The sequence below is a fragment of the Syngnathus acus genome, chromosome 5 (genome assembly GCF_901709675.1).
Source record: "Syngnathus acus chromosome 5, fSynAcu1.2, whole genome shotgun sequence".
Taxonomy (NCBI): domain Eukaryota; kingdom Metazoa; phylum Chordata; class Actinopteri; order Syngnathiformes; family Syngnathidae; genus Syngnathus; species Syngnathus acus.
In genome coordinates this window covers 7,137,743-7,267,818 of record NC_051091.1, presented here as the reverse complement: position 1 = coordinate 7,267,818, position 130,076 = coordinate 7,137,743, and the positions used below count along the sequence as shown (strand labels likewise).

The 130,076-nt window shown below is 43.1% G+C and overlaps 2 protein-coding genes and 2 long non-coding RNA genes across 8 annotated transcripts; all 4 read right to left on the bottom strand.

Moving 5' to 3' along the window:
• Nucleotides 1–22,533: 22,533 nt before the first annotated feature.
• On the bottom strand, nt 22,534–48,385 carry mdfi (MyoD family inhibitor). Its single transcript, XM_037252028.1, has 5 exons — nt 47,842–48,385; nt 46,717–46,912; nt 33,348–33,485; nt 26,640–27,005; nt 22,534–25,087 (listed from the first exon to the last, which is right to left on the bottom strand). The coding sequence occupies exons 2-5, from the start codon at nt 46,859–46,861 to the stop codon at nt 24,834–24,836; spliced, it is 903 nt and encodes a 300-aa protein (XP_037107923.1). The 5' UTR covers nt 46,862–46,912; nt 47,842–48,385; the 3' UTR covers nt 22,534–24,833.
• Nucleotides 30,118–32,374, bottom strand: LOC119123149. The gene is made up of 3 exons (XR_005098007.1): nt 31,828–32,374; nt 31,631–31,726; nt 30,118–30,866 (listed from the first exon to the last, which is right to left on the bottom strand). It is a non-coding gene; the product is annotated as an uncharacterized LOC119123149 (long non-coding RNA).
• A 4,753-nt stretch (nt 48,386–53,138) lies between the features above and the next one.
• Nucleotides 53,139–124,710, bottom strand: foxp4 (forkhead box P4). 5 transcript variants are annotated; one of them, XM_037250787.1, is made up of 18 exons: nt 124,170–124,709; nt 95,701–95,880; nt 84,767–84,856; nt 77,060–77,182; nt 74,077–74,208; nt 71,098–71,233; nt 68,974–69,175; nt 68,239–68,337; nt 67,028–67,126; nt 64,641–64,728; nt 63,367–63,450; nt 61,829–62,048; nt 61,671–61,747; nt 61,494–61,595; nt 59,640–59,773; nt 59,089–59,155; nt 58,039–58,220; nt 53,139–57,927 (listed from the first exon to the last, which is right to left on the bottom strand). In XM_037250787.1, exons 2-18 carry the CDS (start codon nt 95,869–95,871, stop codon nt 57,783–57,785), a joined length of 2,151 nt encoding a protein of 716 aa, XP_037106682.1. In that variant the 5' UTR covers nt 95,872–95,880; nt 124,170–124,709; the 3' UTR covers nt 53,139–57,782. The 5 variants fall into 5 exon arrangements, with proteins under 5 accessions (XP_037106682.1, XP_037106683.1, XP_037106684.1 ...); XM_037250788.1 differs by having other exon boundaries at nt 58,039–58,211; nt 124,170–124,708; XM_037250789.1 differs by having other exon boundaries at nt 59,652–59,773; nt 124,170–124,708.
• On the bottom strand, nt 88,253–91,092 carry LOC119122506. Its single transcript, XR_005097901.1, has 2 exons — nt 90,775–91,092; nt 88,253–90,430 (listed from the first exon to the last, which is right to left on the bottom strand). It is a non-coding gene; the product is annotated as an uncharacterized LOC119122506 (long non-coding RNA).
• Nucleotides 124,711–130,076: the final 5,366 nt, after the last annotated feature.

Sequence of the window (130,076 nt, the reverse complement as noted above, 5' to 3'; positions counted from 1 at the left end):
AAATGGTTGTCTTTACAACTGTGATTGGTTGGTGACAAGTTCCAAGGGTTGACCCCATCCCTTGCCCAAAGTCAGCTGAGATTAGTTCCAACTCAACAGTTGAAATTGAATGTTTTCATGGATTATAGAAATTCCTACACTAGGGTAGACATTGAACGTCTCGAGTCAGTTTCTCTTGCATATTGGATCTACATGTATCAAAATCAAGTGTTAGCCATGTCATGATTGTTATTTTACTGAACTGCATACTTGATACACACTGCACCTAAAATCATTTTCAAAACGGCTATCAAAAGTCAGATGCAGAAAAAAACCCATTAGTGTTGAGTATACTGTAGCTTGATGGACTGACTTGGAAATGGAAGCAAAGGAAACAAGTTGTGTGTGTGTGAGCGTGATTTGAGTGAGAGGCTTTTCTACAAAGGTCAATGTATTCAACACGCTATCCTAAGAGGCAGGAAATTTAATACCCCCTTTTTGGTCGAATTAATTAATTATAATATTAGGCTAGCTCTGGGGCCCTTTTCTTCAGTGATTAAGTGAGCACATATCTTTAAAAGAGTGCGCTGGTCTCTGGGGGTGCTGGGGGCTTGTGAACCTTGAGGGGGGGGGGCACAAAGAGAGATGTTTAATACATGAGAGGACAGAGCACCGCTGGCCACTTTGCTCACCTCCGCATTGTGGTCCATGTTTAGACCTTGGTCGGGGGTCATATTACATCTCTGGTGTCTTTAGATACAGGTTGGTGCTTGGTGTAATATGCACGCAGTTTGTTTTTGCAGCTTTTGTATCCCAATGCTCAACGTGTAACAAAAATAGGAGTTAACACTACTAACATGTGCTTGGGGCGGCATTACATTAAGTGAAAACATGCATTATGGAGACTAGTCCTTCTCAAGGAGCCTTAAATTATTGATGATGAAGCGTTTTAATGTTTAGGTCATCCGTGCAGGGCCAAGCTTTAACATAAATAATACATCTTTAAATTGATAAATCTCATTATCCTGTTATAGTTACTTTTATAGGGATTATATCGGGAACTATTATACACAATTATTTTTATATAATTGATTTTGTGAGTTAAATAACAATTATATCTTAAAAAAAGGGATCCAAAAAATGGAACCGCATGCTGATTATTTTTATTTCATAAGTATTAACTTTGCATGCTGCTCTATTTGCATGCAATTATGTTGTATTATTTCAAAACAATATGAAGTTAATGTTGCCTGACCTCATACAATTTAAGTAAATACAACAAAACAATTGTGCACAATTGATTAATCATTTAATTAATGTCTCTAACATCATTTGAATAACAATAAACGTTTGGAGCATTTTATACTTAATTATGTGCCATTATAATCAGCATCAATAGGCGTTTATACGAACCATATACGAGTGATGTGTCGCTATACATGAATTAATTATAATTTTCTTTCTTTGAACATACATGGCAGACTGAGCGTGTGTGTGTGTGTGTGTGTGTGTGTGTGTGTGTGTGTGTGTGTGTGTGTGTGTGTGTGTGTGTGTGTGTGTGTGTGTGTGTGTGTGTGTGTGTGTGTGTGTGTGTGTGTGTGTGTGTGTGTGTGTGTGTGTGTGTGTGTGTGTGTGTGTGTGTGTGTGTGTGTGTGTGTGTGTGTGTGTGTGTGTGTGTGTGTGTGTGTGTGTGTGTGTGTGTGTGTGTGTGTGTGTGTGTGTGTGTGTGTGTGTGTGTGTGTGTGTGTGTGTGTGTGTGTGTGTGTGTGTGTGTGTGTGTGTGTGTGTGTGTGTGTGTGTGTGTGTGTGTGACTGACAGAGCTTGGACACGACGTCTCAATCATGATGACTTAATGATTCTTTGTGTCTCCAGCAAAGGTGGATGATGGAGACAAAGAGGAAGGGCAACGATGACAAGGAGGTGATGACAGGGTGACAGACAAATTATGACTGGCTGACGGAAAGTGTGTGCGCACGAGCCACCTCACTTAACCTGCACACACACCAGAGGAGTTACCTGACCTCTCTAACCGTCCAGGTACAATTAAGAATTCATTCCAGATCTAACGCACACCGTGCACTGATTGGACACCCTGAGGGTACTGATTCACTTCCAAGTCATGAATTTTAATCACTCCAAATATACTGATTAATTATTAATTAAGTGACTTTAAGTGATGCTTTAAGTAATGATTTTTCAGGGGTGATGCCATGACACTTGAGTGTTTAAGAGTGTCTCACAGGTCTGATTTTGTCCCCTTTTTTAAAAATTATGCCTTAAAGGGGTCTAAAAATGTTCATCACAAGTTTTATGGACTCTGCATACCGTGTTCCGATTAAAATGATGTTTTGTGGAACATGAATTCAGCAGAAAAATACACCTGTTTTTATTTTTGACAGGTGGCGGCCATTTTGTCTTGCACTGCCACTTGCTGTCGACTAAAATCACAGTGCCTTCGGGCTCAGCTTGTGAACGTCACATGAGCAAACCCAGGATAAAGGTGAGCCTTGAAATACACCTTAATACTGCACAAGAAACTAATTACAACATGCGGTAAAACTTGTTGGTTTAGTTAATCTGAAACATGTTTTAGGTGTCACGGTAGGTGCTGCTGTTTTGGTTTGCGGCATGATTCATAGAGGCAGAGCTGATGACTATGATTTGAATGTGGATAGCGGCTTCATTGAGCTGAGATGAAAATGGTCACAAGACTTATTTATATTTTGAATGTTGACATCCATCACAAAGTCTTACTTCTATTATGCTATTTAAAAAAATACAAGAGTAAACAGCCGCCTGTTGTGCACACTGTGAAGTGGCAGAGCAAGAATATGTATGCATTTTTCCAACAGCACCTATTTGCATGGCTGTGACTATTCCTTAGGTTAACCTCCCGAACAAGACCCAAGCGGGAACAGGACAAATTACAAATTACCTCCCTTATTAGGCATGACCTCAAATTTCCTTTCATGAATATTCATTATGCAGACCCGCTCGGCGCGGCAAAGAAATGAATTTGCCCTCTTCTCCGAGTGGACTGAGAAAAAGGAATGATTAATGGAATTCTGCGTGGTATGAATCCATCATTCCTCAGATGGAGGCTGGCCTGGTAATAAGGATCCAATTAGAGGCACACTGGGTGGGACACGGCAGGAGCCACCACAAGACAGACTTTATAACACCTACACACATACACACACCGTCACATTTGGTCATTTTTATGTTCGTTCAAAAAATTTCATTATGGAAGAAATTGAGAGTTTGAATGTACACACTCACTCCCATTTGAGTTTACGTCTAATCTTCCACAATAATGTTATTAGTTTCTTTTTGGGTAGCGCCTAGTTTTGCCCTCCAGCTTTTTCTCTCAGTTGGCCCAATTGGAAGAATTTCTTGCTAGAAATGTTTCATGTTTGGATTACTAATGCTATGTTTGGTTCCTAGGTACAGAATGTCTAAAGGTAAAATGGGAGCAAAATACAAGTCTTGGCCACAGCCAACAAAGGGAGCAGTTAATCCGATTGGAAGTATGCTGCCTAAAGGAGTGGAGGTACTGTATCTTAATTCAAAGTCATCTTTTTGTAATAGTGGTACAGTATTTTAATAATAATGACAATATTTATTTAAAAAAAGCTTTTATGAGACAACACCTGAATTTGTTTTTCTGGATAAAGAAGGAGCAGAGGTTCTAATTTAACATGAAAACTTCTATTTAAAGTGTACTATAGTCCTTAGTTTTCTGTTTAATATGCATAAACGAATATTCAGCATATGAGTTACATTTCCACATCCTTGATCAGATATATTTGAATTCTTACTTTGGTCAAATTGCCTCATTCCTTTCATGAGTTTAATACCTTGCTGAGCCATCCTTGTGAAAAAACATGGCCATATCTCACCTGTGGCCAAAGTAAATCTAACTTCCTGCCGTGTCTTTAATATCCCTCCATCTAGTTCCCTGCGTCCTTTAATAAGTCACTCTGTTCCTCTCCCTCATCAACTAAAGCCTTTTTAGATGAATTACATCTCCTTCAGATTGATCCGCAGCACGGTGGCTCCCTCCGCTTGCCTTTCTGATTGTAGTTAATCCACATCACATCGTCATCACTTCGGAACAAACGGCCTCCGTGTGATACATCGGCGGGCTCGGGCTTGGGACAGGCGTACGGGTAGGAAGTAGAAGTGGAGATGTGCCAGCCTGCTCTCTGATCACATCCTGGATAAGACTTTCAGCTAATTAACCGGCGCTTGCCTGTGAATAGAGACAAAGACAATGAAGCTGCCTGCCAGCTCAATAGCCAGAAAGGCTGTTGAAAGAGAGACAGATTAACATTTGTTCTTTTACATGCCTCCCTCTTGCACTAACACAATAACTTTGCTTATACTAATTAACAATTAGCAAAGACTAGTTGGCTAATTGTCTTATTGCTCCTAATCAAGGGGCTAATTACCTGAATGTCAATTTAGATTTCATTACTCCGTGCTTTGTTAATTCCCACTGAGCATACGTTAGCCCCCCCTCCACACATGGCTCTCATTCTTACTCTTATTTGGCGTTGAACCTGCTCCCATGTCCTGTGGTGGCTTTGGGGGGGGACTGGATAAATACGCAGATAAATGAAGGAAGGTATTTGAAGGCAGTGGCATTAATGAACATATTTTACCACCGGGCCTCCAATTAGTCGCCTCTCCGCTGCCACAAGCGGAGACAGGAGACTTCAAAATCCACCCAGGCATGCTTACTCTAGGACCCCCCGCCCCACCACCACCACACCCACCATTAACATCACCTCTACCATCCCCACAGTGACAACCACTTGCTTCTTTACGTTTTCTTAAGTAACTTTTTGGATAAATCAGATTTTTTGGCAGGTCGCAATTGCAAGGTATATTTAGATTAACAAACGTTCACATTCACACCTATAGATCATTTAGAATTCACTTAACATGCAAGTTTCTGTAAAGTGGGAGGAAGCCGAAGCAAATCTCCACACGCACACAGCCAACATTTCCCACACATGGTGATAAACATCTAAAATGTCTTACTTAATTTTAATCTTCTAATTTGAATCTCTAAATATCTAAAATGTATTTCTTTATTCATTTTAATCTTCCCCTATGTCTTCCCCATTAAGCACAATGAATTTATTTATTTTTTTTCTTTCCATCCGCATTGCAAGCATTTCGTTCAGCCACAGTTTGGTGCTGTTGTCTCACAATTATTCATTACCTGGCTGAATGAAGCCCATCCACAAACACACGTGCATATCTTAAAAGGAGCAAGTACTTTCACTCTTCTTCTCTAACTGCCTGGCTCCTCATACTCCTGCCAAAATACCACAAGACAGGGTATAATATATATAATTATCCCCACTTACATTAGCCATTATGCCAGTGGAGCATTGCCTGCAGAATGACACACGACCTGTCAAGACTTCATTCATGCCATTAATAAGCGCCATTAGTGTCTGCTTTGAATACCCCTTTTGCTCACTGCACTCATTTCAACATGTCATAGATTTTAATTTGAGGGTAAAAATAGCTGTGAGGATATTATGCACTCTCCCAGACAGTCTTTGTGGTTTTCTGATGGTGAGGAAGTTCACAGTGTGACCTTGGATTTTCTCTTTATTGGAATTAGAATCATTTCTGCTCTTTAGTGCTACTGACCAGGATCACCTTTGTTTCAAAATTAACAATTTACTCAAACAACAATCCAAACTAACTCCAAAAGTTTCCATAGACATCATATTTGTCATTTCCTACCTCCAACTTTGGTTGTATAATTAGTAATATTTTGTTTTTTGTTTTTTTGTCCACCAGATCTGCCATACTGGCAAGCACCATTAGGACAAATAATAAAAAAAAAAAAAAAAAGAATGAAACTTAACCAATGTGCTACTTTAAGAAATAGGAGCTCATCTTGCTGTCTGGCACTTGTAAATTTGCCTGTTGCAGAATTTTTGGAGAACCTATCTTTGGTGGAAAATGACATTTTGGTGCTAAGACCAAATTCATGACTAATTTAAAACTATTTATTTGGTGCCCTTTGCAAGCACCGTGGTGAACCTCATATGCTCAACCTGCTTTAAAGAGGCCATGCAATCTCCCAACTGGCAAACCTCCCACTTTGATTCTGTTTTTGTTGTCTCCTTCCCTTCACAAGTTCTGTGTTGGTGTGAACTCCCCAACATCGCATGTCTGTCTTTAAGTGCGTCACCCTGCGTGCGACTGTGCAGCACTCCACCTCAGGAGGAGGCACAGGGGGAATCTCCCACAGGTAAAAAGACATGATTGCGCTTGTGTGCAGCAGAGATTCCGTCCCACAGGTGCAAGTTTATGTGTGTGAGTGTCCCACAGGTACTGCAAGAGTTGGAGCCTCTTGACAGGCTGTGTCTTTGATCACTTGGTGAGTCAGTGGTTGTTTGCCTCGCTGTAGGGGCTAATTAACCAATGAAAGCACTTAATCACTAGAGCCTGCTGTCAACGCTGTACCTTGCTTTTGCTCTTAAGGAATCTTTAAACAAGAAGGTGGAAGGATGGATTTTTGGTTTGAGTTTTTCAAGAGTAGTGAACTAAAAAGAGTGTTTGTTCTGCAAAATAGTGTACTCTAATGGTATTCTAATAAAAAAGGAGTCTAGACTCAAACAGCTGGCAAAGCGTCTGGAAATTAAAAATCGCCGTAGTGAACTCAGTGACCTGTGTTAGCAGGATGTCTGTAAATCGTTGGCAGAGAGACAACGTGCTTAGCCGACCAAGTTATCGTGAGGGAAATCTTTGTCCTGTGGATGTCTGGTACTGTCGTGTTTACCTGCACGATGTTGATGTTCATTTATTGCCTTTGTAATGCAATAATTGAAGATGTGAATACTTGCAGAGTTTATAGCGTTCCATAGTGATATTTTTTTATTTCATCCCTTTTTTATGTCATTGTTGATAACACCGGCCAAATAATTTTTAATCCACACTGCAAGTAAACCTTTGGAAAATGATTTTTTTTGCGCTGATTCCAAATCTGAGCTTGTTTTTGTCTGACACATCAGGTTTTAATATTAATAATAATAATAATAATGTTTATTAATTAAGGGTTAGGTTCAGAAAAGGACCTCAAAGGTCTATAAATTACAATGTATGGTCAAATCTGTACTGCACAAGCTTTTATAGGTCAAACTTAAAAACAAAAAAAGACATCGGCGACAAAAAAAACTTTATCTACATATAAATCCACTTTTGAATAAAATTTGCTATTGACCAATGTAATTAATGTGAGAAATCATTGACTTGCTCAGTACCTTCACATAGATGATCATCATTAATCACGAATAATCGCACAATTAACGACATTTGGAGCAAAGGTGTTATTTCAAAAGTGTATCAGCCCTTCGCATGAAGTAGCTCTCGGTTTCAAAAAGGTTGCTGACCCCTGGTTTGAAGAAAGAACCTGAATGTTATTCTATACTTGAGACTAGAGCAGTAGTGAAGCGGGGAGGTCCACTGACAGAGTGGAGAATGGATAGTTGGTGTGCTAAAGTGATGAGATATTACTTGGAGGCTAAATAGCCTCCATTTGGCCCTCTCAGTCTCTCCTTCAGCTCTCCTCTGACTCCCTGTGAATGACAGCCATGTTAAGTGGCATTTGACACCAAAAATGGAGGTGACTACGTGCAGGTGTGTGTGCGTGTGTGTCAGGACAGCAGTTGTGTAATGAATTAGAGACGTAGGTCCGATTAAAATGACTGGTAATTTCTCCGGGGAGACGAGAGCCTGGAGCTGCATGAATCGAATGAGTGGCGGGGATGACTCACCACCACCAGCAGCAGCAGTAGCAAACTTGAGAGCAAAGGCTCCAAGTGACAAAAGTAGGAAGACACAAGATGGTTGCAGGATGTGACAGTTAAGAGAGAAAAAGGCGCCTCTACTGTGTGCCGGTGAGCAAATCGAGGAAGGAGAGACGTGACAAGACGAAGGTGTGCAGGGTTAGAATGGTGGGAAAGGTCTCAAGCCTCACTAGTTTCAATCTGTTCTCACCATTCCCGCCTCTATCTGTGGCCTCATCGCGGGTGACAGCGGTGCGGCTAAATTACCTCCCGCTGCTAGTCAAATTAAACGACCCATATAGGAGACATATAGAATGTGTGTGCGTATGTGTGTGCGCTTATGACAAGACTGTCCATGGTCACATTAATGCAATTTCTTTTTCGATCCCTCCGTTCCCTCTGCCCAGCTCTGGATAATGAGCTAGCGCACACCCTCCGCCCCCTCCCCTTCCCCACCGGGCCTACCTGCTATGCACAAAAGGCTCTCAACGCTATTTTTGGAGCCCCTCTTCGAATTTATCTGCCTGATTTGGTGATGATAATAATCATTGTGGCTCGGGGTGCCATATTCAAATGAACTGCCATTCCTCCGCCGCTATCGGCCCCCGGTATCGCGTCAAGCCGCCCGCCTTCCCGCGTCTCCATTCCCCTCGCCTCTCCTGGAAGCAATACAAAGTCCATTGAAGCAGCACCACCTGATATGTTTCCTTGTTGAGCGTATTCAAATGAGCCGTTTGAAAACTAACCTTGTTTGCATTGTAATGTGGCGTGCAGCCAGAGTGCAATTGACAACTCCCCCCAGACAGGCCTTCTGTGAATATGAAATAGTTGTTCACACGCCAGTGCAACATGATAGCTTACACGAGAGGCTCTGAATGGGCTCTAACTAAATCAACTGCATTTGAAGAGGGGATGTGAGGCAGATTGCGCACATGCAGTTATGGGATGCAAGAATATTTACAGATGCAGTTGAACATCCCAAGTCCCCCAATATATCAAAATTTCACACAGGTTAATGTAAATTGAAGCGTTTGTCGCATGTGAGACTGTCATAAAACCTCAATTAGCTGTACTAGCAGTTAAATGACATGTCAAACTGAAATTAAATCATCAGTGAGCATAAATTATTTTATTTTTCATTTACTAACTACTATGGTAGGAATTATTTTCTGCCCCATCCATACTTGACAAATATTCCATGTATTGAAAATAAAAAAACAACAAAAATCCTTAACTTATGCTAAAGCCTCATTACATTCTGAATTCCAAATTTCTAAACATTTATTTTTTATTTTCCAAACAGTAGCTTGCAACATTAATCTATTCCACTTTTTCCACTTCCATGTTTGAAATCTGTGTCCCACAAAACGGCAAAGGCTGCTTTGCACACACAGAAAACGTGATTTGATGACGAGATTAATAAATTGTGGATCTGCACAAAAATAAAAGCTCCACTCCGTCATGCTCTCTTTTTAACTTTTTAGAACTAAAAACATCAAGGGGACCCCTGTCACTGCCGCTGACATTGAAATTTCTCCCCAAAAACACAAGTGTGATCGAGGACATTCTCCTTCAGTTGAGAAAGTTAAGATTAATGGATAAAAGGAATTCTCTTTTTATTTTGGTGACAGGTGTGTGCTTGCGTGTGCATGTGTGTGCGCTTAGCAGCTGCTCTGGATAATCTGGGTTGGTCGTCGCTGATGGCTGACTTGTTTTCTGGTCCATCTGAGCTCTTAATTACATGATTGAGCTCGCTGTGGCCTAATTAAAGTGGTAAAACGTAATGAGCGAGAGAGAGAGAGAGAGAGAGAGAGAGAGAGGAGAGAGAGAGAGAGAGAGCAATCAAGGAAAGAAAGTGACAGAGACTTTGGGCAATCTTCCTCTTAAGGTCTTTCGCTGCCCCCCCAAATGCCCCTCCCCCCCAATTGGCTGTTGGGTCGAGTCCACAATCACCAGGCTTATTCTTCAAGAGCACATTTTTATCATTTCATCTCCAGTCATTGAAAGCAAGATGGCAGCACATGTTGCGTTTGAGGAACTGCAGGCTTGTCAATAACAACGTTCCAAAGACCAAAACAAAATGATTCTAATCCAAACTATTATTACAAGACCCCGAGGAGGAAAGACCAAGTTTGCAAGACACAAGAGACACGGGACAATGTTTTTGTTGCTCCCATTAAAAAAAAAGAAAAAAACCGTCAAATGAGTACACTATTGGTTCAATTAACAATAAAGATCACTCATCCTTTCTTCTGTGATTTTTGGCCCGCAGTAATGAGATAAATATTTATGAAGGCTGAAAGTCCCCTGCCTCTCCTGCTTGTGTCAAATGCTCAGCATGATCAAAGCGTCAGCCCCAAAAACACACTGAAAGCATTTCAGGCTCTGCTGGCATTGTTTTGCTACTGTCCCACAGCTCCAAAACTGAGCATCACTCTGCCTCACCCCCACCCCCCCTCCACTCAAAAAAATCTGCATAGTTTTGGGACCAGCGCACTGTCCCTTTAAGATAAAATATTCTATCTTCTACATCATAATTATCTCCTTAAGGTAGAAATATTAGCATATCTAGCGATCTTATTATCTGAGAAATTGTCTCATTAAGTCAGCGGCCTCCCCTCGCGCCCACCTTGTTCCCATTGTCCACACTCCATCAGGGAGGAAGGCAGCTGAGGGCCACGGTGACTGACAGGAGGCGCACAAGCGCTCCGAGCGCTCTTCTGTGGGGACCGACCCGACCTGGCCCGGTGTGACGAGGTTCGTCGTGTTCTCCATTTGACAGGAGAAGGGGGTGGGGGGTTGTTTGCCTGGTGATCAGGTGAGACCTGATGCAACATAAATATGGGCAATTTTGTAATTTTTTAAAATTGCTATCTCTTTTGAGACAATGAACGGCTGCACGGAGCTAAAAGTTGTAGCACATACTTTGAAGACTTGTGCTCCCTCTGTGCTTCTTTCCGGGGATGTGAGCCGACCCCTGTGCAGACGCACTGATCTCGGCCCAACTGATGCTTTTAAATGACAAAGCATACATTTGCTTAGTAATCAGAAAGGCCGGCTTTCCAAATGACATCTTCTACACTATTAGATATTAATGAGATGCCGGAGAATAGCCTCGGTTTCTAATCTGCAGAATTTAATCCCTGGAATGAAACCTGACACCAGAGGAGGCTAATGAAATCATCTTTTTAATCCGGGGAAATGTCCCTGGTAAGCCCACAGCTTTAGAGAGCCGCGGGACACGGCAGCGGCGGCGGCGGCGGGCAACACGGGCCGAGAGAAGTTCTGGGAGAAAGAAGGCACAAACACAAAGACTGCGAAAGGGGAAAAGGAGCAGCTGCAAATTGCACGCCACGCTGTGTGATTAAAGATGAATTTGCCCAATCTTTTTGACATTTTTCCACTAGGCTGAAACCACTCTCCCTTTTCCTATGTGGCATTGACTTGTTAATTAGAATGGTGGCCAGGCCAAATGAATTTAGACCTTCTTTGTGTAATGGTGCTGCAGACACCAAGCTGAGGGCGTTTAATTCTCTTCTCATCAACCTTGCTGCATTCAGCTCTGGCCCTCATTAAAAGCAAGCCTACAAAGGTACTGGGCACAATGGACAATTACATATTCTTTTTTTTTTTTTTTTGCGCCATTCCTTTCACCCCCATTTTTCTTTATGAAGGCAAGATTATGTGTGAGCATCAATCTGGAACCATATGCTGTGCCGCACGCACTTCGGCGAACACTTGCACATTCAATAAGATTGGGTAATCATTTTTAAAAATGATTTACAAATATAATGCTTACTTTTTATATCAATAAACTATTTGTAATAATAAAAAAATAAAATTAAGCAAAATAATGGAAACACTTCAATATGATGGAGCGCCACAATAAACAGTGTAAGGTTGTTCAAGTGTAACTAATTGTGTCGAAATGTCCCATCGAAAAACACACAAATATCAATTTGAATCTCACCGGCAAACATTTGAAATTTGTGTGCGGGCGTGGGCAGTGTGTATGAGTGTTTCAAAGTGTCTAAATACTTCTGAGGCCAGTGTGTATTAATAGGCAATGTGTGAGACACGAGGGTCAAGGTGCGATATGCTTAACAGGCAATTTACAAAGGTCAGGTGAGTGGGATCAAACGGGTGGGAAGATCACACCTTACACTTCTAAATGAGAAACAATCATCCCTGTAAAGGTCACCGAGACACAACCACGGATTAGAATAATAGAGTGGGCCCGGCGCCTATCTTCATTGTCCTTTTCGCCACAGGGGGCACCATGGGAGCAGAGCCAGGCCCCCTACCTTTTCTGATCTTAGTCTGCTTCTTCACCTTCTTTAAAAATTTAAATTACTTTCTGAGTTTCTGAAATCACAAAAATCTCTTTGACAAGAAACTAGTTAAATAAAAATCACAAAAATAGGCGAAGGCATATTTGGATTGAGGATATGTGTTTGTCATCAGGTTATGATGATCAATATTGTTATTAATATTTATTTGGTTATTTATTTAGCATAATCCCAAGTCTGAAAGAGAGCACAAACTAAGATGACATTCAGGGCATGTGGCAAAATTATCTTTCTGTATATATAATTGTATATATTTCATATAATTTACTGTATTTAAAACGTCTAATTGCTGGTTTGTGCGATGGAAAAATGAAATACGGAAAAATATTGACCGAGTTTTCAATTGCAGTGTAGATTCTGCAGGATGATGGCTTGATTCATGCAGAGGTGCGGGGGGCTTTGTAAAGCATCAACAGGGGGCAGTATTGGGTCACATTAAACAGACAGCCCTTGGTCCACAACTGTGCTGCTTTCTCTCAGGCCACGCAGTCCTGTAGTCCTTCCTCTCAGGATTAATTACTCTTTTTTTTTTTTTTTCTTTTCTTTTCAATTAATGGCTTAACTAGAGCTAGTGGTGAGTGAGTCTGAAAACACACACACGAACGTTACACTGAGAGTGACCGATGAGTTCTAAAAGCTTGTGGAGACAAAAGTGCACTCAGGGATGAGTTACAGTAAACCCCCAAACAAAATGTAAAGAGCGATAACGGAATTAGGAACACACCTCTAGCGTGTCGTGACGAGGCCCCCGGTGACAAACACCCACACTTCTGGTTTCCATGGTAATGAGCTCAACTGTTGCAGGGGGACCTTAGACACTCATATGCACACATACATATGGCGCCACGCACCAGGGGAGCTGTCAAGTATAAATTAGTGCAGCTGATGTGTCACAAGATGCCCCCCCAAGGTCATTAATTGGTCAGCGATTGGAGGTTGGCATGTCATTTATAGGAAGATAATTTGCATTTACTTGCACCTCAAAAGCATCTCACACAATCTCCATGCCGAAACGTCGTCCTTTTCCTATCCCTCAAAGTGCTTCAACATGAGCATCCTTTAAAAATGGAACCATTCATGCATTTGGAATTCTGGAAAAAAAAAAGTTAGATGCGGAGCCTCATATATTAAAAATTTGTCTTCATTTCGAATGGGCCGAAGAACACAATGAACGCGTTTTTATTCTCTCAAGTATGGCACATTCTTATTATCATTCTCGAGTAAGTCGCAGTTTGAACAGATGAAAATGAACATCAATGGAGACCTGATGAGTCTTAAAGGCGCCCATTGTTGCTGAACCAGAACCAGATTGAAGGTCAAGAAATATAATAGAAAATCTCGGACTTTTTGATGACATCCTTTTGAACGTGTGGAGGCTTAGTGTTCTTGGAGGACAAAGTAGAAGATGTGTGAAAGTGTGCGTGTGTGTGTGTTTTCAAAAGTACAGTATATTCTTAATAATGAAAACTCTAAAATGCTGAATGTGACTCTTACTAATCAGAGCAAAGCATTACATCACATTTTACACGATAATTAGAATTAATAATATCTGTTCGGTGTATGCATTTGATGGCTGAATCAGAATACAATTTCCAGCCAAAAAAGAAATATATAACACACACACACACATTCACACGCTCGGTCGCTCCTTTTCTTTCTCTTTGCTTATTTCTTCAACTCTCTCCGTCTCATTGGACCATAACCACAGAGATCAGTTCAAGCCACCATTAAAGCGTTAAAAAATTAAATATATATATGTATTAAAAAAATGGTAACGCTCTTTTTAATTAAAAAGGATCCTAATAATCCACATCATATTATACGTCGCAGATTCATCGGTCAATTTAATAACAGTGAGGCTTTTGGATCTTAATATCTCTGCTACCAGGTTTCCTTCATAACTGAGAGCTCGTGTTAATTACAGCAGCGCCTAATGGTGGGGAATATTCCGGGCCTCTCCATGTTTTGATAAATGGCTTTCCACTAAGATTTATTCCTAATTATCTCATTTGTCTTTCTCCATTACTTTTTATAGCTTAAATTTATGAAGTCATTAAGACGTTAGTGGGCCTGATAATGATTAGGAGAAGGAATTGTATGAAAGTGAATTATATGAAAATGATTATGGCTAAAGGACTGTTTAAAATGAGGGCTGCGGAAGGCTGGGCTTATGCGTGTGTGCGTGCATTTGTAAGATGTATAATGGATATGAAAAGTCTGCACACCCCTGTTCAAAGGCTAGGTTTTTTTTGTGATGTAAAAATTTGAGGCCGAGGAAAATAATTCCAAAACTTTTGTCCACTATTAATGAGAAAAGACGGATTAAAAAAACAAGGTTATTCGGATGGGTGAGTAAAAATAAATATGAAATATAAATATAATATAAATAAATATATATAATATAAATAAAAATAAGTTTGCACATCCCTGTTCAAATGCTAGATTTTTTCTGATGTAAAAATTTGAGGTCAATGAAAATAATTCCAAAACTTTTGTCCACTATTCATGGGACAACACAGTTAAATAAATAAATAAATAAATAGATAAATAAATACATTCATTCGGAATGGTGAGTAAATAATGTGGTAGTCAAATCTTACAACACAAGCCAAAGTGTGCAGAGAGCTTCTGTAGCATCAGAGCACTCTCATTGGTTCAAAGGAATCAGTGGACAACATGCAGCACAGTGAGGACAGTCACGAGTGGAGAAAATATGGCAAAACTTAACAACAACAACAACCAGATGTCCCTCCAAAAATTGCTGAAAAGACGAGAAGCAAACTGGTCAGGGAGGCTTCCAAGAGGCTGACTGAAACATTTAAGGGTTTGTAGTAATTTCTGGAAAGTACTGGCTGTTTAGTACATGTGTTAACAATTCCTGCTGTCTGCTTCATAGGTCGGAGCTATGTGGTAGGGAACATCCAAGCGTTGCTACATTCTAGTACAGGGTCATGGAAGTTGACGGACAGAGTTTGCTTTCACGGGCAGCGTAGAATGATGCGTCAGGCCAGATCTGGCCCCGAGCCTTGACTTTGACACCTGTGCCATACTTCATCTCTTTGGACTTTATCACTGCTTTGAACACAGGTTTTCCTTCCGCTGCACTTTTAATTCCATCTGCCCTCTCAGATAATGAAACATATAAATACAGAAGGCCCACCTTTGGGATTTTGGAGTTATGATCATCGCTTCCTTGTTTCATCGGGTCGATGAAGCCATTTAAGCCCCGAGACAATGGGGATGATGGATAAAACGCGCACCGATGCTCTGTCTTATTCAAAGTCTCTCTTGTGTGTCAGCAGTCTGTTCTGCTGCCCCCCCCCCCCCCACCCCTCCCTCACTGACAAGATCATAAGAGGCGGTCGGTGCAAAGCTCCTGTTTAATGAATTAATTACTTGATTATTTAATCACCTAGATGAGACTTGTGTTAATTAGCCAAACAGCTGGGCCAGTCAGGAGGCCGGCCACACACCACCTCGGAGATGAATACAAACACGTGTTCAGACATCCATGATCATTTGCGTCACTTGTCTCCCTTGCGATCACCATGCAAAGCCCCGTAATGTGAAATCATCACTTTATTACTGAAGATATTAGACATATTTGACATAAAAATACACAACTCTTCACACGCAAATTCACACTTAAGCACAATTTATTGTCTTCAATTGACCTAACATGCATATTTTTGAAATACAGGAGGAAGAAAGAGTCCCTGGAGAAAACTCATGACAGAACACACAGCGTCCACACAGGAGAGAAGGAGAGAAAATCATTTTCTATCTTATGTTGTCTCATACACAACACACACCCAAATGTAGGCACGTACACACCCGCACTTTTTGAAGTTTTCCCTTGCTGCCCGTCAGGATCTTCCTTGATTGCGTCTGATTCTCTGCATTTGTACTGTACTGTGTTAAATGCAGCATCTTGATGCGCGTGTGCGTGTGTGTATTTGTATGCGTGCGTGTTCTGCCAAGGTTAATTGAGACACAAAGCTCATCTCTGCCCTGATGAGGGTCAGAGCACAGAGGCAGATCTGCATTGCATTAATCTAACCCCAATTTATGCCGCCGCACACTGTCAGTCGCCACCCTGCCCCCGCAATCACATGCGCACACATTCGCACATATCCATTAATTTAGCCCAATTTGTATTGTCTCAGCCTGCTCTGATGCACGGCACGTAAGCCGCACGCACACACATTCACAACCGACTCACACAACCCGTGCGTGATTTGACGTCATTCCCCCCAAAATGTGTCATCTAACAGGTAAAAGTTTCAAACGAAATTAGCCAACTGCAAAAGAAAGCAGTTTTCTCCCTGAGTATCTTTCTCGCTAATACACACACACACCCCATCCAAGAAGTGGCCTCTATTATTCATGCGTAAGTTTCTTGCAGAATGCCGATCTGACAGAAGCAAAAAAAAAAAGCCTGGAAGCACCACAAGAAGGGAGGCAAATTAAGCCGCCTCACTCCAACACTGAGGGACCATTAAAGTCGAAACGCCTGATCTCCCCAGCCGCCTTTCCTCTCCATCCTCTCACTCGTTTGTTCACTCCAGTAGCTGGAAAGGTTAACCGTGAGAGTCTCTCAGAGACACTCCAGCAGACACACAAGTGATCTTTCTTTTAATTGGCTTTACCCACTCTCTCTCGCTTCCTCTCTCCTTCTTAGCGGGTCAGCACTGGCCACTGCGAGGCCAAACTGAGGGAACACATACACACACATACAGAAACACTCACACTCCACGACAAAGAGGCAGACAGGTTGAACCAAAGTCTTGATGTGCAAAGCAAAGTGCATGTATGTGTGTGTGCGTGTGAACACTTAAAATATCTCCATCCGAGCAGTCAATCTGTGGTTAGTAGTACATGAGTAGCGGAGCTGTGTAATTGAGCGATATGCCTCTCAGGCCTGCAAAATGTCCTCATGCATGAAGCAGCTGACATTGCACCTCTGTGCACACTTAAGAACAATGACAGGTGGAGAGTCGTTATCAGTTAAAAAAATCCTAGCTGTCGTCCTTTTTTTTCCCCCTGTGCTGAAAATAAGATATGTCCTTTGAAAAGAGGACGTGGTCATCCTAATTATGCCGCCATATTGTTTCAAGTTTGATTTAACGTGACGCCATTGCAAACAGCAGAGACGAACCTATCCAATCCTACAACTTCTCATCACATCTGGATAAAAAAAAAAAAAAATTTGGATCCTATTCTTTTCAACTCAATCTGGCAGCTAGCAGGTCTGGATAGCGGAGAAAGAACCACAGTGTGAAATGAGCAACACATTACAGTGAGATGAGCGCGCCGGCCAAGAATCAGAAGGAGATGACAAGGCAGTCCGTTGTTGCGCCAATTATTCTCCTCCACCTCATACGACGCCGCGGCCGCTCGGCAGCCATTACCTGCAGACTGATGGTTGTGAAAGGACATCATCCACTTGTCCACCGGCACATCGGCCGCAGCAATCTTTGCTGACACCCCACCATGGTTCTAGGAGGGTGTTATATGAATTACTGATGTGCTGCGTTTTCCTCACAGGTCCACATGCAGGTGGAAAACCACACAAAGGTGAATAGCTTTTAAGGTTGTCATGGTAACAAGAGTGCTTTAATAGGGGCGGGGCCAATAGTAGGACTCCTGCTGGCCGCCCGCTGCCTCACTGGGTTGCAGGTCAGGCGTTTAGGTCACTTGGACAATGTCCTTTTGAAGTGTAACCGCCGTGCCGCTGTGTGTTTCCTCTGAGGCTTGCGCTCACGCTCACATGTATGATACACACAAGGGTCACGGCCGCTTGGTCAGACACGGGACAGGATGTAAGTATTTATATGGACAGGGCGCCTCTTCCTGTGCCTGCGCTTAGGTTCTTTGTCGGTTTTTAGGGCTGACTGTAAATACCATAAAAAAAATAGTCCTTTTCTCAAAGCCTCAAAATATGTCACTCCCTTCCCCCACATTTACTGGCTATTTAGGAACAATGAAGTTTTGTTGGGCAGTTTCACTATAATTGGGACATGTTTATTTTTTCTTGCACAATTTTAGGTTCTGCTAGAGTGTTAAACTGGTGGCTTGCAAAGGGTCTCCAGTTTTGCCAAATTGACATGCAGAAAAAGTGTGTGCGTGTGTGTGTATGTGTCTGCGTGTGTGTGTGATAGTGTGTTCGTGTGTGTGGACAAGGCTCTGGTCTGTGCTCCCTGTTTGCTCAAGGTGGCATGAGTCAGCTCGAATCAAAAACAGGGGCTCTGTTTTTGTGTGACGCGCCAACAGACTGTCGGACACACACACATGCGCACACACACACGCATGCACACACACACACCTAGCCACAAGTCAACATCTCTGTACCGAGCTAAACTGCCTTTTGATTCCCCCGATGATTGCAAGCAGCATTTTTGCCTCTGTCATTCTCTGATCTCCCGTTTCCAGCCAAAGTAAATACATTCTGTTTACGTTTATATTTTAGATTTGAATTGGGGTTTTCAAGCCTCCTGTACAAAAGTCAACAGCACAGCGATACGCCTTAGCACATGGAATGAGCTTGTATCCAGGATATAAAGTGCAATTGATTGTTGACGTCTCAAGAAGCTAAAGAGTTGTTAAAGGATATCAATTTTTCAAATGGACGTGCTTGGTTTGACTTCTATTAAAAGGGGGTCATGATGTCATGACCATGGAAAAATGTGGGTCCCAGTTGATACTCAGTAGTTACTCTGAGTTGTTATCCCTGATACACTGCGCTCACGAGCCTCCACCAGGGTTTGGATGACTGCCAGATGCATAACCGGGCCCTTAAAACCGACCGTGAGGTCATGTCATTCCAAATGTTTCTCACCTCCATGTTGATTAAATCTTTACATTTTTAGTGCTGTACCTTCAATGATAACCAAGTTCATTCATTTAATTAACACAACCACATCACTTTGTCTTAAAGGCCGCTAAATCAATGATATTACATCATGGAGAAACTCCATCGACTGGCTGACAAATAGTATCTATGTTGATATCTTTATGCAACAGAAAGTGTTCAGAAGCACATTTAGAAAGGTAAGATAACAAGTAATAGTCATCTTCTGGGAAGAAAAACTAGAATTAGTGCTGTACTGAGGAGCTGAGATGTCTTTGTATGTCTTATACTGCCCCCAGGTGGCGAAGGCCGGAACACCAAAACTGTTTTATACTTTTTAATTCTCTTTAACCATAAGACTACTGTATTCTTTTATAAAGGGTAATATTGTCGAGTGGTATTTTTCTTCACTGGAAAAACATCATTTGTTTTTGAGTGCGCTCGTAATAAAAAAATTGAATGTCTTTAAAATCAACATGGTCATGAACCAATAGACAGCACCAGCAGTGGTTGTTGTCGAAGCAGTAGATTTGCAACTTGCAAGTCCACGTGTGAGTCATCTGTTCAAAAATACTCAATTTGCAGCCTCAGCACACGCAGAATGCAGATTTTGGGCAGGGCTCTGGCGGACTCGGTGTGTTTGGCATCTCCCACCCACACAGATGAAAGTCCATTCTTAAGTGGCAGTGTCTGCTCAGTGTGCACCTCCCAAGTCTGACATATATGTGTGTGTGTGTTTGTCATTATAGAGTCGAGGAAGAGTTAGCTCTCAACATCGTTCACTTTCTGCTTTTTATTGTTTGCCTTGGTCGCTATTTTGTTCGGCATTCTCAAGCGTCTGGGATGGATCAAGCATTCTAGTGATGGTTTCACTCAGCTTTGAATTGGATAAAGTTCCGCTTCAGTTTGTCACAAAGACACACTGGAGTCGGAATTTATTTTTTTAACCATATCATTCACATCGGTGACGTTTCCTATGACCCCGAAAGCTCTTTTCGCCTTCCAGATACAATTCAGATAACTTCTATGACCACAGATATAGTTTTTATTTCCTACAATGTAAGATAAAGCAACACCTGCAGGGAAATGAACCCACTGACCCGAGATCAGCATCACAAATTTCTCTGCTACCTCCGAAGCCTGGATATTAAAATGACTTTATTCTGGAAAATCTTTTATCACTGATTCATTATCAACAGATGCTCTCACATAATCGGCATGAATCTATCGGTCACTGTCTCGTAAGGTTTTTGTTCAACCTTGCAGGGATTAGATATTTGCAACATAATTGGAGGGAGGAGCTACTCCCTAGTCAAAATATACACGCTCTCTCCTCCACAGCCAGCTGTAGAAAGCTTTTTCATTCTTCCTGCGTCAAACGCACATCAGATGCCATTTGATACTTTTTACTTACACACGCAAACGGTCATCTGGGTCGCTTCGCCCACTCTCGGGCCCGCTGCCCGTGCGTCTCTACACTTTGTGTATGTGTGTGCTTTTCATGAAAAGCCACTGGCTTGCGGTTGCCTCAGTAGCTCTGCAGCAGCAGTAACTCGATACAGTAAACACACATTTTTGTCATCCATCCAAGCTTGTCTGCTAGCCGTGATTTAGTTCCGCTTCGGCTTGTAAAAAGCCATCGAGCATCATCGGGAAGGCAAAATGTGTCAAAAAGTTGATTGTATTGAGTTCACATGGAGGAAAATGCATTTCATGAGATCTAACCCAAACAAAATGATTATCTGAATACATCCTTTGTTTGGCATACAGATTTGGATGTGAACTACAAAAGTAATGATAAAGTGTAGTTTGCAACCACAATCTCCTGTTTCCTCTGGCTGACATGAAGCCATGAAAGAGGAAGAAGTGTTTCTTTGTAAGGGTTGACTCATAGTCTGGCACGCCAAACTCTGACTAGCATGCAATTAAACATTTGCAAACATTTCGGGGTCAAATGAACATAATTATTCTGACCTCGAATTGGCGTTATCCAATTGACGCAACATGCTAGAGCTTTTAAGGTCAAATGTGTGTTTGAATGTGTAATCATTTGAAAATATTTACGATAAAACCTTGACAGGTTGTGTTTTAATTGAATTATCAATCATCACAGACAAGTATAAAAATATCTCCTATCTCAAGGCATGGCTGTATATACCATATTAATCATCAAACATATGGTTCGCATCAGTCACCGCATGAGTTACCACACAGCGTACGTACGTATGTATGCGGGCCTCAAAAGTCGCTTCCAATCATCTTCACTATGTCAGCAAAGCAACGATAGCGCAGACGAATAAATTAAGAAGCTTGCAAAATAGTTGACACTCTAATAGAGGTCCCTTAAAACAACGCTGCTGCTACACTCAGAGGTGACATTGTTGTCATCACATACAAGAGTCACGTGTGACCACTATCAGGGATATTCCATGGCCGCCGTGACCTGATATTAATAATGAATCGGCCATTTCTTCCTCGAGGTGTCTTTTTCGAATCCAGTAAGACGGGGGGGGGGGGGGGTATTTGGTGTGAGCCAAGGGCGAGTGACTTGTCATGAGAGGAGTATTAATTTATGATTCCCATCCCAGCGTCTGACCTCATCACCTTCATTAAAATGCAGCTTTTGTAATTTCATGGTTAATATTCAATAGCCACTTGTCCCCTGTGCCCGCTTTGCGCATGTGAAATTTCGGCATGGGATGTGTATCATTTTTGAGTTTGTGTGTGTGCGTGTGTGTACATGGAAAAGGAAATGAGGGCTGACTGCAGCACGGCTTCCTGCAAAACATTTGCAGATGTCCAAAGATGTCCTCTGCATCTCTATTGCCATTGATTTGACTTCATTCCTCTTCTATGTCATTGCCTTAGTTACACTTTTGTCTACAAACACAAATACACAAACATCAATAAACAGTAGCAGACCACTTTCCATCATTTCTATTCTGAACTTTACAAAAGATCTTTTCGAAGTGATGATGTTCCAACGCCTCATATTAATGCACAGCAAAAGGTCTGCACACACGCACATCAACACACAAGCATAGAGCACAGTGTGCTTTTTTTTTCTTTTTTTTCTTCACCAGACACAACTGCTGGCTCCTGACGGGATGCAACAGACCACAGTTAAATGAAGGAAGGATTAAGGCAAAAAAAAAAAAAAAAAGCTGTAAAAACCAATGTCCCCTGAACTTATCCACACACATTAATATCTTGGCCTGAGCACACATTCCTCCTCAACGACTTTGGCAAGCCGTTAAAAAACAACACATTAAAGGATTCGGTTCCGCACGAGGCCAGTTGTTGCGCCGTTTCTCGTATTTCTGACATTTTTCTCCTCTTTCTGTCAGCTGAAGAGACAACTAATCTGCCGGGGTTACGGGAAAACCTCCAGATACTAAAAGATGTTTTTGAAAACATATTATTGGGGGGGGAGAGCGAGAGAGAGAGCGAGAAAGCTAGGAAAGATATGAGCATTGAGCTGTTTGCATGTGAGGAGATGGTTGGATGACCCACCCCCCCAATAAGTTCCATATTTTCTGGAGTTCACATTGTTTATTCAGTAATAACAAAAAGTTGAATGCGACTTCCAAGACAGCAATTGAAATGAACATAAAGTTGCTTTGTTGTAAACAAATTGACATTATTGTGGACAACAGTCAAGTAACATTTCATCTGAACTCTGATAGGCTTAAAACTACTTAGCAGAGAAGGGAAGCTCATACTATATAAATCACTTTAGAAAAAAAAAATGTATCTCATAATTATAAATCCACAAAATTACACGATGTTTGGCAAAAAAAAATGGGAATAATGGAACATGGTCCGAATACCAGAGAATAAATGATATGGTACGTAAAATCTCTTTCCAGTAATAATAGCCAGAATATATGTTTATCCATATGACATTTTTTAAGTTGTTATCCACTTCCAGATTGACTTCTCTATTTCCAGACCAACCAACCAGTCCTAACAGAATTCATAAAAAAAGACTGATATTTATTTTCCTTTGGTTTTAGCGTTGTCCGTAAACGGTTCTTGTGATATGGTTGGTCTGGCGACAGAGCAACCGTTCCCAATTAAAGTGCTTTAATATTTTTATTTTACCCCAAAAATGAGATTGTAATCCATTTGTCTGTAGCATTCTACGATCCAGTTGTCCCTTCATAAATCTCTTTCCAGGATTATCATTTTCAACATGTTGGAAAATTTGAGACACTCTTAGTGATAAAATCTTCCCCAGTTCCACTTGTTCATTTCCAGTAACTTGCATTCATGCGTTGCTGCTATTAACTTGATTTTCCTCACTTTTGTTTAGTCGTAACAATCTCAGCCCCTAAAATAGGGTTTGAATCCAACATAATGAAACATAAAACCAACCCTTCTATTTACATACATACACGTTTAGGAATCAAGAAACTACGTTCCAGTCAAAATAAACTTTGATATTTTTATGAAACAAAATTGCACAAAATATGAGGCTGCATGACAGAGAGAGAGAGAGATATGGATCACGTCATTTATAAAGCACAAAATATTGGCTCGGACAAAAGTGTGTATGTGTGATGGTCTGAGAGTTGGGGCCTGTTATCAAAAGCGTACCATTCATACTACAGACGGGTGGATCCAACTTAGCATAATGCCGTATGAGATTGTCACTGGCGGAATTCAATTAGATGTTCGGCAGTTCCAGCTCTACAGCTAGCTTGGCCAAACCTGATAACACAGAAATGTGATTTTCACATTGGAGGAGAAATGCAAATATCTTAACTAAAATCTACCCACTCCTCACCTCTAAATTTATTTTTAAAGGATTAATAGAGATTTGGAATCTACTCGGAAACGCAGGCGGTGAGCTAAGCCGAGAAGGCCATTTGTTCACGTGAAATGTATTCAAGAAAGATTCTGCCTATTATTTCATTGACTCGATTTTTGGACGAGGAAGACTTCAGTGGACAAAGCCGAAGCTCCTCAAATCAATGTAAAAGTAAACACGATGTGAACTCTGAAATGAAGAGAGATGTTTGATTGCCAACTCTCCCTTCACATGTTAAGCGGAGAATGTGACCATTCGAAATGCCATCAAGCGTTGCCCGCTGATGTCCATCGCTAATGCTCCTGATTTGATTCGCTCCATCTGCAAGCTGATGAATGACTCTCTCATGATTCCGTTAAATGAGACACTTTACGAACAAAGGAAAGGCGTCTGTAATATTGCCACAAGCCACCATTATTCTCTGTTTTCTACTTTTCTCCGTGGACAAAGACATCAATGGATCCAACATCAGCCTCTCGGGCCGCGCGTGTCGCAAAGGCCACGGCAGGCAATCAAACTGGAAGACGTTAACCTTGCCAAGGACAGACTCAGACGGTTCTACAGAGAGCTGAGCTTCAATTTTTCCATTACGCCGCTGCTCTTATCAACAGAAACACTAAAATCCGGTTAAATGGATCCATTTTCTCATTTGCCTTTGGAGGTCATTTTTCATGCTCGGAGAACTCCGGTCGCTTAGACCACAAGAGGGGCTCCGTCGGAACAATCCAGTCTTGCGCACGCTAGTGGACGACGGCTGGAACTCCGGCCCAACGGCCAGCACAAAGCAGGAGGGGCTGCTGTTGTCTGGTTTGATCCATAAAAGAGGGAGGAATTCACCACTGACTGCTCTCAGAGTCTTTTGTTAGAGACTTATTGTATGATGGAGCCAATATAGTGAGAGCCGCAGAGTCCTGGCCAAGCTTTGACAACAAAGACTGAATGCAGCACTTTGCAGCTTTGACAAGACGCTGATTGAAGTCGCTCCTGCGGCGATAAGATGGAGACGAGTATTGGCATCGTGACCTCAGGAGGAGAAGCAAAGGCTGCAGCACTCCATGCAGATCTCCAAACAGTCTGCGGACTCACAGCAGGCGTCGATGATGCCGCAGTCCATGTCGCACGGCAGTTCACAATCGCCACACTCCTCGGACGCGCAGCAGCAGCAGAAACATGAATCGTCGCCGGCGCACGAGCCGCAGGTGGCGCAGTCCAGCACGATGTTACACAGCGTCAGGAATTCACAAAAGAGGCAGGCCAGGATGCAGTGAACGCAGCAGTCTGAGGAGAGACAAGGTTCACCCTTTAGAATCATTTTGTGGGGCAGGAATGAGGTCTATTGGAAAAGATGGAGCGTAATTAAGTGCAAGTTGGAGAGGGAAGGAAGTGAAATTGTTGTTGTTGCCACAGATCACAGAGAATATGTGAATGAGGTTATTGTTTGCAATGATTGTATGTGATGCTGCTCCAAATTTGTGAGCCGTTATTAGAAGGTTATTACTCTTACATTAATTTATGTCCGTTCATGTGAGGTCTTTCTTACTATAAACACTTAGTACAGTTAGGTGTTTAAATATACAGTTTTTGTTATTGCCGTAAATTTGGCACGATGGGCAGTGACTGAGTTTTGGTAATTCTTTAGGCCTATTCAAAAGAGGGAGGTCTGCGCCTACGTGGGCGTGAACACGGCTGATTTGAATAATCTTCAATCAAAGCTGTTTCTCTCATTCCCTTTAAATCTGGCACAATGGCTATATCTCTTGAGCGGGGAGGAGCTAAACAAACTGTTGTCCATGAATAGGTGGAAAGATAAATATTAAAGCATTATCAGTGGACTACAAAAAACGATGTTTAAATATTGTCGATTGCAACAGAGTGGTTTATGGATAATGTTACTAAGCAGCGGTGTGCTGTTTTGTGTTTATATTTCCTTCCTGCATTAATTGGATAATGACACTGTATGCATTACGTCTCGCTTCTATGATGTCACACTATTTATGTAGCTGATGCTATCTCCCTCTCCACCTTCACGCCCTACAATAAAACAAACCAGATCACGTTTTAGCAATCATCGCTGTACCGTGGCAAACAATAACATTGGGATTTTTCCAGTTGACCTACTGTATTATGTCAAAGACCCCCAAAAGTGAGCTAAAAAAATCTACCTGCTGCCAATCTGCTAGCATGGCGAAGAGCTGGACAGTGTAAACGCTCAGTATAATTTGTACAGCGTGCATTGAACCAAGCCAGACAACATTTCTTGTATTCTACAACCAAGTCATGGTTTGGGGGTTGGAAAACACAGACCGTCCTAGTTCAGTCTGTTCTTAGGTGCCTAAGAACAAACTGAACAAGTAATGAATTCATTTCTGCCCACAAGACAAAATTATACATGGTACGATTTAGTCACATCTTGAACTAACTTGGAACATGTCAGACTAACCACAATAGTTTATTCTTCACCATTCACAAGATAGTTTAAGTTGTCAATGTATTCAAGATACCTTTTATTATTGTTGTATTAAATCATGTAGTACCCATGAAGTCAATGCATAGTCTTAATAAAAGACTGAGAAACATATTGCTGTCAGGCCACAGCACTAACCACTAGCGCACTGCGCTGCCAGGAAAATGCAACCTTCTTCCTTTATGTTATGATGATAAATGCCGTAGTCCTGCAGTTTGTCATTACGTAAATGTTGCATATGCACTGAGTTAATTCTTAACTATTAAAAGTTGTCATGGCCAAAGGGTGGTACAACTTAGAATCATGTTGCTGCATGTATTGTTATTATTATTATGATTAAGATTCTCGCTGGTGTGCGCATCTTACCATCCTGTGCTTCTGTGGGAATCTGGGAGCTGTTGCTCTTTGAGCTACTTTTGGAGCTGCCTTTGCTCCTCTTGCTGCTCTGGGAGGTGATGGAAGGGTTAGACTGCAACTTCTTGCTGTTCCTGGGCCCTGCCGAAGAGGAGGAGGAGGTGGATGAGCCTCCTCTTGGGAGGGAGCCCAGTTTTGGATGAGGGCACCCGTTCCTGTCCCCGCCAGACTGGAGTGAGTGTGTGTGAGGCGTGGGATGCGCACACTGAGGGGAGTGTGTGTGAACGTTGGGTTTGGTTCCGTTGCGTAGTTGGCTGCCGGGTTGCGTCCGACATGGCTGGGTGGGGTGGATGGGTGTGGATCTGGCTGCTGGTTGACCTGTAAAGAAACAAAAGAGTTACTGTTCGCTGATACTGACCTCATATCACGAAGCTACGAGATAACGACTTTGCTGTTATTACAGGCATGTGATTTTAATATTTGGATTGTGCATGTGCGGTCCAATTTTTGTATTTTATCTTAGAATACGTGCACATGGACAGCACCTCTAAAGTTAATTTAAAAGCAAGCACAAAGGCAACAGTGATTTTACTTCAGTAGCTGAATATCTTATTTGTCTCTGAGTACGCTTCTACTTCAGCATAAGACGAACCTTGACTCGCCTGTTGAACAATTATCTAGTTTTAATGTGAACGACTTCACTTGACAAAACAGGTGTCAAACATCGCAGAAACAAATCTTGTCCTTCAGCAGCAAAGGATCAGCAGTTTTCTGAAAAACGCATTCTGTTAAATTAGACCGATTCCAATGTTCATCCAAAGAAATGTACTAAGATGGGCTTTGAATGTGCCCCGCTCTATTGTGCATAATTAAATTAAGCGATTCATTGAACGTAGATAATTTCAGTGTATAAAGGCAAAGGAGTCGAGCTTAAACAGAACGCTCGTGATGTACGGTCCTTAAGACACCACTTCACTTCATCAAGAGCAGTTATTCATCAATTGCCAATAGAAGCGCATGGGCCTCCAAGATTACTTTGGCAACACTTTATCAAACAGAACAATACATACTTATATCCACCTTTTGCCAAATTAAACTCCTCCGCTTCAAAGCGAAGTCAAATTTGAACTGAGTCAAGAAGTAACGTCAAGCAACTGGGCTGGACCATCGTGCGGTAGAATTATGTGTTGTGGTCAGTTGATTTCGGTGTGGACACTGTGGCTTCTAGTCAGCTACGTAGTCAAAAGCCAAGCTTCTGTCGTGTCGTAAGACTGTGTCAGTAACTTGGACCAACTGCGATGACTCCATTAATGCCAAAAAGTACAAGTGGCCATGAATATTTCAACAATACAAAACCACACTGTGTGCGTTGGTCCAATGTGTGGTTGCGCGAGGAGAGTTTGCTGGACTGCAGTCCCGACCTCTCCCCAGTCAAGATCGTATTTTGTCTCAGGACACACAATTCATTTATTTTAGAAGCTCTCCCTTAAGTAGTGTCTTTACTTTTAAGGTGAATTAACAACAGTTGACATGCTTTTGATGAAAGAAGAATAAGAGATGAAGAAATAAGTATATAGTGAGATTTCTGAAGTGGACAATTCAGATTTTGTCATAAATATTCATGAGAAATAGGTCTCTAAAGCCACACTAAACTAAACCACAGTCATGAATGACGTTACTTGTTACATCAGCAAAACTTGAGAGCTGAGTGTAGCCACGATGAACTCTTTGTATTTTTTCTTTGGAGTTGTACATTTTTTGCGAAACAAGGACCAACGTCAACAACTGGAACAACTGGATCCATTGTTTTTTCTGTAGCACTTAGCCTCACCAGGATTGTGGGTGAGCTGGAGCCTACCCCAGCTAACTTTGAGCTAACTGATGCTAACACACCACAAAAGCATCCATGCAAGTCCACCAGGACTCTCTGTATGTCTATATGTCAAACTAAAACAACAGTAAAATCGAAAGTACTAATCACTGTTTTGATTAAACCTAACATTCTGCGCCAACTTTTTCCAATTAGGATTTTTATAACGTGGTCTGTTTCATGTCTGAAGCGGCAAGGAGGTGAGAAAACACACCTTTGCTGCCAAGCCAAACAAGTGAAAAAGAAGAATCAAGTCGAAGCTTCGGTTTAATGGCAGCGTTTCATAGCGTCTTTTAAAGGTTTGAATATTTTCTTGACCATAAAGCAGATGTTGCCTAAAGACACAGTGAGGCCCTGAAGAGACACAGCGGCAGACTAAGAGAGAAAGCGAAATCAAAGTATTGCTCTGCACCTCATACACGCACACACGCTGAGAGTGTGGTCTTAAACTCTGGCTAAGGAACACGACCAGCAATAAAAGCGTCTGTTCGATAACCACTCCCAGACAGATAACCCAACGAGGACTGTTTGAATTGGCTCACGTCCGGCGTCGCACAACCAATCCGCTGTTATTTAAGATTCTTTTCATTCAGCGTTTTCTAACTTTGCTCCAGATGTTTGGCAAGTCACGCAGCCAGTGTGCGCATGTAGCTAGCTAGAAGGAACGTTAGCGTCTATAAACGATTGCGAAAGTCAGCAAGGACCGCTCAACTCGTCCCTTCCGCTTTCAACACCCCCCCTTGATTCATCTCGCGCCCCCGCCAACAACACTTCTCTGTGTCTGTCCTGTTTAAGCATTTTTTAAAATAGTACTTTTAACACCACACGTTGACCAGGATGTTGCTGCATGGAGGTTTGCATTGTCCTCAAATTATTGCAGTTTTCCCGAGTTAGTGCATGTGTAGCATGTGTTTAGGAGAGCATGATTATAGCCGAATCTGGCACGCAAACAGACAAATTCTGAGAGCTCAGGAGTCAGGACTGTCTCCAAAGAGAGCTTGAGGTTAGACCCACTTGTGTACACAAATATATGCATGCATGCATGAACACGTGAAGGCCTCAGTCCTGAAAAAAAAAAGACAAGCTCTCTTTGTCTGAGCTTGAGAATGTAAAGAAATGGGATGGGCTGAACGTGAGAGGGAAGGAAAGCAAAAGAAGTGGGTCGACGTTTGTACGTTAGATATTTGGAGCGGGAGGAACTTGCGCCGAGGTGACTCATACACGCAATGATTCAGCACTGGTTAAATATAACAGCAAAATCGGGGCAATGTGTGTAGTTGACAGGTTGAGACTGGGAAACTGCAGTGTTTGTCGTTCCCAATCCTCCAAAAGATGCACATATATTATGACGCATATTATTAAGTCAAATGTGCAATTAAATATGAGTCAGAGCCGATCCCCTCCTCACCCACAACTTCCACCTCCTTTCTACTTTCCTCTGATGGTGTGAGCCACCAGGTTTCTTCTTCACTGCTACGGCTTGGCGGAGAATCTAATGAAAGATTCGATTGTTTATGATCATATTTGTAAGTGACCCAAAAAACCATCAATACATAATTAAATCATGTTTTTGAATGAACAGTTTAAGTATTCCAAACAACCTGAACACAAAACTCATTCTTGGTTTTGCGATGCATTTGTTAGCTATTAATCGAGTGATTTTAAAATCATACGATAAGAAAGATTTTGAGGACATCATAGTGAAAGGGTAACATATTAATTCAATACCAAATAATGCAAGATAAATAAGGTCGGCGTAAAGCAGCTCATCTTTGGAAAAGGCAGAATGTTCATGTATTGGAACTCATTAAATTGAGCGATTGCAGCTCCCTTGAGTGCGGTTTATCACTGTACTGCTAAATCTCTCATCAATAACGACACATTGCACACCCCGAGATGACAAGATGCATAAAACAAAAGAAAAGATAACTTGATGTCATCTTTGTTAAAGACATCATACTTCCAAGGCTATCTGTTTGTTGGGCTGTCAAAACAAGTGCACAAAAACGTCTTGCAAAAGTATAACATGAGTCAGGGAGGAACCAAAATCGTAGCGGAACCAAAACCGAACGTTATGAAGTTGTGTCGTAAACACAGTCTCTGATGAATGCCAAGTGTTTGGTGAGGCATGGCCGTTAAGGAAGCAGATCCCGCTGCGACCCTGACGTCAAAGACAGCGGCAGATTGATGACATCATTGATGAAGAGTGAGTCTAACTCGCAGTCAAGCGCACACACATTAACAGCTCTCGGGACGTCTTGTGCTCAGACGGCTCGTTATAGGCCCAGCGCCAGGCGCATGCTTGTGCTACAATGTCATCACAACGTCGGGGTTTAGAAACCTTCTGTTTTGGCTTCTGTTTCTTCACACTCCGGGCAAATAACACACACAAACACACACGAATAAGCGGATCTCACAAAGACATGAGCTCAGCACACATCTTGAGTCATTTGATGTGTTTTAGGCCTGGTGCACATGGAAGGAGTTCTCAAATCTTAAACGTTGTTCGAATTTATGACAGTTTGTGATCATATTGTATTATTCACAATTCTTGGCAGTCTTAATTAATCAATGGATTAATTGACAACAAATCGATTCTGAGATTAATCGCTTTGTATTTTAAGTCATCTTTAAGAGACAATTTTAAACTAAAGATTGTCTAAATCTTCTGATTTCAGGTTCTGGTTTCATTAGTATTGTTTTGGTTTCTCTAGCCCTTCATGAAAGAGGACCGATTTAATTGAAATAAGATTTTTGCAAACATCTGTTTTTACTTTAGAAAACAAAGAGCATCAATCCTACTTATGTGGTATTGCTTAACAGTGTTTTTTAAATCACTGAATCATACCAAATAAACAAAATAATAACTCAAGGGAAATATGTTTTTTGACATACTTTCACTGAAATAAAACTGTAGCCGATTATTTAATTAATTGACGGTATAATCAATAATTGATTCTAGAAATATTAGATAGTGACATATTTGTTTCTCAAAATTGGTCCAAAAACCAGCCTGATTGACTTAATTTGTATTTGTGTCATAGTTGAACAACCTAAGAGTATTAAAGACAGTGACGTGTGAAGAATGGTAAAAGCTTCCAACTAAACCCATGTTGCATAACTCTCTGCCTACCATATGGAGTCAGCAGCTTCCATAGATTTTACAGCCATATAAAACCCAACAGGGGGAGGAAGAAAGCACATGATTCAAACTAGCACCTTTGTGGGCCTGAAAACAGACACACAAATATGGCAGACAGAACAGGTAGAGAATCAAAACCACAGACAGACAGACACGGCAGACGTTCACACACCCACTCACCCACTCACCATTCACCTACTTCTCTGCTTTCTAACTGAGCTGCGGGTCAGTCCGTTGCCACAAAGTAGCTATTAGCAATGGGCAGGTTTGCATGTGCACGTCACCCCTTACTGGATTCCAGGAAACAAACGCTCCAAGTTCTCTAACACAAGCTCATATGACAATCTGCACAACGGTCTTCCCACTCCTCATTTGCTTTTTTCGGTCATTGTTACGAAATGTCAGGAAATGCCGATTTTAGACAATGTGAAACTAGCACGAGTGCGATCATCAGGGGACTTTGTGGCTCCGCAACTTTCTAAATGGCACAATCGGGTTAATGTTTGCCTTATTTCCAACTGTCACATAAATTGATGGTGGTATAATTGTGCAACTTTGGCTTTGTTACAGTTGGGGCGTAACTGAGCTCCAGACAAAAAGAGTGAGAGACAGACTCTTTGGCTGACACGTCGGACATAAAATATGAGGGAGGGAAGTGGGTGGTGTCGGCTGATAACGATATGACTCAAGAAAAGGGATTTCCAGGTGTTATAGACAGGCAGGGGTGGAGAGGTGCTAGTGGAAGAACCCAGAATAGGACAAGTATCAATTTCAGGGATGTAGCTAAAATGTGTGCGGATGAAGCCATTAAAGCCCGAATTGTTCAGAAAAACTTGTTATTCAATTGCAGATAAAGCTGACCGGACTGTAACACAATTTGATCCAACCCCAAACCACTTCTTTTAGTCGGATCAAATTTTGGCTCTTTGGTCCAGACATGCTGTCTCAGACACTTTTCACACCGGCTATTTTGGTTCGGACCAAACAAGGTAGGTTGGAGAACGCTCTAAAAGTCCTGCAATGGAAAAGTTCATTCCCATTTGTCCACACAAGTTGTCCACTGTTTGATATTCAACACATCTTTCTGATATCACAGTTTATTTTTTCCTCTCATTGTTTTAATCCAGACAACTAAGGAAAGTCCCGAGCACGGCTCAAAAAGAATGTTTTTTTTTTCTTTTTAGCTATGCGCCATTCAAATTAACAAGGAAAGCAGCATGCATAGTCACAGTGTCTTCTTTAGAAAGGTTGACAAAAAAGGTTTTAGAGGCTGCTTGCAGAGAATGTGACATGAGACCGTGTCGCTTTCAACTGATTAAATCTAATATTTCATTAGTATTCATATTGATTTGACTGATAACATCATGTCCCGTGAACCGTGAACAATTAAATGAGATTGACAAATGGAAGCAAATTTCACAGTAGCAGCCGGTGTCGTCAAGGTAACGACACCACTCATTTTCTCATCATGACAAGAAGCAGAAGAGAGAGTTTCAACTCTGCTTTTTTGGACCCAGGCTTGCTTGTGTTCAAAAATCAAGAACGCAACCTACTTGGCTGAAAATGTGGATTTTTTTTCAAGGCCTATTTGTTAAAGGTCAGGACAATGTGACTCATCCAACCTGGTGATATGTAATGGAAACACGATTCTCCCTGCGTTTGTGTGTCCGTGTGCGAACGTGTGCGTGAGAGTGTGCTATTTACTCACATGTGATATTCCTGCTGAGTGTTGTGAGCTCGGCGTGCGAGAGGCTGCTTTGGCTTTGGCCTGCGTCGTCATCTCGCGTCCTCTCAGGGATGACATCTGACCTCAATATGAGGGGCTCAGTGTAGGTGTTGGCCACATCTGGAAAAAAAACGACACAAGCGCTTTAGATACCATTAAAAAATATATAATCGGCGACCATACGGTGAACTTTATTTTGAAAAGAATTTCCACTCCATCATTTCCTGTATGAATATTTGACCAAGCCATAATCGCTCTGTGTAAACATGTCAACTCTCGTTGTTATTCACATCCACACGCAGTTCATTAATTTCAAAAGCAGTTCTGCTGACTTCACCAAAGCAGAAGATTTGTCTGTGTGTCTGCGTTGGTGTGTTTTTTGCGCTCAACCTGCATCTGGAAGTTGTTATACTCAGCTCCCCTGGGACTTTTCGGGGGTCTATGTGCACGCTTGCGTAACCTGAAATCTTGTGGCTCTCTAAGTATGCACGTGAGAGTATATATGCGTCAAAAACATTTAAGAGAGGAGATATAATAGACATGTAATATAAAATAAATAAATAAACACAGCATTTCTGGGGGGTTTTATGAGTTCTCTGACACCACAGGCTGCTTTAATGAAGCTGTTATTATGTACACACCCATACACACATATACATGCACATATATGTGTACAACACACAGAGGCCTTCAAAGCAGGGCAAGCTTGGGCCTCCGAGAGGTGCGGATTCATTCCGAGGCAAATGACTGCCAGCTGGGTTTGATAGACACACACATACACGCATGCATATATGTGCACACAAGCCAAACCACGTCCTGTGCATGGACTCAACACTTCCTGGTGCTGTTTATTTATTTTAGCAATTCTCGCTCACTTCTCTATCTGTTTTCCCGTCTCTGTCCCCGGCCTCTCACCCGCATATTCACATTCCCTCCATACTGACTTTATATACAGTCCCTCTAATAGCTGGCATGGCCTTAGAAATAAGTTCACACTTCTGTCAAGTCTTTGCAAAGGGGTCTCAGTTTGAGCTGCAAAAGAGAAGTGCTAGAAAAGACGTGATGTAAAATGACAAACAAACTCCTTCCAGTTTTTTGGCTCCCAAGTGGCACAATTTGAATGTGGGTCATTATACCGGATATTCTCAGATGTAGAGCAGGCCTCCTCCTAATGCGGGTACAGATCTGACAAGTAAACGTACGGATCGGCTATAACGTTAGCCTTGTTTAAAACAATAGGACAAAGAGTCATTCTAGGCCAACAAAACAGTTTGAATGGCTGCCAAAATGGTATCCTGCCCCTCAGTTGTGGTAGCTGTTAAGTGTGTCTAAAACAGTGATTTGAATCATTACAAGTTGGGATCACGTTCACATTGGATCCGCCGCATCACCACCACCATGAACCGATTGATGGCGAGGATACGGCCCATGGGTCGCTAGTTGCCCATGTCAGACCTACTGTAGCTAGAATCAACACTCGCTGAAGCAGTCCAACGGTTGCACTTCCTTTGAAATTCAATTCCCTTTTTTTTTCGCCGTTTCCCTGCACTCGGATCCTAAACACTGCCAAATGGTGACATAAGCTCTCATCTTAATGACTTGACCAGTGAGTGTATCCACCTGCTTTCTGAATATCAGAATAACATCTGGACATTACAGTTTATCATGTATGTCAATCATCTGGTCAGCCGATTCATTGCGAGCTTGTGCAGCCAGCCTACTGACTCATTTCGAGTCGTGCCGCCAAAAGAGTATTATGGGTTAAAAGTGTGCAGGCCTTGTTTTGGAGTTCCTGACAACTAAACACATTCCCACCAAAGCCCTTTGTGCCATCCAAGCAGGCCCTCAACCAATTATTCATTGGCACCGGCATCAAACCGCCAAACCGCCCGACCTCAGAGCCATTAGTGAGATCTAAGAATGATGAGCCTCTAATTCGAATCAGACCAGAGCAATCAAGAAAGTCTGAAGAGACCCGGCTTGTGTGCTTACATGTGTTTTGGGGAATATTATGGACGTTTGTTTGTTCGCATATTGTGTTTATGTGTGCGCTTACAATGCACTTGCGTGCAACGCAGAGGAATTTTGCTTTTCTGGTAAACACAGCGACAAAAGCAAAAGCATATGGAAGACACACACACACACACACACACACACACACACACACACACACATATATACACAGAGGCTACTGTCTGAGCTAATGCTAATAATATTTTAAATGATCAGTTTCCTGTGCATTTTAACAGCTTAAAAAAAAAAATACAGTGAGAGAGAGACGACTCAAAGATACTGGAAAGCGGTGGAGAGTTTCAAAGCAGAGATGTTTAGTAGCGCCGAACTAGTAGGACTGCAATGTAGAATCTGCCTGGCCGGCGGTAACAACTGGAACTGATTGAAACCACACAGGAAGTCGGAGCCTTTTGACCAGGAGCGTAACAAGAGGCAACACACAACTCTGGTGGGGACGGTTTTATCTCCATCCAACAACAAACAAAAACAAATCTATGCAGGAGCACATGCACAATGAATAGAATAGTGGAAGTAATTGTTTAAGTGCAATCTGGTTGACACACACACACACACACAGACACACACACACACACACAGACATGCAAATAACTGGAATATGTCCAAAAGGAAAGACTACACCTTAAAAGAATGACACTGATAGTAGCTCATTAAAAACAAAAACTGTCTGCTCTTAAACGTTAATTGTGTTACAGTGTCCCAGAGATTTGTCTCTTTCCTACACTCTAATAAGCGTTACACTGTCGCACTTGATTGAACTCATTACATTTTAGATATTTTTGCTCATTTCGACAAGTCGTTAGAGACGTGGCATCAAGATGAGAAAAAAAAAACGAAAAACAAAACGCTCACTAGGACCTAGTCAATTAGACAGGGCTACACAAAATGGCTTTACAAGTATAGCACATAAAAGAATAGACGAAACGGAATGGCTATCACAAAGAGACACAACCAACCAGCACCTTGACCACTGTTTTCCCGTAACATTTCTTGAATGTGTTAAAGCAGCGTTTCCCAACCTCTTTTCATTCACGGCACACCTTTTCATTGGAAAAAATCTCGAGGCACACCACCAACAAAAATCTGTTAAGTGTTACACCAGCTTCTATATTAAAATCATTTATATGACAACAAAAGACGTAAAGTTCTATTCCTATATATGTATGGAGAGTTGAATAATTGAATAAAAATAAATACTAAATATTCTTTAAATTGTATTTCTTTTGTAAATGAAAGTCACTTGTGATCAAAATCCAAAAGAATCAATATGGCTTTGTTTACTGTTTTAGACTAGCTCTATAAAATATTGCGACATTAAGAACAAAGTCACTTTTAAAGACGCTCTGCTGTTCTGACAGCGGCTGAGTGGCTATCACAGTCGAGGTGTCTCGACTTGACTGTGTATTTTATGTTGGTGAAAAATGATCAATCCAGGTTCTCTCGTTGAACTACATGCTCTGATTTCCATCGCACCAAAAACGCACCACAGCCGTCATAGTGTCACTGTTCGTAAAAGCACACAGCAACTAGTGATGTGCATTCCAGTTCTTTTAAGTGAACTGAATCTTTAGAATCAGTTCATTCAAAAGATGTGTTCAAACGAATCATTCAACGAATCGCCCCCCACACACACACGCACACACTGAACATGAAGTTGCGTGACTGACTCGTCTCGTTCGTGGACGGTAAATTACGTCACTGACTCGTAAAGTCCCTCCTCCATCTATCGCTCGCTGCTGATTAGTCGTTCGGGAAGATTCACGAGTGAGTGACAGACAGCATTGCTGCCATACCAGCCAACACACGTTATGCCGACATTGATGTTTTAATTTTGTATTTGTTGGGTTATAGTTGATGGTGTTATTATTCCGAATGTGTTTGAATAAAAGGTTGATTAAAAAAACTGTTATGCCGACATTTGTTATTTTGGGGGACACCAACTCATATAACAACGTAAAACACACATATATATATATATATGACAGTGGACTTCAGGCGAGACCCTTCACCACTTTTACCCCTCACTATCCGCAGTAATACTATTCTCTCCACAGACACCTTCAAGTTCCTGGGAACCACAATCTCTCGGGACCTGAAATGGACCGGCCACATAGACTCTGTCCGGAAGAAGGCCCAGCAGAGGCTGTACTTCCTGAGACAGCTCAAGAAGTTCAACCTGCCGCGAGAGCTTCTGAAGACCTTCTACACTGCCATCATCCAGTCTGTCCTCTGCACCTCCATCACTGTCTGGTTTGGATCAGCCTCCAAACAAGACAAGCACAGACTGCGACGGACAATCAGGACTGCAGAAAAGATCATTGGAATCAACCTCCCATCTATCCAAGACTTGTACCTGTCCAGGACCAGGAAACGTGCAAGGAACATCTCTACAGACCCTTCTCACCCAGGTTGCAGTCTGTTTGAACTACTCCCCTCCGGACGGCGTTATAGAGCTCGGTACGCCAAAACCAGCAGACACAGAGACAGCTTCTTCCCCCAGGCTGTTGCTCTGATGAACTCACACCACTCTTAGAGTCTCAGAGTCATTACTGTGCAATAACATCCTGCTCTTCACACCTTTTTTGAATTTGTCTACACTGTTTTCGCCATTTTTCACATGTCCTGAGTGTTGTTAGTCACCTAAATGTTGAACAGAGGGTGTGTTTTACCGAAGTCAAATTCCTTGTTTGGCACGCTCAAACATGGCGAATAAAAAATCTTGAATCTTGAACATGTCATATAAAGCAGTTAACCAAATGTCTGATTTTTATGTTTTGATTGGTGAATATAAATACAAGGGTTAGGGTTAGTGAACGAATCACTTCCTAAAGTGATTCGTTCTTTTTTCAGTTCATATGACTTCAACCAGTAGGTGCCGGTAATGCGCATTGAAGCTGGTGCCACCTCGCCGTAAAACAAAACGAAGAAGAAAATGACGTAACTTCCCGTTCGCGACCCACCTCATGGACACTTCAATACGTACACGACACGAGGTAAAAAAGAAAAAAAAGAATAAATAAATAAGAAAGTGTAGCGAACGATTCTTTTGAACAAATCTTTTGAGAAAACCGATTCTAAAGATTCACTTCACCTAAAAACTGGACTGCACATCAAAGTACAAAAGAGTGCAGACGGCCAAAAGTTGCCAGGGCGAAATAGCCGACTGGTTAGTGACATAGCCTCTTGCATGGTAAGAACCTGGTTCGATCCCAGGTATGAACATGTAACTGTGAGCTTTTTAGAATAGGAACCTCGCTTTGTATGCATATGCAAGTATTTAAGTGTAAATACACTTTTCACTTACATTGAGGCTTTGGCCATGATTTTTCCCTAATGAAGTGGCCTGTTATTAGGAACACCTAAAAATGGCGGTGTATCTAATGGAGTGTCCGAGTGACGTCACAGATCAAACAGCCAATCAGAAAGTGGGGGTGAGGGCGGGTGTGGCACTTTTCACTTAAACCAGGGGTGTCGACCTCCAGTCCTCGGGGGGCCGCGTTCCAATATGTTTTCCAAGTTACCCTCGTTAAGTGCACCTGCGTGAAAAGTTTTAGCTCCTGCGGAACGTGAAAGGGGCTAAAACTTTTCACGCAGGTGCGCTTAACGAGGGTCACTTGGAAAACATGTTGGAACGCGGCCCCGAGGACTAGAGCTTTCACACCAGTGACCTTTGACCATGATATTTCCCTAATAAAGTGGCCTGTTATTAGGTACACTTGAAAATGGCGGTGTACCTAATGGAGTGTCCGTGTGATTCCCTCGTTAAGTGCACCTGCGTGAAAAGTTTTAGCTCCTTTCACGTTCCGCAGGAGCTAAAACTTTTCACGCAGGTGCGCTTAACGAGGGTCACTTGGAAAACATGTTGGAACGCGGCCCCAAGGACTAGAGCTTGACACCTGTGACCTTTGACCATGATATTTCCCTAATAAAGTGGCCTGTTATTAGGTACACTTGAAAATGGCAGTGTACCTAATAGTCACCGAGTGACGTCACAGATCAAACAGCCAATCAGAAAGTGGGTGAGGGCGGGTGTGGCACTTTTCACTTAAACCAGGGGTGTCGACCTCCAGTCCTCGGGGGGCCGCGTTCCAATATGTTTTCCAAGTTACCCTCGTTAAGTGCACCTGCGTGAAAAGTTTTAGCTCCTGCGGAACGTGAAAGGGGCTAAAACTTTTCACGCAGGTGCGCTTAACGAGGGTCACTTGGAAAACATGTTGGAACGCGGCCCCGCGGACTAGAGCTTTCACACCTGTGACCTTTGACCATGATATTTCCCTAATAAAGTGGCCTGTTATTAGGTACACTTGAAAATGGCGGTGTACCTAATGGAGTGTCCGTGTGATTCCCTCGTTAAGTGCACCTGCGTGAAAAGTTTTAGCTCCTTTCACGTTCCGCAGGAGCTAAAACTTTTCACGCAGGTGCGCTTAACGAGGGTCACTTGGAAAACATGTTGGAACGCGGCCCCAAGGACTAGAGCTTGACACCTGTGACCTTTGACCATGATATTTCCCTAATAAAGTGGCCTGTTATTAGGTACACTTGAAAATGGCAGTGTACCTAATAGTCACCGAGTGACGTCACAGATCAAACAGCCAATCAGAAAGTGGGGGTGAGGGCGGGTGTGGCACTTTTCACTTAAACCAGGGGTGTCGACCTCCAGTCCTCGAGGGGCCGCGTTCCAATATGTTTTCCAAGTTACCCTCGTTAAGTGCACCTGCGTGAAAAGTTTTAGCTCCTGCGGAACGTGAAAGGGGCTAAAACTTTTCACGCAGGTGCGCTTAACGAGGGTAACTTGGAAAACATGTTGGAACGCGGCCCCGAGGACTAGAGCTTTCACACCTGTGACCTTTGACCATGATATTTCCCTAATAAAGTGGCCTGTTATTAGGTACACTTGAAAATGGCGGTGTACCTAATGGAGTGTCCGTGTGATTCCCTCGTTAAGTGCACCTGCGTGAAAAGTTTTAGCTCCTTTCACGTTCCGCAGGAGCTAAAACTTTTCACGCAGGTGCGCTTAACGAGGGTCACTTGGAAAACATGTTGGAACGCGGCCCCAAGGACTAGAGCTTGACACCTGTGACCTTTGACCATGATATTTCCCTAATAAAGTGGCCTGTTATTAGGTACACTTGAAAATGGCAGTGTACCTAATAGTCACCGAGTGACGTCACAGATCAAACAGCCAATCAGAAAGTGGGTGAGGGCGGGTGTGGCACTTTTCACTTAAACCAGGGGTGTCGACCTCCAGTCCTCGGGGGGCCGCGTTCCAATATGTTTTCCAAGTTACCCTCGTTAAGTGCACCTGCGTGAAAAGTTTTAGCTCCTGCGGAACGTGAAAGGGGCTAAAACTTTTCACGCAGGTGCGCTTAACGAGGGTCACTTGGAAAACATGTTGGAACGCGGCCCCGCGGACTAGAGCTTTCACACCTGTGACCTTTGACCATGATATTTCCCTAATAAAGTGGCCTGTTATTAGGTACACTTGAAAATGGTGGTGTACCTAATGGAGTGTCCGTGTGATTCCCTCGTTAAGTGCACCTGCGTGAAAAGTTTTAGCTCCTTTCACGTTCCGCAGGAGCTAAAACTTTTCACGCAGGTGCGCTTAACGAGGGTCACTTGGAAAACATGTTGGAACGCGGCCCCAAGGACTAGAGCTTGACACCTGTGACCTTTGACCATGATATTTCCCTAATAAAGTGGCCTGTTATTAGGTACACTTGAAAATGGCAGTGTACCTAATAGTCACCGAGTGACGTCACAGATCAAACAGCCAATCAGAAAGTGGGGGTGAGGGCGGGTGTGGCACTTTTCACTTAAACCAGGGGTGTCGACCTCCAGTCCTCGGGGGGCCGCGTTCCAATATGTTTTCCAAGTTACCCTCGTTAAGTGCACCTGCGTGAAAAGTTTTAGCTCCTGCGGAACGTGAAAGGGGCTAAAACTTTTCACGCAGGTGCGCTTAACGAGGGTCACTTGGAAAACATGTTGGAACGCGGCCCCGAGGACTAGAGCTTTCACACCTGTGACCTTTGACCATGATATTTCCCTAATAAAGTGGCCTGTTATTAGGTACACTTGAAAATGGCGGTGTACCTAATGGAGTGTCCGTGTGATTCCCTCGTTAAGTGCACCTGCGTGAAAAGTTTTAGCTCCTTTCACGTTCCGCAGGAGCTAAAACTTTTCACGCAGGTGCGCTTAACGAGGGTCACTTGGAAAACATGTTGGAACGCGGCCCCAAGGACTAGAGCTTGACACCTGTGACCTTTGACCATGATATTTCCCTAATAAAGTGGCCTGTTATTAGGTACACTTGAAAATGGCAGTGTACCTAATAGTCACCGAGTGACGTCACAGATCAAACAGCCAATCAGAAAGTGGGTGAGGGCGGGTGTGGCACTTTTCACTTAAACCAGGGGTGTCGACCTCCAGTCCTCGGGGGGCCGCGTTCCAATATGTTTTCCAAGTTACCCTCGTTAAGTGCACCTGCGTGAAAAGTTTTAGCTCCTGCGGAACGTGAAAGGGGCTAAAACTTTTCACGCAGGTGCGCTTAACGAGGGTCACTTGGAAAACATGTTGGAACGCGGCCCCGCGGACTAGAGCTTTCACACCTGTGACCTTTGACCATGATATTTCCCTAATAAAGTGGCCTGTTATTAGGTACACTTGAAAATGGTGGTGTACCTAATGGAGTGTCCGTGTGATTCCCTCGTTAAGTGCACCTGCGTGAAAAGTTTTAGCTCCTTTCACGTTCCGCAGGAGCTAAAACTTTTCACGCAGGTGCGCTTAACGAGGGTCACTTGGAAAACATGTTGGAACGCGGCCCCGAGGACTAGAGCTTGACACCTGTGACCTTTGACCATGATATTTCCCTAATAAAGTGGCCTGTTATTAGGTACACTTGAAAATGGCGGTGTACCTAATGGAGTATCCGAGTGACGTCACAGATCAAACAGCCAATCAGGAGGTGGGGGTGAGGGCGGGTGTTTCCCTATTGAAGTGGCCTGTGATTAGGTACACCTCATGGACACTACAATAGGTACACTACACGAGTTAAAAAAAAGAAAAAGACTAAATAAACAAGAAAGTGTAGTGAACGATTCGGTGAACGATTCTTTTGAACAAATATTTGGAGTGAACCGATTCTAAAGATTCAGTTCACTTGAGAACTGGAATGCACATCACGAGTACAAAAGAGTGCTGACGACCAAGGATTTCCAGGTAGAAATAGCCGACTGGATAACGACACGGGTTCTTGCTCGGTCAGAACTTGGTTCGATCCCAGGTGTGAGAATGTACAAAACGTGCTTTTATTGTGCAATTAATCCTTTATTTACTTATTCTTTTTTTTTCTTTTACCTCGTGTAGTGTACCTATTGAAGTGTCCATGAGGTGTACCTACACATATTGTCATATAAAGCAGTTAACCAAATGTCAGATTTTTATGTTTTAATTGGCGAATAAAAAAACAAGGAATAAAACACCAGACAAGTTTTAACATAAATGTTTATTTGAAAATAATATTAAAAGTAAATTTCAAACCAGCAATCTAAAGTGAAATTGCAGTAGATATATTGGATAACAATATTTATTTATATGCATACACGTTATTTAAAAACTACTACAAGTGTTATAAAATCAAGATTACCCAAAGAGAAGCATAATCTCCCCGTTGTTGCATAACGGCGCATCCCTTCATGCAATAAAGTTAGCCGTTAGCTTGGAGAAAACGTGCATAAATGAAGTGGTGTTTGTGAGTGGTTCTTTCTTTCCTTGGCAAATCGTAAATCTACATTCTGGCTTACATAGTTCACGCCAGGAGGGAGACGCAACACGTTCACTGACTGATCCGTTGATGCACGGGAAGGAAGGCAGTTGACCCATTGACTCGTTCACGAACGGGAAAGTCAGGATTCGCTCCCTCACTGATCCGTTCTCGCGATGAACTGGAAATGCAAATCACTGACTCCTTCACTCACAGATCCGTTAAGTTGACGAACGGGAAATGCAATTCACGACTCGTTCGTGAACGGGAAGTTCCGTAATTTTCTTCTTCGTTTTGATTTACGGCGAGGTGGCACCAGCTTCAATGCGCATTACCGGCACCTACTGGTTGAAGTCATATGAACTGAAAAAAGAACGAATCACTTTAGGAAGTGATTCGTTCACTCTCGTTCACTGAAAAGAAAATCGTTCTTTTTAACGAATCGTTCACTCCCGAGCCAACACTATCAGGAACACACATAAACTGAGTATGTGCCGATGCCACAACATGAAATCTCAAGATTCTCCGATTTGCCACACATGCACGATTAGCAAGTGGCTGACCAGGCCTTGCGCTAACTGACCTGTGGTTTGGCGATCCTGTTTACAATGCGCTCGGTATTTAATGTTGGACAATTTCCCACGGCACAGCTGAACATCTCTCACGGCACACTGGTTGGAAAACAGTGTTAAAGGACAGCCTTAAATGGAAATTGAGATATAGATTTTTTTTTGGGGGGGGGGGGGGGGTGAAAAAGTAGAGTAAAGGGCATTTGAAACATTGTTATAAACTATCACACATCCTTGATTCAACGTGGAAAACTTCCATTCATGTTCTCAACAGAAAATGTAACTTTTCACCGTTAAATACCTGACAATTATTTTTTCCTGGACTTCTACAATTATTGATTGGATTCCCCTTCACATTCAAATCTTACTTGCTTCAGTGAAAATGAATTCAAATTCTAGCAGTGAGTGCTTTTCACATGAAAGGCTGGCTTTTGGCCTTTCACACGCTGTTGACACAGTCTGTCATCGGTAAATGTGTGTTCGTGTCCTTGTGAATGTGAGCAACACTTTCTCAAACGTTTGCGAGGTGGTGAGGAGATGAGGGGGGGACTTTACTTCAAATATCTTGTAAAAATGCCCCAAATTGCACCTTGGTTATTTCAATCTCAGTGGGAAACTAAATTAGACATTGGCCTCAATGAACCTCTGTGACTAAAATGAGACGAGCGGGCACATAGTTGCATTCCAACACAGGAGAGGAGAGACGTACTGTACTTTAGTGCGATTTGGAACAAACACGAGTCGATCAAACAAAATATACTATACTAAATAATATAATATTTAAACTGCAGCTTGTTTCTGGAAAGACAAATACTAAATAATAGCTGAATAAATATTATCAATGGAACACTACCTAAATGTTGATGACTCCACAACAGACTAGTGCAAAAGCTGTTTCCAAATCTGCTCTTGTTTACAGAACACCGGATAGACTGCGGTGAATGGCCAAACAAGATCAAATGCCAGTAAGGAAATTATTTATTGTCACAATTATTGTAAGTTCTCATGTTATGATGGAATACAGGCAAATAATTGAGTTTCTCAGCATACAAAACAAACTGATGAATAACTAGTTTTGAAATTCAGAGACTTGTAAAACTTCAAATATTTTAACAAGACGAATGGTAATAAAAATTGCAAGCAATATCTCTATTTTTTTAAAAGTGAAGCCAATTTGTAATTTTACTAATGACACAAAGTCGATGCACAATTTGTCTTCGCGGGCCACATAAATTCATGTGGCGGGCTGTGTATGGCCCCCAGGCCTGGAGTTTGACACGTATGATTTAGGCCAAGGTGGTTGTTGTGATCACTGTCTGCTGGTCAGGTTTTATTTCTAAAAAGTTGACCAAAATTCTTGCAAACTGTGAAATTTGAGCATGTTAACCACTCGTCTACAAACAAGAAGAGGAAGCAATAAAATTCACTGGTGCTGACTCCTAAAAGAATGACGCAGTTGGACTTCCTTTATATTGAAAACAACACGCTCATCGGCTATATATACACAAATCAAGTCATTAGTGGGTTCGGATAAAGATAAAACAACTTGAGAAAAGTGGGTCAAAAACACTGAAGAGGAGGCAAAAAAGAAAGAAAAAGAGATGCCAGTGGTAAAAAAAAAAAAAGAATGAGGGCTTAGCATATGGAGCTGAGGCTTTCCTACATAAACAGATAGCCTCATTGCATCTTCATGTCTGAGGCAGAGCAAGATTCCCAACAGTGAGGAGCACACATCTGTCAAAACACAGCACCGTTGCGTGGCCTTGGAGCTGCTGAGGGGAGCTTGACTTACAATTCGAGCACGACTAGATAGCTCAAAGAGATCTCTCTGCACTCTGTCGTGCATGCTTGGTCACATTTGTCATTAAGTTGTGGACACTTTGGTTTAAAATGTCTCATTTTAGTTCTCAAATTGTGTGGCACTAAAATAAGACCGATTCTTGGCCTTGTTATATTTGCATCTTTGAGTATGACATCAGCGCAACGGGTGAACAAATCTTTCACCGCTTAGGAAGTCAAAGAGACGCACTGTCATGTGCCATGAGCTGTTCACGCAAACACACACAAAAAAAAAAGTTTGCTGGTGTGTGCTGTCAGATGTGTTTTTCACTGTAGTAGTGCATGTTGTCTTGCCCCAGAGTCCAGCGTTCTCCAGATGGGAGGGGTGGGGTTTAGTGAAAGCAAGCCCTTGTTGCCCTCTGTGGTAGCCTGACCAGTCGTCTCCACCCCGCCCTGGCTCACCTACGTGCCCTCAACTCACACATGCACACAAGCAGTCAGGCAGACTGGCACACCGACTTCAATAGAAGAAGCCCAGTTCTACTTTGCGTCGGATTCCTGAGTTTGCACAGTTGAAGGCGGCTTAACTCCAAGAACATGTTGAGGCAACCCTCCTACTTTTTTTTTTTTTTTTTTTAATAATCTAAAAAAAAACTTCCTTGAGGTATTATCATCAAAGATTATAATCTCCCTAATCCAACAGTAAGAATACGAGACAGAAAAGAGCCAGTACAAGATGAGCAAATAGGAATGCTAATGTAAGAGTAAAAAAAAAAAAGGCTTTCAACAAATAGTTTTGTTGTGGAATGTCATGGCAACATGACATTTAAATTTTAACAGTTCGACCTGCTGATGCACAACAACTCAATATGAGGAGACATCACCAACAACGCCCCCCAGGACCAATCACACGGAAGGCAAAGCACACTTTCACTATTCCCCAACTTCGACCTTCTATGTTCCGAGAACCTCCATGCCAGCCAAGGAAATACAGACCCATCTGCAACCTACTGTTGCCGCTAACGTGTAGCATCTATGAGGAGTAGCTACTACTCCCCCCCCTAAAAAAAATCCCCATCATGGCCACAACTTGATTTTTATGTGAGGCAGATGTGCTAACCACAAATCAACTGTGATGTCTTATAATGTTTATACATTCGTGAAAAATCCGCTTATACTCAAACTCGTCAAAGGGCAGAGTCCTTTCCCTTACCTCGACTTGTTGCTGGGATGAAGGTTCTATTTTCAATCTCTACGTTAGCATTTACATGTAAACTGGGCAGGTAGGCTGCGGGACAGGGGTCCCCATCATCGGGTGGCTCTGGGGAGATGGCAGGAGCGCTCCTCTCCTCATCCATGGGCGTAGGCCTGGCTCTTTTCTGAGGAGGTGGAGGGGCCCAGGAGCTCGCCTGGAGATAGTCAAAGATATCATATAAAACACTTGTTTCCAAAATCTATAAATCTGAGATGAGCGGCATTTCTGAAAAGATTGTTTAGAGGCTCGTTCAAATGAAGAATAAAATGAGGTTGTTCATTAAAATAGTACATGAGCTATTGAACATTTTGGAGAAAGGAATTACAACAAATGACAAACAGGTCTTGAGTCAGTAGGTATGGTGTTTTGACAATGATAAGGAGAGAATGCTGGGTCAGCACATTTGAGTCATCAGAACACTCATTCGTTATGTTAACTTTTAGTCACTTAATATCAGTAATTTCAAACAAGTAGGTCAAATATTTATTGAAAATATTTCAAGTGAGCGCAAACATTGTACTGAGCAAACATAGATGACTTATAAATTGAGTTTCTTCAGCTGGATAGGCATCAAGAACGGTTATGGGGGCAAAAGAATCGATTTTTTGCAGACTGATCTGACAAATAGATAGTGTTCGATCACGTTCTTTAGATCACGTTCAATCACGTGCCAGTGCGCTTGGAGCGCGCGCGTGCCGCTCATCTGGCCAGCTGTTTGCGCGCTCCCGCTGTTTCACTACCTTGACAACTTTTTGCCCCAAAACAGCCGAACGAACGTGATCGCATTCAGAGTATGCACACAAAAATTCATCATAAAGTTCAATGGGGAAAGTGAAACCGTTTCTCAAAGTTTCAACCCCACAAAAGACTCCAGTCACAGAGAAAACTTTGAAACTCCAATAACTTTTGCCGTGTTATCACGATAGTTGCGAGGTAAACACTGTGCTGCTTTTCCTTTAATTACACGCGTCTGCTTCCCTTAACGAGTCCCTGCACGCGGAGGACTTGACAGGGAAGAACTTTTCATCAGCACGTTATAGAAAGTCGTTTTGCACAACTGCGACAACAAAGACACAAACTCACCTTGTGTGCGGATGGCTTGCGGAATATCCGAGCTTTCGGCTAATTCATTCTCTGTCCTCTCCAGGTGGACTTCTCTCACCCTCCGAGACCTCCTTCCCCCCCCTCCTCGCCTCCCCCTCCACTCTTATCTATACACTTCCACGGATCTTATCCACTGCACGCCGGGTACGTGCACACCCCCCTTCCCCCCCAAAAAAACTTTTCAGTGCATTTTTCTCCGCTCGAGATTCCCCTCTTGCTCTCCGCCTCCCTGAAAACTTTCTCCTTCTCGCTCCTCGTCCTCCAGATGTTGCGACGCTTTTGGCAGCTTGCTGGGAGAAAAAAAAAAAGAAGTGGAGAGAGAGAGAAAAAAAAAGTTGTGAGTGCAGTTTTTCTCGCTCTCACGCGAGTGAAAGTCGGACTATTCGTGTCTGTCCCGTGCGCTCCTTTCAGCGTCCCAGTGTGCCGCGCAGCTTTTGGGGGCAGGAAACTGCTGTGGAGTCAGCAGCAGTGATTGTGCTTCCTCCGGGCTACAAACTGCTTGGGCTGAGCTCTACAACCCCGTCATATAATTACCTCTTAACCCAAAGCAGACAGCTCGCACTACGGGTTAGCTTTCATGCCAGAGAATTACGAGGCCGGTAACCACATGTTTTCACATTAATAATAGACTTTGGCACTGATGCCAACAACACAGGTAGCAATACAGCGATATAATTCAGCAATCGCTTTGTGTCCACGATAGTCAACAGAAGTGATGGTATGAGTCATTGCTGTGATATTTGGGTTTTTTTCCCCTCAAATCTAAAAAGTTAGACACGATCAACTGGTTTGTACACTTTTGGGGCGTTGGAGCTGGAGTTGTATAGCAAAGATACCAAAGGCACATAGTTGCTCTTTTGAGCTCACAATCTGTTGCAATTCCCTTTGGGAATCTTCCTCGCTCATTCCAGTAAAAGGTCATAAACAATCGCTGGTTTCACAGCATCACTAAGCATTTGCCAGCGCTTAGTCATCCTTGGTACGTGTTACTAATGGTCAGTGCTGACATGCTCTGTCCCAAAAACACAAGTTGAATAAGTTGTGTTTTAAAACAGAAAAACAGCTGTCAAGTTGACTTACAGCGTATTATTAAAAGTCAACAGTTTGTTGAGAGCTGACAAATACATGACAGCTGTGATATACTGTGACATCACACATGCAAGTTTGTATAAGATGAGAACAACAGCTAGATGTGTTCATGGGTTTGTTTTGCAGGACAATTTGTTGCACATATTTGCAGCACAGGCCCGCACAGGAGATTAAACAAACAAGCAAGTCGCTCATGTCAACGCCTGACACTGATGAACTTGCATTGTTGGATTGATGTGCGAAGGGAGGGGAGGGTAATGTGCTGCAGCAAGTCTTTGGAGGCCTTTCAGACAGCTTCCATTTTTCTTAACAACCTGTTGGCCTCCTTTTCAATATAGCCTCTCAATCACTCATTTGAGCCTGTAAAGCTTTTGACAGTGAAGTGTTTACTGGTTTGTTTTGTTTAACCATACCCAACCATTTTGTCTTTAGAGTTTCGTGAAAGATTTGGTGTGCTGAGGGAAATGATCCGATTTCACGATATTTGTTTAAAAAATATTTAGCGTCAACTCTACAGTATATGCCAGCAAAGTAGTGACAGGCAGAACAATTAAATGCAGAGGTGGGCTGCTTCTGGGGGGCAGTCAGAGGCCGAGCGCACCAAGCAGGCAAATATGACAGTATCGTTCCACATTCCTCACCTCTATCACTTCTATCAAATCAGCCTGCAATTATGAATCAGCACCAACTGCTATCACAGCAAGCATCTTTTTTATTTACACAAGTGCGTCTTCAGTACACAAAATCCTGTGAGTTCAAAACAATATACATGAAAACACTCATTTAACGTATAGTTAGCATAAAGATTCAAAGTCACATGATAGCTTGTCATAATGTCCAAATCTTGTTTATTCTAAAAACAACCTACAATTTAAACTTAAATTAGCATTTCTTGGTGGCTCTTAAGCACAGATGCATATAAAAGAGAAGATCGTTTGCTCCCTACTGCGTTGCGTACAAGGGCACGTTGTCCTCACAAAGGGAGCTGTGCCACGCTCGGGTATATTTAAAGCCATTCTACCTTTCACACGAGACGTTGACGTGCTCGTTGTTTGGCTTGGGCCTGCGACGCTTCTCCTGAGGCTTTCCACTGTGCTAAAAGCCAGCAGAGCGACAGAGTGGGAGAAAGGAAGTTCATCTCACCAGGAGGTGGACTGAGCTGCTCCACTGCCCTACTGCTTCACTAGCGCAAGAACTGACTGACACAAGGTTTGTTTGTGTGCAAACAAGTCAAACTGCAGCCACATGGGCGCACGCATAATGATTATAAACTTTAGACGTGGATTGTAACAGTCGTTTAAAGCGGTCGGATGGGAGAGAGGAGGAGAAGAAGGAGGAGGAGGTTGAAAATGTGGTTCCAATCACTCACAAAGATGCTTTTGTTCTGCAGCTGTGGTCTTCTCTCTCTCCCTCTCTAAAATGGTCAATGTGTATTTGCATGAATCTGTCTTCTCCATTTCTTGACCCCTCGTATGATGTGCTTTTTTTTCCCCATCAAAACCTTTACGAGAACCAATGAAGTGTTTTTTCAAACCCCTGCTTTAGCACAGATTTATGTGAGCTTTTTTTTTATTTCATTTTTTTACCATATACATATTGGTGGAGCTAGACGGGGGGCACTGCCACCCCCAGAAATTTGCTTGGAACACATAGGAAAAAGATCCAATCCCCTCTAGTGCAGGCATCACGTTTAGTCTTTTTTTAATGGAAAGTGCGCGTATTTCATCATTTTGAGCTGTAAAATATTAGCAGTTAACTGATAACATCATTATCTTGTATGTACATATAAGACATTTAAAAACACACTTTGCCATTTGCTGTCGACTGAAACTGACATCACATGAGCAGAGGGCAGCTCGCAAATGTTTATTAATGGTTCACACCGTATTAGAGGTCTATCTATCTTTTTCGTGTCTTTGTGTCTCTGACTGTAAATCTGAATAACATACATTGCAGAAGAGGCAGTCTTTGCATTTGTTACAATTTTATTTTTTTAGCACAATATTGTTAAATAGACTGAGAGGTGGAGATGTTATTAATAACGTCTGAGCATTCTGAATGTCATTCATAAAAATCCTTTCTTTGTTGTAACCCTCTGCATTTTTCAAAACTGCTTTTGTTCTCGTTTCATTTAGTTGCATCCTTTTCCGGAACACAATACATTGGTAAAAAAAAAAAAAAATACTCGGTTGAACGTCAAGCCTGATTTTTAATATACAGTATATTGAATGGAGTTTATTAGAGAGAGAGAGACGTGCGGACGCCTGCAGTTGTAGTTCAACTCGCTAGGTTGTGTTGTTTTTAGTGAGTCAACATGTTTGGAGGCCAGCCCTCTGTGGCACACCACAGACACGGCGAGAAGGGGAAAGGAGTGGATGACAGGGTGAGTAAAAAGAGAGAGAAAAGATGTCAGCACGCCTCTATGTACACTACACTCAATGTATTTAGTGACTCATCGGGTCTGCCTGGACCTCAGTGCTCTGCGTGATGCTGGGCCCCGCATCATGGCTGAAATGTATCTAAAATGCAATAGCCATACCCTTGCACCTAATATTTACTCAGTCCAGATGAGCGTTCCGAAAGAAAGCCAGAGCAACACGGCCAAACATCAGCGTGACATGCCAAGAACAACCTCTTTATGTTGCTTTGCACCCTGGCTCACCTTGTGCAAGAATATATCCTCATGGTGTCCCGTATACGTGTTTGCACGCACGTCTCCAACAGACTTCTCGCAAAAGTCAAAGTTGCCTGCATTTCCTCCCAGATGACTTAAAGAAGTTCCTAAAAGTAAAACAAAGTTTCAACTTAACCCAAAAAAAAAACATGCAGCCATTTTTCCCCTTCTCCCTGTGGCAACGTATGCAGAGTGCAGTGCCGAGGTTCAAAGATAAGCTAGAGGGCATGTGCCAAACTTGCAGCAAGAGAAAGCACAAGGAAAGAAAGGAAGTCAATAGCAAGGTGATGAGAACTACAGTAGGTTGAAACATAAACACCTCCATCATACCATCTCACCTGCTTGTCACTGTTACTCCATCGCAAAGCAGTGTTGTACCTGAACACGTTCAATAAATGAAAGTTCATGAACTCGTTTATTATTTGGACAAATGAACGGTTTTGAATGGCAGTTCATTTTGGTTCAAGGATGCCAGCTTTTCTCTCCTTAGACTTCAAACTAAAACCTTGCTAAACGCACTGTAAACGAGATGACGGGGGAAAAGGATTTGGTAACTCCAACCACAAGTGGCTCAGGCTGTTCAGAAACTGGAAGGTAGGCGGTTCAAACCCAGCTCTGACCGAGTCACATGTCCTTGGGCAAGACCAATGGCAATGATTAGGTATCATCCCTTGAGAATTTGGGAATTTTAGAAATTATTCAATGAGATTGTTTCTGTTGTTTTAGTAATTTCATTTTTATTTAATTTATAATTATTTATTTTAATTTATTTAATCAACTAACCCTGGCTTTAACCCTACAGCCAAAATGTCAAAAGTTTTTTTTTTTTTTTAAATTGTGAGAAGAAAAGAACTATGAGCTCTTCATTTTTGGAATGATAAACTTAGTTCATAAATCATGAACTGAACAAGTTCATTTTAAAATTGGTGAACTGAACTTTGAACTAGTTTGCGAGAAATTGAACTTTCCCAGCATTGTCTCAAAGTGTGCAGGAGCTCACCTTGCCAGCTCGCTCACATGCCGTTGTGAACTCTCTGGCTCACCCTGTTGGCAGGATGCTGTCAGTGGCTGTTTGTCGCAAGCTGCATGTTTGTGATATGCTGCTTGTGTTGTCCGGTTTGTTTACTCCTCCTGGTGGCTGCTCTTTGTATCACAACACACTCTCCTTGACTCAGCGTTTGCTAGCGACTCATCTCAAGGCATGTTTTTACTTGCATGACTCACTAAACTGGGTAAATTTGTTGATGTGGTAAATCAATAAATTACCTTTAATATATAATCTACATTATAAGAAGGAAATGTTTTAATACTGCTGTGTGTAAATCATAAATGAGAATGATTTAGACACACAGCTATGACCAAGATAAAGCGAAAAAAAGCAGTTGATGCCTAGAATATAAAATTAAATTACAATGATTAATTAAAAAAATATTTGATAAAATATAATTACCTGATACTTTTAGTTTATCCATGATTAATTATTAATCCTTAAAGTAACAAAGACTCCAAATGGGACAGTGTAATAAGTATTTTATTGCATTTTATAATGCCATTGTCAATAATTAGTACAGATTACATGCAACTAGACCTACTGTACAGTTTTTTATTGTCTGCATGGACAGACACAAGAAGATTCAGGTTACAAATACACAGATATATGCATGTGTGTGTGTGTGTGTGTGTGTGTTTTATACAGCATGAAAGAAAGGGCAGTGACTGGCATCGACATGGCTACCCGGCATGGAGGCTTCACTATGTCTTAAAGCCACCTGCACCCAGCCCCCGCCTCTAAGTCTGGTGACACTTGCAAAAAAAAAAAAAAAAATAGCAACAAAATTAAGCAAAGCAATAAAGTGAAATTAAATCACAACACACTGAAGAGTCACTGCTGAAAATGTACACACATTCCTAAGGTTTAACCAGAGGAGAGCTGAAGTGGTCATTCGGACTTGTTTAGTATACTCCACTTGGACAGTCCACCTCACCCAACCCAATCCCACCCCCCCTCCTTTTAAAAGACTGAGAAGCGTCCAATCACACGTGACAAATTGGGGCTCCGCTTAAGCCACCGAGGCCGACATCACACACGTACGAGAGAGAGAGAGAACAGCTATCAGTGAAGGTGATCTGTGACGTCGATAGAGACTTTTGGAAGTAGCTCGCTTTCGGTTTGGTTAAGGTATCAGTTTGGTTACAGTTCAGGAGTTTTGGACTTTGGTAGTCAGACGGAGAGCTGCATCTCGGAGCGCCGGTCTACATTATGGTACCGTGACCACGCCAAATATATAAAAAAAGAAAAAAAAAAAAAAAAAGGAGGATGAGCATCAACAATGCAAGCAACCCTAACCCTTTGCGGGATTAAAAGAGGAAGTGTGTGACTTGGCACCCCCCCCCTCCCGCCCGCGAATGATTGACAGCCCTGCAGGCCAGAGGTCAGCTAAGGAATGACAAGGGTCAGGGGTCAGAGGGACACAATATTGGCACCTGAAAGGACCAACGGACAGTCCACATTTGTGTAAAGCAGGAGAGAGGCTAAATATTCTTACACTCATTTTCTTTTCAAAAGTTTTGGTCCTGTCATTGAGAAGAAAAAAAAAAAAAAAAGAAGTCCTTCTGAGGTATCAATACATCATAACGTAAATTTTTTAGTTCATCCATTTGTGTTTTTTTTCCTTAAAAACGCATAAATGCAGTACAGAGACAAAAAAGTATCAAAATAGACCTAGCTAAGATAAATATACAAACAGATCTTACCTAAAACCACTGCTCTAACTTTTACTCTTTTAACCTTTTTTTTTCGCGATAATACACTTAAAAAAAACTAAATCATCGTCCCAGACGTTTTTATGAAGATCTGAAAACATGGAAACAAAAAGAAAACTATCAAAACCAAGATACCTGCAGTACTTAATATGATAAATACATATAGTTCAGCATTAGCAGTACAGTATAGGAACCAGAGCTGCGAGCTTTACAATAGCTAAACAGGTGCAGGAAACACACACCGAAAATGAACAAGCGCAAACGAAAGGAAAGAATGCCCCGGAGAGATAAGTCAATCATTAATATACAAGAATACATTGTGTTATGCCAAGAAATGTTACGCGGTGACCTGTCAACAATCTTTATAAAAGCGCCTTGTTTACAGGTGTACCTTAAAGCACAAGATCATCTACATATTCCACTGAATGCAGCAGTTCCTCTTGTTTGGACTGAAGGAGCCATGATGCGTGTGTATTTGTGAGTGTGTGTCCTCTTGTGGAGTGGTTACTGCTTTTTTTTTTTTTTTTTGGTGGGGGGGTCTTTGGATATTTGGTCAGAGCCGCTGTTTGCACAAACCCATGTAGCCCTGCTTCTGTGCCACCCATGTGTGTGTATGTGTGTGTGTGTATGTTAAATTCTGCCTATCATCACATCTGATAACAGTTTCCCTGCAACAGTACATTGGCCCAATCAGGGGGTTCTCCATCATGCCAGTGACACGTAGGAGCTGCAGAGAGCGCTTCAGGTCGCAGCTAAGGCGAGGTAGTCTTTACAGTCCGTCTTGTTTGTTTTTGGGCTGAAGCACACGTATGTGACAGGGGAGTCCACATGTTGTTATTAGTGAGGAATAATGTCAGGGGAAGGGGGGGGGGGGGTATAGACGAGAGTTCCAAAAGGAGGTAGTGTTCTTTTTGGTCTGTCTTTTTTTTTGTAAGAAATAAGTTGCTTCTTCAATTAAATAAGAAAATGGTGTCAAGTGCAAAAGTTAAGAATGAAAATGTGATTTTTTTTTTTTTTAAAGATGACGTCCCTTGGTTGTTGTCCTCTTATGTTGGAATCGTTTTAGTGTTATTGGTTCCCTCTTAATGGAAAGATTCCTCGCTACACATTTTTGGAATGACTTAGTCCTGCGCATTGTGTTTGGAACACACGTTAGCCTGAGCATGGCAGAGTCATGCTGTCACCTCTAAGTGCTTTTTTTTTTTTTTTTTTGCCTTAGTAAGAGGAACTGTGCATGTTAATACTTATGTATTTGTACCGAGGAGTATTAAGGCCACACTAAAATTAAGGAAAAAAAAATAGGAGAATGTTAAGAGGAAAACGTTTAGAATGTTGACGCGAATGAATTGTCACATCATCAGGATGTCAAGACAAAGTTTACTGTGAAATGTTTAAGTCTTTTTTTTTTTTTGGAAGTCATTTTTGTTCTGTTGTGAAGCAGAAGTAATTTAACAATTATTAACTAATGTTCAATTCTTAAAATTATACACAAAACAATTTTTTTTTTTTCCCCCTGGTATTTTTTTCTTTTTGGTGTGGCTTTAATACTCCTTTGTATATTTGGCCTCATACCTAATAGGAGCAGTTTGGAACTGGAAAAAAAAGCTTTTACTTCAAATTTGTAGTCTCATACTTTGGTTTGCGGGAATGGTAAGCACTGTAAATCCTGTTCAACCGTCAAACAATACATCAAACAAAAAAACAAAAAAAGAAAATGCTCAAACAACTGGTTCGTTGTCTTTTGGCCAGTTTTTTTTTTTAAGAATAAAAAGGAGGCTGAAATAATAATAATTAAAAAAAAGGAAGGGGGGTAAAACAAACTACAGGGTTTTTGGTTTTCTAAACATTTCTTTGGTTACCTGTAACAAAAATAAGACGGGAGTAAGAAGCAGGTAATAGATTTGAAAAATGACAAATGTTAAATTTGGTATGGCACTATGGAGAAAGCAATCCTGCAAATACAAAAAAAAAGAGAAAACATCTCACGTGATATTCCTTTAACACATCCTCACACATTGAATCAGCGTCGACACTGTAACGAATCACCAGCACAGAACTTTGAATGGAGCCACGTTTTGGTTTCCCGCGCAAAGAAGTCCCCCCTTGTTTCTTTTTCAAATTGGAACCTTTGTAGGATGAGGTATTCTCTAACTGCATTAATATATATTTTTATAGATCTTTTTTCTTAAAGCATTATCTCTCAACTAAATACACAACCAAAAATAAATGAATGAGACAGAATGCAGAATAATAATAAAAAAAAATGTTGTTAAATAATTTGTTTGGATAATGGTAACTTTTAAGTGCTATTTCCAAATTTCTAGCCTGCTACACTTGGGAGTGAAAGGGAGGGGGGGGGGTACAATACTGTGGGTTCTCTTTTTTTTTTCCCCATACATTTTGGAAATGGTGTGAAAAACAAATTGAACACAAAATCAATACAAAAATAAACCAGCATCGGCAGAAAAGATACACGGAAAAAGAAACACCACCATGGGAATAATGCTCCTCAAAAATAAAGACAACTAATAACATCAATAAAAAAAGGAAATGATAAAGCTACCACATGTTTTTTTCCATGTCATTGACAGGTTCCTTTTTTTTTAAGTCACAATATTTCTATAGACACTTCCCGGCTATTTTCTTCTATGAGTGTTCCAAACTCATCTCGACATCCCAAACGAAGGAGAAGAGACGGCAATGGATGTTCCTTTTCTTGCAGTCTTTTTGGGTGGCTGGGACAATGTTTTCTTATTCCTCTTTATTTTTTTTTATATCTCACAAGCAAAGAGGGGCCACGCCCCCTCCCGGTCACAAATGTCGAGACGATGTGTTGGGTTGGCGCAGTTCGAGGTATTCTTCTTTGAAAGCATCTTTCCTCACTTCCCATCCTGAAAGCCAAACGTTTGGGTCTGATGAAAGATTGACTCCAAAGTGTGTTTGGTAGATGGAGAGGTATACTGCACTCCCCTCCCTCCCTTGGCGAATGCTCCGGATCTACGGATATATACACATGGTCGCACGCGCATGTACAGTTGTGGGCCTGCGCGACTCGCCGGGCCGCCTGAGTGAGGAGGAAAAAGAGCTCTTGGGGTCTCCACGAAGCTGAAGGAGGCTTCCACTAGTGAAGGAGTGCGCCAGTGTGTGCGTGTATACGTGTGTGTGTGTAGGTGTGTGTTTGTGGAAAGAGATGTGAAGTTAAAGCAGTGCTCCACAGACTTAAAGTAACGGAGGTCTTCAAACCCTGTTTGGAGTTTCTCAATGTCATCCTCGGGTTGCTTGCCCAGAACGACAAATAAAAATAAAAAACATTCTCGTTTTCTTTTTTTTCTCTTCTTGCTATCGTTTCTTCTGACTAAGCCACGCCCCTTCGATCCCGTCCGGCGGAGCCGTCTTACTCCAGGTCGTCGGCGGGGAGGTCGTCCTCCAGGTCCCGGTCGTCGCTCGGCAAGGGCATGTGTGTGATGCCGGCCAGGAGGGAGACGGGCCGACAGTCCTCCTCGATCTCGGTGGGCTCCTCCTTCACGTGCACCGCGTGGCTGCCGGTGTGGGGGCATGTTAGCGATTGACAGCTACACGCTCATTATTGATCACACTGGAGTGTCACTGTGTGTGTGTGTGTGTGTGTGTGTGTGTGTGTGTGTGTGTACCTGTACTGCTGAGGGCTGAGGGTGGGACTGCAGCTGCCGTTGCTGTTGACCTGCTCCACTGTGGAGCTGACATCATCATGGCCCACGTGCAGCATGTTGAGGCTGGCTGCAGATGGAGGGGTCACCAGGGGAGGGCTGTTGAGCAGAGCCAGGCTGCTCTCTGCCAGGGCCGCCTGCACCCACAAAAAAAAAAAAAGCAGCTTATATATCATCCACATAGCTTCACTTCATTGGAAACAATTAAAATGCTCAATTTGGTGGTCCCACAGAAAATCCTTGACTTTTTGCTTAATCGGGTTTGTTTAAATAAATCAAAGGTAAAAAATTGTGGACCTTCAACTTTTATTTTCCAAATGTAGCCCTTGAAGTAACAACTTAGATACCCGTGTGCTGGATCATCTCTAAATGATGCTTTGGCAAACCACTAGGGGGCACTTCGACACAGTACAATCCACACGAAGCGCACGGAGAAGGCTGTCAAAAGTCTGCGAGTTGAACCCGAGAGTCTCAACAGGCATGTTGAGGGAGACTGAGCCACAACCTCAACATAAACACACGCACAAAAACGTGAAGCGTCAACTTCAGAGAGCGGGAACAAGTGCCCCCAACAGAGGGCAGCGTCTGTCAGCGCACACTGGCATCATCATCATCCAGCTACTGCTGGAGAAGACAACTCGGACCTCACAGCCACCCGGCAACACACACACAAAAGATGTGGGCAACTCTCATCAGCTTAGGGATGTTTTTTTTTTTTTCTTTTTTTGCTGCTGCCACGGGCCATAATTTTATGCAGTAACCTTAATTGACTACTACTTGACGCCTTGTGCAAAACTGCTGCGCTGTGTGTGCGTGGAAGTGGGGGTGGCGCCTGTGTGAGCGAGGGAGGTGGGAGGTGAGGTTCATGAGGGAGACGAGGGAGGTGGTGCGAATGTCGTTAGGGAATCTGCTAATTATAAAAGGGAATTGATATTAGTGTCCTTGATTGTGATTGGCTGGTGTGTGTGCATGCGGCACAGCAAGAGAAAGATGGAGTAGGAGGGCATTCCTTACCTGGTAGCTGGCGTTGAGGGATCCAAAGCCCAGGCCTGAAATCATGTTTTTCACCAGAGTGGGACTCCTAAACACACGCACACACACATAGAGGAGAGGAAAAAAAAAAAGAACCATGAGGATGCCAGATTGGGCACATATGTGGAAATGTCACCACCTCATCCAAAGCTTAGAATCAATCTCAGTAGAAACACACTGTAAACTGATGCTTAAACACACACAATAGCAGACTGTCTGCTAGCTGATGTGCAGGTGTGTGTTTGTGTGTGCGCATTTAATTAACCCCAGTTTTTCTGGCAATTGGAGAGAACATCTGTTTGCATTCACTAACAAGGTTTGTTACTCCCGTGCATCTCACACATGCAGCTGCTTGCTAATGGTGTTGACTAACAAGGAACACACACATGCACGCACACATACAGTAAATGTAGTTCCATTTAGGCAATCATCACGCCAGCACCCATAAGCTCATGCTCACATCAACCTCGAGTGTGCCAAGGAAAAAGTGTAGGAGAGCACATGTGTGCGTGTGCGTGTGTGTGTGTGCTCACGTGTGTACTTGCCCGGTCATCTTTGGTGGTCTCCTCTTTTGGTATTCAACTTCGTCCACGGTCCACACGGCTCCTTTCACGTTCTCCACACGAACAAAACATTTGTGCAGACTCAGGTTGTGGCGCACAGCATTCTGGGAAAGAAGAAAAGAGAAAACACATTTTACTGTATTTCATTTTGAAGGATTTTTTAATTTAAACTGTTTCTACATTTACAAGAAAATCATACACAATGTTTGAAATGAAATGTTTTCAAGTGCGGGCCAAACCTTGCCCTGTATATTTTTATTTTTTCCAAGTAACTTTCCTCAAACTGATGTACATATGGTATATAAAAATAAAATGATCCACATTAATAAAATAGAGGTGAATTATGTGAAAGAAAATCTATGTTGTGTCACATTGTCTCCCTTAAAATATATTATCATCACATTATAAAATAAAGTCACATTACGTTAATAATGAACAAAATCACAACAGTCCAAAAACACATTTTGCAACGATTCCTCAAACTGTATTAAATACAAATGTCAATATTATATTCAAGTTACATGCATGAGATCATTTTGAAAATCTCTTTTTATACACAAACTGCAGCAGCGTGCTTGGAATAATGTGTGCGAGGCAGCATTATTTTATCTCAGAGTTTTCTTATCCGTCATCATCAAGCATCGGCACACACACCAACACACACACACACACACACACACACACACACACACTGAAGCAGACACGCGGCTATCTGGGTCCGCCCCCCCCAGGGACAGGCCTCCCTTTTCATCTGCCATTTGTAGTGTGTTCATGCCCAATTTCATTACCAATTTTAATTCGTCTATAATTAAATCCTGCATATTCTCTCTGACATGCTGTTCTAAGCCGAGAGGGAGGGACAGGCCAGGCGTGCATCACTCGTTGCCGTAATTACACACACATTCACACACACATTCACACAAACACACATAATTACACAAGCCATAATCAGCGCAGGAACCCGCTCTCCCCCGCATCCCTTCAACCCCTGAGCCACCATGCTAAGTTTTGTAAATGAGTCTGACCCCAATCTCCGCCTGCCACCCTGACGACGCACTCTCACTCAAACACACACACGGGGAAACACAGACCCACGCACACTCACACAAACACTCACACACACACACGGTGCTATAAAGGCGTTATTTGCATTTGTCTCCGTGATGAAAGCCTGATTCTCCCAGTTAAAATATTAGAAGTCATTTAGAGCGGGTCACAACACTCATGTCACTCATCCATCAGGCTCGGGGACGCCTAATTTAAAAAAAATAAAAAAAACCATTCAATTGTGTATAATACAAAAACCTTCCCCTGTCTATGTCTGAGTCTTGTGTTAAATTTAATGAGATGTAACCAGACAGGATTTGTTTTTTTCTGAGTCAACATTTTGAATTGTGCCCCAAATGTAACAATTATGGGATAAAAGCTTTTTTTCCCTCATTTCTCTCACTCACTTTCCCTGGTCCTTCTTTCCTCTGATCAATGACTTCCACTCACTTGACACCGCTGCTCCCCTCATGAAATTTAACGGCTTATTAAGGGACATACATCTTGGCCGCCCTGTTTGACTCACCGAGCTGCTGTATAAATCCATAAAGCCAAAGAGGAGTCAAATTTTAAGGTCTATATATTTATGAAGGCTACATTTAAAGATGATATTCCATCTCTTTACCCTCATCGCTTGCACCTTCTCGCCTCGGTTTTGGGACTGTGAGGGAGCAGGTCAGGGTCTCTATGTGCCCCCTACCTCACGGTCATATTCTCACTCTCTCTGGAGGAGCTGCCACTCAAATTCCCCACGACATTTAGTTGGAGAAGGTTTACCTTCCACGTGGCTGTGTTTCTCCTGAAGTAGGCAAACTTTCGTGTAAACCAGTTGTAGATCTCGTTCAGAGTCAACTGTCTGTCGGGTGACTCCAGAATGGCCTGTAGGCACGGACAGACGGTTGAAAATTAAGATGGTAGATAGATAGGAGGAAGAAGAGAAGCGAGGAGACTTACATGACGTATAAGAGAGGCGTAAGTGAAGGGAGGCCTGACATCGGCGTTCTTGTAGAACTCACAGTTCTGAGCCAGCTCTGGGTTGGGATTAGTAACACGGTCGAGAAACATTAGAAATTGTCTTGATATGAAAACACGAGCGAAGGTCGTCAACCTACCCGAGGCGATGGGGGTGCAGTATTTGTCGGAGTTGCGCCTGCGGATGGGCCCGACGCCGTGCGCGTGGGAGTGTGTGTGAAGGCTGGAGGAGCTGATCACCGAGGGTCCCTGGCGCAGTGGAGTGATGGGGGTTGCTGCTGAGGTGGGGGGGTGAGGAAGACCGTCCGGGTAGACGTCATTGTCACGCTTTAGAAGAGAGCCGCTGGAAGCCAGGTTCAACTGCAAAGATGGAGGTGAGGTCACCTATGTAAACCGCTCGACAGAATCGATTCAGAAATCAACCATCTGCATTCTTTGCAGTTCAGTAAATCAAGCAAGGCGTTTGTTGTGAAAGAACCTGTGCAGAACCCTGACCTCAAATCCGTCTAACAAGGAAGCCATCATATAAGTTGAGTGTCACACAGCAGCTTCTTCTACTAGTTTGAAATCCCTGGCCACACACACATGCGCACACACACAAGCCACAGTCACATTTATTCATAAAACACTCCTGCAATTAACCCTGCTTGCAAAAACAAAACCACACACCAGCATGTTTGTAAAGAACACAAACAGAAACAGCGCTGCGGTGGCCAAGTCTTCACGGAAGAATACAGTCCAATTAGGGCCTTGCACGCACGCACACATATATAGATATAAAACCACATCCGCGTCTCTCTGGAACAGAGGTTAGAACGACTAGTTTAGGACTAATTAAAACCTCTGCATGTGTGTGTGTGTGTGGGGGGGGGTGAATTTCCTCAGCTTTCCTCTGTTCCCTCTCGCCACCATTTAAACTGACTCGAGGGGGGCGGGACTGTTTAACAGGTACTTCATTAACGCTCCAACCCTTCCAAATCACCACGGCAACAGTCGAACCCTGTTAATTGAGGCCAAGCTCTGTTTCCATTCCCGACGCCCCGCCCTTGCCCCTCCTTCTCCAATCCCTGACCCGGAGGCTCGGCTCCAGCGGCGACAGAACACGCCTCTTCCTGATTTCCCATTAGCTTATAATGGCGGCTGATCCCCCCTGCCAACAACCCGTCAGACACACGCACGCACACACACACACACACGTGCGCCACTCAGCTGCACCATTTACATCAAGTCAAATTATGACACTCTTTCTCTAATTGACAATTAATTTCAACATCTTCATATTTTAATAGGACTCTTCGTAAATCTGAATAATGAAATATTCATTAGACAGATGACTAATAACAAGTGTGCCAAGCACTATGGTCAAACGTGCACACACACTGCACACACGCATATCTAATTTTGAGGTCTCATCAACCTGCTTTGCTATTTCTCTCTCAGACCAGATTTAAATATTGCATAAAAATAATGAAGAAGTTAAAAACAAAGAACAAAACTGAGGAGTACCAGACTGATCATTGACCCTCAATGGTCAACAGAGGGCGCAAATGGCGAGCTACATGTCAGCATTTTGGTATCCCAGAAAGCTTCAAAGATCAAATACCCCATAAATTGGTGAATGAAAGATGGTGAAGGAAAATGTCATCATAATAATCGGCGTGTGCAGGTGTGAACTCACGGGTTGGTTAAAAGGCTTTGGCTCTGATGGGCGCATGTGCAGGTGGGTCATCATGGCTTGGAGTCGCTCGCTCTCTTTTGCCAGCTGTGAGAAACACCATGCAGGTTATGCACTTTTACTCACAAATAAATACAACGCTTTATTGACACAACATTACGGATAGAAGTACAACCTGAACCGAGAATCACGAGAGCAAGCGGAGCACTCTCATGCTTTCCACTAGCCTGCAGAAACACTTGTTCCCTTTTGACATTGTTGACTGCCTTTAAATGGGTACCATTATAGCCTCTGGATATTCTTTTAGTGTGTGTGTGTGTGTGTGTGTATGTGTGTTTGTGTGGTGGTGGTGGTGGGGGGGGCGGCTTCCAAGTGTTGCTGCTTGATGTAGTTTTAGCACTATTAACACACACTGCAATGACGTGTGAATATTTCAAATGTCTACATTGGGCCCAAGTGTGTGTGCACGCGTGTGTGACTGTCGAGGGATGAAGTGACATGTCAGTGAGATAAAGATGGACATTCCAATGTGATGTGACGCTGCCTGCTCCTCTGTCACTTTGTATTCCCCAGTGAAGGTCTCAGCGGCTCAAAGAAAGAATGTTTACCGTCAGTGTTGGGAGTCACTGTTTGTGTGTGTGTGCGCGTGTGTGCGTGTGTGTGTGTGTGTGTAATGCAATCTTGTCAGTCATGAAATGTAGCTAATATTGCATGAGTTACATTCTCAGTCGTGTCTGATAATATATCGAAAACAAAACAGACGTTTTTTGTCCCAATGTATTCAGAGGCAGCTGCAACTTGTGTCGTTTTTATTTCATGAAGGCCACGTGCCCGAGTATTTCTGTTCAGACAGCGCATATGAACATGATTTTTTTATTTTTTTTAAATTGTATGTCAGCCTTTGCTGGTGTCTTCAGTGGTGTCAAGATTGTGGCATGAATGAACCATTTGGAGGTCAAGAGAGGCCATGCTACATGCCCCTTTGCTTTCTCGCTTATGTGTTTTTTTTCCCTCTCTTTTCTGCTCCTTCATCGCCTCGCTCGCTCTCGTCGGTGACCAGAGCAGCTTTATAATTGGAGCGGCCGATGGCAGCTTCCCCGCCGACTGCTCCTTTTAAATTACAAGCTCCGCTGCTCTCCATAAACACGGCTTCTCGGGCTCAGACGAGTTAGCGGCATCGACCGGCTCGGAAAGAGTCGGGTCGGGCTTTTGTTTGGGAAGCGGTGACAATGAAACGCATGCGTGCGTGAGAGCGAGCGAGCGAGCGAGAGGCCCACCTGTATCTCCAGTTGCTGCACCACCTGCATCTGGACTCGGCACTGAGCGGTGCTGCGGTCATCCAGGGCGTGCTCGTTGTTCAAGTGCCTAAAGAAGATTGGACGGGGTTAGGTCATATCTGGAAGGAAAGCAAAAGCCGCTCTTCATCGGCAAAGACTTTGGAGAGCTATCACGATTTATTTAGCTAAGCGTTACGAACTGTCTCCGAAATGCTCTGGTGGTTTATTTTGTCTGCCGAAAGACGCGGCAGCTGTGTTGTATGTGCGTATACTCGACTGGTGCTAAGTGAGCCGTGTTCCGAGACGACCACCTGGATATGAGCTCATGCGTTATCGGCCGAGAGCTTATCTTCAGACGCGCTTCCTGCTTAACTTCACTCCACTTCATATGAACGCCTTTTCGGATGTGACTGAGCTGAGCGCCGGTGCTGTTTGTTTCCTCCGCTGTGGGAGGACCTGGGACCTTCTGATCTTTCCCACTGCACCCCTCCCTGTCTCCCTTCCTCCATCCCTTTCTCTCCTCTGTCATCACCAAGGTTATTCACAGGTTGCTGCCGCCCGCCCGCCCACTGCGTGTTTGTGCCAGCGCGTATCCGTCAAGTGTGTGCCCGTGCTCCAGAGGGACTTTTTATGATATCATGTGGTGTTAATCCGAAGGAAGCACTCCTCTCACTGTTTTTGGGTAAATGATCATGTGCGTGCGTGTGGAGTCTCTGACTTAGACCTCGGAAAGTTAGGCAATATCAGAGTGAGGCTTGAAATGAAACAAAAACAATGATGTCATGGCATGGCTAATCCAAGGCTCAACACAAGTGCACGATAATAATAACAAAAAACATGATCTCACTTCTCTCCTCCCTTTTTTTTACTCTCCTCACTCTTCCGTCCACTCTCCCCCCCTCCCACGTCTCCCTAAATGCCAATGATTCAGTCTCATTCTAAGCAAAAAAAAAAAAAAATCCCTTCTGTCTGTCCATGGGACATAAACAGTAGCAGATTTTCTTTTTGGATGTGGCCCACAAAGAGGCTCTGTTTACTCCTGGCAGACGAGACTTTAACCCACTTCATACCCAGGCCCATCAACCACACTTTGAATGCTAGACCAGAGAACTTTGACAAGGGGGGGGCTGAAATAGGGGAGCGTCTTCCTCCTCTGCTCTTGCCACTACCCTCATGGGGCGATGACAAAAGCTGGCTGGAAGGGGGGAGCGTTGTCGGACTTACGGGCATTATCTGTCACCGCCTCTTTTTTCTCATCTTCAACTCTCTCTCTTGCACACTTTCACTCAGCCCCCCCCCCCCTCCCTTTCCTTCCATCTGCCCGAGGCTACGTGAAATGAGACACCAAACAACAGCTTTCCTCTTCGAACTTTCCCAGCCTGCCTGCGAGCTTTGATCTGCTTGTCCGATGCCATCGCGATCACACTTTCATGATAAGGCCGATTTCATCACCTTGGCTGATTTATATCATCCCTCACGCTTTTTCAAATAGTTTAATAGTTCCATGAAAACATAATGAGGGTGAGTTTGTTTTAGGAGGGGGGCTTCGTTAAGAGCTTGTTAGTGCTACGGGAAGTCCGCTGTGTGAGGAGGAAGTAACAGCGTGTCAAGGCCGGACTCAGCATCCTCAATTGACTTCATGCTGGCTAATAACAAGCAACAGGAGGGACTGGACCACAACACTGATGAAAAAAAAGCTGTAGAAATACAAATTTTCAATATCCACATCAACACAATTGTTATCTGTTGTTGTTTTTTTTTGTCTGCTTTGGCCTCCATTAATATTCTTGTGATCAGAAAATGAATGACAACTTTATATAGTAGTCCCTTTTATGGCATTAAAGGAAATGGAATTATCTGGACAGCATGAGCAATTTCAAAAGACAGCATTGGAGTCATCTACGAGCGGACATTTGCGACCCCCACCACCCACATTATTATTATTATTTTTTTACTGCTAGTTAATTGAGTAAACTTTTACGGTGTCAATGTATACACGTGTACTGCTTATGTTGAATATGATGCAATCAATGGCAACTGAAGACTGAGAGGTGCTAAAATACATCAGTGAGTGACGTTCAACATTCCACCGGGGCTTTAGTTCATCTTTCTACAGTCTGAATCTGATAAGAAGTCATGTTTCTTTTAATACATGGGATCAAATCGAGTCCCTTGTAAATGACAGGCAACGTGTTACAATTCAAGATGGAATTGAAGACTGTTTTGATGTGGTCCAAAGTTTGTGGTTAATGAGAAAAGAAATGAGCGACTGCCAAATTGGATGATAACAACCAAGAATAGTTGGAAGGAGACATCAGTGCCTGAAATCTAAATCAACATCAATACTGGTGCCTGATATGGCTGAAGAAGAACTTCCAGACACTTACTTGATGAACTGTCCCATGTCCTCACACAGTGCTTCACAGCCGGGCCACTTACACTCTCCATGGCCGTAGAGAGGATGGGAGCCGGCATGCTCCTCGTGGCTGCGGGTAGAGAGCTCGGTTAGGTCTCGCGACAGAACACGCGCTCAATATAGGCGAGAACGGAGAGCAGGAAAGTGTCAATCGACCACACATGAATAACTGTTTGCGGCAGTAGCAACAACAGCGCCATCTGAGTGTGGTTAGCTTGTGCCGCTCGCCGAGCCAAGTGCGCCGAAAAGCGTGATAGAACAGAGTGGGGTCAGTTACAGAAGCCAGGCGAAGAAGAAGGCGATCGCTCCAGCAACCTCAGAAGCATATTTTCAAATCCATGACCCGTCTTGTTTGTCCTTGGCGTGCATGCGGCGCACGTGTGTGCGCCAGTGTGTTCGTTTTGCTGTCGGTTCTTGTGTTTCAGGTCTTGACGCAGAGTCGGCACGGGGCCCAACTCGTTCCGAGACTGATTAGCAGCGGCCGCCATCGAACGATGGTTATTCTGGTAAGCGCTCGTGTGCTTGCTGTAACTGGGCCAGCTTGGCTTTAGCGGCGTGGTAGTAAAACAAACACGACATACTGTAGAGTAGAATGTGTGTGCATATTGGTGTGGAGCAGATGTGGATCTAAACTTTCTCTGGCAACTGTCATCTCTGCATATACGTACATGAGGATTGTGTACGCGTGTGTGCATGTGTGTGTGTGTGTGTGTGTGTGTGTGAGGACTGGAATGAGGATCCGACCAAATCAACATCATGAGGTCGTCTAACAAAAAACATTTGTTTCGCAGATGGAAACATGTCTCCGTCCTTCTCCCTTTTTTCTTTTTCACCTCTTCCTGATCTAATGTGCATGCAGGGGTTGGGGCGGTGTGTGTGTGTGTGTGTGTGTGTGTGCGTGCGTGTGTGTGTGTGTTGGCTGTGGTTGAGTCAACTCAGAAGCTGCTCAGACAGCAGCCGTGACAAACTGCTGGCAACCACATTTTCCTCCACATCAGCCATGCATTAGCTTAGCAGGCTAAACGACAAACGCTGCCTGCTTCTGCATCCATTGTTTAGATACAATGAGAGCAAAATTTCCCCGCATCTCGCTCATCTTGATCACTCTTGGAACCGCCATCCAAAGTGACTTCCTGGGTGTGGACCGTGCGCATGTGTGAGTGGTGCGTGCATACTACTCACTGGCTGATGGGGGGTTGGCTGCCTTTGGAGTATGGGGGGGCATGGTCATCGCCACTGTCTGCCTTGGTGAAGGAGGATATCCACTCAAACAGTCTGGCTCTTAAAAATGGAGACAAGCCCATGAGCAAGCCATGGGACCACATCACCCCAATATCATGTGTGTGTTCATTCGTCGGCAAAAATACATCCATCTATCAATCTCGATCTTTGCACCATACCACGTCTTTCCTTCCTTCCGTTCATCCTCTCCTATATTAGCATGTGGTTGACGGCATACCGACACTACATACATAACTTAAGCCACACTCTCTATCAAATGAGTTAACACGCTGGTGCCGTGCGGTGTGTTGCACGTGTCGCAAGGGAAGAATGGCTAAAAAGTGAAAAGGAAGGCAGGAAATTGAAATATAGGGAGAGTGTGAATTAGAAAGACGACAGGTCACACAGTGGAAGGACACTAACACTGACCAGCCACGACATTGGGTACACCCACCGAATCTAATTTTGGATGGCTTCAAGCGTAATAATCAAGATGTTGTGAAATGAATACGAATACACAAAGCACAACTTGAGTAGTTACCAATACCGATACCAAATACCACTAGTATTTTTGATACATACAATTGTTATTCTTCCATCTGATTTTTTTTTTTTATTATTATAAACAACAGTTGCATTGTGCAGGTGTACCTAATCTTGTGTCTAGTCAGCGTTATACGTCAACGCATCTTGTACCTGTCTCTCTTTGGGGTGTGGCTCTGTCCATTGGGCAGGCTGTGCAGTGGCATGTGAGCGCCGGCCGCTTTGGGGAAGGCTGAGGTAGAATTAGAGCTGTTGGTACTCAAGTCCAGGCCCTCGGCTTGCTTCAAGGCCTCGTCGTTGCTCGGCACGCCCGACACCTCCTTCCACAGCTGCTGGAGGTCCGACGGACACATGGCTGCCCAACGAAGACAATGAAGACGATCACAATGAGGTTATTTAATGAAATGTATGCGTATGAGAGACCTGAATTGAGAAGAAATGCGGTTAATATGATATTGATGAGAGAGAGACAGCCCTTTCTAATTTCTACTCATTAAAATCACAATGCGGCCGTTTGGGCCCCTGAGATTTATTGCGAGAGGACAATAGTGGCAGCCCAAGCTAACCAAAAGCTAATTTATACATGCGTTCCCAGCGCTAATGGTGATTCGAGCTTGTGGCTGGCACTGTTTGTCTCAACTGGGTCGAGGTACCCTTTGAGCACAGATTTGTTATTTCTGCTTCAATTTCAAAGCAAGAGAGATGCTTAAAATGCCATAATGTAACCCGGCGCACACATACGTGTCGGCACATAGCGACCTTGCAGCAATACAAATATTATGTCTGCTTTGAATGCATTCTCCAGCGCTCCCGCCAAAACAAAAGTTCTCACTGTTGAGGAATGAGGCCTCTTGTTGCTATAGAGTTCTCAGTGTGAGCACTTATTACCCCGAGAAACCCGATCAATCTATGGATACACCCTCACTGTAAAAAATGCAGAGCGTTTCCTTCTGTTTAACTTATCGAGCCGGCCCAAAAACTTTAAACAACCGCTTTGTGAAAACAGAAAACACGCCAAGTGAGCTATTGATGAGTGAAGAGCACGTTAACACATTCATAGCTGAGCACTTAAGACATTTGTAGAAATAAATAGGAAGAATGAATACACAAATAAGATCAGAAATGCATCTGCCTTCCAGTAGGGGCGGGAACAGCAACATTCCAACCTCATATTGCTGCTGTTCATAATTCTTATGATTATTTATTATTATTAAATATATCCCCTCCACTGTCACAGTATATTTGAAACGGAAATACTTGGCAGGGTGTAGTAAGTCGCTTCAATTATTTAGTGGCTTGGCTTCAACATACTCAGTGAACTGAGACATTCATGTTGAAGATAAGACAAGATATGCTTCAAAATATGAAAATATTTTTTTAAATCCCAGACAACAACCTGCAATTTAGGCCTTTTATATTCAATTCCAGTTTCCTTGCTGGCTTAACCACAATGTGATGAGCGTTTTTTTTTTTTTTTTTTGTACAGTTACGCCATCTGAGCAGCTTTTCTATCTTATTGCAGCTCTTGAGATGCCCTCTTGCCCCCCCGCCCCCACTTACCAGCCGGACACAACAGCCTTTTGAGGCAGTCCACTAGTGTGTTCATTTGTGTGTGAGTGTTTAATTATTCGCGTTTGTGCTCAAGCGTTTCTGCGTGTGTATGCATGTGTGTGTGTGTGTGTTTGTGTGGCATGGCTGGTCCGAGGAATGCTTCGGTTCACGCCTGGCTGAGCCGTCACAATGGGCCGGCTCTTTCACACTGCAGGGAAATTCCACTTTGGATACGCAGGGAAAGCACAAGAGAGGGAGATACCAAAATGCAGTGTTGTAAAAAAGACCCTCTTAAGTGCAAAGTGTCTTTTATATCATCCTAATTGCTCCTAGTAATTGTATATAAAAGAACACCAAGTTTTATTTTTTTCATTTAACTTGTAACGTAATAAAAATTGAGCAGGAAATTGTGGGTAAGATAAAAGGTAAAAAATTCTTATTTATGAGCAATATGTGAATGAATGAATGTGGTCGATGTGGGTGGAGCAGCCAACTTTTATCAGCAGACAAATTGAAGGAACTGTGGGATAAAAATAGCATTCTGATGATATCCTTGGCTAATTTTAATGACAAGTGCGCACACCTCGCTCGCACTGTGGAATTAGTAGCATATCTGCCCTATTATGAGTACCTTCCCAAAAGCCACCAATAGGCTTTTGATCTGCTTTTGAGCCTAATGAACTTAGCAGGCTTCACAAGAGGCCTGCAAGGGTTGCGTCGGCGTACCTTGCTGCAGAGACTGCATGGCGGCGGTGGGCTGCAGGGGAACCAGGCCTTGTCTCTGGAGGTTAAGGATGTGCTGCTGCTGAAGCTGCTGCATCTGGATCAGCTGCTGCTGGAAGGCCAGCTGCTTGCTGCTGAGCTGTTGCACGCCGGGGGAGGAGGAAGAAAGAAACAAAAAATTAAAACTCCAGTTTCCTGCTTTTAGGACTCAATTCAAGGAAAGGCATATTAAGCAAAGAGATTTTATTTTGTCATGTCATCAAATGGCCATAATGATGAAGAGGGGAAAAAAAAGACTGAGGCAAAGGTCATGTGGGTGTGTGTGTTAGAGTGATAAATGTCCTTCTTCCTGCTCTCCCAGGCTAGACTTGAGCGGCACTGTGCTGAGCCGTTTGAAGTCCCTGCAGGCCAAGCCCAGAGTGATGAGCTTTATCTCTCACAGATAACTTGCGGGGAGAAAAAAATAATAAAAAATGGCTTGAGGACCTGCTTATTGTGTGCCCCTGTGTGTGTGTGGGGCAGAGAGTGAGTTGGCAGCATGAACAGAGAGCAACTCACAGGAAGGGCAGCTAGGTCACTTCCTTTCAGACTGGAGCCTGGCGAGGGAATGTGTGGTGGCAGCGCTGACTGCATGTGAAGTTATGGAAGGACAATAGGAAACGTGCAACTTTTGTTTTGTAATAAATACATTTACTTCCTATATTCAATGGCGGCATGTTTTTTCCATAAGCAAACTCCTTCCGCTCTTTTCTTTTCTGTCCAGCTCTACTGCCCCTCTTTTTTTCCATGTCTGTCCATTTCATTTGCTCCTCTGCCCCCCTCTGTCCCTCACTCTCTCCTGAGATATGTCCTTCTTTAAAGCGCACGTTGCGTGTGTGCATTTGTGTGCACGTGTGTGTGTGTGTGTGTGTGTCTGTGTTCTGTTTACATTAGCTGTGGCTGAGTGGTCAAAGCTAGCGCTGTAACAGGCTGTCAATGTGATTTATGAGCACATCACACACTGTCTGAGCCTGCCAGTCACACAGATGCACACACGCACACACAAATGGACGGTCACCGACAGACGCACACATCTCTTGCGATGCTCAGAGTCACTTCATTAAGCTGACTCCTGACCAGTCCCAAATGTGCGCACGCACAAAAACACTGACACTTTCATAGTCTTGGAATGCAGCACTTCCATGCGTAAAAAAGGCGGGCAAAAAATAGGGAAAAGGTCAAGAAGTCAACACCACTTGAGCTGCAGTGATTAAAGGTTTTATCCTCCCTCTGCTCGCACTTCTCCGCCTCCTACTATCTTCTTGTTAGCCTTTATAAATTCCTTTTCCACACATAGGCCATGATCTGTTGAAGTAAATGCTTGTTGTTACTTGCAACGTGCATCCTCTCGCCAGTCGATGCGTTTGTGCAGTGACCCAGCACACATCAAGTGTATACGTGGACGACCAGTGATTGTCGAGTTGTTACAGGACAACAACAAAAAAGTGAAAAGTGGGACAGTGGTTGGGAAGAGGGGGGAGAATGCAAGAGCAAACATGGCAGTTGAGCACAACTGCTTTGCTTTGGTCACGCTCGACGTGGTTGGCCGCTGTCGGCGAGGTGTGCCGGTTTGAGTCCTTTGGGAGAAGAAATGGAATGTAGGACGTGTCCTCTTGTGGTTTTGTCAGAAAGTCTCAGGTGCCTCTTTGCCGCCACTTGTTTTCAGGTTTGTTAAATTAGCAAATTGAGGGGCAAGATGGTGACCATATGATTTGCACGCTGCTTCCTAATTCGTCAACTCCTCCTTTTCAACTTCTAAAATTCAGATCAAGCCTGCTAGTCAAAATGTGGATTATGAGTGTTTTTTTTCCCATAATCCATAAACTTTAGCTCTCGTATAACATACATTATTTAATACGCAGGCACGATTTTGATTTAAGTCGACAAATTTCACCGCTGTTAGTCAGGGACTAGTAAAATGTGTTCCTGTCTTGTATGGGGAAGAAGAGAAATGCTCGGATAATGTCAGGAAGGATGTATTTTAAAAAAAGTTAACCACAGCTCGAAATATTAAAGCCATAACTTCAATGAAATGTGACAAGAGAGAGGGAAGATTACAGCGTGGATGGTGAATACTTTCCGATGTGCATTCTGTTTCTCTTCTGCTATTATCGTTAGCGACTTATTGCCAACTTAGCTTATTATATCGAGCAGCCAGAATAAGCATGAATGCACCACTTTCCTCATTTTCGAATATGCTACATTATTGCTTCTATGATCCTGATGACATTTTTCCTCTTTGGAGTCACTGCTGCTTTTCTGGTATGTAGGACAAAAAGAGCAGATGTAGTATGTGGCACTAAGTTCAGTCTCTGGATTTTTGCATGAATGTATCATTTTTCTCTCCAAAATATTTGGCATGTTTTTATTTTTTTGTTTTGAAGCTGGAAAAATAGACAAAGAGCGCAGTTCAATGCAATCTTGTCCCATGAAGAGGAAATCTTTTTGATCGGGCGCGACATGATCCTCAGAAGTGATTTGCAGCTGTGGTTAAAGCAGCGCGTTTGTATTTATCTAAGCAAAAAGGAAGAAGAGCGAGAAAGCAGGCGAGGCCTCCGGCGTTTGGCGGGGTTAATTGACAATTAAAAGAGAGGAAGACCCCTCCTACATGGAGATTTCACCTCGGGCCCACCGTCGAAGGCATGTAAATGAGGGCTTTGGCACGGCACTCCTACGCCGCTCCGACATGCCGGAGAAAATGACAGCGTGCGTTCGCTAATGCTTGCCTGGAGATGAGCTGACCGCAAACCACAAAGGAAGACGAGGAAAGAAGATGACGACGGGCCAACATATGTAGCCTACCGCACAGTCAATACGTTCGACACTTGATGGATTTTTTTTCCTTTCTGCAAGCTCTCGTGTCAACCACTTTTTGATGCATTTAAGGCCACTTGTATATTTCAAAGTGTACTTAAATGAAATGAGTGTGCACTTTGTGTTCACCTCTTTTGCTGCTTGCTTTCCGGCCTGCTGTTGCTGCTGCTGCTGTTGTTGTTGTTGCTGCTGCTGCTGTTGCTGCTGAGTCAGGAGCTGCAGATGCAACTGCTCCTGCTGCTTCTTGTAGTACTCCTGTAGCTGCAAGGAGAAGACCAAAAACGAGACGACCAAACGTCAACAATGCAAGAATCATCGGCATGCCGAGGTTGCTTTCGTTAATTATCCTGGCAGCGTGTGGTCCAACGGCAAATCGCATACATGGCAGAGCTGCTATAAAATAACGTGTGTTGACTTGTTGCAAGGCAATTATTAAACATTGCATCCGAGGATCCGGCGGTGGCGGGAAATGCGTCTGCACGCACGCCACTGTGAGGGCAAAACGTTTTGAAGGTGGCAGATGTCTTTCTTTCTTTTTTCTACATACTTCCAGAGGGTCTATAACATTGAGCAGGGCCACATCCCTCTGAGGGAATTACACACAGATAGTCATTATCTACACCACTTATTCATGAGATCAACGCAAGGGGTTGCAGGCGATCCCAGATGACACTGCTGAGAGGTGGGACTCCACTACATGTTTACTTAAGCACTGAACTTCAAGTTCCTACTGAAACTACTGCTACTCGTTTAAAATAATTCATTCTTTGGGTAGGGGAACTATTTGGACTATCTCTTCATATGTGTTGAATTTACGCAATTGTATTTGGTTGCAAAAATATAATCATTTGGATCTGGATGCAAGCAACAAATTAATGAAATAAAATTCAACAGCATTTTTTTTCAGTGTCACTAAGGCAAAGCACATTATCAGAGACAGAACTCATCAATACACAACTTTCCTACTTGCTGCAGGATATTTTACATCAGCTAAATAATTGTGACTACTGAACTTGAATTTACTGTCCTCTAATAAGTTTGTTTTGAAATTGTTTTTATGTATATTGCTGGGTATTTTTTGTATCTTTCATTAATTAAATTGACACTTTTTGAATCTAAAGGATAACACAAAAAAAGCAAAATAACTCATTTGTGGCAGTCAAAAAAATATAACATCTTGTTATTAAACAATCATAATTAAAACTTGTGAATAGGACATTTACTTGTTTCGTCACTCATGTCACCAAAGCTTCACATTTACTGCACAGAAGCGGAATGGAGAGATAATAAAAAATATATATTATGCAAACATCCAGACGACCCTGAGTGGGAATTGATCTCGCGCCAGCTGCACAAAAGTCAGCTCTGTTCGGCACTATCACCACCACAGACCCCTCCGCTGGGACCATCCTTTCATTTAAAAAATACACTTTGCAAACACCCAAGCATTGTCTCCCCTGACTGACCACAGCCTGTCTGTGCATTTGTGTTAGTAATCAGTCATTTAGGCAGGCCGCTCCATTAAGATTACAATCTCGCACACCAGGCGAGCAGGGAAAGTCTGACCACAGTGTGCGCTTAAGTGTGCAAGGGAGGTTATCCTCTTGAGATCGCCTCTGCCTCTGCAGTTTGTCTTTGTTTCATGGTGCATCAAATGTTCAAAGAGGCTTCTCACAAGAGAATGACTTCACGCAGCGGCAGTTGCCGCCGTCCGTCTCTCATACGTCTGACCCGCCATGCGGCCGACTAGACACCGGTGCACATCCTAACCGTAATGCTCCTTTTCCTTTTGTGTGCGATACGCCATTTTTACATTTCCCAGTTTGAGTCTTATCCCGGCCATAGCTTGAATTTTGCATAATTTACTTTGTATTTCAACAATGACGTACGTTCTTATCTTAAATTTGCTTGCTTGGAAGACGCAGTACTTTTCATTCTTTCTTTCTTGCCGCTCTTTTATTGTTCCTCAGGCGGGGTTAATATCTCTTTTCTGCCTCACTTGTCCTGATCCCTCTCCTCGTCACACATGCAAATGCACACGCAAGTGAGCGCGTGCGCACGCACGCACTCGACTGCCGAATTGTGAGTTGAGGGAATAATTAAGTGATAATTAAGGTCTTTTAATGATTTGATTCAGTGGCTCTATGCATTAAGACTATGGAAGTGAGGCACTCACCTCTTCAGCCTATTACCATGACCTTGCCTTCGTGAACAAACCAGCAGAGCAGTTGTAGCAATGTAGAAATTTAAAGGTTAATTTACACACATATACACACAAATATGATGTGGTAGTGGACCGTAAACCACTTTTATACATTGCTGTACTGCCACGGGGTTATGAAATTTAACGCTCTGTTGAGTGATATGTCAGCTGATTGTCTCGTTCTGTGTGTTTCTGTGTGTGTGTCAGTCGGCGCCAAAGTGCTAGCTTGCAGATATAGATTCGAAGCAAGTCCATGCTGCGGTTAATTAAGGGGGAGAATGATGTGAAACGCGATGGTTTTATTAGCCTGACTTCTCTGTCAGAGACGAGGGGAGAAGGTTCTTGGCCACCATTATGCTCACAAATCATGTGATTTGTAGATGTCCTTTAGCAACTGAAAATGATGCAGATGAAGGATATTACAGTGAACGATCCGATAAGATTGTAAATGGAGGGCTTAGTGCGCCGCTCCATTGGCACAAACACTTCTGAATCACAACTCACATCTTGTGTCTGAATTTTTGAGAGATCTCTTGCAGATGAGTAGTGTTTATTTGTTTGCTGGCTGTTGTCATGGCAGCGCTGAATACATGAGGCATTCTTAAAATAGTTAGTGCATGTGTGTGCCTACAGGTGGGGTCATGCTTAGTTATAATAACATCATCCACAGTAGTAATAATATTAAGGAGGAGCAACTAAAAAAATGTGCATGAGTCAGAATGTTTGCCTTTGTTTACCCTCTATGAGCTCACAGCATGAAATGAGATGCAGGCACACCAAGTTTGTGTCATTGCACAATGAAACATCAGACACATCGAAACATGCTGCTGTGGGAGTGAGTCCAACCAGACACCACCTGTGTGTGTGTGCGTGTGTGTGCATGTGTGCACTTTGGCACATGTGTTTCACCTGCTGAAGCATGAGCGCCTGCTGTTGCTGCAGCAGGGCCTGGAGCTGAGGGGGCGACAAGATCTGTTGCATCTGCTGCGGAGTGATCATCTGGGGGCTCATCATAGCCATGGATACAGGGACCTACAGGAACATAATAAACACATTCAAAAGTTGATTATTTGAACACAATCAAAGCTACAATTTTATGTGATCCTTAATCATTATTCAATTTTCCTCATGGGATGTCTGTCTGTCTTATTAGCTAACGAGCTAATTCGTTAAAATGTACTTAAAGTTTTAAAAAAGGTACTCCAATGTCACCTTTAATGGAAGTGTAAGACAGAAATCATTCATTTACGACAACATTTACAAGTAAAACACAATTTAGACTTGTTGCTAGGCAGAGTTCACGGGGCTGAACCGTCACTGCCCCATACGCCAGTAAAAACAAACGCATATGCTAGTCAGCCAAAAAACTGACTATAAAGAACAACACTTAGTATTAAATATAAAATAAATATTCTAAATTGAGACAGGAAGAAAAAATACAAAAGGTTAGTTCTAGATCACGCATATTTTCTTGGCACGTTCCTTCACTGCGCTAGCGTTGTTAAAAATAATTGAGACAATTTATGGGACAGCAGCAGAAATACATGCTCCGATAGGCAATCTTCATCTCCAAAATAATAAATACATCTTATCTCCCGCCATAAACACATGATTACGGTTGCTTGCAATTTACTTCCCGCATATACAAGCCTGGCTATGGAAAGACATACAACAACATCTCAGCTGTCACCGTGAGATGTCTATCTCATCAGAGCATGCGGCAGGCAAGCAAAGACACAGCAAGGAGAAAAAACAGCGTGCAAAATAGATAGGCAGAGCTGATCTGATTACAACTGAAAAAAAAAACTAATCACATAATTCAGTCAGACATGAGGGCTGAGCAGAGATGCTAAATTAATGTGTAAAAAAAACAGCTTTACATATTAAATGAAAAGACAGATGATAGCGGAAACAATTAAGGGAAATAAAGACAAATCTGATTTTAGTGACTGCCAAAGTGGATGTCGAGTCTCTCCTAACAGGCTGAGGGATGAATCACGTTTCCTTCACTGCCTACACGTCAATAAACTATACTGCTGCCTTAGCAATACAAATAATCCTGCCTGTTAAGCAGTGATGGCACTTTAATAGAGAAATACAAGCATGACTTATCACCTCACAAACTGGCCATTTATCTACATCCACTCCGCGGAGAATTATTTGTCACCATCACAGTCAAACAGCTCATCGGTCACAAGAATGCCAGATCGGTGAAGAGCTGCTTTGGACTTTTTGGATAGAATCATAATAGAATCATAACATTATGTGACCCCCATAAAGTGTGACGTGGCATTCAAGTTAAGGAAGAGTTTATTTTGCCTTTTTTTTTTTTTTTTTTATCCCTTCCAGTGGTTGACTTCTTTTTACTTTTGCATGACATTACATATTCAGCCTGACATGAAGTACCAGCATTAATTAACCTATCGACCCATTTCTTGGCAGCCTGAACTCACCAGTATGGGCAGTTTTTTGTTTGTTTGTTTGTTTGTTCTTGTAGGTCACATGCAGAGCCGAACTCAACTTGCATGAATAAGCTGTGTTAGGAAATTTGTGATTGAGCTCAGGGGCAGGCGGCATTAATAACGGAGGGCTGGGGTGGTGGCAGTTGGAAAAGTAAAAGGCGCAGGAGGAGAGGCGGGGGAAGCAAGGTGGAAGCCATGTTGGCCGCCATTTGGCATCATGCCGGCGCGCCTCCTTCGCCGGGTCTTGTCATTGGAGGCTGCCAAATGAAAAGCTGTAATTAATTGCTCTTGCGCATCCTTTTCTTTCATGTTGACAACTCCTACATTGTATTTTATGCACACCGCCATTGACTTTTTCATAATAATTATTGCACCTTTTCCCCATGCTGGCTAATGGTGCTGATATACGGAACTCATGTGTGAGGATGTACAGAAGGCTGAATGAGTGTGTGACAACCTGAATGCTGAGTAGTTACGGTTTGATGCCATTAATTGCCCCTATAATCTAATATCACAAAGCGTGGTGATTACGGGGCCACGCGATGCCACCGCCATACGACACCGCCAGGCGGTAAGCGACGACTCAAAACAAAAGCCCTGCCATTAACGATTTGACGGGCCGGGACAAAAGGGCCTCACAATGCAGAATTATATTTTCATTCGGCTTTGTCTCTCCCACTGAATGATTTCTTCCCTTTCATTGGGGCTGTTGAATAGGGGGAGGCTGAAAAGCTGGGCGATTTGAAGTCAGCCGTTTATTAAATGCATTTAATTTTCCCCCCTTCTGCCCACTCCCCCCTTTTTCTTGTTGCGTGTTAATTTAAAAGAGGGAGATGTGTGTGTAGATTAGTGCCAGAAAGGTGGGGCTGGGTGGCAGTGGGAGAAAATGAGGGCTGAAAAATGAAGAAATCCCTCATCAAGTAAAACAAAGTGCAGCCAACAGGTACTCAATGAGGAAAGTTTCATCTCGCCTTTTTTTTTTTTATTTAGTTTTATTATGTTAGAGACAAGCTTTTTTTTCCCCAACGGTAAATTCTAGTCATGTGACTGTGCCAACACTGAGATAAAAACACCGTAGTGAATCGCGCCTTTCATTAACATGCAGGAATCAGTCATCCACGTGCACAGGAGCACACTGCTGAGGGCCGACTGGTGGCTGACAGAGGTCAACCCCTGCCGTAGCGAGCGGGAGCTGGCGGTGGGGGGGTGGCAGCGAGGGAGGGATGGAGACGAGATGCAAGAGACAGCCCTGTCGTTTACAGAGAGTGGAGGAGTAATTAGAGGGGTTGTTTGAAGAGGGAGTTTAACTGATTAACAAAGGAAGAGAGGGAGCGTCTGAAAGATGGGAAACAGAAAGGAGGAGAAAGGCAGGGAGTCCCCAGAGGAGAGAGGAGAAAAGGGGGGATGTTGCTTGCATTTCAATGAGGGATCCATCCTTCTCTCCTCTTCTCCCATGATGACTTTCCATTCAAACAAGAATGAGGGAAAGCCCCACTTTACATCTCGGATGAAACCTCGGAAGATGGCGAGGACGACCGTCTGATATTAAAAAGCGGGCTCCATGTTTATATACAGACAGGCTGCAATATCTCCTAGGAAGGGCTGAACTTTGGATATCGTCTTCACCTTTCATCTGATTGGGGTTTCTTGGATGTATTAACAAACACCCAAAAGCTCAACTCTGCCAAATGGATCCACTGAGCCTATCCGAGCCATCTTGCACTCTGGACTTGTTGCCAGTCAGTCAGGGCACAAACTTGTGGTCATTCATGTGAACTGAACCTTCTGCTGCTTGCACCAAAAGTGAAGCAAATGTAATACAAGTTATTTATTCAATTAGACGATTGTCTACATCGCAGCTATTGAATGCATTAACATGCAAAAAGAAATAATAATAAGAGGGAAATCTGAGTCAAGCAGAGGTGCCATAATCACCATCCAAACAGGCGCTCACTCTAAATGATGTGCACCTTGCCTCTGGGTCTACAGGGCCACATAGGAGAGAGGGATAATTGAAAAAATGACAAGGGGGGGAGGAAGAAAGAGGCTGACACACACCTCCTCCTTCCCCTCTTGCTCCCCTGCTAGGAGCCCCCCCCTCCCCTCCCTGCCCCCCAGCAATGCTGTTTATCCCTGTCACCGAGCATTACCACCTCTCCCCTCTCTGTTACTCTCGCTGTCACACACAAACCTTGATGTCCCTGAAAGCCTGACTTGTGCATACAACATGGAATCTTGTGTTGTTTGCATGTATGCATGACCCTCCTCTGTCACGGAGGGGATACTCGCAAGGGAAGGGGGGGGGGGGGGTCTGCCTCCGTTCCAAATCAAGTCTCCACACAAAGCTGGTTGTGTGCTGAAGCTCCATGTTTCGTCTTGAACTTGGACTTGTTTCTACAAAAGCTATCCTTCCCCAGGTAAACAACCTGTCTCCCCCACTCCCCCCCCCCTCTCGCTAAGTTATAAGAGGAGGGTGTGGCGGGGTGACAGGCTTTTTGAAAGCAAAAAGGGCTCGACAAGAGCAGACTGAAGTAGAAAGGCGATGAGGGGGGAAAAGAAGTAACTGAAGGAGTCCCTACTGTGTAAAGAGTGTTTGGAGCTCAGGGTCAGACCGCTGCTGGAATTAAAAGGCCTTCCATTGTGTGCGGTGAGTACCCCTACACACTAATCCACAGTGGGGCCAGGGGCCACATTAGTCTGGGGAGGGGGAGACTGATGAGCAAAGTTAAGGTGAACAGAGACAGGCATGTTCTGATCATCCCGCCTCCTCGGATCTCGAAATTTTATTTCCCCCAGGAGGACACAAACAACTCATACTGGCGGGAAGCCAAATAAGTATCCCTAAGGAGGATACTGTTTAATTAGCATCAGTAATAATGATAGTTCAAAGTGCATAAAACTGTGTATATTATGTCGGGGGGGTTGAAGAAATGTCCCGAGAAACTTTTCATGTTGGCGATAGTTCTCTTGAATTGGCATATTGCTCATAGGTGGCAGGTATGTGTCATACGATGTCATGTGAGTTATTTAGCTTTCACATAGTCCTAATAAAATATGCCACATCTGTCACTATTAAAAGACACACGGGTGTGAAAGACTCTCTATAGGAAGACCACTGAGAGCAACAAAGAACTTGAAGATGGTGCATGAGTGGATCACATGGATAAACAGATAGGGGAGGGGTGCGAGGAGCTCCAGTCGGGGCTCCGGCGGCCTATTAACGAGCTGGGAGGTGAACGCTACGCTCTGGTCGTACACATGTAGACACGCACTCGTGCCAAATAGTCTCCTTGACACGGCACGGGCAAAATGAAAATCAAAGAAACTTCAGAGGATAGTGACAGAGCATCAAGTTCAAGTGGAAAATCGAGCCACTCCCCCCCTCCCCTCCCCTACCGTCCATCTAACGCCCCAGTGCCTCAGAATAAAAATGACAACACAGTTCCAGAAACACACACAGGCAAACACACACTCGGGCCGCTTGGTTGGGAAGTGTGAGGAGTGGCTGTTATTGACCAAATTTCATTATTGATTTCACTCATGTTTCAAATCACAAAATAAGAGTTTCACACTCCAACGCTCACAAGCAGACCCTTCAACTCCATCCCGGCCAGAGCCGAGTCCGATCCCAACCTCTTCCCCCAAACTGTCAGGACCCCGCCCACCCCCAGCTTTGTTCTGTCCCCGCCTGTCTGACGCAGACGCACACACATCCGCACCCTTGCAATTCCCCCCGAACATCAAATGAGAGAAACTGTCGACTAAACACTTTCAGTGAGTGGACAAAAGGAGTGCTTGGGGAAAAACACTTTAAAAGGAAATAATGGGAAAGAAGGGAAAGAAGGGCTGCTTGAGTCCCACTCTGAGAGGCAAAACACTCATCTTTTCTCATACTTTTGTTGGTTACTATAAAGACTATCGGACAATGTGTGCTTGAGTTTCTCACACTTGTGCGTTGGTGCAAAGCGGGAGCAACACAGATGATCAGAAAAAAGTTAAATCTTAGCTTTGGACAAACATGACTCACTTCCTCGCAACCTGCTGTGCTGCTTCCAGGCCTCTTCAGAGCGCCACTCATTAACATTCCTCTAATGAGTGTTTTCACATTTTCTCCTAATTAAACACGCTCCTCAATAATACATGAAAACAGGACACCTCGCTATTCAATTACACACGTATGGGCGCTAATCTGTATGTGTGCATGCCAAGTGGCAGCGTGTTAAGTGTGCCCCGGCGAGCCGTGCCAAGTGGGTATATGTGCACCCGCCATATGAGCGAGCGCCAAGCATCATGCCGCCAGTTGCTACTGTGTCAGCCAATTGGGCTCCCGCCCACTCGTGCCACGGGCAATTACGATAACGGCGACACTCAAGTCCAACAGCAACGCCGTGATCTGTTTTTAAGCTGTGTCAGCATTTCAAACTTGTCATTTATTAACACAACTAGAAGTGTCTTAAATTATGACTAATAGAGCAAAGTCTGCATCCAAACTGGCAGCACAATGCGCTGATTGTATTATTAATTTAATTTCATCCTCTTCAAACCTGAAATCACACTATTGTACTTGGACCGCACTGCCGTCGGACACCATCAATTGTTCTCGCAATTGCCTGTCGAGAGACGTAAGCTATTGTCAAGTTCCTCGTGGCTGTGACACAAGACAGTGACGCGCGCGCGCACGCACGCGCCGAGTGGATTGATAATATCGCACACAAGCAGTCAAACACAAAGACCATCTCAGAACAACCAATCATAGAGCAGATAGGATCTTTGTGAGTTTCTTTCGTTCGCAGTCCAGGTCCTCCCTTCCATTACAAATGAAGAAAAAGAGGAGAAATGTGATGGAGAATGGGTGGGGGCCACATCTAAGGGGTGGGGGGCTTATATTAGAGTTGTTGTCAGCATAAACCATGACTTCAGAGAAGTCAAGACACAAGAAGAAGTCTTCCCCCTTTCTCTGTCCCTCTGAGAGAAGGGGGGGGAATCTAATTATCAGGCTCCTAAAGATCTAATTATTGTCTGACACTCATTTGCATGTGAGAGAGCACCCCAGGAACAACGTGAGGGCGGCCATTTTGTGCCTGGCCACCCTGATACAATTTAATTTACAGGCATTTGACGCAAGTGTGGAACTGCAATTGTTTGACTGGTAAATACATTTGAACGTATTTGCAAGTACGTTCGAACGTACCGGATGGCTGAATGCTAAAAAATCTTTTTCCCAGGGTTTGTCTGTTTACAAAAACCACGCCTGAAACAAATTACAACCTTGGAAGTCCAGTTTGCTGTGGTGCCTAGTAAATAGCGCCTTTTTTTTTTTTATGTACCTTGTTTTTGCTCACTAAGGATACACACATACACACACATACCCTGCCAACACACATCCTAGAGTGCATTGGCAGGATGTGTGTGACCATTTGAGCTGACAGCTGAGACAACAGAGATGTAGCTCGGGTGCCCTGGATAGTGCAGGGAGGCTAACAGGCCAGGCACCAACAAACAAGACAAACAAGACAGAGATGGAGAGAGGGGAGGAGGAGCTTTTAGTGTGTGCATGTGTGTGTGTTAGGAGAAAAAGCGAGGGAAGGAAGTGGAAGGTAACACCCCACATCAGAATGTGCACATGAGGCAGGTCAAGTCAACGTGTGTTCCATCCATGTTTTTCATCCAAAAGTGTCATTTCAGGTTATTGACATCACTTTTGTGTCTGAACGACAGAAAGTAATACATTTGGAATAACATTGTTTCAATCATGATGATTATTGGCTCTGTGTATTTTATTGTATTTATACTTTTACCTGACGAGGATTTCATTTAATATCATGTGGATTAATTTGTACAAAAAACAATGACAATCATTTACTATAAGAAATTCAAATGCATTCAAGTTTGATGATAATGTTCAATTATTATATATTTTTTTAGACGACATTTTCTGAGTTTGAACTGCTTTCTCTTCATTTAACAGTCTGGAAACCCTAACGTGAATGATGGCTACAAATCAAACTGCCCCAATGTGACAAAGGTGCTAAAAAGGAGGAAGCCCGAGCAATAAGGAAGGAAAGATATGCGCCTATATCACACTGTGTAGTTGACATGGACACAGACCTCGACACATCTGTGTGCTAGTGAGTGTGTCCAAGTATGTTCTGACCTGCACGGGGCTCTGTTTGACCTCGTTGCTGCCGGGGGAGTTGAGTCCAGAGGCCTGCTGGAGGAGGAACTGTCTGGCTGCCTGAAGAGCCTGCAAGAAGGAGAGCAGACATGATGGCAACATGTACATAAATGGTGGAGCATAAAGGTTGAATGTTTTAAGGGCATACCATTTGGCTTTTGTAATTCATTCGCACATGATGTTGTGATCTAGTTCTTAAAGCGTGTCCACATATACAAACCAAAACTTCTGACATGAGAAAATGCAGTCTAATACCGGCGGCTCCTTTCTACGACGTACTCGACTGTCTCTTGAAGTGACTTATCTCCTCCAAACTCATTACAAATGTCCTATTTCCAATATTTGGGCCTGTCTCACTCTCTTGCACCCCCCCCCCCCCCTCTTCTGGTGTCTCGCTGTTCCAATTGGGTTGTCCACATCCTCTGAGGCAGAAGTGTGTCAGGATATGGTCATGTGTGTCACTTGCACGGTGTTTATATGTCAGAGTGATGTAAGGCGACCCCGATGCACATTGAAGAGCCGTGCGACTCGCCACGATTCCTCCTCTTCCACTTCCCTGCCCTGCAGTGATGTCCAGTCCAACCTCCAAACTTCCTTTCCTCAACCTATTTGTCCACATGCAAATATTCACATTATTATAAATGTGGTCGTTTGTCGTGTTAAAATCTCCCTATAACGTGCTATTGTCAAGACAAATCTGTTCCAGAGGCAAAGGTCTTTTTGCAGGAATGTCTGAACCGTGCAGAAAACAAAATAAGAAAACACCCATTTCAAAACACGAGAGCTGCGCACACACACTGACACACACAGACACAAACAAACCTCGTGATGGAGGGTTAGCCAGGGGAGACAGCAGGATGCACATTTGCTTCCTCTGACTCAAAGGGGAAAGGTTGCTTAGTAAATATTGATTTATGAAAGTCTGCGTGTGCACGCGCCGACGCCGCAAATTAACCGCCGCGATTCGGGATGTTCTTCGGCGTAGGCAAAGCGCCCGCGGCCAAAGCTGAGTTCCGATTTGACAACGAGAGGGAGAAGAATGTTTTGGTGAAAGAGTGCAGCACGGTGTTACTGTATAATGTCACCTATTTAATGAATTGTCAAATTAGACACTCTGGCACATTAAGTAACGTCTAATTGCAAAAAACAGAGGGAGAGATTAGAGGCAAGCTGAAAGAGACAGAAATGCTCTGTGCAGTCACCATGATGGAAACCATCTGGATGGAGCGCACTTGCGACTTTTGCTGAGACCGCAATTAAAACACACATACACAGATGTGGCCGTGGACGCGCCTGTATACGTACACACACGCATGAATTTTAACACTTGAACCAAAATCTCGGGAACCCCCTCCCATTTACTGGTTTGACCTCAGCATTAAAACAAGCACAGACACACAGACACATATACACACAACCGCCCAGTTTGTTGGCATGTGGTGTGAATTAGGCCTTGAACACCATGTCTGCCCGAGAGCGGCTGTGCGCTTTTTGTCTCTATGTGTGTCTATGCGTGTGTGTGTTGGCAGGAGTTGGGAAGCCATGTCTGGCAACAATAAAGGACAATTCCACCCAAATTACCACCCTGATTACCACTATATTAAAGAAGCATTTATGGCTTTCATAAACGCTCGAACAGAGCAGAGCTGATGCCTGTCTCCTCTTCTACGTCTCTATTCATGGGTGCCTTTCTGGAAAGCATGTGATAATTACAACAACAAAAAAACTCAAACAGCATTAAGATAGAGTGGATTTATGTAGAGGTTGATGTAAATGCCCCGCAACTTAAATGTAACGCTGCCTTGATTTACAAGTGTCATTTATTCCGTGACTAGGTAATAAAAACATCAAATAAAAATAATATATCAGACTAATTTTTCTTGCAGCTATGTCAAATCAATTTACCCTATTGAAATGAAGTGACATGGTATGAATCTGTTTCAGCAGCCCCATAAAATGTCTTGATAATGAAAAAAATAGCATTGTGTTATATAAAAAAAATACTTTGATAGTTTTTGTATGTTGCACCTGAAGGTTTTTCTTTTCACCTTACTCGAGCGGTCGCATATCTGAAGCTTATTCACAAGTCAAAGTTTGGCAACACAAGACAGAAATGTGAAGTGAGTTAAGCTGCTATTTTACCAGTACTGTGGGCATTGAGGTCTTTATAAAATATATTATTATTATTAATACTTTTAGATAATTATTTGCCAAATAAAGTATTGCTCGACTCACATTTCCGCACAAAATGGGAAAGAAAGATGGAAAAAAAAATTGAAGATAGAGTCTGTATTTGCCAAATTCCACAGTTGTGTAGGTGTTAAGAGTAAACACAAGTTGGCTGTAGATCTATAGTGGATATGTCTACACTTTTAGTGTTGGCAAACAGTACAATGACGCACTGCTCGGTGACTTATTAAGAGGCCATGGATGGGGCTGATTGCATACACACAAATGCAATGTCTTTTTAACCTTTAGGACGTTTTAGACATTTTTTGTTTGTTTTTGTATCCCTAGTAAAATTTATGCTCAATTTTCAAGACCCTACACCACTTGGAATACAGCTACAATTTCCAAGGAAAATACCTTCCTCATTGTTGGGCCTCCTCACTCATTCATCATCTCATCTTCACCCTCTCTTTTTCTCTCTGTGACTTGGGTGAGCTGTAGCATTGTAACGCATACGCGCACACACACAGACACACACAACCAGCTCCTCCTAAACGCCCAACCCCTCACCCCCACCCCCAAACCCAACTCTCTGTTCCCCCTGTGGCATTCCTGGGGGCGCACTGCACCTTTAAAGAAAATATGAGAGAGGCCTAAGAGGGAGGCCCAACAACAGAGTCTTTGTGCTGCCGAGGAGCGTGCACGCACACACACACACACACACACACACACACACACACACACACACACACACATACATACACACACACATCAATGGTGTCAGACAGGTTTTATGAGAGTGAGAGAGGTAGGAGGAGGAGGAGGAGGAGGAAGGGGAAGGAGGGGTGACGAGGTCAGCGCTCAGCTTGGAGGCCTGAGAGCACACAGCCCGAGTGTGTGTGTGTGTGTGCGCGTGTTCTTCTGACTTGTCATCGCTCCCTTCTGTAAATCATCGCCTCTGACACAGCCTTTAATAACAGTGCATTTTTTTAATTTAGCAGGGTCACCCACATACACATACACATGCACATGGCGAGGACCAGTCTCACCTTGCAACAAGGTTTCGGGAAAAACAGCTGACAACTAAGTTTGTTCTTAACGAGGGCGTGAAAGAGGGTCTGTAAAGAAGATCCATTTTGAAAAAAGGAGACGTTTCATTTAGCAGTGCACGTGTGTGCGTGTCAAGTCAATGATGATCTTTCAGTGGGTGACTGTTTGGGATTTTTAATCAGTTTTCATTTTGTTTTGACTCTTTTTTTTTTAATTCAGTTAGTTTTAAGTTGTTTTTAAAGCAAGTTTTTTTTTTTTTATGTTTTAGCATTTTAGCAATAGTAACAAAACTATTATTTCAAATTTTACTGTTAGTTATTTTGTTACCTTTTGTGAACTATAACAACCTGTGCGGCCAAGAATTTGACATTGCTACTTTATAGCGTTTATGTGAATATTTTAGCCATCACGCACGAGAAAAATCCTCGGTTGATCTCTTTTTCACTCCATTAGACTGTGTGTGCGTGTGGTGTCCGTGTGCGTCTGGTTCAGGTTGCTAAAGCAAACAGGTCTGGGTGTGCACGTGCACGTGTGTGTGCGTGCGTGTGCACATGTGTGTGTGTGTGTGATGAATCTGGTCTCTAATCCATCCAGTGTGTTTGGGTGAGACAGGGAGAGAGAAGCAAAGTAATCTAAACAGAGTGAAGTCTAGAATAGGGAGGGAAAAGACAGGTGGGTACCATATGTTGGAGTAATCCATCAGCACTGACTGAGGTCCATTGTTGATGGCCAAAACGAAACAAACGTGCCCCCCCCGCCCCCTCAACCATCCACTCTTCACCCCTCCCTCCTTCATCGGTAAACAGTCCCCGGGGCGAGCACGGGGTTGCTGTCCTATGGGGAGAAGGAGGAGGCAGGTGGGATCACATTTCTTCACTTTGACCAAGAGGAATTTGCGGGGAAAACAAGAAGTGAGAGGCCTGTTGTTTCATGACCCAGCTAAAGTGAGAAAGTGCGCAAATCGCACCGCAAGCACAGTAAAGTTGAAGGGAAAAGGGGCTGGAACGTATTTCTATCCATATAGATCTCCTCCTCCTCCTCCTCCTCCTCCCCCAGGGGGGGGGACGCAGGCAAAAGGGGATGGGTACAGCGGGTGAAGATGCAGAGAAAAGCCCGTCACACCCAGCTGCTTCTCTACAGGCCTGCATGCTTTCTGATTTTGGATCGGCAGGAGACACAGCTTCACAGGGGAGGGGCGGGGCTTATTTTCTACCCAATCTTTTTCGGGGGGCTGTTATTGAAGCTGAAAGCCAAGCTAAAGCTGGTCAAAGCTGCCCTTCCTCCTGGGTCACCCCCGTGATCCCGGCTATCCCCTGTCCACTAGGCATCATCACTTGTGCGCCTTCAAATCAAATCCATTTTGATTGACAGGCCATTACTATCCAAGTTGAATTTTATATTGTTATTGTTACTGCAGCGCAGACGCCTCGGGAAACGGCGAGCGGATCATCGTTTCCTGGAGGTAAACATAAGTGGGGTGCAGACGGAGTCAAATCTTGCTAAAGCCTCCCAATTTTACAGCGAGTTACAAACAGGCGATGCCGCGCCAAGTCTTTGCCCCGTTCGTCTGAGTCGTCATCACACAGGGCTTCGCTTTCTCTGGAATTAATCATCTCCCTCACCGGCTTTGCAACCATTTGTTTCCACTCAGAGCGACTTCAAACCGGTTGCCCGAGAGTGGCACCTCAATCTTTTGCTATCTGGGACACCGACATCAACCAAGCACGAGCAACATTTTTTTTTAATGTGATGTTTCCGCAATATAAAGTCTCAGTTAGAGAGCTGAGGTTTTAAAATGGCCGCTCCTTTGGGCCCAGACTGACCATTAAAGAGAGGAAAGACCGTGCTCTCGAGCCAAGTCAATAAAAACTCACAAACTCCAAAAGGAACATCAAAATATGCCGTAATGCTTGCCGATTTGTGATTTTTTTTTTTTCCCTCATCCTATTTTTCACAAAAGCGACCTGTTTGAAAATCCAGGAAGGACGTTGTTTTCCAGATGGTTCTCTTCAGTGCAAAACCGTGCGGTGGAATGAGAAAACCTCCCCTTCCCGACACTCGTCTAACGTTTCTATTAATTCGCAAGGGTATAGACCGAGTCATAAATGCTCGATGACTGAATACCCAGGACTGCTTTATATCATTACATAATTTAGCATCACAATCACATGTCAAATGGTAAGACGTAGTAACTCCAAATGGTTTCTCAGCATTTACAGACTCCAATGAGGTGAGAAGGGCCAGAAATAGAGAAACTCCCTTCCTGACAATATAAAAGGGGTTTCCACTGTACTCTGAGCCTCATTGCAGTCCAAGCGGCTAATTGAAGGCAAATAGGCCTATACACACACACACATTATATGGACATATGCAGTTTCCCTGTGGTTTCCAAAACAGCTCGTTTGGCAAGACAGGAAGGTCTCACTCCAGACAGACTCAGCCCACAGCGGAACACACACACTCAAACACACACAGCCATACTTTGAGCCTTGTATTAGTTCACCCTCATTGTGTATAAGCTAGGACAGTTTAGTAGCTTGGTCATGCTCCAGGGCCGAAAAGGCCACTTTGATCTTATTTGGTTGACCTCCAGAGTTGAAAGCGCTCCTCCTCCCCTACAAGAGGCTGTGCGGGCCGAGCCACGATGAGCATACTTCCAGCCTGGCAACCGGGCCGAACATATGGAAGCTGTTTAACTGTTATTATTAATAACCAAAAGGAGAGAGTAAAAAATTAAACTAATAACACATGCAAGAAACTGCCAAGACCTGGCTCAGGAGACAGACTGAAAGCACACTTATACGTAAACAGACACCGTCTGTCATGTGCACATGAACACACGTACACACACACTCACAGGAAGACAAATGTACACACAAAGGCGTGTTGGTGATTGAAGAGAAAAAAAAAATCAGTTCTTGTCAGTGGCCTGTAAAAGCATTGCCTGCCTGCCTTGATAGAAATAAACTTTTTATGTTTTTGGTTCAGAGAGTTTTTACACCTGGCTGTGGCTTGGGGGAAGGACACACCCTCACACCCAGCGCTACACCACAAACACGCACGCACACACACACACACACACACACACACACACACACACACACACACACACACACACACACACACACACATATATATATATATATATAATACACTTTTATGCAAAAAAACGTAAAAAAAAAAAAAAGTATATCAAACGATTTCTACGTGGGCTGTTGCTTTCCTACGTGAAAACAAAAACAAGTAGCGACTACCTATTACACCTGCTTAACACCACAACAAAATCTGGCTATGCTCGTTGACCCCTGAAACTGTTACTATGGTGATGTCCTTAGCAGATTAACTGAACAGTCAACATTTTACTCCCCCCTCCAAAAAAAAAGAAAAAAAGACTTTTCGCTAAGTCTGCCCCAGCTTGTGTGTGTGTGTGTGTGTTATTTACCTGACAGCACAGGCAGGCCCTCTGAGCTTAAGTGCTTCTAAACACTTCCATGGCAACCAAAGCCAACCTCAGCACTCCAGGTGCCTAGGCAAGTGTGTATAACTCAGTCTCCACAACAAAGACGGGGCAGAAACACACACACACACACACACACACACACACACATAGACACACATATCCTTTTTAGCTGGGTTGCTATCTGTCTTTTCTTGTCTCGAAGCCTCTTGGCTGACTGGGTCAACCAAGCGTGACTGTGTCCATGCAAGCTTATCTGGCCTGCTGAACCAATTCTTCAGCGCGTCTACGATTTATCCATGTAGCCTTGTCGCCGGATTGTAGACTCACAACAGACAGCGAGCCACTTCATGTGTATTTGATACACTTTTTGGTCCAGTCGAACGCTCTATGATCAGCTCAGAAATGCATAGAAAATCACGCAAGACGTACGAAGAAGCAAATGAAGGAGCTCAGTCTCCTCGACTCAATAAAGTAACAGCGAAAAAATGTATTCATATTTTTGAGTCATGTCATATATCTGAATCGTAGCCATATTCGAGTCTCTTTAGGGGAGCAAAAGTCAGAAAACAAAAAACCGTACTGAAGCTTTGGGCACTCTTGGAGGAAGTTGCTGTTCTATAGTCTTCTTTGTACTATGGCCTATCCAGCAGTGGGTGTTCTGTGATGCTTGGCAACCCAGCCTGGCCTCTGGTGACCTTTGACCTCCATTGACCTCAATCATAAAGAGGACAGCCTGGCTGAGACCAATGCAACGCTTTTAGGAGGTGACAGCACTGAGAGAGAGAGAGAGAGGCCCGCCACTGATTTAGTGGCCTGCGCATGAGAGTGGGAAACAAGCGTGCACATTCTGCCGCAGATACACACACACACACACACACACATGCTTAGTGAGGGAAGTGCAAGAGGACTGCACTCCTAATGCAGATGCACAAGCATAATGTGATTAAATGAAATCCCACTGCACTAAGAAATCAGAAGGTGTTGTCAGAAAATGTCTCTTGCTTTCTTTTGAGCGGTCACCTCCATCTCCTGCGCACCCCTGACCTGAAAGTGAACTGGAGAGGAGAGCTGGAGGTCACATGGGACATAAGTGTCCCAGTGACCAGCATTCACCTCCCATTACTTGGCAAGTCTTCTCCGCTTCCACCCATAAGCAGCCAATCATAATCATTCAGCGTCCGTTTATGAATGTGAGGAGCATAGGAGGTGGTCCTCGGACTGAACTGCAGTCCTCTCACACACGTGCCTGCAACACTTATCATATTATCAGTGTTTGTGTAAATGTGAGATCTGTATCAGGACCCCCCCCCATCTGCATCCATCACTGTGGCTACTTAATTACACCCTTCATTAACTCACATCATCCATGTGCACGAGTGAGGGTGCACATGTATGTATAATGTAAACTTGTCCAGCTTGCTTCATGAGGACCAATTTTAGTTTGACAGTTTCATAGGGATGAATGAGGATTCAAATATGGTTTTACAGGTAAGGGGAGATAATAGAAATGTGCACAAAGTACTAAAAACATCCAATATGATTTTTATCAATTTAGGTGAATAAAACTTAAATATTAGACTTTAGACAAAAAAAGCAAGCAAGTGCTGTTTAATTATGAAACTTTTACTGGCCCAATCGGGCCGACGTCAGTGAGCTTCTTGTGGCCCTACACAGTCATGTGGTGGCCCCAGGGTCATCGGGCCACTGTTAATGTGGGTTCAACCTCAGGTAAGGGTTAGATGAAGACCCTTCACAAAGATGGTTAAGGACTATTGAACGTATTGTGGCATTACAAAGACGTTAGATGTGAGTGTACATGTCGAGGGCTACAACAAGGATGGAAAAAAATAGAACATGACAAATGGTCTGGTCCAATTTGTAAAACTGCTTTTTTCTCCCCCCGCCAATATGCCTTTGATAGCCTTGGGGAAGGCTGAGCATGACTACTATGCACCTCTCACTTTCTATTTGCCTGCTGGAGTAACTTAAGGCCAAGGCAGAGAGAGAGTGAGAAAGGGGGGAAAATCCCAAACTGATGAGTGGCACTCCTAAAAGGAAACGGCACCTTTTTGTCGCCATTTCGCTCTCCTTCCTCTCCCCTCTCTTTTTGCTGTCATCGCCAGCTGCTACTACTACTGTGGCGGCTGGAACACAAGAAGCCATTAATTGATGGCGAGGGAAAAAAAAAGAGACAGCAATGTAGTAGTTTACTGCAAAAATGGAGGGAGTGGGGGGTGAGAGATGTAAGGAAAAGGAAAGCAGTGAAGACACCTGGTTCTCGTCAGAACGCACATACCGTTTGGAGGTATGCGAGGATTTATCCTGCTTACATTTCTGCTCGGCTATACATCATCGCATGTCTACACCCGTGCACCTCAACAAAGTGCAACACACTCTCACTTTTCCAACTCTCCTTAGCCTGGCCCTGTGACGCCCGCCGCTCTTTGTTCTCGTTGCTTCCCTCCTCCCTCTCCCTGACATGATGGGGCAGAACTGCTTTTTGCCCCCCCCTCTTCCCTTTTTCTCCACCGCTCTGTTCTTTCTGGGGAGGCAGACAGGCCGCATTCCACAGGGGGGCCCAGGCGCCCTTTTTCTGACACGTCTCAGCGCTACACTCCTCCCTCGTCCCTCGCTTCGGCCCCACCATTGACCAGCGCCTTCCCCTCTTTCCCTTTTGCCCCTCCTGGTACCTTCAAAGCATGCGCGGCTGTTTCAGCAATCTCTTCCACCTCTGCTTGTGCCACCTTCAACATAGCTTTAGATACACCTGCACAATCCAATGAGATGTCAAAATGAACTTTGACTCTTATCTCAAAGCAACTTTTGATCTTCTTGGATCTCATTATATTGGGTGTGAGCAGTATCCTTATGTTATGGCCAACTAAAATTGACAAAAAATGTTAACAAATAAAATAAAAACAAATATTATTAAAAATAAAAAAATAACTGACTAAAGTTTATACAAATAACTGCAAGTAAAACTAACGACAATTATAGTAAAATGTTCCTTTGTTTTTGTCTTTGTCGATTAATATCATATATAGCTGTAGGGGTTCATTTGAATGCTAAAAATAAAATCTAAATAATTTACAGGTGACTCATTATGCAATTTTGTAACTAAACAACAGAGTGGTTAATGATCAAATTTCCCATTACTTTTATAGGCCAGTCAAAAGCAAGATCACTTTTAATTTTCAGTCAGTGTATGCTGACTCTAATTAGTACTTTGTTTAATATAACAAATTAAGGTAACCCAATTACTAGTATGTAGCAGCCATACTATTTCAGTGGGGTAAAAAACTGGAGGAAAGGTTGTGCTTGTCTTTCACAGTCTACTGTGGACTGAAGCAAAAAAAAAAGGTTCAGTGAGTGAGAGGAAGAGAAAAAGATGGAAGGAGAGAAGGAGGCATGTTTGTGGTTGGTAACTCACTCAAGAGAGGAAATACCAGCATACACACACACACAGGTGCAAAAACATTGAGAGAAGAAAGACTCGCTTTGTGTGTGCGCTACAGGTTGGCTGTTTATGTATGTGCATTCGGGCTTAACTGCATGTGTGTCCTTGGGTGAAGGTTGCTGAGGAAGCAGAGTGAGGGTGCAGTCTGGGGACGAGTTGGGCAGGGGGGGGAAACGGGAAGCGAAAGGCCTCGGGTGAGGCGAAATCATAATTATTAGGCAGATTATTTTAGTGGGCCTCATTGGGAATATAAGCAGGTGTCATGGCGGAGCCTAAACCAAACGCACACTTCCTCTTCGTGTGTGTGTGTGTGTGTGTGTGTGTGGGGGGGGGGGGGGGGGGGGGTTGTATATAATATGGGGCTTCTGGGGGGGATGAGTCGCATCTGACGCACAGGAGACAAAACAAACAACCTAACTGGAGAAACTTCGTGTGGATGTGTCATACACACAAACACTGACAAACACTTTATGCACGAGGGACAAAATAAAACAAATGAACACAGAACCTCGACACACGACTATTGTGCACACGTGTGTGTTGCACTGTGAGGTTCTCAACGCTGAAAAACATGTCTCAGAATGTCTTCACTGGGAACTATTTGCATAATGAGGAATGAACAGTATGAGCTGATGAAAGGGCTGTCACAAGTTGCCCCGTGTGTGCATTATGTAACAACTTGGCGTGTACATGCTGTTCATATGTGGCAAAAAGTGGGTCGTCTTTTAACTTGACGATCACGATTAGATAGACGCGTAGGGGAATGCACGCACACACCTGTTGCTGTTGCAGGTGCAGTAGATCGACCGGGCTGATTTCCCCATTTACGTCTCCGTTAGACCCGCCCTCTCTCCCTCCTCCGCCGTCTGATTGGCTGCTGAGGCTGCTGACTCCGTTCTGGCCGGACGGTGTCGTTCGAATGGTCTCAGAGGCTGATTCCACCATCATCACTGGCACCTGGTGGTGGACAAACAGGACAGGATGGGACGGGAGGGGGGGGGGGACAATATGGATTAAACAAACGCAACCTGGACAGTTTTCCACAGAAATCACACTCCTATCTGAGAGTGTAAACAAGTCTGGAAGCTAAAGCAAACACACGGCGAGATAGACAAGTGAATTGTGTGTGCGCTCATGTGGGTGCGTGTGCATTTTGTGCAAAAGGGCTTTTTGGTCATGAACCACCCACGCACAAGTGGCCACAAAGCGACACCTGAAGCAAGACTTTTTGTCTACATGTAGATGTGTGCGTCTGGGAGCGTACGCGCGGATTAGGATCAGACAGGCAGCAAATCTAAACTGACAAGGCTGCTAATACCCTGCGATATAGTTAAATAAAACACGCATTTCTCCAATAATCAGAGGTGGCATGTGTGCGCCGTGTGTGAGCCGTGAGCAGGTTGCTCTTTGACAAGGCTTGTTTGAAGCACCTTCATAGGGCCTCTCTAATTAGAGCGCCCTCCTTCTACAAAACTAGACAAAACGTGCCGTTCCTGGATGTGTTGTTGTTTTTGAGAAACAACGCCTTGCAAACACACGGGGCATATTTGCCATCGTTAGGGAACGCGAGCGTGGGAGTGCCGAGACGCACGCTCGCACACTCACGCGCCGGTATAGCTCACACAACGCGACTAATACAAAACAAAACAAAGCTTCATGCAAGCACGCTAGCTGCAAACTCCTAATGACAAGCTCAATCTCGCCTTTCTACTTTCTGCAGTTTTTAGAAATTAACACACGGGAGACGAGCGTTAGATGGAAACTTCAGATGCGCTCGTTTTGTGGGTACACAAAATGCCACGGAGACTTTCTATCCAACGAGCTCTGTGGGATTGTGTGTTTGCGCGCCGGCTTTTAGAAAAGCAGAAGGTGTGCCTTCTGTGGAAATAATAAAAGACATTTCATCAGAGATTCCAACTTTCTTTGCCTCTGAGGCAATGTGCGTGTGTGTTGTGTGTGTTTGTGTGCGCACATTTTCATTGTGAAAGTGTGACAGCAGGTGAGGTTAAGATAACACACGAGCAGCCCCCATTAAGGGGATGTTGCCAGTTGCTTGCTGGGGGACCGAGGCCTAAATGTGTTATTGTGCAGGTGGCAATGATGCAAGTTGAAAGGGTCAACGTTTTCAGTTTTTTCCCGTCTTGTGGCAGAACCACATATTATCCAAACACTGGATTTTACTTGTGCCGTGTCATACTTGCTGATCAGCAGCAGCACTGGGATGTCATTATATCAAAGAAGACACCAACTCCAGAATAAATGACAACTGTGGGTTTTTTGATAAATAGTCAAAGCTGATTTTTGACCATGGAAACAGATCGGGAGTTTTGTGGTGACGATAATGCTGCTTAACAACTACAACATCTGTTGAGGAAAAAATTAAAGGCTCAATTACAGACAGATTGTGTAACCACAAGATGAAGTCACCAGTCACGCTTTTAATGAAAGTTGATCAATGCCAACTACATGTGTGAACTGATACTGCAATTTGGAATTGTTGTCACCATTCCAGCTGTCCATGCATTCTCTTGCTACCACGATGGCTAACTTGCTTTAGAGACCTTTTACATAAAATTGCAAAATATCTGCTCATCTAATCCAACCCATTAGATCTTTAAAAAGATCTAGTTTCTTTCCATATCAGACAAATGCATGGTTGGTTCAGGTTTTTGAGATACATTTATTTGCAAATTATTGATTTTAATCTAATTCTACCTGCATCTGAACATATCCCTTAATTATCAAATATGACTAAAAAGCGTAAAATTATCTGTTAAAATATTATTGTGAATTACCTGATGTGTTAAATAATTCATCAACTAAACTTCCCCAAAAAAGTAGCTTGAATTGTAGTGGTCTATTAAAACAATTGAAAATGTTAATGAAATAAAATTGTTTAGAAATGTGCTCTCGTAATGTCGCGGTTGAGAAGAACAAGGTGCTAACAGTCTGGTCAAGAATTCCTCTTTAATAAGCAGTCACTTGAAAAGCATAAATCAAGACTGCGGCACTTCCTAACCCTCCCCTCCAGCTGCTGACACCCATCCGCCCGGGAGGTTAAAACTAAGACGTCCAACGTTATTGTGACATTTAAAACTAGTCACTTAATCTCCAACCTCAAGCATCTCTCCCGCTTCTACGCGGACCCCTACTCGGCCAAACTCCTCCCCGAGGTAATACGAAGCATAGTGACGAGCGATCACCACTGACTTGGTAGCGCGCGACAAAACTCTTGGCGTCATCACGCGTCTCACTGAGCATGAATCACCCGGGCCGCCAGTCGGGCCCGCACGGCGCCGTAATGTACTGCACGCCCATCTGCTGCTAACGCTTCCTCATTGACCTCATTAGCAATATGCTGCGGAGATAGAGCTCGCAGGTGGACAGGGACCTAATGGGGAAGTGAGCACATAACCTGTCTTTCACACACACACACACACACACGTACAGTCAATGTGCTCTGACGCTCCAAAGGGTGTGTACTCTGTCATATCCTGTTAATGGGTGTATATAAGCTGGTGTAATGGAGGTCGGGGAAAAGGCAGGGGCATAAATCTAGCCTGAAGTCTTTGATTAGGTCTATGATGCACACACACACAGACATGCACATAACTGGAGGTTCAAGTGCTTCTGGCAGCGACTAGGAGCGGCTCGTGAAAAAGGCCTGCCCGGACGTGCCGAGCGCACTCTGTCTGCGCGTCGTCGTCTTCTTCACCGCGCTATAAGATCCCACCCCCTCGAGCTTGAACCTCTGACCTGAGAGTGTGTGCGGAAGAGACATTCCCACCGTAGCCTGAGGGGACGCAGCGAGAGGGATGGAAAGATGAGGCAAGGCTGATCAGAGAGATAGAGAAAAGGGGCGGGGGGGGGGGGGGCTGTCTAATTGGGATTGAGAAAATAAGACTCAACATGTTCCTGATGACACCTAGCTTTTGTACTGTAATAGATTAGTTCACAGCCGTGTTGCATATGTGTATACGGATGTGACTGCAGTGATTGATGAACACAGACCGGTCCTGTTTTGACACGTTGCCTATTCAGATGTTCCCGAAAAGATTGCCCTCATAATCAGCCAAACTCTTGACTGATCCTTCCCACTGCTGCCGGGGGGAGTGGTGGTGTGGGGGAGTGTTGGGTTCAAACAACTTCAATGCCCAGCGAGCGGCTACGCTCTGTGGCTTTGTTAGCGGGATTGGCTCTGTCAGATTCCTCCTGGTCAGCGCTCATCACTACTCCTAAAGCAAGTTCACTCCGAGTTTGTTGTCAGAGCAAAGGCGCAACTGAGAGAGTTGTGTACAGTGTGTATTTATGCGCGCATCTGTGTTTACAGCAGCTTAGTGAGATAATAAGTCTTTATCATGTTATGCCTCATGTGGGAATATTTCCAGCGGTCCCAGAACGCCTGTTCTGTTTCCTCCGCCTTGCATCAGCTCACAGGAACGCTGCTTATTAGGCAAAGAAGTGAGGGAATAAGTGTGGGAGGGAGGGAGGGAGGGAGGGAGGGAGGGAGGGAGAGCGGAGGAGGTAAAGGGGGAGGGAAAATGTCTGTACCAGTATGTGCACTCCATCCAATCTACTTTCATCCTACTCTTGAATCATTTGTCTTTCCCTGCCTGCGGTTGCGCCCGGTAACTAGTGGCAGGTTCAACCCTGGAAAACATTAAAGTTCTCCCCCTGAAATAGAATCCATATAGGTTACGTGTATAATCTTTCATTGCTCAATCTGTTTTTCTGAGCAAGTAAGACAAGAAATGTGCAAAATTGAAGGAGTCTGTGTTGACGTTGAATGTACGGCATACATATTTCCCATTCCGTTAAGCTGACAGGTGTTTCTTTATTGCATCCTGCTTGCTGTCAGCGTCCACTAATGTCTTTCCGTGAAAAAAGACACATTCAGGATTTCTGGAAATCCCAACTCAGTTTTCCTGTAACTCATCATTTAGAGATATTTTACACACCCATAGTCTCAACCAAATAAACCGCGGACGACACCTGCCCTCGCCCCCTGCCTCGGGGGATTCTGTTCTTGCCCCAATCGCTAGAAACAAACCCACCAATCAAGTCTGGCTCGTCCAATGATATCAAGTGTGACACACGCAACTCGAAACGCCGAGAGCACACATTGAACTTGTTGACTAAAAAGATTTTTGACTACATTTGCATTTGTCTCAAAGCAGCTATGAATGTTACAATAACAAAGCAGGCTTGGATAATCCTGGTTTCAGGGCTTGAGACGGACCTCCGGTACTGTGTATTCTGCTACTTAAAGATATTTGACTATTTCAATAATGATTGAAAAAATATAGATTCGTTTCATACAAGTTTTTAGGGTGTGACCCAAAAAAAATTAACTATGAAAATACTACAAATTATTCCGTTTCTGTATGCTTTGAGTTCATCCCAATCCACATTAAAGGAACAGTGAGCAATATTTAGCAGCACAAGAGAAACTTTTCCAATGACAATTTAGACCACTAAAGTAAAAAACACAAACTCAATATTTAAAATGCGGCCTAACACAATACATAAGAAGGAATACAAACTGAAAGCAACCAAGGGTAGAAGGAATATCTGGCCGGCGTTTCCGAGCAGACTATTAGTTTTGATATAAGGAGTGACGAGGTCACGAAGGGAGCAATAACACACTCTTTCAAGCGTGCACACACACATAGCTCCATATCATCACTTTCTTCCTCAGAATCTGGTCGTGAACACAAATTATGCGTGCCCGAGGCAGGTAAACTTCAAACGCACACTAAAGCTAACAGGCTGACGGCAGTGCTCCGGGCCACTCTGGCTGCGTTCCAACAGGTTGGCTAACATCGAACAGCTCAGGCTGGATGTCTGCGGTTGCCCTGGCCTCGCTCCAGTGCTAACAGGTGAGCGCTATTATCACACACGTAGTCCCGTCGTCACATGCGGGCCAATATCTGCGAGCGAGCGACTGGCTGGCTTCAAAGTGCAACGTCAGGTACGGCAGAAGCTGGCCTGGACTTTAATCCGAACCAGGGTGCTCAACTAAGACGCAAAGAAAAAAAGTCGTGAAAATTGAATCAGACTGAAAGAGGCTTTTATCTGTGCATTTGTGTGCATGGTGTATTTTTGTGAAGACAAAGTCCCTGTTTACAGAGCCCATAAAGATTAGCCTCCCTCGGTCAGGTGGGTTCTGGAGCCATAGGTAAACACGCAGAGCATTCCGCACCCATGAGATCGCTCGGCGTGTGTGTGTATGTTTGTGTGACCGGGGCAAACATACACTCTTGGGCCCTTCCTTCGTAGAGCAGTAAGTGATTTACCAGCTCGACGGCCACTGTCGGTTTAAAATAGTGAATACAGAAACAAAGGTACACACAAATATTTGTAGAAGGAACGGACTTCATGCACACCTCATTTATCTGAGCCCCCCCCCCAAAAAAAAAAAAATCACGGGTTGCGCATTCCAAAAGAGGTAAAGTTCATGTGTAAAGTGATCATGAGGATGAAAATGGAAAAACAAAAAGAAAGTTCCCCTTCATCTTACCAGAGAAGTAAACGGAGGTCAGGTTCATGCTCAGAGTGGTGGAAGAAAGGTGAGGCGGCGGAGGAATGAAGGGCTGAGAAAAAGGCCGTGTGCCTTTATTTGGATGTGAAAGCAGCTGAGCAATTAGCCGCCGTGTCCTGAGAGAGCGCTTTATTAGGATGACCTTCAACTGTGATGGAAGGGAGGCAAGGAGGGAGAGCGAAGGGAAGGGGGTGATGTTGGCTGAGGAAAAGAAATTCTAATGAAACTCGGCCACTCAGGAATATAGAAGTTGAAATGGTGGAGTGTGGGCTAAAAAAGACATGAGGAGTGATGTGTTTGAGTCTTAGAACAACACCACTAGACACGGTCAATATAATTGATGAATTGATCATTAAAAATTCTGTAGATTGTCATTGAATGTTCTGCATAGTATGAAAAAATAAGAATGCAAATATGTGAATCCTCGGGTACTGAATTGTGAATATGTAGGGGTCGACTATAGGTTTTAGTTGTAATACCACCAATTACCACTAGATGACAAATGTCTCAGTTGCACTTATACTGAGTCAATTTCAATATTTTTTATATTTAAAAAACATTAAAAAATATAAAAATATTTAAAAAGATATATATATTTTTTTAAATTACTTCTTGCATGTGACGTTCGTTTCTTGTTCAGCTTTATGCCATCTTTGAATGGTAATTTTGCTCCAATTTATTTATTTAATGGTCATTTCTGCTCCGTACCACAACTGCATGCAAGCAGTAGTTCAGAACATTCTGAAAAAAATGGTAAAATAAATGACTAAAACAACTGCCAATCAAGGAAATTTAGTCAACATTGAATGTTCTGCATAGTATGAAAAAATAAGAATGCAAATATGTGAATCCTCGGGTACTGAATTGTGAATATGTAGGGGTCGACTATAGGTTTTAGTTGTAATACCACCAATTACCACTAGATGACAAATGTCTCAGTTGCACTTATACTGAGTCAATTTCAATATTTTTTATATTTAAAAAACATTAAAAAATATAAAAATATTTAAAAAGATATATATATTTTTTTAAATTACTTCTTGCATGTGACGTTCGTTTCTTGTTCAGCTTTATGCCATCTTTGAATGGTAATTTTGCTCCAATTTATTTATTTAATGGTCATTTCTGCTCCGTACCACAACTGCATGCAAGCAGTAGTTCAGAACATTCTGAAAAAAATGGTAAAATAAATGACTAAAACAACTGCCAATCAAGGAAATTTAGTCAACTGCTCCAAGTTCTGCAGTCCATCATTTATTTTGCAAAACTTTAAACATAAAAATGGATTCCTACCTGAGCTATATGAATCCCACGGAACAAAGGAACACTTAAATTAGATATGAAAATTCAAATTTCCTTCCGTGAAAGCATTAAATTGCGGAAGAGATAAAAAGAAGAACTTTATTTGCCAAGGAGGCCCATTCCCTGCCTTTAGGTGACACAATTTATGATCAGAATTTGCATTACAAGGACAATGAGTCGAGTAGATTTAATATCACCTGCGAAGGGGCGACGGCAGTCATAAAGTGTTACAAAGGATTTAAAACAGTGCGGTGTATATAAATAAATAAATATCAAAGTGGACATAATATAATATTATACGCGGGGCTTTCAAGTCGGGGCACTTTGCATTTCTCAGTTAATTAATAGATTGGATCAGAGCAAGTTTAATCAAATATAATTGAATAAGAGCACAGTAAAAAAAAAAAAAAAAAAAAACAGGCCAGACGTTAAAGGAGACATGGAGAGGAAATGATAGCATGTCCACTTTTCAAATTAATTGAATTTCACTACTTTTGAACTTGGACCAAGCTGAGGTAATTAATTGACATGCTATCCAAAAGTAGTAAAACAAGATAATATCGCGCACTGTGCACAAATAACAGTCTCAGACAAGCATGGAAAGTAAAAATCAACACCAACTAAAGACGACTCAATATAACTTGTTAGTTTTCTGCTCCTCTAGCTCTTTTTGTCACTTTTTTTTAGTCTCACATTGCACATATTATACTGCATTATATTATAAGATGAATAATTTCGTAGCCGTTTCTCATTGCATTAAAAAAATGACTTCTTTATAATTCATCACAGAATGGGAAGGAAAAAAAATCTTTGTTATATAGTGACAAGCATCCTAATTAAAAAGTAAAAGGAACACTGAGAGTAGTCGAACTAATTTGGAACATACTAATATTAATAGAATAATTTATGGCGCAGTATAAATAAATTAATAGAGTAATTCGTTTGAAAAAAGCGATGGTTTCCGTTCAATTTAAGACAAAAAATAAAGTCAGGCTCTCAGACAAGGACATTAATAAGTGCTCTATCACCAGAACAGAAAAGGAAGCGACAAACTAAACACGCACTGCTCACTTTTAAAACACATCAATATTTCAACTCCTTGGTAAAAAATTGATGAGAAACACTTGTACTTCCTGCCTTGTTATTTTCATCTGCTGTTTAAGGACTTTTGATTGGGACGTTTGTGCACAATCTGCAAAATGCATTGCATTTTTTTACTTTTCAACCAGAATGATCTCCTGTATAAAAATAGATGAAGCTGTATAGGAGAATGGAAAAGGAAAAAAAAAAATGCAGAGAAAGAGAGATAGGCAGACGTGGACGGGGTCATTACCATCCTTATTACTCCTCATTAAAATACAACCCTCACAAAGACATTATTCTACGTGCGCGTGTGTGTGAGCACAAGTGACCGGGCATGTGCATGCTTTCGGTGTTCCTGATGTGCACATGTGCGTCAATATCCAAAAGTGACAAAAAGGAACAATATAATTGGAGAAATGTACGCAGTAATAATAGGTATTCAGAAAATGATAATTCATATTAAACAGGGGTGCACAAAGTCAGCCTCATTTGCATGTTTTAGATTATATGCATTTCAAAAGTAATTTCCGCGGGGCATATGAATGACATTAATTCCCGGGCGGGTTCCGCTATAGACCTCAAACTATCAAACACTCAAACATTTAACAGATGAGGGGAAAAAAAAAAAAAAAAAAAGAGGGAGCTTGTGCCTGGGCGAGGGGACGTTTCAAGGTTAAAGTGATTTATTTATTTATTTTTCCTCCCTCAAAACTTTATTTAAAGTTGGTCCACGGGTATTTGTTCAGATGTATGACTGTGCTTTCCGGTACCAGTCTGAGAAAGCCACTTCTCTTCCTATTCAGCAACGTTTCCTCAGCAAAGAGCCTGAATAAGTGTGACTCACAGTGAGTCATGTGGCCGCCGTGTCAGCTCCAGAGCCAGACAAGCAAAATCCAGCAAAGACAAGACTCCAGTCGCCCTACCAGAAGTGACCCCAACAGAGCGAGGGGAAAGGAAAAGTGATGAAAAAGGATGTGGTGAGCGAGGGGAGGGGCGGGACTGTGGACGAGCGGGAGACAGAGGGTTCCCTCTCATCGCCTGGCCGAGCTGAGAGGAAGACCCTGGGGCAGGAAACGGGTTGGATGAATGGATGATTCCAGTGGAAAAGTCAGAAATGCCACAGACAGCGCTCTTGTCTTATTAGGGAGTCTGGTTTCAAACGACATTCGAAACACTCGCTGGATATATGTGTCTGTCATATTGCGTGATGCGCATCAAGGCTAATGCTAATGTGTGCCTATTGTTTGTGGCTTGGCTTTGTCAATAAACAGAGCTGCTGCTGCTATTGCGAGTCACTTAGCATGTTATTATCCCATTAAGAATTGATGCTTTCTGTACAAAGGCATTAAACTGGTTTGTTTGCCAGTGTAATGCTCTACACACAAAACCACAAAGCACACGCATGAAATAAATAAATAAAAACAGAATCCCGAGTGGATTAAGTTAGGCCGGGTCCACCAACTTATTTTATACCTTGTAAGATTTTCCCATCTTTTGGTCTGAGGTGTGTTAAGCGTGGATTTGTTTCGATAAGAAAACCAACAATTTTGAACATCAATATTTATAACCAATTCACATCTGGGGACATCGAACATCTCGAAATATTTGACTGTATTTAATGCCGCCAATTGTGAACGAGATCAGAATACAGCCAATAAAAGCGCCCTGACTGTCAATTGGTCAAACTGTTCTTTTTGTTCAATTTCAGAAGGTCCAGATATTTTCGTAGCTATACGCACGACCATTTGGCGTAAAAATTGCCACGTTGTTTTTCCTTTCGAGCCATATCTAATTTACCGTGTTTGGGAATCTTGCCCTTCTGGGCGCACCTGACAATCTGGTGACAGAAAGTAGACTTTAGACCAGGTGAAAGCAGGTCTAAGCTGTGGCGCAGTAAAACGATTTTGGTGAATTTGTACTGGGCACAGGAAGACAGATTCTGCACTCTGATATGTTATATCATCGTATTTCTTTCATTAATATGACATGAGTGTTCGTCTGAAACATCGAATGTATCGTTATTACAATTATCGTCATTAATCGACTTTTAAAAAAGTAGGGCTTTGGTAATGTTCCAAAGCCGTTACGTACAAACCAGCATTATAGTTTTAACGTCCGTCCTATCTCTCATTACCGCCATTCGTGGCAGTCGGTGATTTTATGGAATGTGACTTCAGAGAGTACAAAACGAGAAGGTGGAGGGCAAGAGAACAGATCTCCGGGTCAGTGAAGGAAGGGATAACGTGAGCCTGGGAAACATGTTTGTTTCCTCACTTTTTCTCTTTCATATTGTTCCCAGCCAGTCAAAGCGGATCTGTTCATCCGACACACAAGAGGAGGACGTAAAGAGGATTAGAGTGTGTAAGACACAAATCATTACACACACACAAGTGTGTTCATATACAGCCAAAGCTTCAACGTGCCTTGAGGCAGCCATGTGGCGTACGTATTGAATAAGATGTGTCCGTCTTCACCAAATGACCAAAGAGGTGCACGGCCCGGAAGCGCCCTACTCGACTTTATCGATGACGCCGCCGCTCGGCCTATTCAGCGGCAAAGAGCTTTCCCGCGGCTTCGGCCGGCCACACTCGATCGATGTTATGAGCAATGCGGACAAACTGCTGCTAAACAGACGGCCCTCGCCGCAGAGGCCCGCCACGGCGCTGGCTCCCCCGGGGTTAGATCGTTCCACTAATGGAGGTCTCTGCTGGGGCCCCGATGGCCCCTAACCACCAAACAGGCCCCAAGGACTCGCTTTGCCGTTCTCTTTTCAATCTCTTTCACCGTCATCCCTCCATTGTTTCTACAGCTACACAATTGTATTGACCTCAGCCTCAATGGGCCGTCCACACTTCCTCGTTTGTCAAAAGCACAGAGGGCCCTCGGAACTCGACCGGGTTGACTCTTGAGCAACAAAAAAAAAAACAGAATAGCGTAATTTTTCATCTCCGAGGTGGCGAACACATTTTTTCAACGATTCAATTCAGCATGTACCACTGTAAAGTCTTAATGACTCTACAACAACAACAAAAATTCATTTGTACTTTGAAATATTTAAAAATTTCATACCACTTACATTATTGTTTCCATTGTTAATTGGCGCTTATTCCTTTTTTTTCCAACTTCAGAGGATCCGCATACAGAGCGTGCGTAGTGGCGGAAAATCTGTTTCGGGTATTTGAAGGGGTAAAACTCAAACCGGGCTCCCTTCCCGCAACACTCCTGATTAGTCACTCGCTTCGCCTTTGCATTTGTCTTATTTAATAACCGTGAAAGTAGCGAGAGGAGAAGAAAAGCAAACGCGCAATGGAAAGAACCGTCGCGTTTTGTCATTTGCGATTGTTTACCTTCCCCACTGCAAATTGATTTTTACATCTCCTCTTACTGGAATCTCTCTGCACTGGAGCGCCAAAACTGTCTGGCTTTGGACTCGGCTGCCAAGCCCGTCCTCCAGGCTTTATGAGCGAACTCTGGGGAGGACATTTCAGCCTTTCAACTCACAAGTCATTGCAATGATACAATGCTGCTTTTGTCCTGACTCCTGACCACCTTTGTTGTTTTCTTTTTCCCTCTTCCAACTACCGCTTGCCTTCCTTTCTTCACGTCTCCTGCTTTTATGTCCTTCCATAAACCGGGCCTACTAGTATGTCTGTAAGCGGACAAGGTGGATTTTACAGATCAGAGGTGCCGTAGGACACACGCATACTGCAAGACAGTGGAGCTTCAAGTACAGGCTAGGGTTACATTGTGGCGGTTGGGCGGTGCGCTGTGGTTCCGTTCTTCCTCGGTTCTGGTAGGACTGAGGTTTGCCTGCAGGGACCTCCAGTGAGTCAGGCGGCAGGCCTGAGCTAAACTAAGGCCGAGGCCGGGAATAGTCGGGCGGCGCTAATGGTGTGTTTGTAAGGGCGAAGCCAAACAAACAAGGTGACGTTTGAATCCAAGGAGAGGACCAGATGTTGCTCACGCACACACGGGACAAAATAAACTTGCGGTGAGGCAAGTACACCGTGTATATCTGGTACAGTCGTAGCATCAGCTGCCGCTAACATGTGTGTGTGTGGGTGTGTATGTGCTTATGCCAGCTGAAGTTCCACAATTTCTCACCACGTTCACGCTAATGAGAAAAAACGGCCAGAAAACCTCATCGGTAATTATTCCCCCAGGAGCAAGGTTTCGACATGACCATCGTACGTAAACAAATACACACACACACACACACACACACAGTACAAGTGTGTATAGCATCCTGACAGCTGAAAAATCGCAAGGTTGAAATGTGTGCATGTGAGTGAAATGGAGCCTAATTATGGTTATGATATTATTTTGTGCATGTGTATGTGTGTGTTTGTGTGTGGACACGTGGTAAACAATCACTTGTGAGCATTTTCCCCACAATTACAGCCTTCTCAACCTCGCCTACACAAAGCGCTTGAACTCACTCCAACCTCTTGTAGCGACAAATCCAAATGGAGCTTTGCCACACAAAATGTTTGCCTTGCTGCATTAATGTTTGCGCGCATGTACAGGATATGCCAAAGTGTGTGTGTGTGTGTGTGTGTGTGTGTGTGTGTGTGTCAGAGACAGATAATTGAGCAGCCATTAGGGTCAATATTTTTGCAAAATTGCTGTCTTTGTCACACGTTGACTCTCCTGCACTTAAAAGCGTATTTAATTCAACCAGCCTGCACACAAACTATTTGAAAAGTAAAGATGTGTGGCAAAATCAGGCAATCATTTTGTCGGCATAAAAGTGAATGGCTGGGCAAAGAGGCACATAGACACACACAAAACACACACACACACACACACACACACACGTATATGCTCCCTGCCCAGTGTTTGTGGTGGCGCGGCACATCTGGTAACATCTGGATGTATTTTAGGAGTGTTTACATTTCCAAAAAGCTGAGAAAAAAAGAAAAAGTCAACCAAAAGACAGAACTTAGAAAAATACTGCAGGTACCAGAAGAATATTGAAGAAAGCAACTGGTCCCAGATGGTGATTGTTTCCAACCTACCACAGTAGACGACGTCCACGCAGTGTTGCAACTATTTGTTCGGATCTCAAGCCAACAACAACTCACATTTGTGGTGCACTAATTGGCAAACTACAGCCTCCCATTCTTTGGGGGGGGGGGGGGGGGGGACTTTTGTCCCATCAAGCTTTACTTACCTTAAATATTTCTGGTTGACAACCACTCTTACGCACTCAGCGCTGCACACAACTCAGCCATTCCCGCCAGCACATACACCCATCCGTTCCGACACGCACACACGTACACACACACGAAAACAGCTGCATTTCCATTTTTCTTCCCCTAAATGACGAAAACACAAAAACAGTTGGACTTCATTCAGGCTAATCAAAGCTGACATGGAGTACAGCTCTTTGAGATGATGTCAGCAATGAGGGGAAACACACACACACGCACTTCGTCTATAGGATGTAATTTCAGTGACTGGGTGTAATTTACCAGTGTAAGTTGAAACCAAGTTGCCATTCCGGCAAAGTACAATATAAAGTATACATACTGAGACGAAGCATTTTTCGGACGATATTTTACGGTGGACACACACAGAAAAACACACAATCAGCCATATAGCCAAAGTATGCTAAAGATTTCATCGTATGTGAGCTGATACAAGACACATCTTAATTCATGCGGACTGACTTTTTGATTGGAGTCCCACACAAAGTGTCTTTGGGATCGTTCTAATCCCCTCAGGTATTCCACTTTCCCATGGCCCACCCTAACCTCTACTCGTACACACGCACACACACACAGGGGAGATTATTAAAGCAACCTCGTGGCACATGAAGGTTTCTGATGGATTTAACATCAGGAATGATTGTTAACTTTTAGCACTAAAAAGGCTTGGAGTGACTCCTGAGGAAAAAAAAAAAAAGAAAAAGAGAAGAAAAGGGCGATCCGGCCAGACGCTCGGATCACATGACAACCGGGCCGCAGCTGCAAGGACCCCTGGGAAAACGGCCCATTGCCATCCCTCAGATCACGCCGAGTCGGGAGCCGAGCGGTAATGACGCCATGCGTCTATATCGGGTGTCCGCACCGAGACACCATTTAGCCGCAGAGTGGAATCCGCAGGAAAAAAAAAAAAAAGGTATCACAGTCGAGTGGTAAAATAAAAATAAAAGTTAATCACCGTGAAATAGATTAAACCTATTAAGAGGAGCGTATGCTCAAGGTGACAGAAGAAATTAATTTGGCTCAACTATTGAGACCCTTACCTCCACCCCGCTATAGGATTTCTACCAAACTAATTATCACGCTCCACTTTCAGAAATAATAAGAAAAGTGCTTAATAGGTCCGGATTTACCCCTGCATTCATATGTCCATTTAACATCCCAGCTTTCATGCCCACACACTTCTGCCTTAATGCAATTTCACATTCATGATTTCAAATAGGCAAAGGACTTATATTTCAAGTGGTGTCAGGGTTAGAATATACAAGCGGCAATATTAAAACACTGTTAGGTTCACAGCCAGCACGCCGAGCCTGAGTGGCTGAACGAAGCGAAGGTAAAGATGTTCAATAATGTTTTTGTCACACTTGAGGACAAAGGAGAAAATGACAATGAAAGCGCAGCTATCTGATTAATCTTCCTCGCTGTATATTAATTTTCTCTCCTCGCTGATTTATGCCGGTTGGGATTTTAATTTTTAACCAGAGCACAGATATGAAGAAGATCTACCAAGCCAGCAACTCAAGTCAGTTTATTTAGTCAGCCATTTGCCCCAATTAGAACAACATTCAAATGCAACTATTGTTTCATCTTAAGCATTATTTTACATTTTTATGTTTTCCACTTGCTTACGCACCACTCATTTGCATCGTAGCGCCCTGCGGCCATCAAGCAAATCTAAAGTGAAAAATGCCGGTTAGGCCAGTTTCATTATCAGAGCAATAAAAGTTAAGCACAGAATAAATAAATAAGGAGGCCGAACAAGCCCTTAAGATTGAGTTTATGTTTCATGATGTTTTTCATCACTTATTTATGCAATTCAATTAATCATTTCGGCGAGCTTTCGCTGAACAACACCCTTATGTTTTTCCACACATTTCCTTTAGAAAGCACGATTTGTTGCTCTCTGTTATCATGTGAAATTAATGCGGCTCTCATCTCGATGAATCTCATAAAATTAAACACAATAGCCAAAGGAATAATTAGCATGAAATGCTGAGCTCCTGTCAAAATCAAGTTGCTGTCTTGTTTATTCTTTATTTTAGTTAACCCATCTTAAACTTTTTCCTCATTTTGATGCAAAACTAAATATATCTGGGATTAATAAAGTATTCAGAGATGAATGATGTTTTTTTTCCACATAACTTTAGTGGAAGAGAAAAAAAGACAATGACTTGCTATTACCTCACACTGTAGAAAAAAAAAGTTGGGTGAACTCAAACGTTCAAAGCAACACACTTTGATCAAATTTGAAGTTCTGCGGCTGTGAAAATCAATAATTCAACAAAGAATTTGCAACTTTATGTACCCCAACTTAAAGCTACAAGTAAAAATAACTCACCAAATTGTTATGAGCAAACAACTTTCTTATTTTTGTTGTGCTAACTAACATGGCCACCACAAATGTCAATAATCCATATTTTAAAGTTTTTCCATCTTAAATGACTGTTTCAGCCTCCCTAAAATACAACTTGTATTTTTTTACAGTGCAGAGAATTTTGATTAGTGGACTAATAGCTACTAAAATAGCTTCAAAACTGTGGTACCATTAAAAAAAAAAAAATCCTAAAACACACACACACAACCTCAAACACAAGAATGATCATGTATGAAATAAAATGTGATGACTAAATGAGCACAAGCGCCTCTCCCTCACTGGTCAGTTGTTCCACTGTTAAACAGATGAGGCATACTTTCACACTTTTTCCAAAACTTTTTAACGGTGGCTTCTTGGCCTCTGCAGTCATGTCAGCATAGCGTCTATTAAAACCGCATGTGGGCCCGGCCCGGCTCGCCGACACACACACACACGCACACCCTCTGCTTTTCAACACTGAACTTCTAACCTCTTACTTCGCCGCCACATCTGGGCTTGGGCGGTAAAATGTCCCCTAACGTTCCCGCATAGACGTCGTCTAAGTCTATAAAAATACACACTGAGGTGATCTCGATTCGATTCCCAAATATTGACTGCGTGTCAACGTCGTCATAGTGACCAACGCAGAGATAAAAGGTGAGAACCCAAAACCCCTCTGTGATATTTTGCGCCCAATTCACCGACTTTTCAAAATGCACACGTCGGAATGTTTCCATTAAACTACAGCCAGACTCACACGCAACTCTAGCGGAGGCTTTAAATAAGCCGAGATAGCCATCAGGAAGATCTGATTTTCGCCTGCCACCCGCACAAACACATGTAAAAGAAGACACAGTGGCATATTATTTAAAAAAAGACACCGCTGTCACACGCCGATGCGTATCTGGACAAGTCAGCCCGAGATAAAGTCACTTGACAACTACAGCAATCGATGGAAGTAATTTATTTACCTCGCAGGGCAATATCTGCTCTGTCTTCAGACAGCAGAGAGAAGCGGGAGATTTGGCAAGCGAGTGTGAGTGCTGTGTAAATTAATCTAGCAGCAGCCACATCCACAGCCGAGCATAAGTCCATAAAACAAGCGGAGGTTAAAGCAGCTCACATCATACGCACACGCAGCAGGCAAAGGTCCAACACCAAAACCACTTCTGCTAGAAACACAAGAGACATGAAACGTCATCTCGCTTCCATTACCGCCATCCCTGGATACTACTAAAAAGTGAAAGTTAAGAGTTCTTTATTTCTCTTTCTTTCCATTCAAAAGCAACACGGCCGAGTGAGGCCCGTCCACGGCCCTTAACTTTAACTCAATGAAATAAAAGGCACTTAACTAAGCCTCAATGGTGCGCAACACACACACACACACACACAGACACGCACACACACTTATCCCCCACCTCCTCAGATGCTCATGAATATGCATTTCCATTGTGATTTATGCATCCCGGCGGGGGTGGGGGCCTATCTGAGCGCAGGGCCAACATACAGGTCAGCTCATTTGTAAATCAGTTGCCTATTTATGGATGTGTTTGGAGTGTTTATATGGAAAGGTAGGTGCACATTTGTGTGGATGTTTGCCGCTATAAATTGCTGCTTATTGGACAAGGTCAGTGTCCTAAAACAGACTCTTAATTAATTACGACTTCATCCTCCATATTTATTGATGTCTTTGGGCTGTGTCGTTTTTGTGTGCTCGTGTTAGTGTGTGTTCTATTTGTGCCAACCGGCGGTCTGACCCAGCACTTTGAAGCAGGAAGTTGCCTCGCTTTCTGACCTCTCTTATTATTCCCAGGAAAAAAAAGAGACACGCCTTTCTGTCAAGAATAGAGCCAATCCTGTGCGTTGGATTAGGGGGGGGGGGGAAAGTGTGACCAAAAAGTACACCAAAAGACGCCCAATGCTGTGTGCTTCCTCTTTGTGAACGTTCAGTGCTTGTTGCTCCGCCTCCTCCCACCTCCTCCGAACAACAGATTTTGGGCTAATAGGGCAGCTGCTGGTTACCCTGCCCCCCTTCTCTTAAAAATCTGCTATGCTGCTCCCTTGCAAAAAAAAAAATAAAGCCCAGCAGGACATATGTTGTTTTCAAATTCTTATTGATGCGTCTGTGAATGGAAAAGTTGAAACCGTTGCTGATAGAAAAATGTTTAATGTGTCCAGTGTTTTTCTTGCGCTACCAGATACATTCTCGACTTTGCCAAGATCATCCAAACATTTTGGAAGGTTATACGAGTATGTATTGAATGGACAAACATTTGGTCTTGGGCCACTGTTAGCTTTGAAGATTTAGCAATGCCATAAAACTAAAAGGCCACAAAGGAGAGCAAGCTCTACTAATGTTTAACTATCAAGACAAAAGAAAACAATTCTTCCAGGCTTTGCATTTGGGTTGTTTGTTCATCTGTTCGTTAGTTAGAGTTTAATGGAAGACGAATACCAGAGTGATGCTGTCAGTATAATTCAAGGGTGTGCCCCCTTCCAATGGCAAGAAAAAAATAAACCCGTATCCAGGCCATGACCAAAATGGATGTCAACAGGTTGAAATGTAACTAGTTATTCCTTCACGCACCATTTCTAAACAAACCTTTGTGGACGTTGATTTTGCATTGAGTAAACTTATCGTGTCCTATTAGTTAATGTTTTGCGAGACATATTGACAGCGGTGAAAAGGGTCATTCTAAAAAAAAAAAAGCAGAGTTTGGCTCTGTATGACGATGGAATGGGTTTAGCACAATCTTTAAACTCAATATAATATAGAATATTTGGCCATTAAAATACTGCATAAAATAAATAGCGTGGCTGACTAATGATGGCCAAGATGTCCGATGACAGCATTTTTCTCTGACCCATTTGTAGACATCGCTAGCTGTTGCATAACACTCAAACATCATCCAAACACAACACACGCATCACTCTATAGCGCCATGTGTAAGCGAGCTCATCCTCATGCGCTCATTTGATGAACGGTGTTTGTTTATGCATGTATGTGCGTGTTTAGTGAGCTCCTGTGTGGTAGCACCCGCCAGCCACACACAGACACCTACATGCAAACGCCTCATAAAGACGCTTGCTTACTCACAAGCTTGCCTCGGAAAAAAAAAGGCCCTCCACTTCATTAGGAAAGTAAACACAAGTGCTGTCTGAAGTGGCTAATTAGAGACTAATTACTCCCCGCTCGTTACTAATGCAAATTAGATTACGCTGCTTAACTTCCTCATGTCCACAACGCTGCTGTTAATTGAGGCCTTTTGAAATTAAATTAGCCACTAATTAGCATATCAAAACCATTAATTCCGCGCAGCAAGGAGCGGGCGTAAGGAGGGGGGGGGGAAAAAACAACAACAAATGCCAAGTTTTCGTAATGAGTTTTGCTAATTGAATATGTATGCTCAATCCAGTCGTTTGTGCCAGGAACACCTTCTTGTGTGAGTGTCGCCAAATGAAATCAGCGTGTATCATATGAGCAGCATGTAATTAAAGTCAGCAAACACTTTGCCAGTGAGTCGAAGATCACACTGAAGCAAGGATGAGATGGATGCTCATCTCATGAGAAGGGAAAGAGAGGGACCTCATGTGTGTGTCTGTTTGCTCTGGCTATTAGACATCTTTGAAGTCAAGAACTTGCAGCTCTTGTAAAGTCCCGCAAACCCCCGCCAGCACTTTCTCTGGTTCTAACTGGCCCCTCTTCACCTCCTTTATACTACCTAAGCAATACACAGTGTCACATTTGATGGCCACTAGCAGGTGAACAACAGCGCAATCTTTCATTCAAACTGGATCCGATTATCCCCTTTCCTCTCACTGAATAGACGATTTAAACTTTACGGATTAGAAGTGGTGAGTACGTTTGCCTGCTTCTGAGTGAGCGAGGGCACGCACGCGCACGCACACATCGTGAAGCTAGCGGCTATTAGCGACGTTAATCTAAAGATCCATCTCAGCCTTGTAATGTAAAACCAAGAGAAATAAAGTCATTCTGCGCAAGTTCCTTTCCTAAGGTGCATGAAAGGCCCCATTCACATCTCGGAAAGTTTCATCTTTCTCATTTCTTATCACTTTATCATGTAAGGATAGAATTAAAAAAAACAAAAAAACAAAGGAAGGTACAACTGAGAGGCACAGACAAAAATAAAAATGATAATTTGATATGAATATATTAACTGGATGCAACAATATTTGCCTTAATTGCTACAATTATCATATTAACCAGTTAAAATTTGATATAGGTTGATTAGAAAAATTGATTATTCATCTGTTTCTTTTCAGAGTATTTTCTTAATCACGATCTAACATCCTTGAAAAATTAATTTGAAGCCATTTCTTATCAGTTAATTAAATCGGGTAAGAAGTCTTTTTTTTTTCCTTCTTTTTCTTTTCAGTGCCGCATGATTAGAACGGTTCTGTTCTCTTCTGTTCAGACACCATGACGTTAGAGGGGGAACTTTTCACAGTCTCATCAAACATTCACCAGTACAAGAATAGGACTTCTTTGAAGGGCCCGCCGCCGACGTCTTTTTTTTTTTTTTTCCTCTCTCCCCTCTTCCGAACCTCCGCTGTACTGATAAATTGTGCTACACCCAATAGATCTTTCTTTCTCGTTAACACATTCTCATTAACGGACAGAGAAAGCAAAAGGAGAGGGGAGGGGAGAAAAGGGGGCAGTGGAGGGAAGAAGAGGCAGAGGGGGAAATGGGAGCCAATGGCAGCAATAAAATCACGTTTTAACATATTATAGACAGTGATCGATTGATTAAATCGATAGATGCCGATATATTTGGCAAACACGGGAAGTCACCAAAAATAGACTTCCTTGACATAGATTTCATTTCCGCTAGATTTACTCATCAGAGGGCGACTTCACCTAAGAAAACTAGTTTTCTATTTCTGGAGGAATACTAATTATAAAATCTCAGCCAGCCCCTGGCAAAGGAAAGCCCCTATCGTGGGGGGAGGGGGCAAGTCCATTCAGTGCCATCAGACGAAGATAAGTTCTCTCTCTACTTCAGCGATCAGCAGAGCAGAACCGAACAGATACCGTGCACTCGGCTCATCTGTCCATCCCGGCCTCCTCAGGGAGACGAGGAAAGATGGGAGGAGAAGGAGGGGGGGGGGCGCATGACGAGAAGGAGAATAAGAGGGAAGAATCAGTCGGAAAGAGAGGAATATGGAATATTTCTGTGATTGGATCATCAATGGAATGAATATTAGAATGTGGCCAGATTTCCAGATTAACCAATCAAGGCGCTCCCCCTCATCAGCTAGTCGGCCCCCATTAAAGCTCCAGGGTGGAGCTGTCGGTAGCTCCATCTGTCCCGATTTCGCCCCCCCCCTCGTTTTTTTTTCTCTTCACTCCAGCTGTCCTCATCTTTCTCCCTGGGAGACGGCACAATTCTTAAAGCCACAATTACTGCACACAACTATCAATTTCCCCTTCAATTAACCCTGTGGGAGGGTGTGTGTGTGAGGGGGGGGGTGGTCAGGAGATTAGACATTTAAATTTCGGGGCACTCCTCGCCCTCTCACCATTCTCCGCTTTAGGAAGTGAATGACACCTCAACGGAACCATCTTGACCTTTTCATTGGAGGTCAAAGAGCACTCAGTGTAGCCCAGGTGATTTGATTGGTCAAAGAAAATCCGCAAATTCACACCACAAAATGCAGCAATAGAGTGAATGAGAAAGAGAAGGATGGGGGGGGGTCAGTTGCGAGATGCTCTTAACGACTCTCCATCCCCGATAAAATGTTCCTAAATGACCTTTTAGACAACGCAAAATTGCGGCAGACTACAGATTGTACGCGGCAGCTCCGACCTTCGCCAACCAATGGGCGCATTTCAAGGCAGCTTTCCACTTTTACTTAGTGACGACAAACTTAATAGGAGGAGTAAAACGGATTTTGTTCTCTATAGTCAGCGCACCGTTTAATTTATTTCAGGGACAAGCAGGTGTAGTGACGAAATGTTCATTCAGCCCGCAGTGTATTCAGACCAGCAAACACAATTTGTGCAATTTTTATACGATGAAAGCATACACAGGAGTTTACGCCGCAGCTAAATGAGAAATGTGTGTTTACCCGTGGTGGCGGCGGCGCATGAAAATATTTTGTTAACAAACGGGACAGGAATGTGTATGAAATGTCTCCATTTTTGAATGGTTCAGCTGCATTGTGTTGAATTTGTTGAAGGGTATGATTGATTGACCTTGCGGCACATTCCTGTCAAATCACTGCGAGAGAATTAAATGATTGCTATTGAACAAGCGTGAGGAGAGCTAGCAAATGTTGGAAGTAAACTGTGATGACAGCCGGGATGTAATGAAGAGGCTGGGAGGGAACGCAGAGCCGCCATAATTAGAGACAACAGGCTTGACAGCCAGTCCGAGAGAGAAAAGGAGGAAAGGGGAGCGATGGATGTTCAACGTGAAGGTGGCCTACCGGAGCTTGGCCAGCAATAAGATCAGCGGGAAACAATTGGCTATTAAAGAGCTGTGTTATAAATACAAAAATATAAATATCTACGAATTGTTGAAATAAAAAAAAAAAAGGGGGGGAATGAACCATGTGCAATTTTATTTACGCCTATTTTTTAATTGCCTTTTTCTTTTTCCCTTCCTTCCAGAGCCCTCCTATCACATCCCCTTTCAATCCCGCAAGTCTTCAAAGCCTACCAACCCAAACACACACAAATACACATGGCCTTCCCTCCTTAGGAACATGAGAGCTGTCTCTAATTCACAGGCTTGCAAAACTGCGCCGGACAGCAATCTTGATCTGCCGGGATTAGGATACTTTTATTTCCCCGAGAGCCAAGGGGTGAGTGTAGGAGGGGGCGGAGTGAAGACACAGGCAGGTGTGCAAGTGTGTTTCAACCCAAATGTCAGAAAATGACCGGTGACAACAGCAACACCTGCACAATGTAATGAGATACAATCAAGAGATGATTTCTTCTTCCTGTATTCCACTCGTGTTGGATTTATTTTTATATTTTTTTAAGATATATTCCTAGCAGTTGCAATGAAGAGAGGCCAGTTGCCTGTCAACATTCAACCATTCACAATCAAGTGGACGAAGAGGACACAAGGGGGCAAGGAAGGTGGAGGAGGGGATTACACAATTATTTAGATAACAGCTGGGAATAATCTAGTGGCAGATGTCTCTCGGGCAACAATGCCCATCGCACACGGTCGCGCATGTGTAAGCACAAGCACACCAAAGTGGAGAAAAAAAAAATCAGCCAAAGATCTCAATCCTCTCTCTTTCAATGAAGCCTTCAAACCTCATCTGCAGCTCTGATGAAATCATCTTTAAAAATAACAAGACTATCTCCTCACAGTGATGAAGTGCCCTAAAGAATACATACAAGTTTAGAAAACTGATGACCTGTTTGCTTTTTTTTCTCCGTCACAGCCGCTCGAAAAACAGAACCTAAAACCAGAGGAATTCAGTCCGGGGTGTAGGGGGGGGGGGGGGGTCACGCTGTGATTGACAGTTAATTGAATGTGCTCGCACACGCACACGCGCGCACACACACGCACACAATAAGTGTATCTACAGCATCCCCTCGGCTCCTGATAGTGGCTCAAGCAGCCCCCTACCGAGTAAATCCTTCCCAGTGTCTTTACCTTGAGGAGCAAAACCACGCACAAAGCAGGAGTAAAAGAAAAAAGAAAAAAAAAAAAAAAAAAAAAGAAAAGTCTTTCATTGTTTTGTTTTTTTCCCCCTAGAGGAGATAAGCAAACTATTTAGAAAGCCTCCAAGTTCCCAAGCACTGGCCTCTCCTAATCTCCCATGTGAGGTTACAAGCAGCAGAGAAGGAAGGAAAAGGGCGGTCCACACGGGTGTCAAAAGCTCCGTCAATCCGTCAAGCCGGGCCGCCTATTGTGATTTAGTCCGACACTGGCTAACAGCTCGTCCTGTCAAGGGATGGATCATCCCGCACGGCGCCTCACATGCTAATAGCTTAAGTCGGCATCCCGTGCCTCGCACCCCCCCCCTCCCTCCCCGGAACTAATACCACAAATACTTATACCATAAAAGAGCTACCCTGCGACGTTTTCACCAGCGTTCGCCAACATCCCGATACTTGACGGATTAGAAGACATAATAAGATGCATTGAAATGGTTATTACCTCACCGGTCCACCATGACGGGGAACGGTGCCATGCCGAGCAACTACCAATGCAGTAAATCAGACTCGCAGTCAAATAAATGAGCAAGGAGAAAAATAATTGTGTCTTTAAAGGTGTCAATTAGACTAATTAGACTAAATCTGAAGATGAGCGTGAAAGTGCTCGTCTCTCCATTCAAACCATTTTCGAAACGCTTGGCAGCTGTCACCGAGCGTTCGCTACCATCCTCTTCGCTACGCATTAAAGCGGCGGCGGCGGCGCGCAAAAGTTGAGTCACATTGTTGTTGCCGGTGAAGCTTTCCACTGATCTGCTCCCTCGCTCCTCTGCTCGGTTTGACGGCCGCCCCTGTCAGTCTGTCGCGGCGCTTTCGAAAAACATCAACGGCTTCTCTGATGAAACGCTTACAAAAAGGTCAGAAGGTCGGAGGCGAGGGGGAGACGACTACGGGGAGAGGAAGGCGAGGAAAGGGAGTCGGGACAGAGTGAAGGAAAATCCATAACACAAATAAAGCTGTCAGCGGCGATGCGGAGTTAGCGGCAGATTCGACGACCAATGAGTGATTGTTCATCAGGATGCGATGTTTGAAACACAAACCGTAAACGGGAGTGCCTGTTAGTTTCTCGTTGTCAGCTTATCGTTTTTTCTTCCGATGGCCTTTTCGGTCAGCGAAGAGTTACAAGGTGAAACTTGTTCACCATTTCATGCGCCGAACTTTATTCAGGAGTTCTGATTATCTACGATGGATTCTCAGGTGTCTTATTGGTTCGAACAGCTCATTCTGCTCTGCCTGTGAGCTTTTTAAAAAAATCTAAAAAGTATTTTGGTTTGGACAGTGACAGTCAATCAAACGATGTCACTCTCCACTCAAAGAAATCATTTTCTGTACATTTTACTCTTCAAAGTCTTTCATTAGTTTTGAATGGATATCGACCAATCCCGTTGGTTTACAAGAGGAGGAGCTCCAAGCGTGCTTCTGACCTCATGCTCCTTTGCGACTTTTTCACTGTCGGCGAAACTTGAAAAGCCCCTACCGCCGCCTCTTTACTTTCCGATTCGCTCTCATTCCTCCAGACTTCACACTGACAGCAACACCACGACCACCAAACACACACACACATACACACACACACGCGTACACGCACACACTCCAGCGTGCCCCACCCCTTCAGTTCCAGCTCTTTGCTCCAACCATGGCCTCAGGTGCCAAACGCACCCTGGAGAGGCTGATCTAATGCTTCCTCAGCTGTAATGACCCACGCCTCAAGAACTCTTGGACGCTCCTACCAGCCTTTTCACTCGTATGTTCTATCTTCCTCTCCGTCCCTCACTTCCCTTTTCACCCCCCGCCTCACCGCCACCCGCTCATAGGAAACTGTCTCTTCCGCTTTGAACTATTGGGTCACTCCTTCCCACATCCATCAGCTGTTAATGGGCTGGTAAAAAAAAAAAAAAAAAAGCCTGGCCCAGATCAAATTAGGATTATGTCTCATGTCAAGACAATTGAAAAGCAATCTGTTGAATTAACTCTAATCAAAGATTTGAAAGGAATAATCCTCAAAACACAGGTTTGAAGCAATGACAGCTCTCTTAAAAGACAAAAGCGAACACACACCTCGCTCGCATCTATTTAAGATGTGTCTCAGGGTGCCCCCCCCCCCACCCCACCTTGTTCTTCCTCACCTTACTCTCCTGCAACTTTACAGTACAACGCTTGCCTCCTGACCCGTCAGGAAAACACATCTCATCTTTGAAAAATGTGCAGGGATTTATTAAAAGCGCACGCTCACACAAACACACACACACACGAGCATTGAGCCCCGTACTTCTCCTAAATAACTAGCTCAATTTGAACCACATGTATAATCAGGACTCAGTCAAAAGCAATGTAGCGGCAGTTTCACCATGCCGTCAATCACGAGAACATTCTCTTGCTGCACTTCAACAAATTTGTCAATTGTATTGTTTTAATAATTGGAATGATTTTATAGCTGAGGGGAAAAAAAGATCAGATGGAATCACAATGATGGAAATAGAATGTTGTTCTGACAACACTTAAAATGTTTTTTTTTTTTGTTTTAACTGCCTGCACGGTAACAATTTTTAGTGCTCTCCAACCTCAATGATAATTTTACCATTTCAGTTTTTTGTGGCACCGGAGAAAGAAAAGCTGCCAGTGTCTACGGCTGCTCAACGCTTCCATGTTTACCATTGCAAAGTCACATATGGGCACTCTTCAACATCACTTTGCATCCAAAAGCCCACTCAGACTTGTGGGCAGCGTATTACGGACACAGCCGGCGCACGGGACATTTAAATCTTCAAATCGTGTCCATTTTCACTAGAGCAGCACAGGTGAATTAAAAAAAAAAAGCACTTTTGTACACACACCTCATTTACACATTTATCAGCAGCCCTTCTGATGGAGGTGAGAGGACCCTCTGAGTGAGTTTATGGACTAAAACAATCATGCCAGCCTGGCTTTTAATCTGGCTAAAGCTTTTTTTTTGACGCACATGAGATTCATTGCAATTTTTTTTCACAGCTCTCACAAAGTCACACACACACACAATGCCTGAATGTCAGACAGACACACACATACACACACTCGGGCTGATAGAGGTACAGCCCGGCAGCGCACGACAAACATGACGCAGAAAAGGCACAGCTGTCGGAATAGATGACACGAGAAAGGGAAAAGAGGCAAAAGTGTGAGGGCAAATGTGAAGAAGAAAAAAAGACAATAGTGGACATGGGCAAGAGAATGTAAGCCTCAAAGTTTTTTTTTCTCCTCAAAAATTGCCGGTACCTGCCTTCGAAAGATGTCAATAATGTGATTAAACAGAAAGATCTGAAAAGCTTCATCTTTAAAGTTTGATACATGGCGTTTGACTCGATCACCTCCACAAAAAAATAAATGGGAAATCAAAAATGCTAATTAATGTCTGTTTTGTACGGAAATGTGACTGATGGTCAGCTTTCAGAATCCACCTTGTAGATTCAAAAAATCTAAAATATTCCTGACATTTCTTTCGAGATGGCTGAATTTCGACACATTCTGCAGGTAATTAACACAAATCTATGGCAATTTAGTTAACAATTTTTATCTCACTTGTCCAACTTGTAAAGAAGGCCTAAGTGCATTTGACAGCAAACGTGTGCATTTTCCCCCTTTTTTCAACCTACATGTAATTCCAATTTGATGCTAGGCAGTCGCCACAAAGTGCCTGTCCGACACCACAAATGTGACAAGGTCATAAAGCGTGATTGAGAGCTTTTACATCTTTTGTCAAAGAGCAATTAAGAATCTGTCTTGGAAGAGAGAAGAAAAAAAAAAAGCCAGCGCGGAAGATGAAATGGAAACAAAACAGTAGGGGATAAAAAATGAGAGATGGATGACACGGTAAATAAAATCAATTTTGACAAATGTCTGGAAGCCCATCAATCAAGTGGCAACGATGTTGGTGTCAGGTTGGCCATCACGTTGTCACACAACAAACGACTGTAATTAATTGTTGTTTCATGTTTCCCTCTTTTTTGTCCATTTGATGTCATGCATAATAACTCAATTTAAGTTTTTACATGGAACAGGATGTCATAATGCAACTAAGTTGTTAAATGCAGTTCAAATGTATGCAGCCTTATAAGTCATCTTTTTTATTTTACTACAATCAAAAATACTCCCTAATTTTCTGAAATAATTGACTGCATTTTAATTGTTCTATTTGCATGCAAGAAAACATTCCAATATAATAGAACGCAGCTCGACTATTAACGGTGCAGACGCAACTTTACTCCGTGTTGAGGCATTTTGTTTTAAATGTTGGACGGCGCAAAAAAAAAAAAAGAGCAAAATCATCACTTAGAAGAAACTCAGATAGCTCACACACGACGGTTAAAATTTCCAAAAAGTCAAAACGGGTTTGAAAAGAAAGCATTGTTCTCTGACCTTCTGGCTAGAGAGAGCTTTTTTCTTCTTCTCTCTTTCTTTTTAACACAATGAGTTTATTATCATCAGTGAGGGTCGCTTTTAAAAATACGTTATGATGCAAAGATATAACTAAATAAAAATAACACGTATTGAGGGAAAAAAGGGAGGACTTTAAAGATCTTGTGTAGTAAAATTATCACCACATAACTTCACGTCGGCGTTTATGGTTAAAAGACGTGTGGGGATTCATTAGAAGCGACGTTACAATTTGCGTGTAAATAAAAGCTGGACTTACTTGAGCGCTGAGAGTTGATGATTTGAGTTCATCCTAATTCTTATGAAGAAATAACTTTTAGACACATGAAAAATAGAAAAATATATATTTGTAAAAAGTCTTTATGCTCGAGAAGCTGTTTGGGGACCTTTTGGATTTTCCATTGCAGTACAAAATGAAAAGTTCCATTTTAGAGTGTATTTTAAAAAAAAAAGTTTGGAGACACGTGCGATAGTGAGTAAAAGTGGTCACTTTGAAGCCAATAAGAGACACCTTTCCACCTGGCTTGTTCGACTTAGTTAAAAGTTGACCAACGAGGAGAAAAGTTGACCAAAGTGGTGCGTTCTCGCAGCGTGGACAAGCCAGTGCATTAGATAGGGTGAGTGCGCGTGCGTGTGCTGTGCATGAACCTGTTCTCTTGTGTTGGGAAGAAGTCAACTTTCACGCCAGCGGTTGGAGCATGTGGACAGCCCGGCTCCGGCTCCTCTCGGCCCCCCGCGCGTCCCCTCGCTCTCTCGGCGACAAAAAGAGGCCACACACGCCGGTGGAGGGGAGCGATATGCACACAGGGGCAAAATGGGAAACTTCTTAAAAAAAACAAAAAAATAACGATTGAGGATAAAATAAAAACGAGAAGAAGAGAAGCGAAGACTACAAAAGCGTGCTCGCGAATTAGTCCTCTTCTTGTTGTTGGCTTCTTTTGTGCGCTTCTGGAGTCAAGTCACAACAAATGCGCCGCTCAAAGTGTGCCACCGTGCGCAACTTCTGCTTGGCTCCCCTCTCTCCCTATCTCGTCCAAAAAATAAAATAAAAAAAGTCTCACTCGTTTTGTCTATTGCTTCTTTTTTTTTCAGCGCCACAAACTTCGTCCGCCGCCGCTCCGCTCTTTTTTTGCCATCCACTCTGACGCTCCCTCGCTGGAAATCAGCCTCGAATCACCAGGGCAGCGTGCGTGCGTGCGCGCGCGTGTGTGTATGTGCGTACTGCAACGGGGACAGTTTGTGCGCTACCGTAATGCCTCTAAAGCAGGTGCGCCTTTTCAAAACTCCCCTAGAAAAGGAAACGATTCTCTCCCGCTCATTCGGCACGACTGTATTTCTCTTTGGGAATACGTGCGTCTTCTCCAACTTAACAATTGCATTCTTCATCGCTAATGCAAAAACAAAAACGACAGATGGTCTATTCACCGGCTCGTTTTCATCAAAGTGTTTAGTAAAGAGTTTGTTAAAGGTCAAAAGCGTCTCTGCTTAAACAATGGTGCGCAAAGCACACAAAATCACAACTAAAGTAATAAAAATGAACAATGGAGTCAAGATTCAAAAAGTTGCCTGCGAGGTAGCCTATCACTTTTGGTTAGGTTAGCATGTCTGTCTTAGAGTTTTGAGGTTGCAGGTTTGAATCTCAGCTGCAGCATTTATGTAACCTAGTGGCGCTATATAGATATTGCTGGAATTTAATTTCAAGTTGTTAGGTCATTGCATTCTATCAGTTCACCACAAGATGGCAGAAAACGATACACACTGTCCCTTTAAGGGACAAATGGCATTTGGCCAAGTGCTCCATTAGGATAAGAGATTTGATCTGTCAGAATGTGATGTTTCAAAACAAAAATGGTCATCAGTCAGTTATGTGATGTCTTTGAGACTTGTTATTCTCTTGTCACTAAGCCTTTTTAAATTATGTTTAATCAAATGTTCACACTCGAGTACACACTTGTGTGTTTCTTTCGGGAGGCAATGGGGAATTTTGAGGGGTTCAATTGAGCAGAAAACATAAAATGTCCAAATACCTAAAATATGTTTTAATGAAGAGGTCTTGGGATTGAAAACTGAGATCTAGAAATAATTTACAAAAATTTAAGCGCACAATAACTTTTGTGATTCTCTTGTACTTCTAAATAAGAAAATTGATTAAAAGTAACATTGGCATGACGTTCTTTTTCTTGCTGTGTGCATGAGGGGAAGTGACTGACCTTTTGACATCCTCGCATCCCGGCTGAGTCTTGCCATTATGTCGTCACAGAACAGATGGTTTGCCTGTGCTGAAGCGCAGAAAAACAACCCCTACAAAAAAAATAAAAAGATTTGAACATTTCACTTGAATGAACAATTTTTTTCTTACTTTTCTGCACTGACACACCGGCACTATTTGCTACATAATTGCCTCAACGCGGTGTCAGCCAGCATTTTGAGAGCACGCATTAGAGGAAGCTAAAACGTAACTTTAAATTCTCTCTCGCTGCATATTGATTTAGGTGTAAAGGACTGATGTCAGTCTTTAAATAATAGTCTTCCACAAATACGGGGGGGGGGAAAAAGTCTGGTTAAGTGGGTTCACTGCTCTTATATGCTTTCCTTGCAAATAGCTACATTGTGATTGGACAATTTTTACTGTCTGCATAGCTCACGATGCCCTTGATGTATTTTGGAAGCCTGACAACCCCTTTTGCAGAGTTATTACCACCTTTTTTCTTCCTCACCGCACTGCCTCATTCATTTACTAATTGACAGCATAATCAGTGTTGAGATTACTGTCTCTGAAGAAATTTGGGTATTACATCATGCCTGTCGCGGCAAAAGACGGGTAAAAAAAAAAGCTAGAGGAGGAAGTAAAAAAAAAAAAAGAAAAAAAGTGTGTTATAACTCAAAGGAGAATCTTGGAATAACTTGGCGTGGGCTATCAATGGGGGATTTAGTCTCCAACCTATTCTCTCGAAGCTTTTCCCATTGGAAAATGATGGCAGCAACTCATTCATTAGTATAATCAATAATGCTAAAAATATGTATACTGTCATGTGTGTGGGGTTGTTCGTGGGAGTGTGTCCAACCGGATCCTTTACTCATTTGCTGCTGTCACTGTAAATTTGAATTTGATTATGTTTATATCTGTGAAACAACCTACGTCGCTAATGGGTCAATATTAGTATAAAGTGTGTTAGGCATGCCCATCAGAATTATTCAATCACAGTGGAAATTTTGCAAAACTGAATGGTTTGCACACTTTGCAGTGCAATGATAAATCTCTTCAAATGTGTTGATGTAAAGTGACGACGCCTCGGCAAGAACAGGCTGCGTAACTGGATGAGAAGAGCTTGATAAATCTCGTTCTCATCTTCCTGTTTGAATTCCGCTACCTTTCTGCCCCATGTTAATCAGGGTGAACAATTATCAAAGTGGACAGGTAATTAAATTAAAACACAAGTGGTTTTATGAGTTGGCTTGGCTCCACTACAAGTTTTTTTTTCTTCTCCCCAGACTTAATGAAAGAAAAATATGGCAGTGTTCACCCAAAGTGTCACCGAGCCGCTGATCCCTCCAGTACGTGTTCCGAAGACAAATTCCACCCTGCTTCTGTTCGCTTGTTGAATCAGTTCCCCTTGTTGTGTTGTTTGTTTGCGTATGAGAGTAAAAGCGTTTGAGAAGCGTCGTTGGAGGGAGGGGCCGGGCAGCTTGTGTGGTATTAGCAAACAGTGAGCTTTAGCAGCCTTCTGGGAATAAACTAAAGCGGCACTACTACACAATTTGCCGCTGTCGATGTTTACAAACAAGTCCCACAATGCCTTGAGAGCTGGAGAGGCCTAAGATAAACACAAATAAGCAAGACGCTGCAGAGTGTCGAACAAATTTGAAAAAATAGAGCAAACTATTTGTACGTGCATGTTTTATAAATAACGACAACTCAAGCTGCACATGCAAAATCACGCTAAGGTTGATTTAAAGGAGAAAGTACGAATCAAAAGTAATCATGGATGCATATGTGGCTTTGGAAGAAGTGTGAACAAAACAGGACAAGAAAGCTCATCACAGCTTTCAATTATTCTGTCAACAACTAAACACACAAATACGTGAGTGGCCACAGGACGGAATAATTGGGAGTCCTGGTCCAGGGAAGTCATAGATGTGCTGACAAGATGTGCATGCAGACAGGCAAGGAGAGCCAAAGAAAAGTGAGGGAGGGGCTCATTCAATACCTCAAGGACTCACTTCATTTTTTGGCACTTGTGACCAAAAAGTCTAGGCAGGAGTGTGTGTGCGTGCGTGCGTGTGTGTGTGTATCCGTGACAGGCACACACTCACACCCACCCAAACACAACAGTTGAAGCTGTGCGTGACGACTTGCAGAGGCGAGAGACAGAAATTTGACACACACTTTGATTGTCACACATATAAACCATTGCTTTTTTTCATTCAACTCTCTCAAAAAGTCAATGTTTGAATTTGTTTATTAACAACCAGATTTGCTTTTGATTGGTGCAGTTCCCGATGCCTTAACCATATGTGCATGTTTTCATATGCCGTTAAGCTCACATACACCATGAAAGTTTCTCTTTGATGCTTGGCTTGAAACTGATCTGGGTTAAATGTGATGGAAAACATTTACAAGTGATGGAGGGGCCAGATGAGTACACAGGATGAATGCTTGAGCCTGGCCTGTTTTTATTTTTTTTGTTTTTGGAAGGGGGGGTGCTACTTTAGAAAAATTGTGTATAGAAAGTAATTACTGTACGGTGGTACCTCATCTTACAACTTGAAACAAAATGTTACCGCTTGAGTGACATGCCGGACTACACCTGGATCGGCCGCCATTCAAATCCCAAAAAATCCTTCACGGCTGCTCAGGTGGCTGCCTCACAGCGTGACCTCGGTTTTCGTGTGCCTTCCAACAAAACTTTAGATGTTGCTTGTATGGTGAAATGTAGCAACCTGCAAAGATGCGCAACTCAGTAGTCCGCTCCCCTGTGCGATCTTGTATCAAAGCAAACAAGTGACATGCTGTCTGCTCCTGTCGCCCCCCCCCCCCCACCACACACACTGTCACTTTTGATGCGTGCTTGTGTAAAATGACACGCCGTATCTCTCAAGCTGACATTATCACTCGCCAATGCGCTCACATCTTCCGGCCGCACGTCTTTCCCACAGGACTCCCTACAGCAGGGGTCTTTGTCTCCGAAAGCTTCACACACACAGAAACACCGCTACGATTTTACCTTTTCATTGTATGCCGGTTCAAGGCGTGTGTGAGGCCGCCAAGTATTGGGAGAATAAGGATGAGGCTGGCTGGCTTCACTAACCTTTTTGGGAATGTGTGTGTGTTTCACAAGATGAATTGTGAACAGACGGATGTTTTTTTTTTTTTAATCCAACAGAAAGAGATGTAACCCTGAGAGCTGTGTCACATTAGTGTGGCCAACAATCTTAAGCCGACATGTATAACAGCCCAGATACAATAACCAGCTCAAGACTCGCGATGAGTTGATGGATAGCAGGAAGGATTGTTTGAATTAACAAGAATTAAACAGAATACAGAAAATACATTGTTTTAAAAAAAATGAGTTATTACAGCACTGCAATGTTTAAGATAATTCATAAAGGTGTAAGGATGATTAGTTGCAACACCACTTGAAGTCTAAAAATATCTTGAAATGTGTTAACCTTTTGAATTTTAACAATCGCATACATCTTCGATGAACAAATGATACACTGGTGCCCTAAAAAAAGAGACTTACACATTGTACACTTAAAAATCACATGACCTAAGTCAGTTAGCTCGATGCTAACAAATAATTGGAAATGCCATAGATTGGTTTATAAATAGCGACTTTGTGGCAGTTCAAGATATTTGAATACCAACGGTGCAGCAACACGTGTAGACAGACAACACAATACTCAGATGCATGTATTCTTTATCCTCGGTGCAAAATGACTAATGTTACTGCAGTTTACTGAGTTACTACTTAAAATGGTTGTGAAACTCTTTGTCATTGTCCGCATGACTGTATAAACATGCTGCCAAGGAGCATAGTCACACCATAAGGAAGCCGCAATGAATTATTTATGTTTCACAAACTGTTTCATTCAAAACATTCTATGTGATTGTTATTACTAAATGCTTTTACAATATGTTGTTTTAGATAATAAACTATTTTCCTCTAGTTGTGGAAAATTGTGCTTTCACCTACCCTACTTGAGAAGTGAATTGGAAAACACACACGCACGCACGCACGCACGCACGCACGCACGCACGCACGCACGCACGCACGCACGCACGCACGCACGCACGCACGCACGCACGCACGCACGCACGCACGCACGCACACACACACACACACACACACACACACACACACACACACACACACACACACACACACACACACACACACACACACACACACACACACACACACACACACACACACACACACACACACACACACACACACAACTAGTCCTTTTAGTATTTTGACATTGAAAATAAAATACATTTCTTTCTTTCTTTGTCGAGCTTCATTTATTGCCACACTTACTGCAGATGCC

Coding starts and splice junctions, on each gene's coding strand:
- foxp4 (XM_037250787.1), bottom strand. CDS start 95,871: ATGATGGTGGAATCAGCCTCTGAGACCATTCGAACGACACCGTCCGGC. Junction 67,127..68,238: donor AGCCAACCCCCCATCAGCCA/GTGAGTAGTATG, acceptor CTCTACCCGCAG/CCACGAGGAGCATGCCGGCT. Junction 63,451..64,640: donor TGCAGCAACTGGAGATACAG/GTGGGCCTCTCG, acceptor TGTTTCTCACAG/CTGGCAAAAGAGAGCGAGCG.
- mdfi (XM_037252028.1), bottom strand. CDS start 46,861: ATGGATGAGGAGAGGAGCGCTCCTGCCATCTCCCCAGAGCCACCCGAT. Junction 33,486..46,716: donor CATCCCAGCAACAAGTCGAG/GTAAGGGAAAGG, acceptor TTTTTTTTCCAG/ATGTGGCCAACACCTACACT. Junction 25,088..26,639: donor TCCCACAGAAGCACAGGATG/GTAAGATGCGCA, acceptor GTCTCTCCTCAG/ACTGCTGCGTTCACTGCATC.